Below are 134,083 nucleotides of genomic sequence, written 5' to 3'. Positions count from 1 at the left end.
ATTATGATTTTAAAATATGCCAAGAGACAAAGTCACAAGCAAACAGCATTGCACATTCATACCTGCTTATTTCCAAATCATAATCGAAACTAGTGAATGTAAGTTTCCTAGTAGAGACACTGAAACAGCTCCATTAATTGTTAAGATGTCAGTTCTTAATATTGCCAAAGCACTTGTAGAGGGAAGAATTTGAAACATTTTTCTAAAGGGAAAGAAAAGAAGGAAGAAAAGCAGCTCTGTGACTCAGAGGTGCGATTGAAATAAAAATCTAAACACTGTCACAAGTGGCATCACTGAAGCCCAAAGCAAAACACTACATCTTGGAAATTTCCAGAGGATCCTGGGAAAATTCAGGGCTTTTAAACAAAGAGCCACAAAGTGAAAAGAAAGTCAAAAAAAGAACTTGAAGATGAAAAAAATCGAGTAGTTAAAGCTAAATCATTACTATTTCTACAGCCCAGAGAGCACCAAAAATTGATTGACACACAGCTTGGTGTTGCAAACTTTTATTTCACTCTTACTGCGCTTATTCTACACAGATAAAGAGCAGAAGAGCAGAAGAGTGCGAGGCTTCCCATCATCAATGTGCCTGGACATTTCTCACTTTCCTCAATAAACCTTAACAAGGTTCTTGTCTGGGTTCCCAGAGTTCATCTGAAGAGCCCTCAAACAAAAGTAGCCAGCTTTGCTCAATCCTGATATGATCCTGTTGTAAGCCTTTGGAAAAAGCAGGAACAGAAAAGGTGTAGTGGCACCCCAGCTCCCACCTCAGACACATTTGTCCACAACCATGGACTGTTCTGTTCAGATGCACCACATTCCCAAGTTATTATGGTGCCTGAAACCTTGGGCAGTACAAGGTCAAGGTTCAGCCCTGCCCGCACTGCAGTGTGCCTGCACATCCCAGGTGAGTGCTGCAGTCCCCTGGGCATTACTCTCAGTCCTGTTCTCAGTAACCCAGTACCATGGCGGTGCTTCAAGGTGCTGCCTACGGCACAGGGGTTGCCTAGTGGCTTGGACACTGCTGGGGAGCACTGGGTGGCCACTCAAAGCTCTGGTGCATCCTTTATAGGCAGATTGACCTTGCAGATGAATGTCCTATAAATCCCTATCCTGTTCTTGAGTCTCCTTAGGTATTCCATTTAAAGCCATTCTACTTGGAATAAAATACTTTTAACAGGAGCTGAAGCAGAAAACAAATCTGAAAATGATTCATGCTTCTGGGAAGTGGCTGTCTGGCTTCTAGAGCATGTGGCAGTGAATGTAAAATGCTGCACACAGAGTGGCTTTCTCATCAGGAGAGACCAAGGAGCAGTGCTTCAAGCCTTGCACATGCACAACCAGTTTGCAGGCTGCTAGTGAAAACACTGTCCTGTTGTTCTCAAGTTTCTTTAGAGATGGAAACTGAACCAGCTCTCCTAAAGCTTGATGCATGCTCAAGGCTACAGGGTAATATATCCTCCCATTGCAGCTTTTGTGAATCTAGCATTTCTTTTTCTTGGTCTGCAAGATCCTCCATCAAAATCTTTTGAATGCTTTAGATGTTCTGAGATTTTCCTTCACCAAGACACAAAGTTTTTTACAATTTTTTAAAAGTTTTTTTTGTCTTAGAATGAGGGCGTGAGTTGGCATCTGTGCCAAAAAAATCAGTGAAATGCACAGCTCTTCTGGTGGCAGATTGTTCCCTGTAGGAGGTCTCTGGTTGTTCTTCACATCTTATGGGTGTTACAGAAGTAGTTCTCAGGGAACTATAAAAAAGGAGAAAGGAAGGTTGTTTGGCATATTCAGAATAGAGTGTTCATGTAATCAGAAGAAAATATTGCATTGAGTTCTGTGAATGGTACACAGATACTATGGGCAATTGGAGCCTTATCCATTTATGTAACTTGTAATTAATTAATTCAATTATTCAAAGAAAATTACTTCACACCCCCCACAAAATACCCTGTATCTTACTAAAGAGCAGATATGCCCTGGTTTTACACTCAAGTAATGTCACTTCCAGCAGAAGCTCATTTATTAAAATACCAGAATACTGCTGTATGATGCCTATCGTAACACCCACCTCCCACACACACAGGGCAGCATGCGTCTTATAACAAAGGAGGCATTCATAGCTATTATCTTGAAAGGTAGTAGGGGCGATGAATGCATTAAAGGGACCAGAGAAAGGTTCACTTCACCAAAGAAAAGCTGAAATAGCTTAGGGGTGTTTTCAGTGGAAGTTGTGGTGCCTCCATGCTTGCTATCCCAGGACCAACTTTCCCTCTCATTGCCAAGAACTTCATTGAGCTTGGAACTTCTTGATCTTTGCAGATACCAAGAACTCCGAACCCAAACACTGCACTCAGTGCTTTCAAAAGGTCCAAAACTAAATTTGGATCTCAGCTCTTTGGCTAGGGTCCTTTGGCTAAATTTCTTTGGAGCTTCAGCTGGACTAGTTACCCTTGGGACATTTGCTGCTGGTTTGAGCTCTGTTGCAGGCAGGAGCAGGAGAGGGCTCCTGAGAGCCCCTTTGGTTTGGGTTAGACAGGTTTGGTGACTGGATTGCCTGCCCCTCTGCAGCAGGGTGCTAGCTGCATGGCATTTTTGTTTTATTATCACTACAGCAGCCCTGAATCTATTAATACGTATTTTGTGCAAAAAAGAGTCTGGCACTTTAAAAAAGGAAAAGGTGGTAATGAAGAGGCTCTTAAGCTTCTAAACACACTCCAAACTATTACAAAAATTATACTGAGAGCTGCAAATTCTTGAGACAAAATTAAATAAAAAAATGAAAAAGCAAAATCAACCAGAGTACTGTCAGGTCACCCTAGCCAAAGTGAAATCTCCAATTTTACCATTTTCTATTGCTTCTGTTGAATATTTTTAAAAGATTTTCGTTGAAGCAACCTGACAAGTTATGCTTTGGTTTAGGGGTCAGGTCTCCACAGTGGCCACCTGAAGTTGGCAACAACCTGTTTGCCCAGCTGGTAGCTGAGGGTGCTCAACAGGTTTGGCTGCAAAGGGGACAGCTCTGCTTTCTTAGCTCTGACAGTGCTATTTAGAGCAACCGGCCCTGCCTCTGGTGTTGAAAGTCACTAAGGCCCCTGGGAGCCAGCCCGGTCGCAAGTGGTTTCCAAGCCGGAACAGCCAGATTGGGGGTTTTTGCATTAGTCACAGGACAGAGATCAGCGGCCATGGGGTTTGTGTAGGTTACACCTTCACCTTTCTTTGGGTGAGTTTAACTCCTGAAGCACGGCAGATGCTTGCTTCATCTTAACGCCTTGTCCCTAGCAGTGCTTGAAGGAAGCAGGAAAACTTAACGCCTATGCCTATATAAAGCAGCAGAAAGACACACATTGTGTAACAGATGTCTGTTGAAAGGAGATAAAGAGACAGCCTGATTTCTTTCCCTTTTTTTTTTTTTTGTTTGCCTGTGTCCTCATTCCCCTCCGCCTGCCCGCCTTGCTGTCTGGGGGAGGTTTCAGATTGCATTAGTGTTACCTCCCATGCCTTGGCCGGCCGTCACGGAGGCTTCTCTGCCAAGCCACTGCCGCTGGCTGCCTGGCAGCTGGTGCAGGGCCAGCCTCCAACAGGCAGGACAGGGACCTCTCAGTGACAGACCCTGAGCCTGAGGGGTGGCAAAGTGTCTAGAGCCAGATCTGCTGCGGAGCAGAGCAGCTACACAGCGTCACAGCTCTTCCCATCTCTACCTGCCACTTACAGCTGCCATAGGTAGGGTAGCTTTAGTAGCTCTCAAAGCCTACTGTTTTAACACTGATTACCCCCAGTTAGACCTCAATTCTCAGCAGGGAAAAGGTATCCTTCTTTTTTTTTTCCCTCAGGGAACTTCACCGTACTGCGCAATGCCTCTGGTATCTAACCTCATTAAAGGAGCTCATCTAATTCCACCACACTGAGGAAACTCTCACCTCCCTCAAAGGCAATGACTCAAGATACTAATCAGTGCAACGAGGATGTCTGAGGGTTTTTCTATCTACTACTTCAGTCTGGGCTATACTTTTCCTTCCCCCTTTACTGTAGCCACAAACACTCTGCTCACCTTGCAGAGTAAAGCATCCAGTCTCTTCTTGCATACAATGCCTCAGGTATACTTAAATTTAAGCCTAGTGCCAAATAATTAAAAGGGGCCCTGAGCACACCCAGAAGAGACTAATTTCTGCTTTTCCATGCTCTTCCTTCTTTACTGCTCTCTGTTAGTGCTTTCTCTGGTTTCTGTCATCATTTTCCTCTGCAGCCTTTCGGGGTCTGGGCAGAGGAAGACACCTCTTCTGAAGAAGAACCTTACAAGAGATACATTTGGCCCTGAGTCACAGATGCTGACCATCATGTCTTCATCCCTGGCTGTTGAAGGGATGAGATAGAATCACCCTCAAGATTCAGGGTATGTCTTAATAAGGTCTGACCTAACAATACCACGCTGGCTAAAGTCACTCTGTTCACATCTCTGGAGATAAAGTAAAGAAGCTCAGATCTTCCTGAAATTATGAGTCATGAAAGGACTGACAGTAACCACACACAGAATATGGAGATTTTCTGAAAAACTGAGGACACTCCCACTCCCACTTACTTTCCCTGATGGTGCCTGTCCCAGTCCTTCAGGCTGGTACAGCAAACCCTTGTCAAGACCAGTGAAAGGTCTGGAGAGTAAATCCTATGAAAAGTGGCTGAGGGAGCTGGGATTGTTTATCCTGGGCTCAGGGGAGACATTATCACTCTCTACACCTGCCTGAAAGGAGGGTATAGCCAGGTGGATGTTGGTCTCTTCTCCCAGTCAACCAGAGACAGGATGAGACAAAATGGCCTCAAGAGGCTCTAGGGGAACTTCAAGTTGGACATCAAGAAGATCCTTCACTGAAAGGGTGGTGAGGTATTGGAATGGGCTGCCCAGGGAGGTTGTGGAGTCACCGTCCCTGGAGGTGTTCAAGAAGCAGCTGGACACGGCACTGAGTGCTATGGTTTAGTTGACATGGTGGTGTTTGGTCAAAGATTGGACTTGATGATCCTGAAGGTCTTTTCCAGCCTAATGATTCTATGATTCTATGACTTACTGCTAACAACACTGAACCACCTCCAAAAGGTTATTATTAAAAGTCATTCATTACATTAATTTGCAACCCTCATTTAACGTCAGCAGACCTTTATCTTTCAGCCTAGGGGGTTATGCTAGCTCCTGCAAGCCAAAGCCCAATCATAACAAGTGTTTCAGGTTGTAATTACACGGTGATTTCCAATGATACCAACTGCCTATTTTGCCTCCATACGTTTTCAAGTCCAAAGGTTACTTCACTATTTCAATTCCTGTTTGTCTGCACAGGGAAAAAAAGTCTAATAAACAGATAAATTAATGGAAAGAAAATAATAATTTTTGAATAATAAACTGAACAGCCTGTGTCTGTACTCAACACAAAGGAAGAAATAGGGGCTGGCTGAGATGGGCTCAGAGTCCCCTTGACAGCAGCAGGATGTTCTCTCTTTTGTTAGGAGGGGAAAGGAGCAGCACAGTTTCAGACTTCATTCCTCATTTCTTTGAGGCTGATAAGTTGAATTCAGTTCATATTCCTCCCACATTTCTCCTCCTCCACGGTGTGTTAAACTTTCTTGACTCAAAAAATTATGCCTGCTACTCCCCCGGCTCCATCCAGCACCCTTCAGAGGAGGGGGAAGACAGCTCAGCGAGCCACTTAGGCAGAGGCTTTAAAGCTAAATAAGCAGCCTAAGTGCTTGGCTGGATCAGGGACCTCTTAGCTTTGATAAACATGCTTTTGCAAGGGTTGTTTTAAGAGATCTGGGATACTGTCTTGACCAAGTTCCTTCATAATTCCTAAGAACAGGGCTAGAATCTCTGAAAATACCATTATTAGGTTCTTTTTTTATTGTTATTTCTAAAAATAAATCGTGGTGAAATTATATTTCAAGAAGCAAGCACAGGAACTGAGATATATTTATATTCTTATTTACACAACAATTAATGAGAAGAAACATAATGAAATCCTAGGTTAATGGAGAAGGGCACTGTGGTGAATATAAGCACTGCTGAAATATTTTTTTGTGTATGTTTTCTGATCAGTATGAACAGTTACATTTAACCCAAGACAAATTTCAGGAATGAAATAATTTCCATTGAAAATAGCATTGTGCTTCACATTATTTTTTTTAATAGTTATGTAATTTTTTGACAAATACACTGTTGAAGGACTACCAGAAAGACAATGTTATACCTAGACGAGGGTTGACCCTAAGCAACCACAAGAGACAATGAATTATTATGTCAGAGAATAATTACTTTTCTTGGCTATGTACTAAGAAATATTATTTTTTCTAAAACCTGTCACATATGTTCCTGTATTCATATCAACTACAAGATAAATAACTAATTTTTTTTAACCCAAGCTCTAAGGAAAAAATTAAATTGCCTAGAAAGTGGAAATAATTGCAAGAAATTTTAGTTAACTATAGGCATAAGGAATGTGGTCAGATGTAGGAAACACATCCGACAAGACGGTCCCAGCCTATTTAAAGGTTGTGGAATGCATCTCTCCCTTAGAGAAACTGTTGACAAGCTGCCAAAACTCTGAATTGCAAATCCTCCAGCCATGAATAAATCAAAGGAAATTCCAAGAAATAACTTAAGGCAGCTTAAATGACTTATTTTGCTATAGTAACTGCAAATTCTTTATGAAGATATATGGGATCTGCCACAAGTCAAAGGCATTTAAGCCACCCTCGGTGGGTATTACGGCTCTGCTGGTAAAAACGTGTTGTATTGAAACCAAGTATGTCTGCATGGATCTGATGAGGTTCCCGCTGGAGACTGAGTTTTGCTGGAGACTCAATGAGCTAATTAGAGTGAAATGGCCAGTAGGCTGCACTGTTGATCTGGGAACACCAGGTAATTTTATTTCAGGGGAATTTATGTGGCTGGGGAAAATCTTTTCCTCCTAGGGAAGGGGCCTTGGGAGTGCATTGAAGGAAATGCATTCCTTGGAGTAGCACACCCATTAAGCAGGCTTTAGCAAGCCAACCTAACCACTACAACCTTGGAGGGGCTCTGCTTTGCTCTGAGCAGTTAGTGCCTGAAGCCATGCAGGGAGCTTTGGCTAGGAGGGCTGGCTGGTAAAAGCCAAGTGTTTCCTGAGCGCTGACTGTTTCATTTACAAGGAAGGTGCGAAGATCTGTTTAACCGAATGGGGAGAGAGCAGTCTGGAAGGCCTTGTAACTTATGAGAAGAAGTGGGATATGCCCAGTCCCAAAATCACAGTGGTTCACTCTGAAGATAGACAAGCTTCAATGAACTCTGCCCCCATCCCATGAGATGCTGCAGTGGGTGGGTTGCCTAGTCCTTGTAAACTCATGGAATAACTGTAGGTTCAAAACCATCTCTGAAAATGCCTTTGTCAGATCTGGTCAAAAATTTTATTACTCTCGGAGTCTCTTGTCTCCTTCATGGAAAAACTTCCAACCATTTTGTAAGTAGTTGGCTGCTGACAGCAAATATTGATTGCCTACTTCTGCCTCGAGCACAGGTTTACACACATCAAAACTAAACCAAAACAAAGCAAAACCATGATCCATTGATGGTCCCATGAGATACGACTGCACGCGGGCCACTCTTGTCTTACACATATCCTTTTCTGTAACACAAACACCACCTCTTCTGTGCCAATGCTCTTTACCCTGTCTGCATTTTACACAGTTCTTTATGTGATGGCAAATCACTAAGTGACTGCATTGAGTTTGTGGTCGTTGGGGTCTTTTTAACCAGAATGCTGAGGGAAGCTGAGGGGCAGGGTGAAGTTAGGCCACTTCCTATTTTGAAGGGAGACATTTTGATCTCTTTGAACTTTGTGGCTGTCTTATAAATGGTGATCTATGAAATCTACTGACTGTCTTTTTCTTTTGGGCTTGTCATAGTTGTCTTTTATAAAACATATAAAATGTTTGTGTGGATCAAAGATATTGCAGAAACAAGTAGGAATCCATAAACAGTGAGACCCTCTGATAGTTAAAATTTAAAATTCATCCTAACCTGGACTTCAAAATCAGATTCAGTTGATGACTGCTTTTTTCTTTTTCCACTCTTTGTTAGAATGTTATTTCAGTATACAGTTAATTATATCTTCTGCTTTGTGAGGCAAAGCCACTTTACCACAGCAGCCCATTTGCCTACAAACTATTTACTTGATGTTTTCACATAGAAGTCCTATTTTCTGCCATTTATGACATGAATCAACAGCAAAGGAATCTGCTGTCCCAGTTATTTAGAGATTATTTTTCAAACTTCAAAACTCCACTTTCTAAATTTCTATAATTTCCACAGATCTGAACAGCTGCACAACTGCATGTGACATTCTGCACCTAAGACTAATATGAGCCTTATTCTGGGTCTCTTATCTTCTAGTATTGCTCTGCATGACACTTGTCACTATAGTTATGTCATAGGTGAGCCAGTACTCATATTCCTGTGCAATTCCCAGGAGTTACAACTGCATTTCAGCCCTCAAATTCTCATTCTCAGAGTGTCTCACATCTTCCTTCTTTGCCCATTGTATTGGGGTACAATTCCCTCAAGTGGCCTTCACTAAGCTTTTGGGATGTTCTGTTGCAAACATCCTCAACCTTGTGGAAGTCCTTTCGTGATCTTTTTGTTTCCTCATCCTCCCAATTGTTCCCCTTGCTTCAAGTTTCTGAAGCATTGCCAGTTTCCATGGGTTTACTGAGCAAATATAGATTCAAAAATAAAGTCTTCACAATATGACAACCCAATTTTACATCCTTCTTTCCCTCATGTTTATTTGATAGAAAGTTGCCCTTGCCGAGTTTGCAATGATGAGCTGCTGTCTGACCAGGGGCTCCTTCCACTTCCCCTGGGCTGCTGTGGGGATCCCTTGGAGCATTGCACATACTCACAGCAACTCCACTCATCCCATTCTCACTGCCTTTGCTCTAAAAGGCAAAATCTAGCTCAATACCTGATAATTGTCCAGAGTCTGTTTATCCTGCGAATCACTGCTAAAATGGATAATATTCCACCTAATACAGTTTCATGAGAAGTGAGACCCACAGGAAAACTACCTGTTCCTGGGTCCAGACAGACCTCACAGAGTTTCACTTTCCCAGAGTTTTAGGGGAGAAGCAAGCATTCTGGTTTATGTATTAACTCTTCTGGAACACAAATATGATGTGTAACCAAGCATGCAAAAATTAGCAGATACATACACATAATTTTCCTGGGGTTTTTTTTACCTTTTTTTTCTTAAGCTTCAACTGAATTCCAAGGACAAACATCTTCACTAAACAGCTTTTGTCTCTAGCCTCTTGTCTCATCCACTCTCTTGGGTCTGCTTGGTAATTCATGTGCATTTAACAGTGCTGGGATTTCCCAGTCTTAAGGATTTCCTCCTGCAGGCTGTTCCTCAACTGTATGTCTTAACATGATTCAAGAGGGTAAATTCTCCATCCTTTGTCAGTTCAGTTTTTGATTCACCTTGTTTGATGACAACAGTCCCTTGCCAGGTGACAGCATTGCCAAACTGAGTTATGCAGCGATGAACCAGTTTGACTCGCCATTGCTCAGCATGTGTGCATTGCAAAGCATCACTAATTATCAGTGCAAGCCCTGGGCCAGCTCCTCCTAGGAACGTTAGCTAGTCCGAGTCAGAGGGTGAAAGGTAGTAGCAACACAAAGATCAGCCTTCTGATACAACAGAGTTTTCCATATCACACAAATTTACAAAATCCATAAATCGTAAACTTTTCTCAGACAAACCCCCCAAATCATCACATCTGCCACTGATACCTGCTGCCTCCAGCATAACAAAATATTACAGTACTTAATCTCTTGTATGTCCTGACTAATATACCTCACTTGGCTCACTAGAGTGCACTGGATAATTATGTGCCACAAATACAATGCAGAGAAGAATCCAGCAAAATAAATATTCAGTACCATGGAAGCAACCTATCCTCCCATGATATCAAGAATTCCATGGGAGAGCAAAGACTTACACCTGTTACCCATGACATGGATACTTTAGGATATTCTTTTAAATGAATTCATCTTCTCACTCAGAATACATAAAACTAAAGGCTGAATTTTCTATTTTTCTCCTGTTTCACATATCTCATTTTATCCCTGAAATTTGAATTCTTCCCCTAGTGAGTTAGAGTCTTAAATTAAACATTCTAAACAAAGGCTTGGAAGTTTTCTTGCTTTTGAGCTGTTGAGTTCTTTCAGGAATATTCAATATACCCAAAGATTCCAAAAAGCAATTCACTAGAAGTCAGAAGTTGGTTTCAAATTTTCTACCTGGCCTCATTCTCAGCAGCAGCCAGCTGCTCACATACAGATTTTTGTTAAAATATCTCTTCACAAGTTTGGATATTTGAACTTGGTCTCCACGTAGACCGGCTGTAATTTCGCTGTTCCAAGGATGGACAGATACCTGAATGGGAACATCACAAAATGATAATAGGAATAGGAAGTGTAACCTGCTATATGAAAAGATACTTCCAGCCCTTTCAGGGCTTTCTGCTGTTTCCTTTTACTGTTATCTTTCCCTCTTTTGGTTATCAATTTGCACTTTAAAAGACCAGTGTCCTACCCCTTACTCTAGGAAACTGTGAACTTTCTCCTTTTTTCAAGCCTTCCTCCAGCCCGGGCATTAGTTGCCTGGGGCTTTGTCCCCCCAGGCCACCCGGAACGGCCTGCAGATTTCTGTGCTGATGGGAACAAACATGTCAAAGCTGGTGGATTTTCCTTGTATGTTACTGTCAGCTGTCAGTAAGCTGTCACTAGGCTGGTGATGAAGGGCAACCGTGAAAAGCTGTACGACTAAGACAACAGGGAACTGTTTAAAAAGCTCATGCCTGCTGTGGCACCAGAGTTCGCAACACTGAGGGTTATGATAGCAACCATAATCATGATTTTATATTCAGTGGGGGGGAACAAATAGATTTCTAAATACAACTGTCTACGGTTTGTTGTAGCCACATGTAGTCTCAGGATGTAAATATTTGGTCCGCAAAAGTACATCTCTGGTTTTGATTGCTATTAATACATTTTGTACTCACCTGGAAACTTCAGAAAGTCAAAGCAAAACTCAGCTCCAGGCATTTCTTTTTCCATCCAGCTGCTCATGAAAATCAGGCAAAATTAAAAGCCAAATCCTCTGTAGAATTAAATCAGGGTGTCTCTGTTATTGGATCTACACCAGCAGAGATGAGGCACTCTAGAGGGCTGCCTGTGTACTAGGGACAGGCTCAGTCTCCCCAGGGGCCAGGACACATGCTCCAGGAGGAAATTTGGCCTCCAGTGCATGCTGAAGGGTTATCTAACCCTCGAGCATGGAAAAACTTCTGGGTTTCCTGTGCTTAAGAAATAGGGTTACCCATTACACTGCCACAAGTGTTGTGCTTGGAAGGATGCTCTGTCTGAAACAAAATCTTGGCCAAAGAGGCAGACAAAATTTGTGACTAAAAGAGCTTACAAGTTAAGGCACAGACCATACAATGATTTTGAATGTATTTAATCAATGGGGCCTCTCTGGGTGTGTTAAGCACATACCTCTCTCCTGGTAGGACCAACCCCCTTGCAATTTCTCTCTGTGGGAGTTTGCTTCAGAGACAGACTTTTTCCATTCTCTTGGTCTTTTCTTCTTATGGAGCATTTGCACACAAACCTCCCACAGTTCTTCCTGAGGTAGGAAGCCTTTGGAGGGTATGCTGGAGAGCTCAGTTTTTCCTTCACAATGAGCAAGATGAATACAATTAATGCGCAGAAAGTAAAGCCTTTCCCCCCCCAGGAGCTGGAAGTTCCTTTGCTGGCACTCCCAGCTCTTCTTAGCAAGCACCAAGAATTAGTCATGAACATGAACTCCCAAACCCCCAGCCCAAGTGGGGTGCATTTAATGCTACATAGCACAGCTCTTATTCATGTTTAATAAACACCCATTCACTTAAGTAATCCCATTGATGTCATCAGCATGAGAAAGAGTTGCAAAATCTATCTGCTTTTAAGTAGTATTGTGTGTCATGAGGTTGGTTTTAGCGTGGGTATAAATTTTGATCCATTCAGCTTACACAGCCTGTCTCGTTGTCCAGCTGAACTCTGGGTTCCCAACCAAGGTGACAGATTCTTGTTCTTCCCAGAGGCCAATGCAGTCTTCTGAAATTCCCTCTACCTTCCCAGAGGATTTCTTTGCATACAAAGCAGCAGTTTTACTAGTAATTCTCTCCTTAGCTTCAGTCCCTGATATCACTTTAAAAATGATTGACACCCAGCTCTCCTCTATCATGATCCCAGACACCAGCAGAAACCAGGTACAAAAGAAGGAAATAGTATTTCCAACTCAGATATGCAATCTGAATTCCTAAAATGCAAAGGCTTGCACATATACTGTAATGCAAACACTGGGAGGTAATGTTTGCCTGTAGTTTGAGTTTTTACTAAGATAAGAGGGAGCAAGCACACACCTGAGTTATGAGTTGAGCCAGTTCCCCCCCCTTTAGCTCACCCAGCCTGCTCATATGTCAGATTATGCTGTAGCTGGGCAGTAGCTTGTACTGCAGGGAGAGAGGCTGGACTGTGACTGGACATTTTGGGCAGGCTATAGGCACACATACTGACTCCAAATGCATTTCCACTCAGAGAAGCAGGTGACTCATCAACCTTGCAGATCAAATAAGGTGAGATGCTGTGGTATCAGATAGCCACTTAGTCAATACAATAGCCTTTTATTCTCAGGATGAAGAATGCCTGCCAAGAAAAGGGCAGTGGTTCAAGCTGTGGTTTAAGCACTGAGTTTTCCAGGTGGGGGACATGGGCAGCTCTTGTACATCCTGCTGGAAGAGACCGCACACAAAGCAGGTGCTTCGCAAGCTCTTCAGGGGCCTTGTCCACCACCATGCAGGACTACACATCTGAAGTGACTTGTCAGGGCTGAGCCATAGGACATGCCTGTGTTACCCTGTTGTTACAGGGACTGTGCCAACAGGCCCACATTGGAGGAGCATTGGCAGGGGGATGCAGGATGAGCCGGGGCTGGGAGAACACATGCAACAGGACAACATGTTCCAGTGGGATGTTCGCTGTTTACTCATCATCTGGTGTCCACCACTGAGTGAAGGAGATTGATTTATAGCCTACCCAATCACCTGCTGTTTGCACCTGCACTGTTTGCACCATGTGGATTGTGTCACTGTTCTGGGGTACATGACCATTTTCTTCTACGGGACTTGAGCATGTAAGACATTACTTCCTTTTAGACCAGGGCTAGTTAGGCTTTGCCCAGCAAGGAGACACAGGGAATCTGTTTTACCTGTAGTATGAGAGGATTTTGTGTGGGAAGGAAGGGGATCTTGATGAGTTAAACTTGGACAAAGTTCTTGACATCCTTCATGGGAAATGTAGAGTGAAGGGCTGGAGAAATTAGGAGAAAAACAACAGGAACATGGTGCAATATGACTCTGGCAAAAAGAAAATGGTATCTAGGGCCCAAGAGTCAAACTCTTGGGCCCCTGTGCTAGAGGCACACCTATGCTCTGGGTAGGCAACACAGCAATGGGTGCACAGACAGGTAGTTCTTTATGGTTGCAGAGAGTCCTTGACAGCACTCCTACACCAGCAGCCGTCAGGCAAAGCTGGGGGCCCTACTAATGGTACCAAAATGCACCCAGGCTGCTCACCCCATCATCACTGCTCTGGCTGTCCCCATGTTTACCTGCTGCCTTGCTGCAGGCAGCCAAAGCTGTTGGCAGAAGACAGCCCCTGATGGCTCCCCTCCCCTGTTGGTTGTCATTTTCTTGGCACTTGGGTTGGCTGTGTGTGTGCAGGCATATGCACACACGCCCTCCCCGCAGATATGCACAGGGTGTGGTTACAAAGCATCCGTAGGGTTTCTTCCTAAGCAAGGACATACTTCTATTAGCCTGTATTTACACAGGACTTGGAGAACAAACTAAAGGCCAACCCTGCATATGTTAAGAAACACCCTGAAACCAGGAGAAGAAACAAACAGTACTGGGAAACGTGTTCTAATAGCTTGCAAGAAGAAAACAGCTTGTGTAAGGTATGAAGTAGCTGCATGAGCAGAGCAGGTGGACCTACACCACTGAAGAGCTTTGAAACAGGCAGCAGACCACGCTGAAAAAAAAAATTGTTCACCAATATGCATGCGAAAATTTTTCACAATGAGGTGGAAACATCAGAAATAACAATAGCAGCATCTGTCTGAGGACAGTTGCTACCTTCTTATAACTTCTTTTTTTTTTTTTTTTTTTGCATCTGGTTCCATTTATGACTCATACTTCCCAAACAAGCCATATGTTGCTGCAGAAGGCCTTTAACTTTGCTTGATTTGTATTGAGCTGTATTCCTGGCTGTCAGCCAAGTGAATGTAATAAAACCACTTTTTCCATCAAAAAATAAAAATGAAATCCCATTTGCAGTGAGATTTAATTAGCAGCCAGTAAGTCATTTTGGTGTTGAAAGCATGCACACTCATGTTTTGTTATAGCCTGATTTGCACCTTCAAACCCCATTGTAGCATTTTATTTGTTGTAATACAAAAAGGTTTCCTCTTCCCCTGCCTCAGCCTTCATTCCAACTGGAGGAACTATAAGATTTGAATGATGGCAATTTTTTGAAAAATGTTGCACCCTCTGAGCTCTTCTCTTCAGATGTCACATTGTGCATCATCTGTTTAGAACACTGGGGCATGTATTGGATCTACAAGGCAAGGTTTCGGTAGCAGGAGGGGCTACAGGGCTGTCTTCTGTGAGAAGCTGACAGAAGCTTCCCCTATGCCCAATGGAGCCAATGCCATCTGGCTAGAAGATGGACATGCTGCTGGTCATGACTGAACCCATCAGCAGCAGTGGTAGTGCCTCTGGAATACCAGATTTAAGAAGTGGGGGGGAAAAGTCTCTGGGATAACAGATTTAAGAAGGAGGAGAAAAAACATGTGCAACTAAAGCTGGAGAAGAGCAACAGAATATGTGAGAGAAACATCTCTGCAGACACCAAGGTCAGTGGAGAAGGAGGGGCAGGATGTGCTCCAGGTGCCTGAGCAGGGATTCATCTGCAGCCCGCGGTGCAGACCATGGTGAGGCAGCCGTGCCCCTCCAGCCCATGGAGGTCCAGGGTGGAGCAGAGATCCACCTGCAGCCTGTGGAGGACCCCACACTGGAGCAGGTGGATGCCTGAAGGTGGCTGTGACTCTCTGGGAAGCCAGCACTGGAGCAGGCTCCTGGCAGGACCTGTGGCCCCAAGGACAGAGGAGCTCACACTGGAGCAGGTTTGCTGGCAGGACCTGTGATCCCACAGGGCACGAGCACTGGAGCAGCCTATTCCTGAGGGACTGCACCCTGTGGAAGGGACCCACATTGGAGCAGGGGAAGAGTGTGAGGAGTCCTCCCCATGAGGAGGAAGGAGCAGCGCAGACAGTGTGTGATGAACTGATCACAGCCCCCATTTCCCATCCCCCTGCACCACTGGGGGAGAGGAGGGAAAATAGGGAGTAAAATTAAGCCTAGGGAGAAGGGAGAGGTAGGGAGAGGTGTTTTTAAGATCTGATTTTATTTTTCAGTATCTTACTCTGATTTGATTGGTAATAAAAACAATTTCCCCAAGTCAAGTCTGTTTTGCCCATAACTGGTGAGTGATCTCTCCCTGTCCTTATCTCAACACATGAGCCTTCCACCATAGTTTTTCTCCCCTGCCTGGCTAAGGAGGGGGGTGACAGAGTGGCTTTGGTGGACACCTGGTGTCCAGCCAGGGTCAACCCACCTCATGACACTGATAATTTTAAGACCCCGAGCACCAAAAAGAAAACAGTAATTTCAGCTGAAATAGGCAGTTGATCATAAAACTTGTGCATAAAATCAGGAGCTGGCATCCCATTAAAACATGCAGAATACAGATGACTGAATCAGCATCACTGCTGATGTTTCTGGAGCTAACTGACTAAAGTTAGAGAAGGAAAGAAACTCTATCCTATCTATTTAAAACAGTCAGGACATTTCTTATTCACTGCTCTTTTTAATTTGATGAAATTCTTAGGTAGTGTGCATTGTGACAACATATTTTTGGTTCCTGTCTCATATTCCCTCAGGGAGGAGCAATGTTTGACACCATCAGCATTATTTTGAATACCTTAATTTTAATAAAAACAGAAACCAAACCATTGGAGGGTTTAGCTTCTCCCCTTTCCTGGAAAATCAAGACTGCAGGAGCCAGGAAACTTTGTAAGCTCTAGTATACAGAATTTCCAAGCGCTTTTTGGGAGCTCCTGGGACACTGACCAGCCAGAGCAGCCTCAAGCAGAGCATACTCCAAGGCCAGCAGCTCTGGAGCCTCCACCAGCTCCCTGGCCTGCCCCACTCAATTGAGGCCCCCAGGCAGCCCTGCGCCACCAGTGGCTTTCATAGCAGTGGCCAAGGCAGCCCACGGCTGTGCAGTAGCAGCTAGAGAGCAAACCAAGCCAAAGTTTAGCCTGCGTAACACAGCATTAACTCTCACTTGGATTTCTGCACGCTCAAAAATCCAGCAGGTTAGTGCAAGGCAAAGCTCTAGACAGTGGCTGATCCTTTGCTCCCGCAGTCTGGCAGGAATCCAGTTCTGCAGAGAGCCAGCAAAAACGTTTCACAGGATCCTCCAGAACAGAGGCAACACCACAGGGGCATTATCCCCCTCAGCTTCTTCCCACTGCCTGTGTTAATTGATGGACCAGGCAGCAGGACTCAGCTTATAATATCAGCCAGTTCCCTTCACCCCCCACCCTCACAGATCAGCTGGATCTAAATCCCTTTTGCTCATAGTAAGGCCAGAGGAAATGCAGATGGAAAAAACTATTAGACTATTTAGCTCATCTTCTGCCAGAGAAGGTCTGCTCCCTGCAGAACTCCATCTCTTTGCCTTTCTGATTTTTCTTTTTTTTTCTCCAAAGTTAAAAGACCCCCTCTCTTCTGTCTGTCCAAGGAAAACTTCTGAAAGATTAAAAATTAGTCCAAGATGTCTCTTTATGCCAGCCCCATGTGTTAAAATGTCATCAAGAAATACAAAATGGAGAGGAAAAATTTTGTCACAAAACTGGTCAAAGCCTCTGCTTTATCATTTACATTTTTCCTGGCAGTAAAAAAGAACAGGGTATTTCAGCCATGAATATTGGCTCATTGTTTAATTCATTTTGTTTTTTCCTCCTTTTCTTTTGGCTAAATAAAGATGTTGTGGAAGAAAGAAAGGTTGTGGAAAATAACAAATGGAGGTGAAGTGCCAGACATCGTTAAGTTAGTCATTAAGTTTTTAAGGGCCCAGAATTCACATGTGCCCAGAATCCAGCAGTTTCTGCTGATAACAAATGCTCAGCACTTCTGAAAACTCTGACCACTTCATCTAAGTGCCTCAGCCAAAGTCCAGCTCTTCAGAAAACCTGGCTTTTCTAAGAGTCATTCTTTCAAAGTAACCATTTAGAGGTTTTAAGTGTATACCTGTTTAGGAAGAATAAGCACACGGGTTCTTCCCAAGCCTTCCTTTGCCTTGCAGACTACTGCTAATGGGCTAATGTGCTCAGAGGATTCAGGGCATTTATACCACAAACAAGGACATTCAGGGACCACCTCCTCCCATGGCCCACAGCTGCCCCCCAAGGCCCTGGCAGAGCACAGCTGAACTCGGCAAAGACCTTTGATTCTCTAGGAACAGATGGGAACGAAAGAGGCTGAAACGGCAAAATGCCAAGTACTCTGACATTCCTCTGCAACTTTAGCAGCAAGATTTCTCATCACCTCATGGAAACAAGCCTTCAGAGACTACACCTCCTGCTGTTAAAATGAATGTGGAAACTCCATTAATTTCTATGGCAGAGTGTCAGCCTCTCCTTATATTCTGGCAGGAGAGGGGGAAAAGAAATGCTGTTCTTCAGTACAGAGCTGGATCTGCCTCCAGTGGCTTTCTCCAGCTCACCGGGCGCTCGTGGGGCTGTGTGCTGCCATGCATATTCATCCCGGCTGTTTTGCTTTGCAGCGCTCCTGTCAGTTCAGAGATGTCACCCATCAGGAAGGTATGCGAAAAGGCAGTTTATATAGTAATATTGTTTGGCTTTTTTTTTATTAAGCCTCCTGCTGACCAAGCTCCCCTCGACATGTCAGCTTCAAAATGAATATTCATACAATGCAGAAAAGCAAGGAAACTCACTAGAGCAGAACATTTTTCTGGTTTTCAGAAAGCTGTTGTTTTCTTCTACCACTGCTCCCACCAGCCTGCAGTCCAGCCTGCAAGCATCCATGGTCTCGTAGGCCGTTTGTATGCTTCAACAGACCTTGGAGGTGTTAGGCTCCCAGAGTCCCTTGGCTGCCCTACAGCAGAGGTGCACCGGTGCCTGATGTGCCATGAGTGAGAAGCTTGCCTGTAGGACGTGATTTTGCAACATATACAGCAATGCACAGTGCAATAGGAGACCATCCATATTTCTTAAAGCGCAGGGAAAATGACACCAAGACACCTTGTGCAGACACTTGCCAGCATGGAGAGACAGCAGTCCTGAATGCCAGTTCATCCTTTAGAGGGATTCTTGTGGTTCATGGTCTTTGCTCCCAAAGGCGAGTTTCATTCAGTTCTGCCTCCACTTATGATCATCTTGTATGAAAAGTTAGAGACATTTCCTTAATTTCTATCATATGCCTACTAAAGCCCTTCACATATGTACAGGCCACCTCTACACTCACAAATTAAAGAAACTCTTAGAAAGAGTTTTTGTCACCAAGCACAATCATTTGGAAAAGACTTATGTACACACAACAAATCAGCTTATTATATCTCATGTAGGCATCATCACAGGGGCAAAAGCCAAACATTTTGCAATGAAAACTGTCTCCCACATTCCTGGTGCTATCAGTGGTTCCGAAGCCAGTTAAAAGCGGGCATATTAAAGATAGTTGCAAACACACGTGACAGATGTAGCATATGTAAAGACCCCAAGAATAATTGCAGAACAAGTCAAACCATCCAGCATTTTCCTCTTTAATTGACCTTACAGTAAGCATATGTTCTGGGTCTGTGTTTAGTGTGCATAATCTGCATTTGAGAAAAGGGCACAGTAACATTGTCACTGTAATAAACTCAATTAGTACACAGACTGCTGATTTTTTCATGTAGGCTTTTTAACAGAAAAAAAAAAAAAAACCCCACCAAAATAGTCACTAGACTAAAATATATGATGTGCTGTGCAGGTTTTGCATTGAATATCCTGGATTTACTTTAAGGACATTTTTTAGAAAATATTGATTGAGATTTTCAGGGGTGGCTAAATTGCTTAAAAGGATAACTCCCATTGACTTGTTCCACTGGATAATGAAATAAATCAATAAGGCTTGTTCTCCCTAAGCTATTTAGGGCAAAACCCAATAAAGGATTCATGCAATGTAACACCTAACTTTTGGTATTTGTTCCTCACTCTGAAGCCCAAAATTTTAAGTCTTGGCCTGCCTCCATTGGACATAGGAGAGTCAGCCACCTCAGAAAGCAGCTGGATGCTAAGTAAGAAGCGTGTTTGGAAACTGTGCTCTCCAAGCTGTCTAGAAGACTTCAGGCAAGGAGCTGCTTGAACTCAGTCCTTGTCCTTCTAAGTGTCTGTCACACCACTCTACTCACCAGCCTCCCAGGCAGCTCTGTTCCTGCTGAGCAGGACACATCCAAACAGCTCTTCCTCTTGGGGACAACAGGCTACTGTATTGATGACCCAATGTATCTTGAATATTTTGTTTCACAGTGACAGAACTTCAGCAGGAAAGAAGAAACTTCTACTTCTCATGGGGCACTTTAGGGCACTCTCTAGGAGACTGGAGATGTTGATCTAGCCAGTTTAAACATAGATTTGGTTTTGGGGTTTTTTTTAGATACCCAGAAATGGGGACAAAATCATTAAACTAATCTGTAAGAGGTGACAGCACTCGCCAAAAGTATAATTCAAGAGGGAAGCATATTTCATCATATGTCGGGTATTTTCAAAGACCCACTCAGTAGGGCAGGTCCCTTGGAGGATCTAGGGCAAGAAATACATACTTTCTGGTCTCCAGGTCAGTGTGGGAGTGGACGAGGCATGAAGCAGTTCCAAGAAGAGAAGTTCAACTCATGCCCAAAAGCAGGAAACAGCTTCAAACAAGGCGGGGCACCTTGTAAACTGAGGTGCCACTAGGGTTAAATGGCAGTTGACTGCAGCATTCCTGAATTGAAATTTTTGTACTTAAGTCCCTTGACTCCGTTTGGGTCTGTTATAACTAATGATGCCCTTTATTGGTGCTAATTATTATCTGCTGCTGGCAGTGTGTCCTGTAGTGGGGAAGTCCACATAGAAGTATTTAACCTGCAGTGGAGTTACTACCCTGAATCAGAATCTAAAGCTTCGTGAGAGGATTGTGCAGGCAGTTACATGAGACTGATACACCCTCTGTCTTGCTGACGCGAGTAAGTCCTGAAGTGACTCTGGTGACAGTATTCTGAGAGAAGGAAATAAAGAGAGCTTGCCAGAGCATCTGTATTTCCCTTGTACTTTACAGAAAAGACATATGGATCTTCATAGAAAATTATAACCTCCTTGAACAATATAATAGGCAATTATATTCCTGACGTAGAATTTTTTTAGCACATTGCATATAAGGATCCTTGTTCGGTTCTGCAGTTTTCTGGATCACCCTGTTAAATCTCTTCTTTTCATCCCTTTTAAAAACACAGAACGTTTACATCAGGGAGCTCAGGGTTACACTTTTTGGTCCTAACAGACCTCCGTGCATCCATTGCCCTGAGTATTGTGGAGGAGCCCCCTCCCGTCACCCTCAGAGGGGCTGTCTCACACAGGCAACTCCGGTCTTGCCCGGAGACCAACATTCCCGGCAGGGAGCCATGCAGCTGCATTCCCGCAGCACGGAGGCTGAGCCCGTGGGCTCATCACAGCGGGGCACAAACAGCCCCACACAGTCATCTCCGCAGGCAGCTTGGAGGGCGCTGCACTGGGGAGAGTAGGCAGAGCACTCATGGAATTATTTGCCCCCCAGTCCCAGTTGCTGTGCTTGCTATGTTGATTCTGCAAATTGCTCATGCCTGGGAAAATTTTGTCAGACACGTTTGCCATTCCTCCCCCACACCCTTTCCAAAGCATGAAAAGTCACCATTGATGCCTAGGCTTTGTATAAGGATATGTTTTTTTTCAAAGCACTGTATACACATTAGCTCATTAAGAAAACACAATTAAGACTGTAAGCACCTGAAACCTCTTCAGCATTGCTCCATTGTAACCCAAAAATATCACATGCAATTTCAGTGATACTTGCTCACCGATTATAAAAAAACATGCCCCAAGGCTGAGAAGGTGGATGGCAAATTGCAGCTGCAAATTAATTAAAATAATCAAACAAGCCAGAGGTAACTCCCACAGTAAGAGGTTGCTTACAAAGGCAATGTTAATAGAGCATTTACCATCAGGGGTTGCCTGGTTCCCTTTTAATGAAATACCTATGATTACCTGATTAGCTGATCATTGTGCACAGCATTTTGTCCTCAATACAGCCATGAAGCCCAGGAGGAGAGAGGCTTTTATCAGATGGAGCTTGTTTATTTAAAATGTATAATTGAGTCCTCCTTTTTTTTATGGCAGCATGATCCAACAGGCTGCTCATCTCCTACTACATATACTGCTTCTCCTCTCTCCAGTCTGAGATGAGCCAGTTTTCTGGCACATGCTTATCTTGGCAAGGTTATCACAATGATCTGGAATAAAGTCAGAACATTGCAATGGGTATGAGAAGCTAACCTTTAATGTTTAGAAGTGGTCATGGTTCATTATGGTATTACACTAGTTATATGCCATCATGCTAGAAGTACGACAATATGCCACCTGTGGCTCTCTCCCCACACAGTATTACTGGAGAAATAAACTGGTTTAGTTTGATAATATGTGAGAAAGCCAAAATATGGTCCACATTTTTCACTACCACTCACATTTTTAAGGGTGCTTCTTGTGCAGGATGCTGAACACCAATAAACTTGGAAAACTCGAAGAACATATGAAAACTAGACACCTCATGCATGTAACTGTATATTTATTTCTTTTTAAAGAACACTCCTTAGATGTATTTTCAATATACAAACTTGTTTTCACAGATTTATAATCCACTAAATAGCACAAAATATAATCCAGGTCGTTGGTTTCTTTCATCTGTGCGTATGCATGCGTGTGTTTGAGTGTGTGTGTGTGTGCGTGCGTGCGTGCACGCATGCTGCTGGTGGTAGTGGTAACCCACCACACGTGTTCAAACACAAGCCCGGGCTCCTCCTCCCTTCCCTCTGGAGCAAACCTTGCCCAGATGGAGACCCTACACTGGAAGACTGTGACTTTCTTGCCCATGAAACCCATTTCAGAAGAGGCTGGGGTGGTGGTGCTCTCTGCCTCACCGGCAGGGCCACACACCTCTGTCCACAGGACAGGACAGAACAGGACAGAACGGGAGCCTCCCCCGAAGCTGACACAGGTATTGCAGTAGGGAGTGGCCAGCTGTGGAGTTCAAGTGCAAGGAAACACCTTTTTCTCCTCTTCAAACCCCTCTCTGACACTTCAGAGCACTTCTTCATGACACCTATGCCTCTTGCTCAGCCCTCAGGAGCAGGGGACTGCCAGGCTCGGCAGAGCGCCGTGTGTGCAGCCAGCAGGCCAGCTCCTCGCCCAGCCCCATGCGGCCATAGGGGCCTTGCCACCCTGCTGCTGGAGGCCAGGGAGCGGGTCAGGACGCTGCTTGGCTCTGCCTCCCGGCAGCCAGCAGTGCCCCAGTCCCGCTCCGGGAAGCACCAGCATAGTAAATCTTGCCGGTCCCGGTGAGCTACACAGATGGCACCAGGGATGCACGTATTTACATGGGGTGGAATGTTTTCCCATAGCTTTTTAAGGAGTGTATAGATCAACATGTTCACATAAGACCAAATACTTTTAATATATTTATAACTGTTTTATAAAGCTTTGAAAAAACTCACAATAGCACATTGTTTTACTTTAATGCTTTACGGTACTATCAGTTTAAAATCACAATCAGCACTTAAGTTATAGTCAATCCGGCAAACAAGAGACAAAAAAAAATTACAAGAGTTAAGAACTGACTGATACATCTTTTATCTTTTTTTTTAACTAATGCATAAGTGCAGAATAAGATAAGATACTCTAGTTTAAATATCTTGTTTTACAATATACATTTTGTTCTAATTACGCAACAGTAAATCCCATGCTTCACATAGAAAAGCAATCCACAACATTAAGAAAAAAATTTACAATTTATGAAACAAAGTAAATAAATATTAGTATTACAGAATCAGAGCTGTACATAAAAGCTGTTCAGTTTTAATCATATAAAAATATGTTTTAGTGCAACCTCACATATATTGATGCTGTTCTGTTTTACATCATTTAGATCCAAGTGTCCAAAAAAGGAAAGAAATTACATTTATTACAAAGCAGATACACAAATTCTAAAATATGTACAAATTACTGCTAAAAAAATGCTTATAAGAATATAAGCAAAGTAAAGAAAAGGCACAAACATCTGTACAATTTAAAAGTACCAGACCCAATAAGAATTTCAAATTTAGTTTTGGTCAGGCTCATGATGACTTGTTACTTTATCTAATTCTTTTGATATAACAAAAGTATATATAATAGCAAACTACTGTAACTTAGAACAGGCATGCTGTAAAGTTGAATACTTTTTCTATCTCTAGAAAAAAAAAAAAAAGTGGGGTAAATGTATGGGTTAAAGTCTCCATGCATCTCAGATCAATGTGGCTTGCTCTTCTCAGATGACGGATCTTTCCTTTCCTGTGTGCTTGATGGGGGGTCGCTCCTGCTGTGAAAGCCCAGCTGCTGGACACCCACAAAGCTCTTGCTGTAAAAGGTGGGATGGGCTAGCGCAGTCTGTGATGTACCAAAACTGTCCTGTTCACCACCGTGCAAGTCCGGATGGGTGGCTGAGGCACAGGGCTGGCCCGGCTCAGATCCACTAAAGTGTTTAATGCTAAAATGTGCACTTTCTAAGGGTTTCTGGTGAGGCTCAGAAGGCCTCTGCAGCTGCTCCGCCCCGTGCAGAACGGCTTCTTCTGTGGCGATTCGCAGAGAGGCTATGGCTTTTGTACAAGTCTGTATGTTCTCCTCCTGCTCCCTCTCAGTAGCCACGACACTGTCCTCGGATGTGCTCTGCGCCAGCAACAGCAGCGGCGAGGAGGGGGCGCTGGGGGGAGCAGCGGGGTGCAAGCTGTGCGGAGAGGTACGTTTCTCATGGTGCTTAGAAATACTATACGATTCTTTTGTAAGGGTTTCCGCAGTTCCTCTTTGCTTCTCCTCAGAGAGCTCCCTCTGTAGGGCCAGAGTGGACGGAGAATGTAAACCTGAAAGGGCCACGGGGACTGAATGGACCATCTGGATACCCCCAATAGGCATCATGGGGATAGGTGCTCGGATCTGTTGCTGGGAGTGTAGTGGAAGATGACTGAAGACGTAGTCGCTCGGACCTTCGGGGAACAGACTAGACCTGCGGTGCTCCATGCCTCCTTTTTCTCCATATATGTTGAAGTAAGGTGCCTGAGACAACCCCCTTCTCTGTAAGCCAAAGAAAAAAAGAGATGTCAGTGCTGCTACTAGCAGAATTCTTGTCTGGCTGCCAAACCACCTATCTGCTTTCCTGTCTAACTCAACCTCCCATTCACGAAGCACCTTTCATCCAGATGGATCCCAAAGCATTTGGAAAACTCCACTAATTGCATATCCAAACAACCGAGGAGGTTCTGCTTAGCTCAGCTCTAGAGGGCTCATGCCTCTGAGGGGAAAGGCAGTGGCTAGTTAAGAGAGTTCAGCAACACAACGCAGCAATTTAGGTCAGGAAGTGGATGATATTATATTCAACTGAAACTTTGAACAGAATTTGGGGTAGATAGATTTTCATTCCTCAGGAGAAATTTACCCTCTCTTTTGGAAAACTATGCTGGTATTTGGACTTTGTTGCAGAGAAATACACATCTGAACATCCCCTGCTCACCACCACTGCTTGGCATAACAGGGAATATCTGACAGCATGTATGTATTTTCTGCCTTCTGAAAAATCTGCTCTTGAGCCCCAGAGAAGACACTTGCTCCCTGGGAGCTTTACCCAATCCTTGGTGAAAGCAGATGGGTATTTCCATGCAAGTTTAAGTGTCTCTCTGCAATGAAGACACAAATTTTTCTAGTCATTGAGACAATGGAGCACCCCTCTGGCTTATCTGCAGTGTAAACAATAAATAATAACAAAAGCACAGGCATCAGCTGTGAGCAAAAGTGATGATTCTGTCCCAGGGAGACTCGCCCACTCATAATGGGATGGAGAAGAATGGGGGATTTTGTGACGGCTAATAAAAGCCAATCTCGCAATATTGACATTTTCATTGCCTTCCCATTAGTTCTCGCCTTGGAAGAATGAATAGCTCCATCTCCACTCAGTATTAAATATGCCCTGGGCTTTTGGGTTCCTTTTTCTTTCATTCTTAAGTTTTAAAATTTGTTTGCTATCTGATGATTAAGTATCATTTACTGCTGACCAGAGGAGTAGTGATGACACAAGTACAGGATGACATTTTTATAATTATGTGTGGGATTTGGCCACACAACTCTCAGGGACTCTCATATGAAATTAAATGAATGAAAATGCTCATGTCTGCTCTGTAAATTGACCAAACACAGATCAATTGCCCCAGAGCTGTGGCGCTACCGCAGCCTTGGCGTGGCAGCCCGAGGACTGAGCTGCTAAATGCCAATGCATTGAAGTGGCAGCACTTCACTGCTGGGAAATCCTAGCTCTCAAGGCATTAAGCAACCTCTTGATCCCATCCCAGGGAGCTGGTTTAGGGGGCAATTAAAGATTCAGTTTCTGTGCTACCCAAGGGCTCAATCTCACTGTGCTCAGATGCTTTGTCCTGTTTAATATAAATCAATGTCGAGACACGGAAGGGTGACCCATAATCATCAGACTCGAACTTCAGAGATATTATTCAGAGACTAATCTATGTTGGGAATTTTCCTATTCAGAAAGTGAGACGCTTGAGTCTCATAAAAGAGAAACTGTCATAAGAAAGCACAGTGACAGCACATTATATTGCTGAATAGGGAAAACTTTACAAAATAAACTGCAATTGACAAGCCACAAGACAGTTCACCTACCCTGTCAGTCCTCCCTATTGCTAACCTCACCTCTGCACAGCTGCTTGCCCCCTATTTTTTTTTCCATCTTTGGTCTGTCAACCAGTTTCTCAGTCATATTGTGCTTTTGAATGTTTCCTACACCATGACATTTATCACTATTACATCTGATGTGAACTTGGGCTAAGGGAAATGGAGCAAAAAAAGAGTAGAACTCATCAAAGAACAAACCTAGTCACACACATATCTCTAACTGAGAAAGACACTGGCTTCATGTTTTACCCTGCCAGAGTTTCATAAGGGAATAGAGCAAGAGTCTGTCCTTGTCGGATAGAGGTGTCTAACATGACAGAAACTGCCATGTGCTTTAAGATTAGCAGCATCATCCAATATACGTCTCGTAGTCCCGATTTTAACATAGACAGTGACAGTGTGTGCATGTCACTGGATACCTTTCAAGCCTGGCTGGGCACATACTGGATTATTTTTCTCTAGCTCGGGTAGGTAAGTTTAGAAACAGATAATATAAATGGTTACAGTCACTAGTAACTGTTTCTTCCTCTTACCCTGCTTTTATTTCCTTTACCAATATCTAGCATTTTCATACCTACAAGCACACACACATATACATATTCATGGCAAAAGACTTTTTTCAACAAGCATCCTGAAAAACCAAAGACTTTATTCAGTTGACAGGGCAAGTATTAGATCACAGAGCACAGTGCAGGAAGTTACGGTATCTTTTTGCAGTGCAGTCAGAATGTGTTGCTGCCAGTGCCGCGAGATGAGCTCCTCTCTTTGTCAGGTGATGGGAATCCAGTTTGTTTCCCATTAATTCTCATTTGTTACAGTTTAGCATATTTCCCTTCAACTCCAGGTGACATATAATTTCCCGAGCAACAGTATTCTGTAGCAGCTTTTCACTAAATGCTTTGACCTGGTCACAAAGCTAGACTGCCACATCACACCCCTGAGCAAAGCTATATCCAGCTTCACAAGTCCCCCAGAATGCCTCAGGGATGAGATAGGGTTTACCCTGTATCTGGTACATCACCCAAATCAGGCTGTGGGAGATTAAGAGGAAGATCACATTTCAAAGCCAAGCACCCTTCACAGACATCCTCTGGGCAGCCTCAGACCACAGCTTGCAAAAAGATGTTGGATGGAAAACAGTCTCTTTGATTACCATGTCACAACGTACTTAAGGTTTTTTAAAGTTAAAAACCAGACAACACTGAACTCTATAGTGAAATTCGGTAACAGAGCATATTACCAATGTGCTTTCTGAAAGGTATGATGTGTAGAAAAGTGACTATAACTCCGTGTGGCCTTAGGTTTCAGGATCAACTCAATTTGCAGCCCTACAGAGAATGCACCACAGCAGCCCACATACACCAGTGAACCTATTTACAGTTTACCTGGAGTTCAGAAGTTTCTGGCTCTCTGTACAAGAAAGCATTTCACTCAAGATGATAAAGTAGTGAGTGTTTGGGAAGGGATTTAATATCTGTGTCTGGGATGATCAAAGGACCTTAAGTCCTATCAACTTTCAAGCAGTCGCAGAAGTGCCTAATTCCCTTCAGCCCTTCTGAATGTATCAAGACAGGCTTCAGACTTCAAAATGAATGAGATGAGAAACAAAATGGCAACACAAGCAAAATCCACTACTGCCTAGAAGCTAAAACAGTAGTGAGAGACGAGTCTGTACCACTCACAGCAAGATACCTTCTCAATTTCATTGTGTCTATCCTGGGACTGGAAGAAGAGACAAAGGTTCTGGTCTGCACTAGGAAGCAGCAGGGTGTACTAAGGGTTGGGACAAACAGGAACGGAGTGAAACTGTTTGTGCTGGATCCCATATTCACAATGCAAGTGTTGTGGGATTGGCAGGGAAGGTTGCTTCAGATTAGCCCTATGTTGTCTCTCTGGAGTCACTTGAATGGCCACTCACAGTTCAAGTGTATCCGGTGCCCTCCCGGTGCACATTTTTTCAGTTTAATTCCATCTGACAACAATCTAGGTCACTTACTCCAAGACTGATCTGAAAATGTGAGTCAAAGCACAAAAAATGTGACAATAGAGACATATGCCTGATCCAAACTAAAATGCTAAGAGAGATTCACTCAGGGTGAACAAATGAAGCCTTCCTACTCCTTCTCTTCCTCTCAGGACTGGCAGAAGATGACTGGGAAGAAGAATCTGAGCCCTTTGATAATGGCATCAGCCTCCTCAGAAAGGAAAGAAACCTCTGGCATTGACAGAAGAGAAGATGCCAAATGAATTTAGAGAGCAGAAGGTATCTGGCTTTAATTTTAAAGACACCAATTTAACTTCTCAAAGCCAAGGGGGACCCAGCACACACTAGAGACTTAGGCTACTTTGGAGAGTGTATTCTGTTGCAAGAGTGTATCCTGTTGTTAACAGCCAAAGGAAAAAAAAGTGTGTCTGTATTTTTATACAATCTAAAAAAATAGTTACTTTCACCATGCTCTTTTCCACTTCCTAAAGAAATAATTTCAATTGCTTTCTATATGGTGCTTTCAATGCCAGAGCACTTTACAGGCCCTTTGCACAAGACGACCAAAGTGCATGGACATTCAACAGGAAGCAACAATGAAGGGCAAGTAGACCAGCACTGGCCAAAGAAACTAGAGCAAATACATCAATTTCAGTTAAGAAGAAAGAAAACTGGCCTCTTCTGCGAACAGCAGGCACTAGAAGCACAAAACTGCCCTTATTCCTGCGAGGACTGGGAAGCCAATGCAGCTGTTAAAGTATTTTAAGGATTGTAAGCTGACATGGGCATCACCAATGCAGATGCTAATGATGTTCTGGTTTGCTGGATTTCACTAGTCTAAAAGTGAAAAACAACCTTTATTTCTTTTTCTCCTCTGACAGCTTTAATTTATAGCAAGCTCAGGTGTTATTTGTCTTCCCATCCGCTGAGTATAATAACTTGTGTTTCACTTAAATTCCTCTACTGTTTGGCTAAAGTACATCTTCCAGAAAGGTATCAAGAGAGGAGGAATCCATCTTTCCTTCCTTGCAGTCACTTGTTGTGATGGGCAATCATCCTCACTTGTCATTTTTTCATTTAAGTTTGCCTGGGCTCTGCTTCCAGTGATGCCTCCTGTACTCAGGTTGTAGTGATTCTACTGAGGTCTGGCCTTCTCTCTCAAAACACTCAGCATGCCACCAAGTTACTGATGCTTTCTGTAAGACAACTGATATTTTACATTGTGTTTTTCACTGCCACATGCCTGACTCTACCTCAGAAATAAGGTAAGCTTTAGAACTCCATCTGGCATGGTGGACTTTTCAAAAGAAGGAGATAGCAGTGCTAAGAGAGTCCTTACAATGTGCTAAATGCCTTACTGGAAGGTCTGTGTAACAAACAAGGAAAATACTACAGCAAGAACTGTCAGATGGCCAAGGATGACTGTTAACATATGCTTTTGGTAGCATCATTATATATCCAAAATCTTTACTACAGGATGCCAGTGTGTCTCGTGGGACACGAGGGACCAGGGCACCCTGCACAATGTCAGCTGTAGAATCCCATATGATCCCATTCATTTGATACTAAGACATCATGACTGGTTAAACTGGTGACTCTTCACCCACTTGTGATTCCTCACTTAGTCAGTAAAACCGCTGGTGGGATTTGTATCCTCTCTCAGCTGTGCAGTGATCATTCCTGTGAGAGTGCAGCAGAGTTTCAGCATGCCCTTTCTCAGGGACCATCTAATCAGCCACCCCTCTCTTCTGCTCTTCTCAACCATTTACCAGGCCATGGGGCCATGTCTGAGATGTGGGAGAAGTACCTGTGCTGCCCTTTCCTATAATTATGGCCACTCACATTGCAGCTTTCCCTTATACCCCTGAAATGCTGGGAAATCACTTTTGGATCTGCCAGGATGGCAGCATCTCAGCTCTTTTTGGTCCACTCCTGCTCCAGCCATCTTTGCCCAGGTGCATCCCTCACTTCATTCCTGGGAGCAGATAACACATCAGCCTGACTCTACAGAGAAAATCACACCAGAGCTCAGAAATGCTAACTGTATGAGCTCAGGGTTCAATTCTTCTCCTCCACAGAGGAACACCACAAAGAAGAGGCCAGCCAGGAGAAGAGCAGGGAGCAAGGAACTCTGAGGTAATCTGAGACTGCCACCCAGGTTGAACACACACACAGGCAGGCAGGGAGAGAGGGCAGCTACAACATCAACATGGCAAGGGAAGCATTGTAGATAAATAACTGAATTCACACATGGCAAGGCCATTCCTTACCTCTGAAGACATAATCTAGTTGTGGAGGGAGTGCTTTGTGAATGCTAGGGCTGGTCAAAAGTGCCAATCTGGCAGTTTCTGAGAGCTGATTTACCAAAAGGGAAGAGCACAGACAGCAGCTGTGCAAGTTTTGCATATTTCCACACAGACGGCTGCATCCCTGCCGGAACAGCCAGTTGTAACAGCACTTTCTGCGGGGCAGACAGCTGCCCGCTCCTCTCACACAATAATGTCCTTTAAATTCCATCCACAGATCCTGATTTCAATGTGCACTCTGCTTTTCCAAGAGGTTCCATTATCTTAGCATTTTTATTCCATTAAACAATACTCAGTGATGGGCACCATACCTCAGGTACAGGCCTTTAAGCCTTAAGCTTGGCTTGATCCCATTTGACAGTCTGGGAACTAGGAGATTTTTTACACTGCAGAAGCAAGCCTCACATACCACGTAAGCTCCCTCAACCATTTAAAAAATTATATATATATAATACATATAAAATAAATGCAATGAATATGGAGGCAGAAAATGCAAACCAGCCTAATTTCATTGAAATTAATGGGACTACTCAGGGTTGTACCAAGTGAAGATTTGCCCTTTAGGCTGACTCTAGTGCATCTAACTGAATCAGCATCCTGACTTGGTCCCTGTCTATTCCAAATTTCTTGCATTTGATCCAGGACTTCCCTCTAAGGCTCAAAGTTTATGCTGCCTTCCACAAAGCTGCAAAGATTTTTGAAATGCACAGATTTAATAAGAGTACTGTTTTTGACAAAAGGAATGAAAATATTCTTTCATACTTACTGAGTGTCCCACTGGAATAGATTCAGACTGTAAATATTGACCCATGGACAATGCTGGATTATGGTACAAGCCCCTCCGGGGAGATGCCGCTCTAACGGAGGCCATGTATCTCCTCTCTCGCCTGGGAGACAAATCTCTTCGAACAGACACATCTTTCCCTGGTGACATTGGTCTCCTTGGCGATAGGTGACGTCTTGGTGACACGTCCCGTCTTGGTGATAACTCTCTCCTCAGCACAGCCTCCTTCCGTGGGGAAAGGTGCCTCATGGGTGAAATATCTCGGCGGGGTGACAGATGCCTTCTGGGTGACAAATCCCCTTTTGGCATTAAATACCTCTTTGGTGAGTTATCTCTGTAGGGTGAAGAATCGTAGCCAGGTGACGATTGTCGACTGGAAGGTGAGAGGTCCCTCGGAGAAGAACTGGGATCTAACGAAAGCGTGCAATCCTCATCCATGCAGCTGGGTATGTCCAATCTGTCTTTATCAGGCTCTGAATCTGTACTCTTACTCTGGAAAAACCTCTGGTATTCTGTCATTTGTGTGTCTTCACAGGAGTCACTTGGTGTTACCAGCTGAGTAACCCGAATGCTAGGTAAGGTGACCAAGTAACTGATGAGGGAAGTGTGTCCCACTGAAAGGGAGCCCTCGGGGGAAGCCCCCTGTGACGCCGAAGCCGAGTTCACTGAAAGGGAGGAGAATCGAGGGGGCTGCGGGCTGGTGCTTCTTGATCTGGTTTTTGGTGTCGAGTCTCCCTGAGTATCATCAAAATCATCCTCATCTTCATCATCATCATCATTGTCATCGCCATCCTCGCCATCCGATTCCTCCGCATCAGAAAACTGGTGCTCTGCTGACAGCCCTGCCAGGTTGCTGCTCTTCTCTGCCTCCTGCTGCATGTCCTCCATGTTTTCTGCAATAGCCACAGCAAGTCCAAATGGTGAGCACATACCCCGCCTCTCACGCCACATCCATTCCCCACCCAGCACACTCATTGCTGTTGCTGGACGCTCTTCATCCGGGATGGCTGCATAAAGCCATTCCTCACTGATAAAACCGTATTTTTTTCAAAATAATTCTTTAAAACTCTATACTTGAAAGGAAGTAGGAAAGCAAGTTCATCCTATGCTACCTTCACTAAATGTTGCCATCTCTCACATCTTAAGTGGAAAGATTGGGAACCTCATACGAGACAGATGACAACAGGCCATACTTTTATTTCTAGCTCCTCTTCATGTAAAAAAATATTACTCAGACAACTGGATAGGATTTTTTTTTTTTTACTTCCTGTTTATTAAAAAGTTAACTCCCAATTAAAAAATGCCCCAAATACTCTTACTATATTTTCCCATGCCCATCACTGTGCTAAAGTGCAATGAGTCATTTGCAGACTCCATACTTTCCATACTTTAGTTGGAATGAGGCCATTATGACTGAATTAAATCATTTTGACATACCTGCTTCTTCAGTTTCAGCATCATCTACAGATGTCATTGATACTCCAAGCTCCAAGCATTTTTTCATGTGTGCTTTAGACTTCATATGTTTTGTCAGATTTCCTATGGATCAGAGATTAATGTAATTAACGCACAACAACAAAGATCACTGTTCAAGTAAGGTTTTGGTGTATCTTAACTCCATTATGCGGCAGATGATGAGTTTCAGCTTTAAAAAACACCACAACAGACACGGCTGACTCATCTAGACCATTGCCCTCAGAGCCTGTTTTAATGAGAGCGGGTTTTTATATCTTAAGAAAATAAAAAATTCGAATAAACTGAGGGCCTGAGAGGTACACAGGCATCTCTCCAATTTTCCACATGGCATTTAGGCACCCCTAAAAAACTCACTTTTGGATGTGATCTATTCCTGGACTCACTGTCCATGATACATACAGACTGCCTAGACATCGAAGTAAGTCCACTTCAGAGCAGCCATCCAGGGCTCATGCTCCTATTTACATTGTGGCACCTTCAAGATAAGGGCTCTCCCATTTACTTCACACATAATTTTCAAATGCTCCATGTATTTGAAACACTTTGAAGCAAAAGTACCCCACAAAAAACAGACAGTTATGGGAGACTTCTCTATGCAAGTTTACCATCTAGCTGCAGTCTCTGAACTGAGAGGAGCTGTATTTACAGCACCCACCTGGGATGTGGGAAATCCAGGTTCAGCTCCCAGATTTAGAGTACAGATCTAAGCCAGATACAGCAGAGATTTGAAAGCAAATCTCCTATTCCCCTGAGGGACCAATCTAACACTAGACTATTGACTTTCTGGAGTGCCTGTCTTGGTCTGTTTCTTCATAGATAAAAAAACTGGGTTGAGATTGGCCCCAAGAGACATTTCATGACAAAGAAACTTGAGCACAAAGCACAAGCTGGAGAATATCGCTCTAATCCTTTTGCCACTTCAGTCTCATTTGCAACACCCAAAAGGGAAAGCATGGCACAAGCAAACCCAACCCATGACCAAGACATGGTGTGTCTTAGCTCAAGGAAAGCCCTCTAGAAATGCATTTATGCTGCTTCCAGGACCCCAACCAGCATCTCCAGATGGTGTTGTGGCACATGCCATCTTGGGGCAGGAACACTGCACCCCTCTTCTGGATAGTGCAGGTGTGCTTAGAAACTCACAAGCCAGGCTCTTCTTCTCTGACTTTCAGTTCCAGCCAGTTCAAATAATTCCCTTCTCAGCAGGAGTTTCTTGTGCCTGTGCACTGCATGAAAAGGCTAACTTGGCCATTGATGCTTCTGGATGGCTAAGTACTCAGAAAAACTGAAAACCTAAGTACCTCTGAAAGTACTACTACTGCCCTCAGCAAAATACCAACAATAGTTATGAGGCTGACAACTGCTTATGATCAGTAATACACCAGTTAAACACTTCTTGTACTTCAAAGGCTAACTTAGTTTCTTCTTACTGATGCCCTTCTTGTACAATAGCAAACCACGTCCTTCATGTTTCTTCTCCTCTGTCAGAAATGCCAGCCTCAGCAAGCAATTTCACTTTTTTTTTTTCCATGCCACCTCTTCCTCCTGGAATGTCCTCTCTGAACACAGCTGTAAAACCACAATACTGTCAAGTACTTCAAGTCCCTCCTCAAGACCCATTCCTACAGTAATGTCAAATGTAAGCAATGATACGAGAACAGCTCACCAGATGGTCTACTGGGACTACAAACAAGCAGCTCCTTGTCTTTGTCTCTATATGCCCATGAAAGTTCTCATCTTAAATTAGGTTGATGGGTCTACTACCATCCATCAGCTATTCCCATCTTTGGCACAGGAAGAAGTGCTGGAGTCATGGAAACTATTACAATCCTCAATCCTCAAAACAGCCATGAAGCTGCACTGGGATCTTGGGAGAAAATTTCTTCAGCTTCCTTTCTCCCCATTTGAGTTAAGTTCACTGCACTGGGACCAGAATCCATTTCTTTTGTCTGCCAAAGGGAAGCTACGAAACTGAGAATGTAAGGCTCATTTGGGCTGTGCTACAAAGGAATGCTACCAAGGAGAGGATTTTTTTCTTTCGAGGAGATAGTTGCATCACAAATCTGAATTCCACAGAATATAATTATCTGTGGCCTCAGGGTGACAAATGGAAGCTTTTTTCTGTGCTGATAAATACATGTGAACAGAAGCTATCAGATCTCTATTCATAATTAATGCCACAGTGGATGGAGTGGCCCATCTTGGAGACATACATTATTTATAAACTTGAAACTGACCCACTATAGAGCCTGTGAAGGCATGTATTCCTCAGCAGCTGATGCTCTGCTTCTACATTATGTCATAAGAAGTGTCGTCTCCTGGTAGCATTTAAGTGTTGCTGCAATTAAAATTTGCACCATGTAACAATGTTAGCAGAGTATTATTTTTCAGGGTATTTCTTATGCTACTATATCTTCTCTGCAGACAGATGGACCAGCCAAAAGCCTATAGGTCTTAATGAAGCTATCCAAGGAGTCTGAGAGACTTACAAAATCCCTGGATCAAACAGAAGAGAACAAACTCTCTTATACAGTCCCGTATACATAAAAACACAACAATTATATTCTGAAGAAAATTGGCAATGTCCTTGATTGCAACGGGCAATTGGATCCCAGAGGGCAAAACAGCTCCAGAAGTGGCAAGAGCTCAGCAAAAAGGGTCAAGTACCTTTAGTTTTGAAGGCAAAATTGCACAACTTGCATACGTAAGGCCGGACATCAGTGTGAGTGCGGATATGTTTTTTGAGCATGCTTGGCTTTTTGCAGCGAATGCCACATTCTTCACAAATGTACTTTCCTCGGCCGCGACCTCTGACATAGACATAATCCTCATTTGATTTATACCTGTTGGAAGAGAGCAAGTATTTAAGTCATACAGACTCTAGGTCTCGTACATGTACAAACATCACTTCTATGCATCTGATCCTCATCATCAAAGCAAACTCACAGAAGTCCAAAGGAACTACTGAATTCTCACTCTGGAACTCATAAAGTATTTGGCTTTCAGTGAATGTACTGGTCCCAGTGTATTTAAACAATATGAGACCAACAGGTTGCAGTATGAGGACAGTATAAACACCTTGTCAGGAAACCAATGAAAAACCATTCCTGTAGACACAACTCCAAATATAAGCCTGCAGGTTGGATTTATTTCAGCTCACTGTAGTCTCGTACAGCACAGACATTTACCAACCAGCGTTGCTTTGCAGCACGGTTCATTTAACTATTTTAGTGCATTTATCCCTTGGGATCAGATAAATCACATCCTGGAAATGCCTGTTTCTTCCCATTAAGTATAAAGGGAACGCAGATGACGAGCAAGGATGTATGCATTTACATCACAGACGCCTGACATTCCCAAAGATAAATCATTCCCTAAAGAGACACTGAGTTGAGTTCACTCAGGTATGTGATGCTTTAGAAATAAAAGGGTAAACGTCACACGTGGATACTTTGAAGAAAGCTATTATGGGAATTTTTCTTAGCACAGACATAAGCTTTCCATGCTATTTTTGCTGATCACATAGTGTGTGGTTAGAAAATAAGTAAGATATGAAAATCTATGTAAAGCTGTACATTGCCTTTATTATTGTGCTAAATTGTTAATACTGAAATCTAAAAGAGTCCAGGGAATCTACTCAGGCTGTTCTGAGGTTTGAAGACTGCTGGGCATTCCTTTGGGGAAGAATTCCATCATCATTCACCCAAAGTAAAATCCAGGAAGTGCAAGAACTGAGAAATAATATTTTTTCTGCCCTCTGTCCTCCATTGCCCTCTTCCTGAGCAGAACAAAGTATTTTCAGTCACTCTGTGGATGCACAGCCCACAAAATATCGTTGCTACTGACACTCAGTACTTCAAATAAAAAAGGGACTGTGTGAAAGATTCTGTTAATATGATGATAACTCTACAAGAAAAAAGTGGCAATTTTTGGGTTACAGAGCTGAAACATTTTTCAAGTGTGCTTTTCTTAGATGAACACTTTCGCATATGTTTAGCTATATCACAGGCAATATAAATACTGAAGTTAATACCTTAGAAAAACATAAAACAGTGTCCTGTTCTCAAGTCCATCTTCTTATCTATTAAACACATCAGCTCCTCTTTCAAATGTGGATGCCTACATTCAGGTTTTTTCATCTAATTTTCAGCAAAGTTGTCCTTCTCCTATTTCTTTTATTGTCCCTGGCAGCATGGGCAAAACTGCCATAGTCTAATGTAATTTAATATTTACTGATCTCTCTAGCAGGTTTTCTGTACAACATTTCTGGGATCTTGCTTGCCTGGCTGCCCCATTTCCCAGGTTCTCCTTCATACACATGCCAACGACTGCTAGTCATTTCTCTATCCACTGCTTCATCAACTAACTCCAGGCTTTCTCCCACAGACAAAAAAAAATGCCCATTATTATTTGAAATACTGCCATTTTATCTTCTCTTCATCTCTCTTTACAGTCTGATTTTGCTGGGATGGAGTCTACCATATCACCCCTGATTGATACTGGTAAGATAAATGCTGTGCTATTACATGTGCTTTTCTGTTGCTCCATCTCTGCTCTTCTTCTGCTTGACCTCATTCCACTGGCTTCTGTCACCTGTCAGATCCCATTGGACACAAAGACAATGATAATACATGTGTCTCTTCATCATTCATATAGATGGTTTTTGGCCACAACTGACCTTGACTCTTTAAGTATGCTTCATCATAACAATGACTGTAAGAGAAATGACACACACAAACTTGACATTTAAAGACGGGCTGGTGCAAAAACTAAAAGACCAGAAGTCTGAGTCTATCGAGATTACCTTTAAGACCCCAGGAATATTAGATCTTACTGCTAACTTGTGCCTCGCTCAAAGCTTTGAGTAATTTCCCTCTTCCTACTATGTAACACGCACATAAGGACTTCAGTCACTGCCTCTCTGAGTTTGACTTGGATAGGACTCTTGAGTTAAAAGGCATCAACAAGTCTCAGAGTCCTGCAATTTCTACCCACAATGTTATTTTATTTGGGTTTTTCAATTTGAGTCTATTACTGATAGATATAAAAGAACGAACATAAGCAAACTGTGAATTCTTGCTGTCGGCTGACAATGTCATTAAGCTAGGTGTCAGACAGGCAGGCATGCTTGTCCTGTCCCTCCTTTCTTCGCACACCATTAGTAACTAGCTGTACTGCAGCAAGTACTGAGCTTTAAATGACTGCTTTTCTTTGAGGAATACTGCTTCACATCCCATCAGTCACATCTGCAGTCACAGATGATGGAAAGCAGATTTTGTGACTTGGATCACTTGAATCAAGCCACTTGCCAGTGGTAATAATGCAGTGGTAAGTTTCTTCCTTCCAAACTCCCTCTGCTATGATGCTTACAAAATGCTCTTGATGGGCTTTATGCAGCAAGGTGGTGATGTGCTCTGACATCTGGTTATACTGGCTGATGGTTGGACTTGATGATCTTAGAGCTCTTTTCCAACCATAACAACTCTATGATTCTATGATCTACTTTTTGCCTCAATTCTGATTCTGTTCCTTCAGCTTCTCACTCATCCCCAGCCTCAGCTGGTTTTTGCCCAGCTGCCATACAAATGCCCCACCCCACTGGCACAAGGCAGCTCCAGAGCTGCAGTTCCCTGCCAGGTGGACAGGTGTTCCCACAAACCAGAAGCGGACAACCACAGATCTTTCTCAGCTAATTACCTTCTTCACAGCTGTGAAACAAAAGCAATCACAAAGCCTAAGGAAACCCGTTCCCCATGACAACCGAAAACCAAATATCCTGCTGAAACAAGATATGACCATCCATGCTTGTCTGTCCAGGGGAGAAAATGTGACACGAAGACAACAGACATTTGCTATATCGTTCATTGCACTATGTGCTGAGAGGAGATGAAGATGTGCTTGAAGAAAGAAGAACAAAATAGCTCAATAAACAGCCAAGAACAAGCAAGCACAGAAACCCACCCATGTCAAAAACTAGCTTTCAGAATTCATAAACAATAACTCGAAGAGAAGGACAAATTCAATAATGAGGACAGAAAGCAATGCAAGACATGACAATAATATCTAAGGTATTACATTGATTTAATAAATAGGCAAGTGAATGTCTAGAATGGAAAGAACGAATCTATTCTTCCACAAATAATTCTTGTAAAATGCAAAATAAAGTTACGATGCATGAGTAAAGAGTGAACCTACTAACACTGCATCATCTCATTTGCTGTAGTTTTGCAGGTTACATGTTTCTAATGAGGAAGCCCCAGTCTATTGCACAGACTTTGTTCTCCCCACTCCAGAAATTAATGTGCACATCAATGTTTCTTATATTTTGTTTCACTCAAAGGGTATCTAAACATAGCCAAATATTACTAGGAGACATTTCTAGGTGAAGTGTGAATTATATGATTTTACTCAAATAGTTTCATAAACCTTACTGGTGTACAGGAAAACTTAAGGAAGTGCAAGTAACACACAAAATTTCCTAAAGAAAGTACTAGATAGTAGAGGCTTTTTATAGAGTGATCTGCTGCAGCTCACACTCATCTGAATCCTCCTTTAAGTTGCTTTTCTTAACACACTTTTACTTTTCTGACCTCTCATCATGAAGCTTACATCAAGGTAGACTGTCTTCAGCTGGGTCATCCAAATTCAGAAATGCTACATAGTGGGAAGCAGGAAAATTTTATACTTCAAAGTGGGTGTGAGTTGAAGCAACAGCTCTTTAAATTTCTTGTAAACTTAGGCTCACTGCTGAATTTGGGTCACTCTTGTAAAGCCAGCCTACTGGCTCAGGTACTAGGACAAGGTACAACTACACAGAACAGACGGGACAAGGGTGTCTGGGCCAGCACACCTATAAAAATCTCCAGAATAACTTTTTCAGTCTTTCAGGCAAGATGTAGGCTATACTCCTCCAGTGTTGCATACTACAGAGAAATGGTAATGGTAACTTCATGGAGACTATTCAATCTCAGACAAAAACATGAAGTCAGTAAAGGACAACTGTAATTTTAAAGGGAACAAACCGACAGGAGAAGGAAATGGATGTATGAACTTCTCACGTCTCCCTCCTGACCTATTTAGTTACCCCAATAAAACAGTGCTGTGAGACCATCTGAATTTGGTAAGACTGAAAAACACATCTTGTTTAGCCACCTGACTATGCAGTACCAAAAACTGGCAAACTAATTGCATTGTGTCAGAATTCTGTAAAAGAAACAAAACAGTATCTTCCATTTTAGAGTGAACAGCAGAGACAAACAAGTGTCTATTTAATTTTCTTTTCTTAACAAATTTCGTAAGCCTCAAAACAATGTTAATTGGCTTTCCCCTCTTTGTTATTTGTTTCTGTTGTCACTTGAGTGATAGATTGCCACAGTAAAATTAAACATTATTTTATCAACCATACATGACAGATCTATGGATTAGGCTTAGATGCCATAGATTTCATTGGCATCTTATGTTTTATCTCCAAAATCCAACCTCGGTAAATAATACAATATTACAAGAATAAGACTAAGCATGCCTGGTCAATCCGTTTAACTGAGTGGAAGTACACAGTGCCTAAAAATGGAAAGACATCCTCATGGAAGTCACTAAATACAAAGAAATGGTACAGAAAATATCAAAATGGTAACAGTTCATCCATTTCCCTATGACTTAAAGAATTAAAGTAACAATTTTGAGTGAGTGCTCTCACACAGAATGGAAACAATTGTCTTAATAGCAAAGTAGAGCCCAAAGTGAGTATACAGGTACACTGCAGTGCATTTTAAGACTGACACAAAAAAGAAGAGACTTGGGAGCTACAAGACATGGCAGGAATACAGGAGACTGTTCACATCCTAATTCATTCATACTCATTTTCAAATGTCTTTAAAATGACAGGCTGAGCTTGAAATTTCCAGTTATATTTTCTTACCCTCCTTCAAAGATTTTAATTCGTATCGGCTCAGTTTGTTTGGATGTAATGTCTTTATCTCCATGAATGTCTCCTTTTACTCTTTCTTTTATAATATTCCCCACTACTTTCTTTTCAAGCTTGCTGCCAAACAAGAAGAATGGCTCGTGTTTCATCTGTAGAACAAAGTCAAGGAAGGGTGTTACTGCTGGAGCACATAATAAACACACACTTCATTTCAAATACTTTTAACATACCAGGTCAAAACCAAACTCTCATTTTGGTGCAACTCTATACGGTGAATTAATCTGTCCCATTTAATTTGACAAAGAATAAGAGAGGAGGCAACATGGACAAATTTTTACGAGAGTCTTGACAGAAAAGACAATACTTATCTTTCCTCAGAAAAAAAAAAATCATGGAAAATAGATATGGAAAGCCTCATAAGGTAATTTATTGCCATTACAGAATTTTCCCTGGCACCATTAGCAAATGCTTAATCTGCGAGGAAGAGTCAGTATGTAAAAGACATTAAATGGATCTGAAGATCCTTACTCAATTTTAGCTTAATCTTTTCTTACAAATGCATGTGGATGTTTGTGTCTGACACTGTTTAAATCAGGAAAAACCAAGGGCAAAATAAAAGGAGATAATGTATCAGGCTCTGGCACACATGAAAGGAGGGCTTCAAAAGCCTCACTTTTTACATCTGATTTTGGAAATGGAGACAGAGAAAGAGACAGCAGAAGCAGCAGAGCTTGCAGAAGGATAAACTGAGTCTCAAAAGTTGTTTTGGGAAGATGTCACTGGCTGATTTCCCAATGGGGAATCTTTAAAAAAAAAATCATTTAACTTGGATTTTATAGTTACTAGAAATTTCTCATATAAACATATATGAATTTAATTTTATTAAAATTTCTTATTTACCTGAGCAAACTGCTTCCATGCACTTGATGATGTCAGTTTACCAGCTCCAGGTCTGTGCATAGCAGCCAGGGTGTAGATCTCCGTGGTGGTTTTTTGCTTGGACCTCAGAAGTGCTAAAGTGGTCTTTGTACTTAGCCCAGATGGGTTTGGGTTACATGAACTTATACACCATGAAGCATAAACAGAAGCTTTGAGGGTTGGTTGCTGAGTGTAATTAGGTTTTGTATAGTTTAAGAAACACCAGCTCACAGTAGTCGTAGTACGCAGACTTGGGAACTGAAGGATCTGATGAAAATCTGCTACATCTGTCAGGAGAATGGTTGAGGCTGTGACTTTCCCAACAGTATTAGATGACATCTGGACTAACATCCCAAGAGGCAATTTTTGATGTTTCAGTTGGTCTTCTGTCTGAATTTCTCCTGGTGGCAATGAAGACCTCTGTGGACTCATGCTCATATCTGAGGCTGTTTCATCCACATCCAGCTCTTCTGGTGAGTCTCTTCCTTCAGATGGGCCACTGGACTTCTGTCCCGGTGATGTGGAATCAAAACTGGAAAGTTTCTCTCTGCTCGGTGGGAATGCATCAGCTCCTGCCATGCTGACAGGGGGGAAATCTTGAGATGATGAGGATGACAGCGATGAAGAGGATGACATGGATGGCAGACTTTCTTTTGGCTCAGTAGCACAGCTCTGCCTTACTAGTTGAGGCTTCTGCATTCTTGGAAAATCTTTCTTTATATCTGAGTTAGTTAACTCAACTGCACTTAGTTCCTCAACTATCTGCCCATACATTTTTTCTTCTTTGACTCGTTTCTGCTGCTTGGTCTCCATGAAGAGCTCCAAGCTGCTGGCAGGGGAAAGCATTCTTTTGCTTCCTCCCAAGGTAGAAGCCATGTCAGAAGTAGAAGGCAAACACAAAGGAATTGGTGGCTCCAGTCCAAGTGGAAGTGTCTGCGGCACTTTCCATAAAGGATATTTTTCTAGTCCTCCATGATGACCCAACATCTGAGCAATGTTAAATCCAATTCCTTGCATGGTTGCATTAGTTGCCAATGTTCTTTGAGAAACTGTCTCATCAACTTTACAAATTACAATTGCAGGACTGTTGCTCTGTCCAAGGATCTGGGAAATGCTTGTGTACATGACACTACCATATGATGGCACATGGGTTTGAATCCTAACAGGAACAACTGTTCCTGGCAAAGGCTGTACAGATCCATCACTTGGAGAGTCAAAATCTGTCTGAAGATGCTGCTCAGATGAGGTATCTGTTGGTTTAATGCTATGGTCTGACTGGTACTTAGCAAGAGTATTTTTTGAATAGGGCCCAGATGTTCCTGAGTAATGCTGGTATGCTTGCTCTTTAGCATGCACATAATCAGCTGCTTTCTTTCCAATAAGCTCTGGTGCATGTTCCAGGTGATAACTTGGAGGAACGTCTGTTTGGAAAGGCTGTTTGATATAAGATTTCTGCAGCTGTTGTACAAATTGATGCTGGAAGTGCAGAGGTTCTGTGCAGGACTGCCACAAGATAGGTTGCTGAGATGGTGGTAAGTGAACCATGCAGACAGCTGGATAGGGGAACTGAAACAAGGTGCTATGAATAGGAGGAAACGGGACCTTTTCCTGATGTGCAAATAGCTGCTGCTGCTCTGATGGATGTTTGTTAGGAATATAAGGTGCTTGTTGGATTAAGGGAGTCCTTAACATTTCCGGGCTGTCTGCAACAAGAGCCTGTTGCTGGGCAAGGTGGGATGAGCTATTACTAAGCTGAGCACAAGAGCCAATAGCCTGTTTTCCAGAGTCATCTACCTGAATGGGCTGAAGTACAGAGGAAGGGGAGTGATGCCAGGCAAGCTGGGAAGAGCGAAGACCAACCTGTGAATGTTCCATCTGCTCCTGCTTTATACTTTGTTCTGTGCTCTGATCAGTCTGGGAAATCTCTGGAAAACCACTGAAGGAAGCTTGGCGAACCAAGAAGCATTTCTTTCTTTCTCGGGATGGAGACAATGCCACAGTAGGTGTTCCAGCTGAAGAGGCATGAGACAGGTTCCCATAGTCAAAGGATTTACTTCGGATCTCTGGGATTTCAGCAGCATGAGGACAGGGCATCTGTTCAGATGAGCAGCGTCTCATTTCCCTCTGATGGTGATGCCCAGGGACGGAAAGTGAGTAAGCACCTGCTGGAACTGTTAAAAACTCAGACTGTTTTCCAAATTCATCTTGTTTGGGAGGTGTGATGAACTTCAAATTCTCTTCTCTTTCAAAGGACATTGAAAAACTCGAACTGTGAGACAAATTACTTTCTTGGCTAGGGCTACGAGAGAGGCTTGTACCTGTAGACTCAAAGCTAGATTCTCCAGAGGAGTGCTCCATGTCAGCCAGTCTTAAACGCTTCTTTTTGGGTGGTAGCTTTTCAGCTGGAAGTTGAGAAAGGGTTTCACTTCTCTGGGGCCACTGGAATTCTTCAGCAGGTCTCTCCTGCTCTTTACTCTGCACTTCTTTATCTTTTTCAGGCTTATCTGGCTCCTCTGTGACACGAATTTCAGGTACCTGTATGTTGTGCTGGCGAACCAACCTGGGTTGCATATGACATGGCTGAGGCTGCTGGGATGGGGATGGCTTACCGGTGTCAACATTTTCCATTTGTGGAGCTCGGTCTGGGCTCATCGGGGACTCACAGATCTCACTCTCACATGTTTCAGATGGTGAATAGATCTTTTCCTGCTGACATGCAATATGTTCTGTAGATTCAGACCTTTCAAATGAGTTTGGCCTACTCAATGAATTTGTGTGCTGAATGACAGAGATGACATTTCCAGGGGGCCTTCTAACCAGTGATTCTGCAGTCTTTTCTTGCTCTGCAGTTAGGGTTGAGTCTTCCAGAGAAGCTGCTGGACTTCCAGACTGCAAGTAAGGCCTGCACATTTCAAAACGCTCCACATGGCAATGGGGAGCATTGTCCAGGCCTTGAAGGGCAAATCCACTTCTTGGCACTTCCTGAATTTGGGATTTGGGATCCAAGTCCAAAGGTTGAATTCCTCCAGGGGTGCCAGTTGTACTGCTGCAAATCATAGGACTGTCTTCCTCATCTCCAACACTCTCCTCTTTCCTGCGCTTCCTGTTTTCAAAAGTTGTTCCAAGCATGGATGGCACTGACTGAGATTGTCCAAGTGGATCAATAAAAAACTCTCCCCCCTTGTTCATCCCACCTAAGGATGGCGAGTCTCTGTAGTTCTGTTTCTGAGCTTCAAATTCTTCCCACTTTCTGTAGTGCTTTCCACTGGCATCATAGTCATAAAAGGTCTTGTCTCCTTTCTTCTCTTTCAAGGATGGTCCTTTGTCACCTGCTGTCTGTCTGCTGGAAGCAATAATGATATTTTTCCCTGGTCTTCCATGATAGTCTGAATCTGAGTGTCCTTCCTGCACAGATGGCAGTTCAAAGGCACCCTGCCTTCTCAACATCCTTTGGTGGGATATCCCCACTGTCCCAGGATAAAATACATCATCAGAGCCAGTCATCTTCTCATCAAATGAATGGCTTCCTCTCAGAGATGGGGGAATACTTAGGCTGTTTGCAGAAGAGGTTGGCATGGAGTTACTTCTGATAAGAGGAGAGGAATCTACTGGGGGCTCTAGAAGGACAGGCACATCACCCTGCTGATTGACTTGGTACAAGTTGGATTCACTTTTGATGGATGATGTGGTCTGGGATTGTCTACATTCTGTATTGCTGCCTGGATAAACTTGTGTAGATTGAATAGAGCTCAAATTACTGGAGTCGATGAGTTCCTCTTTATTTGGAGTCAGGTGAGAAATATGTTCCTCAAGCATCTTGATATCTAATCTGTTATTTAAAAGAGGTGATGGGTCTGTTTTGCCCTTTCTACCCATTAAACTGTGTTCCTGATTTGTTGTGGCTACAGTTAGTGCTGTCCTCTGATTAATCCTATAGAACTTCCCAAAAATTATCTCTTCGTAAGACTTTGCATTAGTATTTGGTGGGCTAATTTGCTGCTCAGCACTTTCTGAGCGGGAAAAATAGCCAGAGTCAGTGCTTCCTTTACTGTGGGGGCTCAGGAGGTTTAATGACTGTTCAGAATCTTGTCCTTTCTTCTCTGACAGTCTTAGTGCAAGTCGCTGTTTAACTGTATGAGAGTCATCAGACTTGGTACTTAAGGATGGGGTTTGCAACATATCAGAGCTAATATATGGTGAACTCTCACTCGGTAACTGGATCCCACTTTTAGGGATAATCAAAATGGGGACTTTCATCGGCCCCACCAAGGACTCGTCCATGGAGGAGTGAAAACCACTCCTGCTAGCAATGTCCAGTGGGAGCTGCGAGATGGGGCTCAGTTTGTCAGATGCTTCCACTAGGAGTGAGGTCTCCTCATCAGTGTCTGTGCTCTGCTCACCATCTGAATGAATTTCAGCTTCCACATCGATGTAACTGGCATCAAGGTCCAATTTAGAGACTGCTGACTCTGTGAAAGGTACCAATCCTGCCTTAATTGCATGGGCATGTGACTTCCGGTGTTTGTAAAGGTTGCTTTTTGTCTTGAAGGAGAAACCACAAGGAACACAAGGGTATGGTCGCTCACCAGTATGAGACCTAATATGCTTTTTAAGTACACTAGGTTTGGCACAGGCTCGATTACAGTAAGGACAAATATACTTGCCAGGCTTTTTGGGTTTGTGCTCTTTTTTGTGAGCATCTTCTGATTGTTCTAAAGATTTCTGCGAATATTGGCTGTATGCAGGGTTCAAACTTGAAATCTTCTTCCTGGAGAAACTTCCACTATGGCTATGCATATGAAAAGGAAACAAGTCCTCTGAGGCAACTGATTGCAAATGGCTAGGAAACTGCCATGGAGGGCCTTCCAAGCTCTGATGTGGCTTTATGTTGTGCAAGAAGCCTTGTGGCAACGAATGCTGTGGAAAGGAAAGTGAATGTTGACATGAGTAAGGGCTTGGACAATGCTGAGGATATTGCTTCTCTGTGACTTGCTGTGCAGCTTCACTTGATGATACCAGTTTCCCAGAACTAAAAAGTTGTGCTGATGCTGTGTTTCCTATTTGCTCGTGATCTATTTGTGGTTGCCGCTGTACTTCTTGACTGCCGAAAGTGCTCATCTTAATAACAGCTGAATGTTCTTGTCTCCATCTACTTGGTACTTTAGCAGTTTCTCCAGACCTTGAGGTAGCTTTTTGCCCTATAGCTGTGTCCCCAGAGTCCATTTTGTTACACAAGGTCTTAAGTGCTAGTTCACTTGAAAGCTGTGCAGACACATGAAGTGTGCCCAAAGCTGTGCTTTTTAAAGTTTTGTTGCTCCCATTTTTCCAGGGCTGTTGCAAGTTCACAGACTTTTCTTTCTCTTTGGAACTTTCCACGCAGTAGTCTATAGGCATTAGATTTGTGTCTGTACACTAATGAGAGTATTATACAGTTCTGTTCATGGCATGAACTCTCCTAAACAGTTTATTATACATTTGCAAAGACCTGTTATAGCATTTGGACATGTTCCATTGTTATTAAATAATGAGATGCAGAATGATCCAGAGATACTTATGATCTCCTAGAGCAAAGTTCTCTTCATCTCTTCCATGGTGACACAGCTATCTGTACAGAAATATAAAATAAAATAAAAAAAAAACAAACCCACACACACCAGTTAGTACAGCCATACTAAACAACACTTTCAGTGCAGTCAGTTGCACTTCTATTTAGCCTTACATGGAAATTACTGAGGGACTTGAGCAAAGGTAACTACATTTCACAAAACTCCCTTTTGTGAGCAGACACAGTAAAGACTGGCTCCAGAGACTGCACACAAGCATAATCACTACCCAACAGCAGCTCTAGAATAGAAAATAGAGACCTACACTTTCCAAATTAAACAGTAGCTTTGGAAGGCTTTCAGGGGACAGTTTAAAGGCTTTGTATCAGAAAGTCCACCACATACTTTCAAAGCTCTTTCAGCAATCACTGCTGAAAATAGAAGCCTAACACTGTGGGTGGGAATTACCTTATCCAGTATTACTCACCTACGGCTCAGACATGCACTTTAGTCACCTGGCCTTCCTCTAAAGTCAAAGGAGGTTGATCAGAGAAGAAATCTTTCCATATCATGATAGGTGCTTCTGACACAGAGGCTGTCTATGCTCATGGCTCTCCACTATGGAGATGCTTGTTTCTCACAGTCCACTAGGCAGAGTTCCTTGGGGTATATACTGAATATTGCTAAAAAATTACTGAAGTGAGGTACTTCTTACCTTAGATCATCTAACTGTTTTTATAAGAAGGTGGTGTTCCCCATTCTAAGCTACTTTTAAACAGTTAAAAAAGAGACATCAAAGAGGCATTTCAAACACAGCACTACTGGTACTTTTCCCCAACTCCATCTTCCAATCACTACGTTAAATTTTAGTGAGAAAGTCTTGCGGGGAGTAAAGGATGTATTAGAGACTGTGTTTATGTGACTTTAGCATTTTAGATTTCACTGATGAAACAATTCCATCCAGGTCTACATGCATTTTTAATGCTTAAATGCAATAGGTTTCCACAGGTCTATTATGAAGACCAAAAGCTCAGAGGTATGATTTTCATAGAAAAGTACAGCATTTGAATTTGAAGCAGAATCTATGCTTTCTGTTTTCATACTATCCAAACACAGGACATTTTCTGGATGAAATAATGTGAATTATAAAGACAGTCATGATTTAACACTAGCAAGGAAAGAGGTAAAAAAATCAGTGTTAGAGATATTGGAATACTTTTCATTCCTACAGTGGAGAAACTGAATTTGGCTCATAGAAACAATAGCAAAGTGCAGGAAAACACACAGGTAATAGGCATCTACAATTTTTTTTCATTATAAAGTAATTACCTGCATCTTCTAAACATCTAATAGGCATGACTATCTTCAAACTTCCTGTGGGAAAAAAAATACAATTATAAGAAATTTTTGATATTAGGTATAGATGATGATGAAAATCTTCTATTCTTTACAGTAGAGGCCTGAAAATTTCATTTACCCATCCACTAGAAAATTTCATGTTGTATCTTGGAGGTCTGAGCAATTACATTTGAAGACTATAACCATGAACAGTTTTAAAGGACTTAGGTATCTAATGTGTAGATGAATAACAGCAAGTCTAAATTAATAAAGTCTCACCTTCCTGAATCAGTGAAAAGAGAGCTGCCAATGTACCTCTTCATTCCTATGCCTTTGTTAAGCCCAGATTATCCCTGAATCCTCTTGGCAAATCCCCTTTCAATGCCTCTCTCCAGCTAATACTTTTAGACTCCAGGCCTCTCATTAAATGTTTCAGGGACCAGCACAAACTCCTGGTCAGGGTGTCATCACTCAGGGACAAGAAAATGTAGTGAAACTGGAGTAGGTGTCCAAATTAGTTAACACTTGTGTGATACTGCTAAAGAATATATGGCTGCCTTCTCAAAGAAAAAACTTACAGAAGAAAATTACAGAACACATGACTAAAAGACTTTTGTGATTGCCATGATTTGCCACCTCTCTGACTGTCATCGCACTGCAGGCTACTCCATATTGTTGAAAAGACCAGCTCGGAGAAGAGGGAGCCTGAACATCATCTCATTGCCTTAAGACCATTTCTCCCATCGAGGAAGGACTCTCAGTTTTCAACAAATCTTTCCTCAAAACAAGATTTTTTGCCTTTGTTTCATTAAAACGGATGTTTGCTCAATTGTGATAACAAAAGCAACAATGGCAGCATTTCTTATGGTTTTTATTTATGCCAAAAGTCAGAGCATCTCTAAAGAACAGATCTTTAGAAACAGCTGGAACACTGGTTTCAGAGTAGGGGATATAGACTATTGTAATGATCCTCAATTAGCAGCTGTCACAAAGAAGCTAGAGCACTCATGTTCTCTCCATTAAATGACACCAAAAAATGATTAAAAAAATAAAGTCTATAAAGGAAAAGAATCAACAAAAATTGAAAAATACTTTTTAATTCTTTGTAATTAATAACACTTTCCAAGAACAAACGGACATTAACAAAGCCTGATAACCTGACACAAATAGAATCACTACCATGCCACCTTTTACGAATTAATTATTTAGTAGTATAAATAATATATCAGTAGTTAGGCCAGCAATAACCGATGGAATGCTGGTTTAGTCAACTATTTTTAAATTTTAACTATAGAGAAATCCCCTGTAGTACAAAGTAACAGCAAGCTATCAAATGTAAACCAGAACATTTTAGGTCCTAATGCCATTCAACTTTGATGTGCTAATGGCTTTTTTAAATAACTCTTTTGTCTGATTCTCTAAAATAAAAAAGAAAAAATGCAATCCAGCTATAATTTTTTTTTTTTTTAATTCTTAATCAACTTCCTCAAATAAAAAGTGTCAGTCCAAATGGAAAAAGAAATCCTTGTGCACGAGGTACAATATACAGAAGTAGTTAAGACAGAGCAGCTCAGCAGGGGCTCACGAGGAAATGGCAGGTAAGTGGCAACCACTTTCAGCAGCTGAGCTACACTGAATCGCAGGCCACTGATGAGGCCAATATACGAGCACACATGTAAAGGAAAATGTGTGGCTTGGGAGAAGGCAGAAACAGGGACAAGAGTGAACGTTCCTCACTGAAAGAGCATAAAGTTAGTATCCATCTTCAAAGAAAAATACTCTTCTCCTTATTAGGCAATTTTGCAAATGGTGAAGGAGAAATTTCTAGAAGATGGGAGTATCCTTTCTTTGCCATACTGCTTTTACTGAGAGTACCTTTATAGAAGTAATCTGCCAGTCACAGCAATGTGACAGCAATGGTTTTATTTCAGCAAAAAGATGCTGCTAATACATATCCAAAACTTTTCTGTTCTGGACTGAGACCTCTGTTACAGAGTTAAAGCCACTCTGCAGTCCCGCAATTTCAGAACATTCTGTACAATTTTTTAACCTACACTATGAAACAGGTATAGACTAATTACAGAGATTATTGACGGTGTAAATTTGGCCAGAGCCACTCTCCTGGGGAAAATAAATCCCTTTCCAGAACGAACATAATCACTTCTGGTTTGGTTTGAGCTGCCATCCATCCTGTGTCAAAGACGGCTTTAATACTATTTCTCTTGTTCTTTTTCCCCTCCCTAATGGGAGACTGGCCTAACTGGAGAAATGTAAGACACTGTAAAGCTAGCTGGCATTCTGTCTGTTTTATCCAGTCAAGACTCTATCTAATCTGGCTGCATCCACAGCCAAAGGTATTAAACCAACAACAGACTTCCATTTTTCCAAGTGACTAACGTTTCTCCTTTAGAAAAAATTGTAAGTATTCTTTTAAATATTGCTTTTCATCAAACAAATACTATTCGATAGACAGAAACTCTTTATATTTCAAGTACTACCTACTTAAAACCAAGGAACTAAGGATGATTAAAGTGCACAATTTTTTAATACCTTTGGCACGGCTCAGCTCTGCCGGAGTGAATAAGAGTAGCCCACCTACACAGATCAGAAGCTGTATGGGAGTTGCACAGAGCACATTGTTTGACAGGAGCTGCAAAGTCCTTCCTGGCTGGGGGCCAAGCCAGGTTTCCTGATAGGAATGTGGCTTGAGAGCCAGCTCCCCCAGTCACATTAGCTGTGCTATCTGCCTGCTTCAAAACAGGACATTTCACTTCTATGAAAACTTTGAACATGAGAAGATTATTTGGAAACCAGGAGCTGTATTTATGTCAGATGCACCTACTAAATCAAGATTTTCAAAACTTTGTAGAAAGAAACATTATCCTATTGCTCCTTTAACTAGGGTGCCTTTGTGAGCTGTATGCAGGGGATGTGTATCTGATTGACTGCAGAGCTCCAAGATTATTCCTGTTTTTTACTCTTTTTTTTTTCAGACCATTAAAATGGTTACACTCAACAGCTTTAAAATAAAATTTGGCAAAATATTACTTTTACTGCTTCTCAATTTGTAGCTCATATTACAGTTCTTGCAAGTGAACAAATTGGAAGCTTATGTCTTCCAGGCTAAATCCTGAGTACACCATACAGAATAAATATTGACTCTAGAGTAAGGACTAAGGGTCAGATCCAGCCCTGTTTTAAATCTTTTCTCTCCAGCTCTGCCAGCACAAAGCCAGCCTAAAACCACAGTAACTGGCCCCTGAAGAATTTGTATTCTATAGGACAAGTGTTAGCACAGATAAACTGCAGTGGTTCCTATGAAATCCTTACATTCATGCACAGACCATTGCCAAGACCCTTATTAGGCAAGTCTAGTTTCTGTCTGGGATAAGCCCAGCAGCCTTACAAGAAAGGCCACCTCTGAGCTCTTCCTCACCTGCAACTGAGAAGAAAATTGCCTTGGCCTTTCAGGAAGAAAGACAGCACACTTTCAGCTTGCTGTCCTACGCCTCCCTCTGTCCTGCTAATGAGATTCCCCAAAGAACTGCTTGGTGCTGATATCCTAGTGAAAAAAAAGACTGGGATTCCTAGTAAAACATGGATTTATAGTTTCTTCTACATAGGCAAGGTCATAGGTGGGCTAAATCTGAAGAACAGCTCTCAACCAGCATCCAGTGTGCACCTCTGAACTGAAAGATTTAACTGGCGTGAAGATAGGTAAGCATTTGTTCATCCTTCTTTCCAAGGTTATATATTCATTCATGGGCTGAGGATGTTATGTAGCAACATAACAAAAAGAATGCAGTCCTTGGGGCGTATAGTTTTGGCATTTTACACAAATGAAAAAAAAAAAGATGACCAACTGCAAGCTTTTTTATACTACTTGACATCACACTTGCTGTCATTGAATCGTACTAACTAAAAAGAAAAGGAAAAAGAAACAATTTAATTTCCCAGTTTAGCAAAAAGACATCCCATTCCTGACCAGAGAGATTCCCTTTGCATTTCCAACAGCCTCTGGTTAGGGGGCTAAGCTGACCATCTGACTGTGGTTTTGTACCTGTCTATTTGAACACCTCTAGGAATGACTGTAAATTCCTATGCCCACCACTGACACTTGGCAGTCTTGAATTGCTGGGGAATGGGAGGATGCCTGGGCTTTTGCTGTAGTTTGACAGGAGTTGTAAGACATCATTTTGCACATGCAATTCAAAGAAGGCAGCTCTTTTAAAACAGGTTAGATGTATTTATTTTAATCTACCACTTTCTGTCTTGTAACTGCTGTTGTTACCTCTTCACATTTGAAGACACTCCTCTAATTTGTTAATAAATTCCACCCCAGATGTTCTGCCTGCCCTCTGGACTTCAGTGCTTTATTGAATGTACTGCCACTCTTCAAAACCAGCCAGAGAACCACAGTTTTGGAAAAACCCTGAAATATTTAGAATAATACATATGGGTTTGGGGGGCTTTTTGTTGTTGGGGTTTTTTTTGTTGTGTTTTTTTTTTTGGGGGGGGGGGCAGCTGAACTAATTATTACAATATACTTTTTAAAATGTCATTTAAAAGTACTATCCAATACAAACCCAAACACTGCTCAGCGAGTAAACACAGTACACAATGATCTAACAAACTGTACTAAGCTTACTTGAGGACAAGCTACAGGGCAGGATCTGTTCTACATTGCTATATTGTGCTCACAAGGATTCCCCAAGAAGCCAGAAACTGAGGGGACTCACTGAGAGGATCCAGTTACAGATACATCAAGGGCAGACTGAAGCCTCACTGTGACCAAACACCAGCTTCAGGCTTTTACTCTCATGAGTGCACACTTGTGTCCCTGGTAGTTGCTGGTTTCAAGGGGCAGATTCTGTGCATAAACTAGAAGTGGTATAAAACCTGGAATTTTGATTTCTGTAATTATTATTTCAGTGCTTGAACTAAATCTGGCTTATATTTTGAGAGCTGTTCTAGAATCTCAGCCGCTGAGAATTGGCATCTAACACATCTTAGATAATTGTAGTAGTACTGAGTATTTCATTAATTTTATGCCTTTACCAAATTCACCTTAATCTTAATTAATTCAGATAATTCAAACTATTAGCTGAGACCATTATCACAGTATGTTGAAGAAAATAACTGGAATCTGTCTGCTTAAAAGCACACTGAAACCAACTAAAAAACCAATTAAATCATCAAATCTGTTGTATCCTAACACCTGATAACCTGAACCATAGGATCTTACACCTTTTCAGATACTTCATATAAATGTCTGTGTGTACTTGCTGTGAAGAAGAGCAAGGCTCTGAATGTGACCCTACTGAGTCAGAGGTCAGGCACACACTAACAGTAAAATCAGGTATGAAACAAGAGCCTCTCATTTGACTTCAAGAAGCTTTGAACAGATACAAGACTTGACTCGGAGAGACTAAAAGGAGACAAATTATTCTGACAGCAAGAAGGAGAGCCAAATTCTGCTCTACATTAACCTGGTATGAATCTGAGGCAATGAGTTGCAAATCCAAGGACGTAATTCCAGATTTACTCCTCATAAAAACAGAGTCAGACCCCTTAGGTTTAGGCTTTTACATCCTACATGCTAAATATCTGAAGTTATTTTCCACAAGGTGAAAATAAACTAATCCAACACCTCTAAGATGTCTACAGAGAAAACTGTAACATATATTGCAAGGAATGTTCAATTACACAGTAGTAAAAAAACATGGGCGATTTTCATTAAGAGATGCTGGTTTGTATCATAAATGCTTTGATCACAGCTGCAGCAAAACACTCAGTTTTTGCTACATTAAGTATCTCAAATATAATTTTAAACTGCTGCTCTCTGTAGAAAAATAGTACCAACCAAAAACCTTAACTTCAAATTGAGTGCATTTTAGGAAGCCATAGAAGAAGTCTAGAGCAGAAATGCTTTAACACTGACCTTTTAACTACAATGACACGGATTGCTCACTGAAAAGTAGATCACTATTTCCTGTTTCAGCATCATACACAATGTACACATTACTACCAGATGGAAAAAAATGTATAAAAAAAGCTTTAACGTTGCCAAAGACCAGTTGAACACTTATTTCCACAGGATGAGTATTAGAAGAAAAAAAAAAAAAAAAGAGAAAAAAACTGTGCAGGCACCAAATTAATCTAAAACACTTCCTTTATAGGTAGGAATTTGAAAACAAATCACAATTCTTCTCCTTGAACTGAACAAAACCCTGCTATCAAAGAGATGCCAAAACAGCCAACAAGTCAAACAAACTTGTCAATCAATTAGCAGTTAATTGATCCCTCTGATCCCACTGCTTTTAATGGATCGGGTAAATATTTTGTTTCTGGTTGCCTAATCTTGCTGTGCACTTCAAGAGTCTGACAGAGCATGTCAGATAACGCAAAATCTACCTGTTCTGTCTGACTGCCTTCTGACATGGACATCCTGAATCTGTCTCTATATAAGAGCAAAGGATTGGGATTATTCAGATACGAAACTAAACAAGAAAACTAAAGAACTATGTAAACTGCTAATCATTTCACACTGATACTTATTTCCTTGGGGAACAAGTTAAAAAACGTAAAGAGTTTAATAAAATACCAATCATTTCCCACGTGGACCTTAAAATGTAATGGCAGAGCAACGGCAGATCTGACAGGCAGTACTCCCAGTATTATTAAAATTTCAGAAGGCAGTGGTTTTGCCCTGCCCACCCACTCCATCCACCCCCCTCATTTTCCTTTGAATTGTAGTACACAGTGACTTATGAGAGTGAGAACAGCTCCCATGCAGAGAACTGCCAGAAACTGATGCCCATCACTAAGGACCTCTTTAAACACCATTTTGACGGCTGAAACAAGGTTTATATGATGCCTAATCCCATTGGTGCTATCTGCAGAAGAATGAGTGTCTCTCAAAGGTGAACTAAGTAGTAAGCAACAGTATTTACTAAATACACATTAGCAAGGCATAGGAGTATCCAAATCAGTGCCTAGATACAAATGAGCTCTTAAGTCTTGGGCTACTCTCTATCACCAGAAACTCAACTTTGTCTCACTTTCTTCTGAGCCACAGCAGTTGAACATAAGGATACTGTGCCAAACCATAGAAGTGTCAAATAGTTTCCAATGACTGTTTGTAGAATTACTTTTCTTTGCACACCTGCCATTTAGAAAAGGAGTTTTGGCCCTGCCCAAAAAGGGCTAAAAACCTCTGAAAAGCAAAGGTTCAGACACTAATCAATGATGCTATGTGATGCCACTGGGATTGCAATGAAAGTTTTGCATTTGGAAGAACTGGTGAAAATTACTGAGATTAAAGAATTTTTTCTCAATTCAACACAAAGAAATGTGTTAATCAGAAAGGGAAATTTCACACCTAATAAAGGACAGATTAAGTAAACTATGAATTTAGCAGCACTTGGAAAGGATGAAGTGTATGCAAAGACCAAGATTCCCATGCGGATGTGGTTTGGAGTCATTTGTAGACTTGTAAAACATCACCTACAGTAAGAAGGGTAAGAACATTTTCACTGGAGAGTTCAAACTGTTAAAGTTTTCAGATATAAGAATTTTCCTAACTGAAAGACATGCAAAGGCTGAAATGCCTCATCATTTTCACACAAGAACTGCAAACAGGCAGCCACTGGGGAGAACACAGCTGTACCAGTAAATCCCTGTTAGGATATCATTCAACTTTCCCCCAAGTTTTCCCAGGAAAAAAACCACAACAAAATTTGTGTAAATATAGCAACATTTTTAGGTACAAAGTAATTATTCTTTTCATGCTAAAAGGAAATAGGAGAAAAACATCAGGCCTTTGCCTAGCATTTTCACCTCAGAGGGAAAATACAACTTAATTTTCTGGGAAGTGAGGTTTTTTAAGTTAAAAAGTTACACAATCCTAATTATGCAACTGCGGCAGATTTTGCGAACAGCCATGCCTCCTTTCACACCGTGTCAGAAGAAACCACTTTCATTTCACATGAAAATATCAGTATCTTTCAAACACCACTTTGAATGAGCAAATGCACTGCCTCCGACTGAAACCCTCGCCCTTGGAAGAATTACATAGGAAGACATTTACAGCATCTGAGCTTGCATTTGTTTTTCTCTCACAAAAATTATTATACAAGCGTATTTTAAAACCTGTCACTGTTTACTAAGCTCTGTGGTCATCACATGTCAAAACAAAACCACACACATGCTAAACATCAGCAGCATGTTCCTACTATTTTTTTTCCACTTTTTGCCCCCAAATGGGTCTTCACAGCAGTTTTATTTCAATCCATCCTGAATACTTTGTAAGAGTTCAGCTGAGATCAGCTATTAAGCCTCAAATTCTAAATATCACACAGATGTCACAACAGTCACTACTCAGCAGCAAAATCTTTCATTTTGACTAATGACTCAATACAGGCATTTTGGTGTAGTAAATCCAGTCACTGAGCATCACCTAAAGATTCTGATCACTATAGTGGTAATGTAGGATACATTAATTAGACTGCATATTTAAGAATGCTGCTTTCTTTACAACCCTTAGGATGGCTAGCAGAGGAAAAAAAGAAAAAAAAACCTCTTTAAAATTATTCTGGCCATATTTTACAGTACTTTTTTCTTTTTTACTGTATGAAGCATTGAAAGTCAGTATGTATAATATTCAATTGCATCAGAACACCTCCTAAAATTTCAGCAAAATATGCATATGCTTTTTGCTGCATTTTGTAGGTATACATGAAATTTTACTCTTTGCACTTAAGTTTCTTTCTACAAAACACAAATCAACTCTGTTTATAACATTACCATCACTCTCCCAAGCAAACACTTCTGAAGAGATGAAGATCTGCCAAAATGCCTGAAACCACATCTAAAATCTCTGTTATTCCAGATCAAGTTGATATTTAAGGGACAAACCAAGCTGATAGCTAAGTTACAGATTCTCAACAAGCACAACACAATAATACCCAAAACAGTTTTCGGGAAAGACACTGTTCAGGTTTCATGACGACTTTTTATCAGACAAGGTCAGACTAGGGTGCATCACCACAGCACCTTAAAGTTTCATATATGTATCTCACATACCACTAACTTTTGAAACTGCTCCAAGGAAATGGGCAATATGAAACCATTGAACACCAAATTACTCCTATCCATGTAAAGTTGAAGTAAGGCAGCAAAGAATCCTAATTTCAGCCACCAGGCAAGAGCTCAGCAGGCTCTTAAGAGGACATTCTCAGGACTGATGGTCCATCAAAAGGGAAAGCAACTGCCATTCAGCTTTAAAAAACTCCAGACAACTTCATACAGGGTTCTCCTTCCCCTGCATCCTGCCTGGCTCACTCCACCAAGTTTAGTTTTTCTTTCCATTATCAGAAGTGAAATCACCTAACAGTCTGGCCCAAAAGTTTCCTGGGTGCTTGTGATACACCAAGGACATTTGTACACAACAAACAAAAGAAAGCATCACCAACATGCAACCCAATGTTTTGAGTTGGAAGGGACCTTTAAAGATGAAGTTCAACTCCCAAACATCCCCGTGTCTAGCTGTCAACATTCCCTTTATAGACAGGGAAATGATCACACAGAGTATATGCACAAGCATGCAGGGCTTCATGTTTGCTAAGCTAAACTTGAACTAATAATTACAAAATGTTCCTTGGGATAGCTCCTAATAATCTGAAATGCTGCATTGCAAACCAAAACCACATGGGTTATTTTCCTTGAGACTACAGTGTGATGTTTTAGCACTCAGAAAAGCTAAGATAAATAATCGACTTAATCGACTTGCTTATTCAATTGAACTCTTCCCCCTACTTCTGCCTTCCTCCCCCACCGACAGGGTTTGAGGACACCCTGTTCACCCGGAGATGGTGAATCACTACAAGCCAGCAGGCCCACTCGGTTCCTCAAAAGACACAAAAGGTGTAAAAATAGCTCCTACTAATGAAGCAAGTACAGCGTCAGCAGCCAGATGAGCGTGGGTGATCTGATAAGGGTCTGTTGTTGCAAAGGGCAAATTATTAACAGAATGCTTCTCCCTCTCTCTCTTTTTTATTAAGCTTTGTTCTTCCTTTGCTGAAACCAGCCCTCTGCAATGCCTGATAAATGACACCTGACAAGGCCAGCTGTAATTGCCAGTTTCATACCACCACAGGAAGTGGTGCCTCACTACGAGCTGAAAGTACAGTGGAGGTGTCACTAAAAAAAAAAACCAAATAAAGAGAGGCACAAATAAAGCCTAAAAATAGCCAGGACTACCCACTGAGTATGACTGTGTGGGTATATTTAGTCTGTCTAACACCAACTTTTCTTATTAAAAACACAATCTTACCTTTATGCAAAACAGCTTCCTGTTTCTTGAGAAACTTGAGAATACAAGGGGGGTAAAAGTCAGATTTTGAAATCTTCCCCTTTTCACTGACATTATGACAAGAGTAAAGGTGAAAAGACCAGGCAGATCTTCCACGTGGCTTTTGCATCCTGACATCCCGTAACAAATAGCTGGAAGCTTTCTGTTATGACATCCTAATAAACAGCCCATTGGACTACGGGAATAGGTTCAGAGGCAAAACCAGAGTGGTACCAGCAAACTCTGGGGAGCAGCAGGAGGCGAAGGCAGGGCGCAGATCCCGTGCCGTGGAGGCGGCTGTGCCCGGCCAACGGCAGCACTGGGGCCTGGGGGCAGTGGGACACAGCAGCTCTCTCACAGCCTGGTTCTGCATGTCGGCCCTTCCCTGCATGAAGGAGCTGCCAGGAAGGGAAACATTACTTACTCCCATTTCAGGCTGCAGCCAAAGAGTCACCCCTTGGGCAAGAACAGGAGGGCTTGGCCTACTGCCGGTGCTGGCCAGGCTTGGCTGGGCTGCCACACGGACCATCCCACTGCTCATCCTGACAGGAGCGCTGAGCCTCCCGTGGGTTTGACTGCAACAGAACAAGCCACAGCTGTGCTCAGCTGAGGTGCTCAGATACGTTCAGCCAAGTCTCCTTCCAGGGCAACTCTGTGCTCCTGCAGGCCATGTGCTTCGCTTCTTGCTTCCCAAAGGGAAGGCGGGGACGGTCCCCACAACCCCCTTCAGAACATCTGCAACTATTTAAAGCCTGTGGCTGCAATACCACTACTGGAAGCAACACTCATGCCAAATTCCTAGTGCTGTCTAGTGCCCTGCTGTCTAGTGCTGTGCTAGGAAATGGTCTCTCCCACAATTTCGCTTTTTCTATTTGATATCATGACTCGATTGGCTGACGCACACAAGAGGGGTTTGTTTCATCATTATGCAGCCTTCCTGTGCGGCTCCAAATACTGCTCATCATTTCTGCTGGGGCCAGGGCTAAACAAAAACACACAGGTTTTTACTTTTCTCTCATTTACAACAGGGAAAAACGCCCACTGTAACATATTGCCAACTTCACATGCAAGATTCAATCCAAATGATTATTCTGACATTACAATTTTTATTTTCCTCTGATTTTAACATTAAACAAAAAGTAATTGAAGTTAATAGGATTAAATTTTTAACATTAACTCCAGGGGGAAATTGAGACCATGTTCTTTTCTTGATATGCTGTGATTAATTCCCATTGATGCAAGAGTACTCTTTGTGCAGCATCATGGTTTTGTCTTTTCATTCTGTGCCTTAGTGGTAAATTTAATAATCACTGATTTTTTTACTAGAATAGATAAACATGACGATGCAAGACAAATCAGTTGATGATACTATTCTTCAGACAATTTAATTTTCATCTGAAATGAAGAATAAATGTTATTATATTAGAGGAAATATGGATGTCAAAATAATTATTAGTAGGCTTAAATACCGAAGACCATATTCTGGCAGTACATTTCCATAAAGTTAATAGGAGACAGGACCACATAGCCTCAACCACCTTGGGGATCTTAAGTTATAAAGTTAAAAGCATAGCGATCACAACCTCAGCCTATCCCCCCACTGAGATTTGGAGCAGAAATTCTGTTTAAGCAACAGTAATACATTACCTATCTTTTTAAGATTGCACCTACTTAAAGAAAGATGTACAAAGGAGAAGTTTAAACTAAGAAAACTGCAGAAAAGTGCATTAGAAAAATGAAAAATTATTTTCACTGTACACTTAAGAAAATATAACACTTACTATTACATTCCAAAATTCCAGTATTTTCCAAAATTCTGTAGAACAGACTGAAATCTTAAAATCACGGAATGAAGTCTTCTTTTTTGGTAAGTTCCTGCCATAGGCTTTCTCCTTTGGCCAGTGTTTAAATTATGGGTGTTGGAACCTTATTGTCTCAAATGTAGAATCATGGAATCATTTAGATTGGAAAATATCATTGAGCCCAGCCATTCACTTAACACTGCCAAGTCCACCACTAAATCATGTCCCAGAGTGCCACATCTACAAGACTTTTACATACCTCCAGGGATGGTGACTCCACCACTTCCCTGAGCAGCCTGTTGCACTGCCTGACTAACCTCTCTATGAAGAAAGTTTTCCTAATACCCAAACTAAATCTTCCCTGGTGCAACTTAAGGCCATTTCATCTTGTCCTAAAATAAGTCCCTAACTCATGCCTTCACAAACACATGGCACAGATGGGGTGGGAGGCCAGATGTAGTGGTGTCCTGCACCTCAGATGGGACAACAGTTTCCCAACAGCATTTCCCACAAAATGAAAGCCTACAGTTGGTTAAAGCACCTCACCCCACCATGGGCAAATGGAGGCAGCGGGCACCAGCACAGGACAGCAGGGGAGGCTGCTACAGGGGAGAGCTACAGGAAGCAGTAAGAAAATACAGCATTAAGTAAAGAGAGTCTGCACTATCTCACATCTTCCTACATCCTGCCGCAGGCTGCTTTTCCTGCCACAGCCTTCTCCCTCCCGCCCCTGCGTGGTGTTATTTTCCCCAGTGTGCACTCCCCTCCCACTCACCAACTCATAAGGCACACCGTGATTTATGTCACCTCTCCAATCTGGCCCAGCGTCTCTGAGGTGCAAGCATGGATGCAGTCTACAAAAGGTTAGGATTAATGCTTTAGTGGCAATTGCAGCAGGCAAGCGGCTCAGCTCATAATGCAATTTTGTCCTCAGGAAGACCTGTAGGAGGTGGGAGCAGGTTGCCACGGGTCCGGTACCTGCTGTGCACTGACATATGTCCTCATTGCTGGGCAAAAGGGCAACTCCAATTAGGTGTCTTTTATTATTAACGTTCTGCTGCTTCATCTGTTGATCATGTATCCTCCTCTCGGCCCCTCTGCACCCCAGCTTGTGTAACGCACCAACATCTGCGGAGACACTGCTCTACCTGGGAAAGCTCAAGTGGAAATCTGGTGGTAGAGATCAGGAATCTTCCTTTTGTAGACACAAGCAAGGGGTGGAACAGACAACAAGTTGAACAAGACCACTGGAACTAGGACCCTCAAGCTAAGAAGATGAGAAATACAAGGTATCTGCCCTGCTGGCAGTAATAATTACAATGTATTATTAACAAAACTCAGGTTTCATCATTAACTTGACTCGGGTTTCAAGAGCTGATCTCACCCTAACGATCCTCCAAATTACGTCCAGCCTTTCCTTCAGAGTGGAACCAGTACCAGCAAGAAAGTCTGCTGGTAACTGTTACACTGAAAAGAAAGCCAGGGTAAAAATGAGCTGTAAACACTACAATCAAACAGGTGCAAAAAATTACAGACATTTTAAGTTGCCCAAACTCAGGGCCATCTCACCTCTTGGATCTGATCCTGCCAGAAAGATAGAGACTGTAACTTCAAAGCAGCTGAGAGGAAAGGGCTCACTGTCAGCACGTGCTGCATATGGCACAGCAGACCTGACCCTCCTTCTGCAAAGGATTGACTCCACTCCCCTCAAAGATGTCAGTCAAGTCAGAGCTTCTCTCTCGGATCTCAAAACTTGAGAAAGGCCACCTACGTGTTTGCTATAATGAAGTAGCCAACTGTCTCAGTCACAACCCAACTCCTGCCACAAAAAAACGATGCTTGATTTTGTTCCTCTCCCAAGCTCATTAGAGGAATGAAGACCTTCAAAAGCTTTTTCTCAACCCCTAAGTGTGAGATAAAAATGCCATTTTAATTGTGGATTGGTGAGGTCTGCTTGAGTAAAATAAACCAAATTGCTCAGATGCAACTGTGTAACAGGGAGCCTAATTGCTTTGCTAGCATCAACAAAGAGCTGCTGGTTCATTAGAGCAAGCTGGAGTAGCTGCTGTTTGCATCTTCACAAGCTGGGAGTATTTGATTGTAAAATCGCTATGGATGTTTGATCCAAAATTCAGCCTCTGATTTCTGATCAGTAAAACTTAAAAGCAAAAAGCCATCACTCTGATATTTTTCTTCACAACTTTCTTCAGGGTAGCAATTCATTTTTCTCCTTGATCTGTTCAAGGATGTCAAATCTAATCATAAGATAGGATATGAACTTTTATATTTTGTATAAACTGCTTAGAGAAAGAACAGAACTGATGTGAACCAAATTGCAGTTTCACATGACAGCTGGAAGATGTTGGCACTTAGGCAGCTATCCTGCAGTCTGACTGCAACAGGACCTTGCCAGAAAGAGCAAAGGGCAGAGGAAGGCCAGGAAAAGGCCAGTGGAGGTCAAAAGCACCCAAATTTCCTGCTGACTGGTCAGAGCAGGTTTGGACAGCAGGCAACCAGGCAGATGGCAGAGGAAGCATACTTCCATCTTATCCACCAGGGAAGTAATTCGCTGAATCACACTAAAAGGGGAATGTGGCAGTTAGTGCTGTCAAAATGTCCAGGAGCATCCTCTGCCTGGGGCAGTTCTACACCCCTTTTGGGAGACCACACTGCTCTGCTTCGGTTTGTCTGTCCACCCCCTCCTCATCATAAAGCTCAGATAAACTACAGCCTTGCTTTATGCTTTAGGTAGTTCTTTTTCCATCACAACCATCTTTAGACTTAAAACTTTCTGAATGGAAAACACAAATGTAATCTCAGGCAGATAACTGCCTCAGCAAGTCTATTGAGAACACATTATTTTCTCCAACTCGAATTCCACATGTGAATACGTCTACATATGGGCTCAGACATATCTGCATAAGGAGGTCCATTTGCCTGACTGTTTACTAATGAACGCTTGGCAGTCAGAGGGACACCAGAAGTGCATCCAGTTTTTCTTCATTTTTTAAAGAAAAGGTTGTTTACACCTCTAGGAACAAAGCATTGATGAAGTTGCTCATAAAATGCACCACCCATGGATTCAAATCTGAATCTTTTCTTTTTTCCCCTTTTTATGCAGTCTGAATCAGCTTGTGAGAAAGTTAATAGAAATATTCCACCAGTGAAATGGAAAGTGGATCAAACCAGTACAACATAAGCCTTAAATAAAGTGGAAAACTCCACATGGGGTGCTCTCAGGAAAATCACTCAAATGCAGAACTACCCATTGTGCTGAGGGCTCAGGTAGGTCAGCCCTTTGCATGCTCTGCTTTTCACTCAAGGTGCTCATCCGGAGTGGAAACCAAAACCTTCTTTTCTCACAGGTCATGAATTAAGTAACTACAGCTGGTTTCCCGGATCTCTTACCTGCTGCTAGAAATCTCACATAGAAATAATAAAAGTCCTAATAGAGTAAATTATTTCTAGAGGTATCTTTTTAATCACAGACTGCTGTAAGATACCTCTTCTCCAGTAGCAGTGAGTCCAGGAAGCACAGAGCATCTGCCAGCATTAAAAGGAGAGCACATCTAAAACCACAGCTCCAAGTTGTCAAAATGCTGCTTGTTACAGGAATTTCATCCATGATAACACTCAGCTAGAGCAGTCCAGGTAATAACAGCAATAATAAACGACAAGGAGAAAGTTATAGGCACGCTAATATAAATGGGGCAGCATTGCTCGCAGATATTTTTAAGTCCCAGTAGTGTTGATCCACCCATGAGCAGGTCTGGATTCACAGAAAAGGAAAGAGTAAGTGGATGACTACCCCACAGGAAGTTTCTATTTTAAAAAGTGCCTGCCTTGACTGAAAATCAAGATAACACCTCTGAAATTCCCACCTGTTGAATACATTCTGTTTCCTCCTTGGTTTTCTTTTTCTCTCTACAGTGAACTGAGTTGCTCTAAAATTATTTTTCTGTGATTTTCACCAAAAGTAGATATGGAAGAAACTGTGGACAAGCACTGAGGGCATTAAGCCCACGAGAGACTTACCCTTTGTTCCCCTTGAGAAATCAATACAGTGCCAGCTTGAGTGGACTCTGAATCCAAGTTTTAACTAGACAGAAGGTGAAATCAGTTGAACCTACCTCTTGCTCAAATACTATTCTTCCCTTAGTATCCCACCATTCTCCAGAAAAAATGGTCTTCTGACCTGTTGGTCGCCTGTTGGTGACCATTTATGCAGGCACAGGATCCAAACTCTGTCCCACTGTGTCCTCACCATCTGCATGTTGTCTACCTCTCTATCAAGAGCCTCCAACAAAAGCTTCCTATAATAGAATTGTCCTGACTCACAGGTAGGGGAGGAGGGAAGCTGACCTCGCTGCAGCATCAAGAGTCTCTGACGCATTCTGGGAGCCTGTGGTTTCGGGTCTGAAAGAATTCAGCCTTGTTTTCAACTAGATTTTATACAATTAACTTCCAAAATATCACCCTATAGCTCCATGTCCATTTGAAACTTGATATTGTTTAGTGGTTCAGCTTAGCACTATTCAGGGCTTTAGCCGTGCGCTTGGCGAATTAGCAGCACTCACCAGCAGAAGAGAGTTTCTCAGAAACGCAGCCACCCAGGCTCCTGACTGGCTCCACCTCTTGTCCGCCCACTCCCAGTTTCAGACATTTCACATTCCAAAACTGGAAGTGTCTATGCAACATAAGGTCACATTATTGCACAACATGCTCTTTTCCTTCTAAGAGCCACTGCATCTTCAAAAGTACATCAACTCTAACAGCAAGAGAGCTGTTTACAGTGAATTTCTATCTGAGTGGGAGTATTTTCTCCATGAATCTTATAACAAGGACGTGACGTGTATGACTCTTCCCTACATTTGGTAAAATTGTTACTGAGATGGCATTTATTCAATACTTCCACATCAGCATGCCTTCCCCTTTAAGCTGCCTTTTGAGAAATTGAGAATTCATTTTTACACTTCCTTAAAGTATTTCTGTGCTGGATAATTTTAGGACACACTAAACAGAACAACTTCTGCCTATCTTATATTTAGAACCAAGGTCTTTGCAATGCAGCCATGAAATACAACTGATTGTCACCAATGTAGGTTTTGTCAATCGTTTTTTTCTTGCCAAACAGTGTGAATAATTGCTGTGATCATTCCTCCAGTTAGTCTTCAAATTCTAACATGTGAATGAGAACTCCAGTTCCAATTATACTTGAAGAAAACCTTCCATTTTAGCATAGGGGACTACAAGTGAAGTGGGCTTTACTGTTTTTCCCAATGAACAACACACAGGAGGAAACAGTGGAGATACATTGTGTTATCTTTGAAACTGTGTTCAGCTTTTTGGTACAATTAAGTCTTTGCTATTAGCACAGAAGGCCTTTTAGGTGTTTCCTTGAATGCCAGCGACTTAAGTCAGTATCACCTAAACACAACTGTTGACATATTTAAATAAAGAATTAATGGCCAGTCCTTATGTGTCCCTTCTTCTTTCTACTCAGATCTGTTACCTTTGTCTTCAGCACCACTGGGGCGGCTAAGCAGTGGGGAAGCAGAAGGGTTTGGGGCTGGGAGGGTCCCCAGCACCATCTGGTAAGAATGGGGATGCTGGCAGGATTAATGACTAAGGCAGCTCTAAAAAATCCTTCCTGATTTCATAGGGTCAAGCAAGTTCTCCACAAGCTGTCAGTCCTATCCTCCCAGAAGGAAGAAGGTTCAGATCAAGCATTCAGAAATCTAATTCAGGCTACCCAGTGAAAATTATGAGGGTCAGAACAAACCAGTGACAGAGTAAGGGGGAATGGGAACTCAAAAGAATCCTGTGAGAGGGGTAGAACAAGGGACAGAGGAGGATGCATCAGATGTGCTGGCACCATGCTCTGCTGTAGGTAAAGGTAGCCCAGGATTTTCACTCTGAGTCATTTGTTTGCAAGATATGATTGAGAGTCAACTGCCCTTCATCCAGTGGAAGAGACATCTAAAATGGAGCTAATGGCATAAAGTTACTTAGCTCCTGGTCAGTCTGTAAGCAAGTAAAAGGTTAGATTGTAATATTTAACCACAACTCCCGTGCCTTTCTGAGAAGCCCAGGGGAAGCTGCCTGAAGGAAAGTCAGACACTGGCCATGCTGCTTCCTGTGTGCACCCGGTGAAAAAACCTGCACCTGCCTTCAGCCTCACGTTGATAGTGAGCTTCCTCTGGTGCAGCAGCTGTCACACAGCCCACTTTCTGGTACAGCCCATTTCCTCCTGAGGGAAATTTCCCTCAGGGACAACAAGGGCTAGTACTCTGTGCGTGCCATCAGTCATGACCACCAAAACTGCCAGCTGGTCACCGTGCAATATAACCAAAGTTTTAGTGCTGTGACTAGAACTTGCTCCATGTGTCAACGAGAACAGCAAGAAGAACTGATGAGAGATAGCAAGACAGAGAAAAAGATTGATAGAAGTCTGGAGGCACAGTACCATAAGGAGAACTCAGAACCTACTACAAATATTGGTATTATTCAAACAGTTGGTTTAAAAAGTAAAAGTTAATGTTCATCCATGAGAGGTCACTGTGTGATACGATGAACACCTTGGTGTCAGCAGCATTCCTCTCCCCTCCCATATGCTCAGCACCAGGTGTCCAGTCACCCACAGTAATGTCTCAGCTATTACCCAGCTCCCCTCGGTAGGGGCTGTCAGGCCAGGCATTAAAACAAGATGAGTGGAAGTCCTTCACCTTGATTGTGTAATCTTAGTCAATTTTACAATGACTTTAACATACTTTTTATTCCCCATTAATCTCAAATGGAGTCCAACAGTTTTACAACCCCCACAGACATCTTAAATAACCTGTATAATATACACAAAATTTTGGGAAACTGAGTTTAAACAGCAAATATATAAGCTCACAAATGGACAAGGCTTCTCTGGTTCCCCAGGGTTTGTATTGTCTCTATTGTAGAACCTGTTTCACTTTGACATTGCTTTTTCAGTAGTTAGTAATCTTTTTCACACAAGTAACTACAACACAGTGTGGGACATGAAGACTGTCAAGGTGATCTGCCCACAGGAACTTCTTAAGCATAAAATTCTTGTACTGCCATTCATCATGAGATGAGAGACATAATAGGCAGATGCAACTTAATGGCAGCTGAAACCATTTTAGCTCAGATCAGCTAATCAAAGGTCTTCTTCATGGAGTAAAGTGACTTAAAGGGAAGTATTTCATTCGGAGATTTCCATGGGAAAACAAAAAAGTAAAAATAGCAATATGGAAATTTTCCAGTGGAAAACTTGTTCTTGTGGAAATTCCGCTTTCAATTGACAAATTGTTTTTATGGGAAATTCCTAAGCAGCTGTAGGCACAGCCCTCATGCTGAGAAGTTTAAAAGCAGCTCATGTTTGACCCAGCACCCTCAGATTTCCCACATCAGATAAACTACAAAAGCAAAGCCCTCATCTTTCCCTTACTCCCAAGCACGCCCTGCAGCACACAGCAATCTCACTGCAGGCATGAAGTATACTGGCTGCAGTGGCAGCATGCACGTGGTTACAGGTGGGGTGCTTGAAGGATTCATCTTTTAATGTCCCAAATCAAGACTAACTAGAGGCTCTTATATGAGCTGTCTCTAATGCTCTGATAACTCTGATACTGGTAAAGCTGTCACTGACTCCAGCAACAGGTTTACCTGCACTAGGGATTGCAGGCTCGGGAGAATCTTAAATGAAGCTTCTCACAGTGGACTGCATCAGGGAGAGAAAACTTGGGGCTGACTTTTATGTGCTTATGTGAATGGATATAACTCTATCATTATTAATTGTTTTACACTGGCTTAAACCTGTCAGTAAGAACTACACCATTACAGAGAACAAGACAAACATTTTTAGTGAGTTTGCTAAGGGTCTTCTAAATTTGCAGGAGGAGCATTGAGTAAATGTCTCCTTTACAGAGCAATATTAGGAAAGCATACACCATTCATTATAGTGCATCTTCTATCTACCACTTCAGCATGAATCATCATACTGTGTAAACAGGCTAGTAATCGTATTTATGGTAGGGCTCAAAGTATCTCAGAAAGTCAGAGGAAGAAAAAGCTATTACAGGAAGCAGGCTTGTACAAAACCTCGCAGTCCAGAAAGGTACTAGAAAGGTACTGAGCACCTAAATCATTTACCTAAACATTTGCAGTGATTTACAATGTTTCTGTACCAGACCTGGACATTTCACACTAATGCATTTTTAACACGAAATAAAATTTAGAACCCTTTGAGTAAAAAAGTTAATTCTACTGACTGTATAGGACTGGTCTTCACAATTTATTCTCAAGAGTGAAACTGTCTCTTTCCCAACTACCTTCTGTCCCATACAGCCTATTCAAGTGCAGAGAGGATCCAGCATACCCCCAACTGAGTTGGGCCGGAGGAGCTCACGCACAGTGGAGCTTTGGCAGGATCAGGAGCCCCAAGGTGCCATTGGAGGCGGCTGTCAGCAGCTGGCTGCCTGCCAGGGGCTGCAGGCTACAAGGTGAAGGAGTGGGCAACAGCCACTGCTCAGCTGCTACGGTGACCTTCAGCTATGCTGCTCCGCAACAGGAATGCACCCCCTGGCAATGCTCGCGTTTCCACACACTTCTTGGCTATCTGCAACACCACATACACACGCATGACACTGAGTTCAAACACACAGCCCCTGTCTGTACTGCACACGAGGCCAGTGAGTTCCCCTCTAGCTCTACTGCTGCTCCACACCCAGGCAGCACAGCAACCAGATGTGCTCACCAAGGCATGCTGCACGGCTGCGACAACCAGACATGCTGAGGTCAAATTGCAAGTAACTTGAATTTCAGAGATGAGCAAAAAAATCTTCTGTCTCTCCACCTGAAGGAATTAGTCTTTTCTGACATCACGGTAATAAAATTGCAATAAAAACCTTATTAATGCAAGCTTTGTGACTGAAGTGACAAGAAGGGCATTTATTTTCAGAGCCAGACACTCAAAGGAATACCCCACATGGTAGATAGTGTAAGTATCCTGTATTTCCAGTATATAACAGAGCTACTTCTACTACACTGAAGCACATGTGATAAGGGAAGAGGGCCTGGGCCCTTCTCCATATTCTCTGCATACCTGTTACTATCACACAGCTGCTCTCAAGTCTACAGTTTCCTGTGCAGTACAAACTGCATACCACTTCCCCTACGGAAAAAAAAAGGCCTGGCTTGTTCTTAATTGACGATGGAAATACTGTCATATTTTCCACTAGCCAAGCTTGAAACCACTACTGAACGAACCTTCATTAATTTTTCCACAACATTTTGCAGAAATGTCAGGAAACAGCTGCACCAGAATGATTAACTGTCCTTATCACTAGGGCTTCATTGGCCAACTTCAAATTATATAGGTTTTCTTCTTTCAAAACTCTACATTTAGTGAATTTTTTTGTTATTCTTTAGTTGACTGTTTCAGTACAATACTTTCTCTTCAAAAATACCTGATTGCACAGGTTCAGTAGCAGACAGACATTTTATGACCAGTGGAAGAATTTGTATAGTTTGGAGCTGAATACTTCTAGGAAAAGATTGCTTCCTGCAGATTGCTCAGCTGTGTCTTACTTGGATCAAATTCAATGAAATTCACAACTTGCAGTCAGATTGTATTTGCCAGTCAGGCTGAATTCATTACACTGACATAAACTTCTCTTGCTGCATTTTCTTACTCCTTTCTTTTCCTCTCCTTGTCTTTTCCTTGTCCCTTCTCTCTCCCCACACTCTCTTTCTCACCTCTTCTTTGAGCTATACCATGTGTCAAAACTTATCATACAATGCCCTGTACATTTTCTGGCAAAAACAAGTGGAACAGTACACATCACCATCCCAAACATGCAAAGGCTGAGATGCTAGAAGGCTTAGTACCAAATCAAAGTGCAGCCATCTGGAAGTAACTGCTAGTGTGGATCTGAGCTTCCCAACTGGCTGAAACTTTGCAGTCTCAGAACTTTTTAGCGAAGTGTCAGTGAGCAAGAGACTCCACTCACACAGATTTGCACAGGGCACTGGACTGTAATTTTTCAAAAATGCAAATTCTTCAAATTTTGATAAGAACACAGCAAGGTTCATAGGATTGCTTTTAAAGACTGACGTAGTATAGTGTCTTGCTTATATTTTGAAATAATTCAGGGTTACTACAGCATGGTATGTAACAATAATTCTGCATATATGTCACTGGCAGATTTAAAATTGCAATTGTTCACTCATGTCTTAATTGAAGCTGTAAGCCTTGAATCTATAACCTTAAGATATTTTTAGACAGAGGGAAATACAGATGCAAATCGGTATATACATGTCTTGGAAGTTACGTAAAATTAATGCCATCAAATGAGGGGTTCAGTGGTTCAGTGTTCGTGCTGTTATGACCCCCTACCCCCAGCAAAAAGCAGGTTACTTGCAGAATTATAAAGAAATGAAACATATAGTGGTTTATCCAGGTATTATAAAGAATCCTTCCTGCTGCCCGTATTCCAAGACTATTTGCATGTCTTGCTTTTTAGAAGTGTCTCTTGCACAGCAGTGTGCATTGCAGCACACCATCCCCACACAGCTCTGCTCAGAGAGAGCCAGCCAGTGATGCCCTCACCCCGTGCTGGGTCAACTCCTGAACTCCTGCACTGCCTTCAGCAGGTATATGGACACCTGGGAGCCCTTGGGCCAGGATGCCTAACACAGGATGGTGGCCTTGTTATTTAATCGGTGCAGTGCTGGCTATGAAAAAAAACAGCTCTGTTTTTAAATTACTCTACCAAGATATCTGCTTAGATGGCAGAAATTGCAGTACACTATATTCTGCTTAAAATATGCATGAATATATATGGGTTCTATTTACAAGATATGAAATACTGCCAAAAGTACGCAGGTCTTTTGAGGATTTGGTCTTATAATACACAACGCCAAATTTCTCCTTCACGATATCCTTATCTGTCTCTGCTCTAGTTTGAAAGCAGTAGCTCGCGGTGCCAGAGGATTTCAAGGACCGTGTCCTTCCAATAGGCGGGATGTCAGTGCACTGCCATCTGCGGCTGCACGGGCCACATATTCTGCGTGGGGGAAAATGAAGTTGCTAGATTTCATTAAACAAGCGCTGATTTTTATGGCTTTCGGGGCTGGTTTTGTTTTTTTTGGGGGGGGGAGTGGGGACACTGAAATAAACAAGACAAACTGCGCCTCCCCGCAGGCGCAGCCCGCCGCCAGCAGAAGGGTGCCGGAGCTGCCCGAGGGGACGAGGGCTGGCAGGCGGCAGCTGCGCCAGGCGCGGGCTTTTCCTTCCCCATCCCGCCCGCCCCCGCCGGAGCCGCCGCAGCGCCGGAGCCGCCGCGCCCGCTGCCCCGCCAGCGCGGCCCTTCGTGCCCGGCAGCTGTGAGGCTGCAGAGCGTAGTGCCCATTTCTGCCTCCTCTGGACGTTCTCGTGTCTCATTCCGCCACCCCCCCGCCCCGCCACGGGCTGTCAGGGAACTGACGAATGGATCTGCTGTCCAGCCACCCTGCTCGGCCGCCTCCGGGACGTGAAAGAAGAAACGTGGTTTGCCTCTCTCTGGCTACTAGCGGGACCAGAAGCAAGTGCTCTCACTTCCCCGAGTTTGCACATCTTGAGCTCAAACCTACAGGAAGATTCACCCTCCTTCTATTCACACTGTCAGCAATGAGCAGCAGGATCTAGGGGCAATGTCACAGCAAAATCAGAGACCTTGAACTTGCTTCACCCTTTGCATAGCCATTTATATTTGGGCAAAGTGGGTAACAGCTCCTTTAGCACTACAGTAGTGGCATTTTATGCTCGCTCGGCATTCACTTTACCCAGGTATAAATAGCAAAAGGTTTCAGGCAGTAGAGAACCAGGACCAGTATCTTCAAAGGATTCTCAGACAGAATAAAACAGCTAGTCCTCCACACCACAGCTTGTGCAATCTTGCTCAGCTGCAGGAAACATTCCCTGAAGGACGGCTGGGACTGCTAGTTTGGCAGTATTGCATGCTCTGGTCCTTGGAGGAAATGTGCCACACCATTCCTAGTGGTGGAATCAGACCGCAAGCTTTCACCTGTAAAGTGGGCAGTAATAGGGTTCCATTTCTTAATGGGAGCCTTTTACCAGCTCGCACAGCATATTTACTACCCTACCAGTATTAAGCACTTGCTTTAATATCCTTAGCACACAAGGTAATGGTACATATCATCATAGTTACAATAACACTGGTTAGAACTACGTTAATTGAGAGCAACTACTCTAAAATTCAATTGTTCCAAACAAAAAGTGAAGTGTGCCATTACTCGGCTGACACATTATCGTGGAGAGTTCTCAGTGTACAAGAGCCACAGCAGTAAGGGCCCAATGCACACAAGTGCCGTTGAGTTACACGCTAACAAAACCTGAAAAATGTATGCTAAAACTCCATTTCAGAGGATGGCCGCCATACTCTTGTGTACCAAAGTTCTCAGTTTTCCACTTAAACCCTTCCTGGTGAGTCAGGACATGGCCAGGTTTCCATACCGCAGCAGTGTTCCATTACTGCTCCTTATAAATTTCACACGCTGTTAATGCTTTCCAAACTGGCAACAGAGCTCAGGGGTGCATGAGGACAGTTTATTTTCCTGCTGAACTTTAAACAGAAATTCCACAGGACCTCTGGCGGGGGTAACAGCCCTGCTGACAGCCATCAGTTCACACCCTCTCACCCACCCAGCTTTGATCCCAGGCTGCGCGGAAGCATCTCAGTTGCCCCAGAGACTGCAGAGGGGAAAGAGAACAACGCAGATATCCACAACTTCCATTGCAGGGACCTCGAGAGGGATCCATAAGAAGAGATGTCCTATATAGCACCATCCTGGACTGCAGAATATTTGGGATAAGTTCCAGGGTTGTGCAAAGTTCAAGGGATTGTCCTTCTCAATTTAACCCCTTCTTTCACTGAATTCATAGATAGAATGAAACATAGGTCCAAGACTGTTTCTGAAATATAGGTCTAACACATAATTCTGAAAAATCTGGTGGGGCTACCTCAAAATATGTTCTGTGTTTTCTTTGAACACCTTCTCCTGTGCTCATAATATCACATGAGAATCTCCAGTGTCTTCCTTATATACCTAGCTCCTATGGCTGAAAATAAATATTGGATAATAGTAATAAAAAAAAAGAAAGTCAGTGAGAGAGATCAAACCCTTAGGTTTCTTAAAGGTTTCTTAACCTTTCACTCTTTCAAGCTAGTCTTATTAAATTCTAAGGGCTAACAATTCTCTGACCATCAAGGATGTGCCTGTACAGAGAAGATGAGAGAAGAGGAGCTTCTCAGTGCTTCAGGTCTCCTACAGCAACAAAAGTAACTGTGTGTACTGCACACAGGCATCGTTTTTGAGACTGTCAGTGTGAAAACTGACCAACTTGTGACTACCAACCCAAATAAACATGGAGCTGCAATCAGTAGCTGAAAATTGACCTTTTCTTGACAAGAGAAATTGTCTTCTGAACTATCTGATGCCACAGTAAGACCTCTGTTGGGGATCCACTAACTTTAAGCTATCTTGGGTTTTATTGCGTACAACAACATCAGCATTTTCATAACTGCAGATTCAATGTGCCCAAGTGTTCAAGACCCAGAGGAAAAATTAAACCTTGAACAGTATTGTCCATGGTGCACTTGAAATGGAAAGACTGTCAAGCAGAAATCACCAACTTATATTTTAAGACGAAGTAAATAAAAATCCCCAGACATTTCAGATATAAAAACCTCACCCATGATATCTTCTTATATTTTTACAAGCACAGTTTTCTGCTTGTTTAGTTCAAGAAGTGGGCTCCCTGGATACTTGATACAAGAACTGTGTAAGAGAAGGGAAAGTGGCAAACCAAGTATGTGGACAAAGTAACATCACTTCCAAATGAATAAAAACCTGCCCCAAAAGAGAAATGTCTCTGATTTCAGCGAGAGTGGCATTCAGTTGTAACAAAAGGACACTTAATCAGAATATAAATGTGGGTGACTTCCACATGAAGCCTTTTGAGAATGAAAAACTATGCTCTCAGACCCCGTCCCTCAGCTCACACAAAAACGCCCTTCCTTCGCTCTCCTACCTGGCTGCTGCCATCAAAGGTGCAAGTGAGTAATGGTTCCAGTCAAAGCAATTTGGTTCACCACTCCAGCAAATATGGCTGTTGACTCTCTCTTCCACCTGTTTGGAAAACAAATATTCAAGATTTGTGATCAATTCAGCCTGCTGTTTGATTTTATAACCTAACTGACATTATGGTGTTGGCTACATCAATACACGTAAGAACTTCAGAGATTCAGTCACAGTCCTTCTTGCTACCTTCAGAGCAATGTGGCACCAGCAATCAGTAGCTCTCCTGTGGTTTCCAACTCGCTGTGGCCTAGAATACGCATCAACTAATATATGCCAAAGTGAAAACAACAGACATACAAGGCCACTAGGTACATACAATGATGTATTTTCAAACATGATTTATACAAAAAGCAGCCTAAACACAAAGCATGAAGTGTCTTTGTAGTCTCTTTACATTTATACCTTGTCATTCCAAGTGTTCTGCCTAATTTCTGTCTAATTTTGAAAATATCATGCCCAAATCCTAACTTAAGAGTACATATTTTTTAATTAAATGCAAATACTTTCCTGTTATTGAACCAGAGCAACATGATGTCTTTCATCCTGCTTCTTTCCCATTTTAGCACTGTGCTTTAAAAGTGAGATCATCTCTAGGAATTCCCTTTTCCATGTGATGCTAGTGTGTTTTAGAAAGTAGGTTATTAGCCTACACAGTGAAAAACAGTCATAATCCTTACATCTCTCTTTACATGTGATGGCACTCTGGGAAAGACCACAAAGAAAGTGCTCTCTGCATACAAAAGTCCTGCTGTAGGCATGTTGCAGGAGTGTATGTGCATCCGAGGCACAGAGCACCAGGAGATTTGTTCATTAATGTGTTAGACACGCTAGACAGCCACAGGCTGCCCTGTTTACACCTGCAGGGAGTGGGTTATCAAATACCCTTAACTGGGGCATACAGACAAGGCACCAGGAATTGGAGACTCACATCTAATTTGTACACAGTGGAGCTGACTGAAAACGCCCACTTTGTTAATACTGAGGCAACAAACCTTCAGTGAGCTCCTAGAGACAACATACTCCAATGGGCCTGGCTGTTCTGGTTTTGTGAAGACTGGTGTGAACACACAGACAACCAGAGCATGCATTTTGCTCAGGGCACTTCCTTTCAGGCTTCGCTGCGTCCTTGAATGCCCACATATGAGATTCCAGGTGATGTGACAGGGATAGGCAACAAGTGTGAGCATCCCAGGTGGATGTGCCCTGCACAGGAAGAAGCACCCTAGGGGTGCACAGGGTCCCAGCAAGAAGAGCAGCTCATGTTGCCCTTTCTCCTGCTCTTTTGCCCTGGCTGTGGTCACTGGGCCCTGGCTGACTACCATCTCAGGTGATCAGGTCACCACAGCAGAAGAAGGTATGTGCTCTTCAAGGGTTTACACAAGTCATGGCAGATGAGCATGCCAGAGAACTTGGACAGGAGAATCTCAAACTTAGCACACCGAACTTGCAGATTTGTGCCCGTGGCCTGACCATACCATACCCTGAGTCCAACAGCAAGCTTCCCTCTGCTTCCAGTGAGTGCGACGGCTGCCCACACTGCCCATTACAGAGGGAAAGCCTGTCCTCTGTGGGGTAGGTGACACATGGCACTTCCACTGCTAGCAGAGCACAAATGTGAGCTGGTGGAAACAGGGTGCCAAAAGCCAAAAGGTAAAGCAGGCCTGGAACCAGCTGGCAATAGAACGGATATGCTTATGCTTTTTTTCCCTGCAGTGTTTGCTACCAGCAACAGAAACAAATAGCAAATGATAATGTGTTACTGACCAGCAATGTCAACAGCAGTCTATACAAGCATCTGAGTATATAAAATAACATATGCTCTGGCTGCAGCCCCTGGCGCTTTATCACACCAACCTACAGCTTTCTAGGAAATGATCTGGGTGTGAAGCCAGGAACCACTTTTGAACCTTTGAACAGATAGGGCCCAATATGGTTTTAATCTGTTGGTGAAACCTTGGCATGGCTCTACTCAAGGGCAAAACTCTGTATTCAGCAGGGCCAGCATTTCAATTGCTAATTTTACAATTGACCTGAAAAATGCCCCAGCGAAAAAAGCAAAGCAAAGCAATGAAGAAGGCGTGAGTCCTTATTCTCCCATCCTTCAGTAGGACCTAGGGGTGCTCTGGATTGTAGCATCCTCTCCCTGGTGTGGCATGGATACCTTCCAGCCCTAAAGCAGATCGCTCTGTGCTTCCATAGGTCTAACTGGTTTTAGTGATGGCTACACTTGCACAGTTATTTTTCATTAATATGCATCATGAACTTGTTTATCCAATCTGCAACCTAAAGACAAGAGTCTTTATTCTCATTTGCACTCAATCCTCTCTGTAGCACCCTGGCAGAAGCAGAGGAGACTTTAATAAAAAGAGAATAAAGCCATAAGTGAAAGACATCATTTATGGAACAAAATCACACTTCTGCTGCTCCAGCTTTATAGAGAGTGTTTAAATTGAATCCACGAGGAACACTATATTCCATTTTCCTCTCCTTTATTTTAGCTCAAAACTGATGGGATCCAATATCTTCCCTCTTGCTCTGGTAATCTCACTGTCTTCAACATGGTGCCTCAAAGAACACTCTAGCCTCTGATCCATTCAGGGCAGGCTGGATCAGTTTCTGATTTTTTAGAAGCTTCATCATTACTTACAAGGAGGCAAAATATTATCCAAAGTGAGACCTGGTTAAAGACAGTAGGGTTTTGTCCTGGCAGTACTAGTGCATCTCCTTACTAACCTACATCTCACAGCAGCACTGGTTCTAGCAAACAGGACGTGGTCTGAAGGAACAGCCAACCTGCAGAGTCTCTAACAAGCCCAGACAATGCATGTGTCATCAAACAGGATTTTGCTGCCTACTTAAAGCTCCCAGAGTTATTGTTTTGATAGTAAAACCAGGAACTTCTAATTTGTTTTTATCACTGCATCAGTAAAAATTTGAGCAATCCTTTGTTCCTTCGCAGCAGCAAAGGAGCATGCCTCCAGTGCCTGCCCACCAAAGACAGATAGCAATGCAACCACCACTGCTGAGCATTTTCTAATATTTCTGGTTTTTCTAGAATTGCTAGCTCTCTTCTTAAAACTAACAAATGATTGGAGAAACGGAAATGACCTCAAGTTGCATCAGAGGAGGTTTAGATTGGATATTAGGAAAAACTTCTTTATGGAAAGAGCTGTTGAGCATTGAACAGGGTGCCCAGGGCAGTGGTTGAGTCACCATCCCTGGAAGCATCTAAAAGACATGCAGATGTGGCACTTGGGGACAAGGCCTGGTTGTGGACTTGGCAGTGCTGGTTTAACAGCTGGACTTCCAACCTGAATGATTCTGTGATTCTATTTGGTCATACCTGGTCATGACTCTCCTAATCTTCTGCAGTTGTTTGCCAGCCATTGGGACTATGAACAGACAAGCTCATCAGAAGGGAAATGAGAGTATGAAAATCACAGCATGTCTCACTGCTTGGAAGAGTTTTTTTCAATTTGAACTTTGTATCTCAGACTCTCAGGGAATAGCCTTTTACACGGGACCTGGAAACACAGGCAGAAGTGCTCTGATAATGACTCTTACACCATCTGCTTTTGGAACACTGCTAGCAGCCTTGGCAACCTCTGTAATCATTTTCTAGTCGTAAAACTACACCTTCAGTGGTGAAACAGAAATGTAACAGAGACAGCAGCATCATTTGACCATAAGAATTAATTAATTTCATGGATCAAGAATAAAAACTTTGCTTTATATTACTTCTTATATATTTGTTAAAGTGACACTGTAAGGTCAGTTGAGGGTAGGGGGTTGACAGGGAAATTCCTGTGCACCTTCCAAAGCAAAAAAAGTCAGAAATCTCATGTGTATTTTAATCAGAAACTAAAATTTTAGGAAAGCAACTGGATAATATTTTACTGCTAATTATTCAAAGATTCTGAAATAGTACAGTAAACAGGTGAAATTGCTTCAAGAGTACAAAGGGCAAATAAAGCCATGCCTGTGTTACTCCTTAACTGGCTGGCAGCAGATAGCATTCCAGCACAGACTGTATGTAACTTACCATGGTTTGGGAATTTACCTAAAGCCTCACTTTGACCAGGTCTGTAAGGTACCCTTAAACTGCAGCAAGATTCCAGGATTATACAGAATAATTTGTACTAAAGAAGAGCCAGGCAATATGGGTAGAAAAATGTGCACACTTCTGCAGTGCATCAACAAACAACTTGAATTCATGGCTGGTAACCCAGAACAGTGGGGCTATATGCATATCTCCCACTCCAAACCATCTTGCATGAGTTCTCTCTTTATAGATGTTTTCTTACTTAATGCAATCAATTGACCATAAAAGCTTTTGTACTGTAATATGTTAGAGTGTGAAGCCAGTCCGTGTGGATTTTCTAATATTTTAATTTTTTAATTTTCCAATTTTTCTCTTTGTACTCCTTTTCTCCTTCTCAGACACAGACGGTCCATAGAACTCTGTGAATTATCGTCTGTAATGGGAGAAATAAGAAGTCTAAAATTTGCTTGATTGCAGCTATGATGCATTAAGCTCCAGGCATCAATCTCAATCGCAGCACTTTTTCTCCAAATGGGCAATATTTTACAGTTATCGCTCTCTAAACAAAACACAATTTATTATACACACAATTTGATAGCTACGGCAGCTAAGACTAGAAGCAAAAAAGTATTCTGACATGAGGAAGGTAAAAGCAATGTCATACTTTAAATTGACTTCATATAATCAATGCCAGAAGACAATCATCTGTGAAATGATGTTCATGCCATGATCAAATGCAATCATACCATATGCAATTGAATTTGGAAAAAGTGGAAGAAAATTATTCCCATTAGTTTACTGGTATTCTTAATGTGTTCACACAAATCATCTTTGAACAGATGAATTAAAATACTTAAAGCAACTCTACCTTTGCCCTCTTAATTCCAGGTCATTCTGACAGCTCCTGATACTGCAGAAATATGTTTTCTATAATCAGTTTGATGAAATTAATGGATCAAATCTTGAACTACTTCCAAAGTAAAAGGTATATAATATAGTTTTTGAATCAAATGTCTCTACGCTGTAAACATTTTTGTCTTCATTACTAAAACAGCAAGAGATTTGAAGCCTGCTTTATTTTTCAGTATATATGCTTTTTTGTTTTCCACGATTTTCTCAATAGGTGTGTGATAGCCCATTTAAATTTGGTTTATAGACAGCTTTTCTTCATTTTGGTATCCTGCTAACACCATGTTGCAGATCTCAATGCAAAGAGCACCAAGAAATCTTTGTAGAATTTCAGTTTGTTCAAATTTGTACATGCATAAATTTATGTGCGTACATATGTGTTTATATACATAAATATATGTATAAATCCATATGTGTATAGTATACATATTATATAAATAAAAATAGACTTATTTACTAATGCATGTGCGTTACTGGAGGTGGTTTTATTGTCTCTCAGGCTCTGCAACACAAACAAAATTTAACTAAAAGGAACATCTCCTGTGAACTCTGTTTACTTTACACATAGGTGATTCACTTTATTAAAACCAGGAACATAATTTCTTCTTGGGAGCCTCTCTACGTTATCTCCTCTATCTTCAGAGCCCAATCTGCACAGGAGCTTATTTTGCTGCCACCACTGGAACTATGATTTTGGGTTACTTTTTTTCACTTCAGCCAGGAGCTAAATTAGCAAGAGTACATCCCCCTAAGTATAGGTCCATAACCTCACTGCAAATAATGGTTTAGACACTGCCAGCTGAGACCAGCACCCTCACTAACCAGGCTTGATGCTTTTAGACAATGGTCAAGCTGACAATTGACACAGTGTCCTCAAACACACATTGCTCAACCCATTTGCCTAGCCTCCTGCTGCCAAGAGGGCTGTTTGTGCAGGCAGCTGGCAGGAAGATGGGAGTACATCTGGCGATCCTCCTAGAGTGGGCAGGGAAAATGAAAACACCAGATCTCAGCCAAGCCCAAGATAGGATTCTAGGTAAAGCTCATGCTCTATGGGATCCAAACAGACTTTGGCAAAATCATCACGAGGAACCTCCCACACGGAGTGGCCTTGGCTTCCATTCTCTCTTTGAAATTACTACCCTGCTATGACACCCATGTATTGGGGAAAACCAATACAGCAAGGTGCACAATGAAGAAATTGAGGCAGAGACACTAAGTGGCCATTAAGGCCACTAAGCAGGCACCTTGCAATATGGAAGATATCCCACTAGACCATGGCAATTACTTGAGCTGTCAAAACTATCTCCATCTCCATGGAAAGGCCATTGCAAGATCAAGCCCATGGCAGAGTAACAGCAGAGTAGTGCTGGACAATCTCAGCAGTAGGTGACAGCTAACTTGTCCCTGAAAAGCTGGCAACTAGTCAGCCATGCAGGATACCAGGAGGGAAGTGGGATGCCTGTGAGCAACAGAAATTTGTCAGCAGGGAAAATAATCTAAGGATTTAGGGTCTGTTTGCAGAGTTTTGGTTGTTACCTGCAAAATCTAAGCCAAGGTTCCCTATAACATAAAACTAACAGCTCAGTGAGTCTGGTGTTAATTAAAAGTATAGACTTCACTCAAGGCACTCTGAATTTAGACCAGATAAGCTGAGATCAGTCTCGGACGGTTGCAGAGACAGCTTGTACAGCACAGGATTACACAACTGTTGCTGCAGGTTGGCAGTCCCAGTGTAACACCATCACTGGCAGCTGATCATTTGTCTTGAAAATCTGAACAGGCCACCAAACCATCTCTGAGCACACACTATTATAGCACTTCTGCTGGACCTCATGTGACCTCTTCACAGGGAAACAAGCGCTCTATCTCACTACCCCTTGTTACTGCCACATCTAGAGAAAGACTGTTTAAAGCGTCCTCCCTCCCAGTCCCTCCATGCCTTAAGACTACCAAGAGAAAGGCAGCAGTGAAGTCTTTGGTCCTTCTCAGGTCCTCAGGCAAGATCCCTCTGCACTGATGTCACTGTGCTCTTGGTGTGTGCTCAGTAAGTCAGTAATTTGTCATGAGCGTGGGCCCTATCCATACATGGCAGGCTGGAGGAGGAATGACCTCAAACTCCACTTCTAATCCAGGGGGCGTTGCCAAAGCACAGTGTTTGAGTTTGATGCATGAAGCGCAGAGATATTTTCAGCTACTGAATCACACTTTTGGCTCCACAGCTAACTTGAACCCCTCCTTGTTTGCAATTTTTTGTGTTCTGCGATCACCATTGACTCTCAGAAAAAGAAAATTAGGTGGTGTTTTAAAGAAAAAAAACCCTACATAATCATAAATTTGAAGATTATTTTGAAAAATCAATTTTATTTGAATAACTTCTATTTTATTCTCATGCATGTGTGCAGGAGTGGTGTTAAACAAATTACTAATAGATTATGGTGCATCACCAATGTCTGGCTTCCTTATTTCAGGTTCTAAATATATGCTATTAAATGCTGCCAGTGAATGTTTTCTAATGATTTTTGTGTCCAACACAAGAATGAAACAGTTTGAAAAACAAGGCGGTGCAACAGCAGATAGCTTGGACATAGCTACACAAGTGGTCTTAGCTATATATTCCTATAGCTGAAGCAAAAATATTTGCTTAACTTGTCCCATGAAACTATATTCATTTGACCACAACTCACAACTATAATTTGAAACTGGCAGTAATGAAAAAGCAAAACCTCATTTTACAATACAAAGGGCATAAGACTTAATCGGCTTATCCTTCCCATTACAACCACATCACCTCTCTGCCACTGCAGCCTGAGCCTACTCTCACTGATTTGGGAGGAAAGCCCCAGCAGAGAAATTAGCAACCTCATTCACAGCTAAGCAAGTCATTTAAGCATATGCTTAATTCCATCTCTAATCAGTAAAGTCAATTCAGCAAAGCAAAGCATGTGCTCAAGTCAAAAGTGAGTATGTAGTGTGCACCTTTTCGAATATGGGTTTTTCACAGAGTGAGGACGTTGCTCAAAACTTCCCTTGATTTCCTTTGGAACTCATCAGGCTGGGAGAAGGTAGAATTCAGCTGTTAATCAAACTGTCACTCATGCATGTAAAGCACTAGTCTTTTTAACTCATCCATAGATCAGTTAAGCAAAAACAAATTTTAAAAAAAGCCACGGGACACATCCTTGGAGTGGACACAGATATATAGATATATAGATATATAGATATATATGTATATATACACATACTACCCATGAATTGCAGGGATCACATAGGCAGGAGTCAATACAAAAAAATGACGTAAGAAGGTACCATAGGAAATTCTGTACATCCAGAATTGCTGATGAGCCTCACTGAGCCTTTTCATGGAGGGAATTGGGAGCTTTTCTTATCTACTGGAAGAAGAGTGAAAAATAATGGGCATTTCGACTCTTCATTTACATTTCTCTCATGGGGGAACGAGGAAAGAGTGGGGATAATAAACACACTACTTTGATAAGGAATGTGGCTCTTCCCCTGATGGACTGAAGTAACAGGACAGCCTCTAACATCATCTGAAACCTATTCTTTTCCTTTAAATTACCTTTAGTCTTAGCAAGCAACATTAATCTAACAGGGACAACTTCCAGCCGAGCACAGATCCCCAGGAGCATTCCTCGACTGCAGACAAGTGGGAAAGGAAAAGCCTCTTGCAAAGAGCAGGGCTGGAACTAGTCATGGGGAATTTATGCCCAGCAGCAGGCTGCACCATTTGCCTGCCTCTGCCCTTCGCCCCAGTAGAAGGAGCCTTATCTACCTTTGCAGATATCAGAATCAATTACAAACACCATGGGGCTGCCCTAAATTATGCTCTGCTGCCGGAGGCTGCTTTCTGCCAAGCTCCCAAGCAAGTCCCCATAGATAAAGGCTGTGGGGAATGTGGGAAGGGAGCACTGAGGGCCAGGCTCTACCTGTTCTTCAGCTCCTCCAGCTGCTGTCAATGCACTGACTTGTTCTCTGTTTGAGATCGCAATCTGTCCCTGCCCCAAAGGTGCTGCCAACTGTGGAGTATAAATGTTTTCAGAAATTAAACAACTCCAGAAAAACACACATTATGCAAACATCTTCTCTCTTCCCAGATGACACAACATGGAGCACCAAGCACAAACAAAAATGGACCAAACAAAGCACAAAGGTGTTGTGGAAAAACACTCATTTAGTGAAGGGCTTCTCTGCTCTCTTTACAGCCATTAGGACAGTGATAATGCTGAACTGGCTGGTCAGCCACAAAAATTGGATAAATTGAGACACAGAAGAGACAATTGAAAGCAAGGAGACAAACAGCAAAAATAAGTGAGACAACAGATGGAAAGCAGAAATGCAAAATCTAAACTGCAGCTGTAATTCTGCTGGTAACAGTCACATTTAAGAGTAGTTCAGTTTGCTTTCCAGTTTTGGAGAGGAAAAGAGTTTTCTTATTAAAAAACCCCAGCTTGTTAGCTGAACTGCTGTGGGTTTTCCCCAGATATTTTGTGGGACAGGAAAATTATTCTTCTCCAAGTCTAGGAATGAAGAAACACTTCTAAGAAAGGGCAAAATTCTGACAACCCTCTGGTGTTGTCCTAGTACTGTTGGGAGGGGAGAGGAAGGTCACATCAATAAAATCTATAGCCACAAGTGAAAAAGTTGTGTTTTAGCTGCTGCTGGCCAGGGCTCAGTCCCTGGCACTGTTCAGAGCTCTCCCATGGTAGCACAACTTCCTTAGTCTTTCTCCTTTACTAGCATGACTGTTACAATTAGGCAGGAAAAGGGTAGTTATTGTTGTAGCAATGTTTTTGTAGGTTTATTTGGCAGCTTTTCTAGCAGGCTTTTAGTATAGTTTTGATAACATGCAAGTATGGGAAAGAAGGATTTCCACATTGGCCAAAGAAATAGTTGTGGCAAGACTACCTATTTTTAACATGGTTTATTCCTAGCACTATTTCAGACACAGTATTTTCTCTCCCATCTGTTGACACAGTTGTTTTGTTTCTCTAAAGACATAGTTGTCTGTCTCTTGGAGAAAAAAACGAACACCAACCATGAATAGTTGCAGAGAAAAACATGAGACCAAAACCCAATCAAACAGTGATCTGGTCAAAAGGTAACGCTGGCAAAACTTTGTGACTGAAATGTTGAGCAATTCTTCAGATGCCTCTTAAAATTTACATCAAGTATTTTAAGTGTGACTGTGAATCTTTAAAATTCAGATCTGGTATACTCAACAACTAACGAAGACGGTTTATTGATCTAAAGAGTCTGACTGCAAAGCTGCTCTCGGAGCAATCTACCAGTCTGTGCAGGAGGAATGCAGACACAGAGTAAGGTGCAAATACTTTCTTTAATAAAGGAAGGAAAATGTAATGAGAGCACCAAGGGGAAAAACATAAACCCCAAAGGCTGATAAAAATTAAACTGGTAAAACAGGACAAAACATTAAGCAATCTTTCTAACACTTGGGTTGCCAGGCTGTTTTCACTGATTTTAATGATAATTTTTTTTGCCTTGTTGGACTGCTGGAGTTCATGGTTATGATCTCCCAGGCAATCCGAAAACCTTATCTCCTCTCAAAGGCATTTCAGGCAGCTTGAGAGTTTGTAGGTGGAAGCAAATAAAACTGAAGCATGGCTAAGGTAGGACCTCTGCAGATCACTAAAGCACCTCTGTTCTTGTCGGACAGCCTATTTGCTGGAAAAGCTGCAATATGAAAACCTGATATATTAAAGGTCAAGACTCCAATACAGAGCAGACTCATCTGTATTGTGTTTTAATTTCTTTTCATGCTGAGAGGTGCCAAGGGTTCTGAAGAGGTGACAGAAAGATAAATCATGCATGATAAACTGGAACAGAAGACAAGGCTGTATTCAGAATAGGATAGCTCTGCTGGTGCAGCTGTCCTAGCACACTGTACTGACAGCATTCCCAGCACAGCCTTCATTCGTACCGGCAAAATCATGTTATTTGCTGGCACAGCTTTTTCCTGAGGTCCCTATTCCCTCATCCAACACACTAAAACTGTTTCAGTAAAAGTAAAGGTTTGTTCTAAGTGTATCCACAGTGAGAGCTTTTGTGTGTGTCAGAGATCAAGTCACGGATCATGCCTCTTTACACCTCTGACCAAGACAGTAGAGACATCAAAAATCTGTAAAATAGGCATGTTCTTCATTTGACTGGAGAAAGAAGTCCTTTGTAAAGACTTCAATACTGGCTTCTGCTCCTGCTGGGAATCTTACCTTCTCATGTGCTTTTGCAGAAATGCAGAGATAAAATATCTCACCACACATGCCCTTATCATAAAGATTTTGGTATTTCCACAAGCAAAAGAAGTTTCCAGGACTCCTATGAGTGACCCCAGCTCCTGCTCCACCCCTGTTCTGTAGAAGGCTCACCCACCTGGCCCTGCCCACACCAGCAAGGCTGAGCCTGGGCTAAGCACCCTTACCCAGAGCCACAGAAAGGGGGAAGCAGACAGTGGGCTTGGTGCTGCTGCCTGCTGCAGGCACAGCTTTCTCCCAGGATGGAGAAGGGAGGACCATGATGTACAGCGACACGGGGGAAAATTATGCCAAATCAAGTGCCTGGTACTATGTGGGCAGTTTAAGAAAACAACCAAATTCACCAAAATGATGAAAACCACAACTCATTTAAGATGTATTTTAAAAATAATTTTATTAGAAAGCTTTCAGGAGCGTGTGAAAAGTTATTTTCCAGATGTCCTACATGGTATGAACTACTGATCCCAATCATTTAACTGATTTAAGATTTTAAGACTGTTGTCTGTGATTTTCATAAGTGAATGGGCAGTGACTTCAACATGCCTTTGAAGAAATTAGGACCAGCAAAGGATATTCATACTTGGTTTACATATTCATATTCTGGCAGCATATTCATACATGGTTTTCAGCCTGTTAAAAGGTCTTACCTGCTTACCTCCCTTTGGTTTGACAATGTCTACAGCTGTGGTCACTGGCCACCCAGTATTACCTAATTTTTTTACAAAACATACAGTACCTATTTCCGGAAGGCTGGACTTACTCCAGGCTACTGTGGTTTCCATAGACAAGAAGCTTGAAGGTTTGGGATTAAAACAGCGGGAGGTTGAGAAGAAAATTGAGGACCCGGAAATAACAACTGATAGTCCTGACGCAATCATCGCTGAGAACGCTGCAGCTCTGAAAAATGTAATCAACAGCCTGGAGAATAACCTCAGATAAAACGCTAGGCTTTGGAGGCCAGTGGAAAGCTCCTGCAAGGACAGTTACAAGACAGGTTCTGGTACACTTTTCCATATAAGTTTCAAGAATTTCTCCTCAGCATCATGTAGGAAAACATGATATAAAAGCTTGTAGCTATCCAAGCTACCCCAGCACGTCTCATTTAAAGGAAAACTGTTGCTAGCTAAGAGCTACGACAGCACATCTTCCTCTAGCTATGGAAGCTGAAGGTCCTTCTGTCCCCACTTGTTCCATGCTGGCTGAAGGCTCACATTTCCTGCCTCATTCAGTGTGAGCCCTCCACTGACCTTCAGCCAAAGCCAACCCAGACAGCTTTGCCTGGAGTAAGAAACAGCACTTCCGGCAAGTAGGATGGTGGGGTAGTCATCTCCAGTCTGTAAGCAATGATGATCCATGGGCAGAGGGTCTTCTTTAACCTGTGCAGTCCCTTGCAACTCCTGTCCACTATGTGAGATCTGAAGCATAGATGAACAGTTATAAAAAAGCCAAGACGGGAAGTTTAACTTGCTGTATCACTGAAGTATTAGCTGAAGAAATAAGCTTACCAGACATGCTACTGAATTTAAAGCATTAAGTAAAAATTATCTATGATGTGGTACTTGAGAGAAGATTCATTACTTCAGAGCAGACACACAGGCTTTATCCTGAATTTTCAGAGCTCATGAATGTTTTTGTCGACAAAGTACCCCCCTTGAATATCCTTTTGTGATAGTCATGACAAGAAACGCAGAATAAAATACAGATTCCAAATAGAGTACTAACCCAATCCCTCTCTAAATTGCCTTTTTTTTTTTTACTATACACAGAAGACTCATTAAAAAGCAATATATTCTAAAGAAAAAAAATATTGACCTTTGAAACACAAATGATAATGCAGGTGAGCAGAGCCTCCACTAAATTTGATGCCTGTGTTCCAAAAGCCAGGTGCCAGCTCAAATGAATACCACAACACTAAATGGCAGAAAGAGACTGGCTGACTGAAAGAGACTGGCAGGGATTAGCTAAACCTGGTTTCTGAGGATGTTTCATATTAATATACGGTATCTTTGAGGCCTGGTGTCCCCAGGAACCAGACAAATGGAAAAACAGGTTTTTAGGCTACTTTTGCTTTCTGTGCTGCATTCAGCTGAGCTTTGGTGCAGCTGCAAGCAAAAGACTAAGGAGTGTAAGGTGGCAATTTCACCAAGACTTGTCCCCTTAAACCCTCAAGGTTTAATTTTATATTAGGGCTCCTGCTCAAAAATTAGTAAAACCAGAAGCCTGGTGAGAGGCCACTCTGACTGTAGAAGCTCCAACCAAGGAAAAACTGCCCTAGTAAAGGAGACAAGAAAAGTGCATGGGACTTAAAAATGCTTTTGGTAACAGACTCAACACATTAGGCCCAAAAAAATGTTTCTACCAGGAAAATATAATGCCACTACAAAGAAACATAAGAAATAAAGCTAAAGGCTTCTCATGAAGAATAAAAGACACAATAAACCATAGTGATCACTCAGAAACTCAGATACAATGAATGGTTAAGAAAAGTGATAAAGTAAGAAAAAAAGGACAAAACAGATCCCTACTGAGTTCTACATCTCCAAAGAATTATTCTAATTCCCACTTGAGTGTTTTCAAAGATTAAAACCATCAATTCTGATTCAGGAAGTTACAACAGATATATTAAAATTCAGTCAATTATGTCCCAAACCACTATTGCACTGTTCTAGAACCTTTGAGATCACCAGAAACTGCTTACATGATAAAAGAGCAAGCACTCAAAGAAAAGAAGCTATGTTTTTCTGTCAGGACTACTTCACGGGAGACAAGAAGAATTATGAGATCCCAGGAAGAGTCTCCAGGCAGAGCGTGCTGAACCTTGCATGACCTTAGGACGGGTAAAGCACTTCTCACCGCTTCTCTAAGGATTGCTTACTAATACACCAATCCTACAGCAGTTTCGACGTGATTAAAAGAGGATAATGGAGTCAGAATTAACTTTGCTGGGGCTACTCCATTTCTTCCATTCTGACAAGTCAAAGAAATTCTTAACTTGAACTGCAGATGTAGGTTTTGGCACCTATGTTCCAATGCTTTTCATACCATTTCATTACAGCTAGTCCTGGCAATGAACAATGAAGTCCTCAGTGGGTTTGCAGATCATCACAGCAACATGATCAGAAAACTTGCATCCAAATATCGTAAAAGTCAATGGAACTTGGATTGAGACCAAAGAGTAATGCTCTTCCCTGCTAGGGGTGATTAGCTATACATCATGTTGCTTCTGTGTATGAAAGTGAATCTTTGCCCACACACCAATTTTAATTACTTAACAATAGAGCCTGCTTTTGAACAACGTAGTGTGTTTTCTTTCATGAAAGAAAACACAACCTGGCACAGAGAAAACATGTCTTCGATTAAAAATTCCACTGACTACAGTCACTATGAGTAAGACTCTCACACTATTACCTAAGTGTATGCACATACATATGTACACACACATGCACCAGCTCCCTGATCTAGAGGTCTTCTAAACCCTTCCCTGGGAACCTGCACCACGACAGACATTTGTAGCAGGAGAGATGTTGTTCACGTGGTCATGGGGACACAGATTGTATCTCACCTCCCGTGTGAGATTATTCTCTAAAATTTTATACATTTCCTATCTTTAAAATATGGAGACATTTCCGTGAAAAAAAAAGAGCATAATTTTAAGGAAGAAAACAAAATGTTTTAAGTACAGCCTAAATATTTATAAGATATTTTATTTTTAACACCAATTTCCAGAGATTATCCATAAACACAAACACACTACTGAATTTATGTAATAATTATTTGGCATGTTACATCTGCAATAAATGCAAAGTAATATTGGTCATATTTCTATCTTACATGCTGTTCTTAGTGCAGAGGGCTTTTTTGCCAATAGGGCTGTAATAATTCACATGCCAACTGGAAGAACAAGTCAATCTGACAAGAGTTGGATCTGAAGAAAATAAAAATCACAGAAACATTTGGGATGGAAGCCACCTCTAAACAGGTCATCCTAGGTCACCTATAATAGTCACTTAGCTAGTCGAGGCATGACTGACTCCACACTCTCCCGTGGCAGTTTACTCCACTGACCTAAATGTTGCATAGTAGTAACCCCTTTCCAATATCGAACTGTCTAGCAAAGTACTCCCTGTTGTAGCTTAACCACAGTATTTCCCCCCCACTTTTCTCTTCAGCAACATATGAAAATATCTTGCCCTGCTCATTCCAGCCCTTGCAGATACATATGTGCACCTAAAGCTCTTGCTTAGGCTCTCTCCAGACCCAATGTACCTAGATTTCTTCTCTCAAATACACTTTCAGCTTGACTTTGAGGTTTTCCATCTTCCTGAAGAGTCCTGTGAATTGAGGTTGCCCTTTGGCTCTTTGATTTTGTGGGCTGAAGAGGATTTTAAATATTTGCACCAAGTCTAGTCAGGAATTTAATTTATGAGGCTTGAAGTTACAAATATGTCCTTGCACAACTCCCTGCTTTATAGTGGCATTTGTTCTTTCAAATTTAATATTGTTCTCCCAAGAGATACCTCAAGAAAATCCGACATACAAGATCAATACTTACATTAATGAGATAGCTGGAATTTAATACCGCTCTTCTTCAGGATATTCCCTGTAATTCCAGAGAACTTCCACTCAAACATGAACAAAGAGTGTTACCTCCCTGCATAAACTTATGTCAGCTCCATTAGGGATTGCTCATAGTGAAGCCACATCAGCACCAAGATTACCTGAACACTAACACAGAGCATCTGGAGGCTGTTGAGGCCACACTAAATTCCAGTAGCAGAAACACAAAAGCTACTTCTGATATGGCTGGTCTGAAATCATGACCCATATACTTTGATTTTTAAGTAACACCCTTCACCTGATATATGTGACACACCTGTGCTCCCAGCACAGAGGAGGTCCAGGAGCACAGGAGAAGCTGGTGGCCTCCTCATGCTTACAGAGAGAGTCTTTGGCTGAGCTGCCTGGAGTCACACACTGTGTGTGCAAGGCATGTGCCACCAAACATCCACCTGTCCCAGCCCTGCCAATGCCTACCACAGATCCCTCTGAGTGATGTCTGAGCAACCCATAAAGACAGACTGGGGTGGTCAAGTTCTCCATCTGTGACAGAACATCTGTGCTGGTTTTGATACCTGAGAAAAGGCAGTTTCCACAACTGTGGATTTAAAATACAATATTCATTTGGTGTATCATTGTGTATCACAATATCTGGGACTTAAAATCAAATGCCTGTAACATAAAACAGGTCCATGCTCCCAGTGAAAACACATCCCTAAAGAAAGTGCTAAAAACATATGAAGAGAACACTTATTTTTCCTCTGTTTAGACACGAAGATTGGCAAAATGTATCTGAATGGCTCTGCTCCACTGTTACTTCAAAGGGCCACAGTGTATGACTCATCCAACTTGTTTTCAGAATCAATATATGGAAGGTTTGGGTTTCTTAGTTTTTCACTGTTTCAACAAAGAGAGGACACCACTGCTGGGACTGCCTTTGCCTAACGCCAGCATGAGAAGCTGAAAACAGATTAAAAGAGCATGGCATGAGCAATTTCTGTATTAAAGAGAGAGCTGTAAAGTCTGATACAAATAGACAAGCATTAGGTTTTCCAACATGCAGCTCAGAAGACAGGCTTATTGACCATAAAATGAATTATATAACCCAACTAGTATTATATCATCTGAGACGCTGGTTGGGCCACTACCTTTGATATATATGAGATATATATAATATATATAATATGTATAATTATTTTCCCCAGACAACTGTCAAGTTACATTCCTTATATAACACTGCTGCAGTGCCAACCTAAAGCATAATAACTGTGCTCATTATAGGGTTATTATGAGTTCTGAGATGAAGAGCTGTCAATAATTAAATTTTCTCCATATAAGGTAAAACACTGTCTTTGTTGCAAAGGGAATCCCAGTTTTATCTGTTTGAAACATTAATTACAGTAATAAACAGGTTAAGAGCAGTAAGCACAGGTCTCCCTCCAGCAAGACATGCAAGCCTGTATCTCAGGGGGTGTGCAGGAAAAGGAAAAGGGATGCTGCAATCTCAGCTGCTGGATCTGGCCTTAGTGTACAGTCTTCTTCATCTTGTACTAAAGAAGGTGGTACAAAATCCTGCAGTGCTTATGGCCAAACAGACTCAATGGTTTTTTTATAAAACATATAATACCTATACGCAGCAAATTTTCTTGATAGTTCAGTCTAGCCTCTTTTTTTTTTTGTCATTTTTGCTGTCAATTCAGTGCAGCCTATTAAAGACTGTGAAAAGAAATGGCCTTCAGCAGGGATTTCTATTCCAATCACACAATCTCAATTTCTTTCAGAAAAAGAGCTACTGAACTGGTTCTTCACTTTTCAGATAAGTCAGGTCCAACTTTCAGATGCTGCCCTCATGTTGTGATTAGGTTTTGCCAATGACTTCCTATTTAATATACTGCAAGATAAACTGATACCTGTGCAGTTAGGTTCCAAATGTGTTAAATCAATTTGATAATGACAGGGCAAGCAGGTAAGTCGCTAACTCCTTCCTGTCCATTTATATTGTAGTGGGATTTTTGGTCATCTTTTCTTTTAAAGACCTGTGATCTAAAGGTCTTTTAAAGGCCCCATCTCTAGTGAACCAGCTTTTGTTGCTACAAGTTCTTGTAGTAAAAAAGCATAGGTGTTCCTTTCCAAGGATTCCACTGTATCCCTTACCATCAATATCCAATTGAGTTGCAAAGTATACTTTGGATTCTGTCAAAACCCTTACTGGGGCTTGTCCTGGTTTGTTACTGATGTTTGCTTGCATTGGTGTTCCAAGAACCAGCTAGGCTTTGGTCACTGCAGGCTGATGGATCAGCAGGAGATCATGGACCACTGCAGTGCTCCCAGCAGCTGCCCTGCTTGCTCAGTCTCTGTCTCCCCTAAAGCCTGTGGTCTGCTTCAGTGCAGCCAGGGCTCAGGGCCTGGGCTGATGGATCAGACCCCCCTGCTATCTAAAAGAGAAGTTTCAATGACTAATGTTCAGGTGTAAAGGTCACTGAGGCTGAAATGAAAATCCTGGAAACAACATGGAATTCAGGCAAGTTTATTTTAGTGTGTGTGTTACCAGAGTTTTGAATTTTTAACAAACTAGGAAAAGAGAAGAAATCCTAACTTTAGGACTTCTGCTCCATCCAGTTCATGGATCAATCAGACACAGTGAGACAGCCCTGTTTCACAAGCTCACTAATATAATGCACTTCCATTTCTTGGGCTCCAGCCCACAGTCTGCACCTTGCAGCGCCTCCTCCTGACCCCAGTCCCGCAGGCTGAGCCAGCATCTCATACCCTCCACTGTTGGACAAGTGACATGGATTTGCAGCTGGAGGTGAGAGAACAGTTGCAAAGAAAAGTGCAAACCTTGTCATGCCCATGCTGTCTCTACATATCCCTGCCCTCTCCTAGTGCCACTCACAGCCTGCCCTTTTGGGCTCAGCCCCTACCTCCAGTGGCCCCCAAACCCTTTTTCTGGGACCAGCACAGGCTCCACTCCCCGCCTGAGATGCTGAGGAGTGACGACCTCGAGTCTGCTCCTGCACGATCCATCCCAAACCATAACTCTAAATGTATCTTCCAATTCTGCTCATGTATTTATAGGCCCCTGCATGGGGACAAATTATGCTTTCAAAAATATTACAGGAAAATGCTGCAAGTGATTGTCATAAAAAAAACCCCATCATAATTTCATTAAAAATTAACAAAAAGAAAGCATTAGTGTTGTCCTGCCAGCTGGGGGTTGGGGGGTGTCTCACATTATTAAATTGAGAAGGCCAGCAATGGAAAGCCTTTTTAGATTGGTGTTTCCATTCCTTCCTCTTTTGCTTGGTTCAAAAGTCCTGCATAATTAATACTGTAGTACTTAATAAATGCTTATGAACCTACTACCTCTCTGCTTTTTCCATTTAATTAGGTGATTGACTTCAGGCATACTATAAATTATAATGACAATTTAATTACTTTTTTAATGTGCACACTTAAAAGATTTATAAACAGGAATAGGGTAATACAGTGCACTCAAAATTAGAAATACCATGAACTGGAGAACAGCACAAAGTAATGACATCTAAAGTACCTCCTCAGTGACTGAGCAGCTGCAGTGACTGGGAGGTAGAGTATTTAAAGTGGCTGGTACAACTACAGAGAATTGTATATTTCTATCCAAATGCCCATGTACACCTCTTGTAACTTTTCCTTCGCTGCATTTGCGCATCTCACTTGACTTCATGGCAGAAACATAAAGGAATTCCAAGGACAAGTCAGGCTGTGGACTACAATGTCTCTTAGGTAAAGCATTCACAAGAAGTGGAAGACCCTTTCTCTTCTTTTAAACAAATCATAAAACTTCTGCATCACTTCCTCATAATACAGTCACTGTTAAAATTTGCAGGGGGCCAAAATCTCCTACAATATTCCAGCTGGCACAGGCAAACTGCCAAAGACCATGGATTTCATCATCTCATGAACAGACCCTTCCTAGTCAGAAGGCAGAAATGCCTGAGAATATTTCACAGCATCAGCACCACATCCAACAACAATCCAAGTTAACTCTTCTGATATTGTTGTTATGCCACCTAGGACTCATTCCCCTGCCACTTACAGGAACATAAAAGCTAAGAGGATTGCATATATAACAGAGCAAGTAAGAATCACATCCTTCAAACTAGTGCTCAAAGAAAGTACATTTGCCAAACTAAAAATTATCTTTTTAAATTTAAATAGTTTAAGGTAATAAAAGAAGAGTTAACCTACTTAGTTAGCCTACCTAAATGTGCAGACATTTCCAAGCCTTGGCTGGTCATTGAAAACAAAGAAAGCTCTATTTTCTACAAGTTACCTGTCACCTGTCAACAGAGAGAGATGACAGCATTTGGTTTAAATCACACAGTATGGTACATTGGCGAAAATTTCTCATGTAAAAAAGTCATTAAAATTTGGGCTAGAGAAGATGCTTTCCATCTGGGAGCTGAATCTGGTTTGGTGTGACTATTCCTGTCTGTTAATTTAGCAGTACAAAGTATAACTCTACATTCTTAACATACTTACTGGGGATGCTGGTATCTCTGTAACCAGAACTGCTTACAGAGAGGGAAAAAAAAGACTGGGCAATTCACAGTGTGCTAGAAAAATTACAGGCAATTCCACGTTTTAAGCATCATCTATCAACAGTGTTGAATAGTCAAAATGGGAATAAATTTAAATGCATTGCCAAGGCAAATGCTGTGATAATTGTATCTGGTTTTCCTTTCTAATATAGAAAAAAAATCCCAGACACTCATCTCATTTGCGCCCAGTGAAGCTGAGTGGAAAGCGGATCAATCCCATAGCTTCACCATGTGCCTGCCTGTCCACTTTGGCCAGCACAGAGCAGGACCAGAAGAGGTATAGGTAAAAGAAAAAACACCAGGAGGCTGAGCAGCGTGGTGAATCACAGGGAGCCGCTTTGTCTGCAGCTTCCGTTCTCTGCGGAACTGTGCAGGGCTGAAACAATGGCTCTCCTATGGAGCTGCATCTCATCTACCTCATCTACAGCCAGTGATGAATGATGGGTCAAGAGGGCAGCAGACTTTGGGTGCACAACCCTTAAATACTTTATCAAAGATGGCAAAAGGCCATGTGCTTCAATAATACAGCAAATACTTCCTTTTGCTGTATAGCAGACAAATTCCTTCCTCTCTGCTGGCTCAGTCTGAAGCTTTTGGTTCACAGCTCAGAGCGTGTGCAAGTTCTATATTCGCAAAACATACACGTAAAAAAGCTTCAGTTTTATTCCTGAGACCATTCAACTGTAAACATTCTCACAGAAATGAAAAGTCAGCCCTATCTGTGCTGAAATCCTATGCTTTCATAAATATGTAATGCTAGGGATTTTTAGAGTTTATAGACAATAACAGAAGGAATATTTTGCTCATTTTAAAAAGTGAAACTGAATAGTAAGAATTGAAAAAAATTCTAAAACTGCAACTCATCCAAACTTTTCATACTGGGGTTTCCTGAAAGAAAAACATACTGATTTGATAGAAATGAAATTTCCATAAAATATAGGACTTTTGTCCCCTGTTTAAATAAAGATTAATGAAAATAATAGGCCTTGTGATATAACAAGATACTTCAATACTAACAATTTGACAGTATTGTGCTACTCAGAGAATTACAATTTAACAAGACATACAAGATGAGTTGGAATACCTTCGTGACATAAAAATATCTTTATGCAAAATAAAACTGAAGCAACATTTAAAATCGTCTGAAGTAAAATGTCTTACTGCTTAAGAGTTGTCAAGGGTTTGTCCCAGTACCTCTTCAGAGAAGAGGTAAAGTATTTCAGAACCTTCTGCCATCTAAATTTTCTTTCGACCACTTTTGTCTTCTGTTCCCCCTTAGCTGTTTCTTTGTCTTTTTATTCCTCTAGGTATCTTTAAAACTTGATCTAACTGCTCTGAATTTGACAACAAAACTTAATGTTCTAAGAGGACAGAAAGCTGTGGGCTCATGTTTGGTTTCTAAAGGAAGTGGCAGAAAGCAGTCTTGGAAAAAAACTCCAAATCAGCTGTGATCATTTCAGCTCCCTTACGAAAAACATCAGCAACAGAAGAAGTCCAGTTGGGATCCCACCCACCCAGCACCGAGGTAACCCTGTAATTTTGGGTCATCGTAATGGCACCAACACTTGATACTGGATCATAACTTCCCCATTTTGGTGGCTTTGAGAAGTTGATTGACACCAAAATGCTGATGTGAGCAGTGTGAGGCACCAGCAGTGCCACGTGGGCAGTGAGGCAGCAAGCTGTGCCATCCCACCGCCCACCCTGCAGTGACACGGGAAACCTGCTCCTTTTGCCTCCAGACACGTTAGGGCAGAAGAAATGCGTGTTTTCCCTCCCAAAGATCTCTCATCATTTTACACTACAGCAATGGATTTGCACAATTTTGATCAAATCTCACCGTAGATTTTGAATTTAAACACTCCAGAACTGAGAAAAACAAATGGTTCTTATGCTTAGAAAATGGACGGTCTTGGAGTGGAGGTATCTCAACTTCCTTATAGCCCTGTTGAACAGATTACAAGCAGGCCTGTCATCTCTACTTCAGTCAAGTGTAAATTTCAGATTAAAAAAATAAGTGATTTTAATTGATAGCCATAATGTGTACTGAAAAGCTTCTAAAGCAATAATAGCTTTTACACAACCACTGCTGTCCAGAAAGCAAATCAGCACATAAGTAACTCACCCTCTGAGTATTTTCATTCTTTTTTGAGAGTGTGAAACTAAGATTGGCATCAAACTGCATCACTTTTTTAATGCATTTTCCATCCAAACTGAGAGGCACTTGAGGAGCAACAGTGATGTCCCAGAGAAAAACATATTCAGTGTAACTTTTCTGCTACACCCACCTTCACTTCATGGCCCAGCACTCTGCTCCCTTTTATTCATCCAGGTGAGGAGAAGCTGACAGCTGGGGGAGGGAAGAGATTGGGAGCCATATGGAGCTACAGTCAATTTTTGGTATGAATTTGTGAATAGATACAAAAGAGATAAATGCTGGCATGCATAAATTCATATTTTATCAATACCTATTTTGGTACTCACTGTCAGAGTAATTTATTCCAAAAAAGGCTTTTAAAAACGAACACTAGTTTAAAGAAAATTCTAATCCTGACTTATTTCTTGCCACAGCAAATCCAGGATCCCGACGGCATGAAGCAGGAGGCAGAAGCCCACTCAGTAGGGTTTACCTCACAATGCCAAAAGGGAAAGTAGTGCAAATAACCAAGAACCCAAGAGAGAGATTGTTCAGGTCACTGCTCAGGACAAGCTCCCTGGGAATAGAGCTGCTCAAGCAGGGGTGGGCAATCAGCCTTGGCACAAGGAAGCATTGAGGTTCCATGTCCCAGCTGCTCACACAGAGGGCAAGCAGAGCTGACTGTTTTGCATGCAGCATCTTGTAATAATGAAGGTTTTCAAAAGTACAAGATTCACTAGATTGGCTGCCTGTAATTGCTGCACCCACAACTGTTCAGTTTCACTTCTCAGACTTATTCAAATAATCCAGCCCCCATGGGCCTGCAAACCTGAGCTGAAAGTCTGAATGTGGAAGGGGATTTATTAAAAGACTGCTGGTGCATCTGACCATGACAGAATGCTAAAAAAATGAAAAAGTAATGAAACACACAGAACATTTCTGAGTCCCAGATTATGTTTGGCCTGGATCCAGTGGCCATGCTTGATTTCCACTGACTTCCCTATTACAGACTGTTATCTCCCCAAACTTTGATCTAAGGCCACTGCAAGAGCAGAGAGTAGCAGAGCAAAAGTATCTGTGAGAGTCACTTATTCCATTAGTCAGAAATCAAAAATCAAAAGAGCCACTTGAAACACTAACAAAATGCAAAAACTCATCACTTCCTTCCAGAGAAGGGCAAAAGACCTTATTTGTAATTGTTGATTAGAACACGTGCCATGGCAGAAAATTTCTGGACTCCATTCCCAGCCCTTAAATAGTTCTGTGGCTGGACTTGAGCAAATGGTTTGAATTCTCTATGCTTTTTCAAAATTGTAATAAAAAACACATACCCACCTCACAGAATAGAGGCTTCATCAATGTTCCTAACTCACTCTCAGCTTCTTAAGCAGACAGTCCTGCAAAAGTGCAGAGTACCATTACTTAGATTTGATTTGCTTTAAAAAAATTTAATCCTGTCTATTACTTGGTTGGGGGTTTTTTATTATTATTTTCCAGGTAGGAACAATTTTGGATGCAAAATCAGAGTCTCTGCCTGGAGACTGGCCTCAGGCTTCTGCCTCATGCGTATGTGTACATCATATTCCTACATCTTCCACAAAAGAGAAGGTGAGTCTGTGAATAAGGTCAGTAGGACACAAGCCAAGCAATGTACACCTAAATCTGAATGCAGAACAAACAAAAAAAGTGGGTATTTTTAAGAACAAAACTCTTTCCTAAGAATTTGGTTTCTTCATGGTCACACTGTCTGGGTGCAATGTGTAAAAAGTGGCTTTCTGAGGCACCGTGGTGTCTTCTGAATCACTGCCATTACCCAAGAAGACCCCAGGAAGTGGTTTGGATGAGAAGCTGGACCCAACTTGCATAGGTATCAGCTGATCTCAGAGTACACATAGCACAAAACCCTAACAATATGGACACTGTAAAACTAGGAATAACCTTATCTCCTGCAGTTTGGGAAACCATTTCTAACCCAGTGACTACAGAGCTTAGGAACAAGTCAAACAGTTAATTATTCACTATGCTTCCTAATTAATCTCCATTTCAGGCCAAATCTTTGTATGCCCATAAAAACATGAAGATCTCCAGTGAGGGAAACAACAGCATGAGCTTTTGGACCTCCTTCTGCAAAGCAATTCATTTTTCCATAAACAGTTACTATTAAGCAAGGACAAAGCAACAAACCAGACAGCCATCTGTGTAAACCAATTTAAAAGGATGGTGACCTCATAAAACATTTCAAATTAATGCTCTCCGTTTAACTTCTGCCACCCCGTCCTGCCCCAGAAGATGCTGGGTTTGAGTAGGTCCTCGGGTGAGCACGGTGCTTTCGCTTTAGGGAAAGCTGGTACTTTAAAACCAGAGTGATTTCAAACCCGTGAAAAGAGCATGGCAATGAAAATACCTCGGCATATATGGAAGCAGGATAACCTTAGCGGCTGCCCACGCTCCCAGAGGGTGTTGCCACAAAGGTCTGTGCTATGTTTGCCAGCTGAGCTTCCTAGAGGTATGAGGTCAAGCGAGCACAAAGGTTCAGGCCACTGATGGTAACGCAATCCCTGCTGAACTGTGTTCTTTCTTACGACCCAGAGAGAAGCCAGAACAAGCACAGATGGCAACCACATTAGAAAAGAGGACAAACTTGATAGCCTTAGAGCAAAACTTATGAATCCACATACAGCACAGCTATGCTGTGTGCACCCAAGATGGCAACAGCATCCCCAGCTCATTCTGCCCACTTAGATTTGAATCAAATGAAGAAGCTTCAGGCAAAATATGTGAAATAAAAGTAGAACACCTACAAAGAAGTGCAAGTAATAAACAAGGACATGTTGTGCATGTCTTGCACAAGGTGACTTGCAGAACTGCCCTTTATTCCATTTACTGAAGTCAGTCAGAGCCACACAAGAGCTGAGAGCAGAGTGCATCAGATGGTGGTGACATCAGACCATTGGTAGCAGAACAGAAGGAAGTGCACAAACTCATTTACAAGGGCATGTGGACTACAAGCATTCCAGTATCGAAGGTAACTGAAAGAAATGTATATTCTGTATATTCTCTTCACATTTCCAAGCATCTGAACAACGTAACAGTACATAAATTGTATTTAAAGTGGTGGAAGGAAGCATTTGCTTTTCCATGATATAAAGATGATGTTTCTAATCCACCTAGTGCAGACACGGTAAAAATTACCTCCCACAATGCCAAGGCTTGTTACATGGACTCTTTCTTCTTTAGCCTGCATTTTCAAAGAGTCATTACTTTACTGTTCCCCTGCCACAGCGCCTGATGTTTGTGTGCCTGGTATTTGTGTTTGCTTTAAAGTCATGGCTGTGAGGTGAAAGTAACTTGCCCTTCTGACCCAGCGCGTAATTGTACAAGTGTTTGCGCAGTAATAACCCATTGTACACATAAAGTGACATTTCTCTAATTGGCATTTGCTGAACACAAGGGCACCCTCTGCAAATACAGTGGCTTTTTTATTGGCAACCTCTTTAATTATTTCACTTTTCCTAACACAGAATCTCCTTTCTGTCATTAGAGAAGAACAAACCATTCCTCACCACAGTAATACTATATATTTCTTAATACGTATTACTGAATACTACTAAAGATTAGCCTTAAAAGACAGAGCAGTATTAACAGCTGTCCTGGGAATTTGTTCCAGAAAAGGGAATACTTCTGACCTTTGAGCCCATGTTTCAGTGCCTTTTTGAGATGCTTCAGAACAAAAGTTCAAGCGGCGTCTCCTTTCAGTTTGTGTCATGTTGTTGCGTGTAAAAGTGAGGACAGAAATTCAAGAGAAGCCCGGCTGGTGCTGCTTTCCCTTGCCTTCAGTTCCGCTGTGTCAGCTGATGCTGGCACATGCAGCATATTTCTCTGCTTCCTTTGGTTTTGTCTTTCCTTGGTTGCTGCTTTGAGTTTCTACCCATCCATCTCCACTGCTCTCCTGTCACTGCCATGTTACGTAAAAACTCAGAAATGGCTTAGGAAACATTTAAATCTGCGCTATCTTGGCAAGCAGCTAATCCTTGAAGCAAATGCTACTTACACAACAGAGTGCCTGTGTTTCCTACCCTGTCGTGGAGATGTCATGCCTCATCTCCTAAGGCTGGAAGGAATGCACAACGCTTCATAAAATAGCTCTGACTTTCCATTTCTACTATATAAGCACCTTGTTATCTGTTTTTATAGGGAGGGAAAATGGGAAAGGGAATTCTTGGAAGAGATTACAATTGTCAAACTAGCTTTTGATATCTTTTAAACAGCTGGAGCGTCAATTTTTTGGCGGCACTGTTGAAAGTCTATGAGGGCTTCCTGACTGAAGTGGAGGAATTAGTACATTTAGTTCAACTACAAGCTGTACTTTTTAAAAAATCCATATGAAAACAGACTCATTATTCATTTTTCTGTTAATACGTGGTTTTGCCCTGCAGTTTCAGTAATATTTTTTGTAAAACCTGGCAGTCTCAAAAAAGAACTGTAACTTAGAGCTAATGTTTTAATAAACTCTTGTTTACACTACAGTCAAACCAGAACAAACAAAATAAAGCTACAAATGACGTTTTTATAGGAAGTCAAGAAAGAGATTCATGTGTCTGAATATTTTAGTTACAGTGTGGTAGGCACGACAATTATTTCCTGTAAAGCCAAATTGTAGCTTTAAAGAACTGGAAGAAGGCTACCATGAGAATAGAGCATGGATATGACTCGGGCCTCTAAAGAGCAGCTGGATAAAAATACCTTACAATTTAATGCAAAAATCTCATCAAGTATTCTGAGCATTTTACAATGGAGCAATGGCAAGATATGGCCATGAGAAACCTGTCTGGAATCTTCAAAACACAACCATGCTGGATTACTGCAAATGCCTCCCTCTGTGGGGTAAAACTAAAAAAAATTTCATGAAGAAGGTTTGCAGTGAGATAGGCAAGAAAATGACCTTTTTTTGAAAGTGATCATAGAATCCCAGAAATTAGATCAAAAAAGGAAATGACCAAAGTCTATTAGATCATATTGTATCCAAGTAAGAAAAATCTATGTAGTATATTTTTCAGCATTTTGTCCAGGTCAGCATTTTGTCTTTTGAGTTGTTCAAACCAATCAGCTCCTCTAGTTTCCATCAAGGGAACAGACTTTCACCACAGTTATTTTTTTCCTACAAGTTAAACTAATACTCCTTTTTGCATTTTGATACTTCATAGCTCTTTGAGACAGTTATTCCCTTCTAGGTGATCTTGGCTCTGATACCACTGTGGTACCTAATTTAACAGCAATCGAGGTATAAAATGCTAAACTAAAAAGAGCAGCTGACCTTCTGATTTGCAGCCTTGCTCCCTCTGTAACCAGCGGCAAGCTTCTGCTTGCATGAGACCTGAGCTCATGGTCAAGAGTCAAGAGGGCTGAAAATCACTATCTCACTTCTAAAGACAGGCTGTATTTCATCAATGCATGGCTCTGAGCTTTATAGAGGATGGAGAGCTAAGAGCAAAGGAGCCTCAAAAGGCTCCTATTTTCTTTAGTCAATGTGATGCTCCATGTTTTGGTTAGACTGAGAAAATTTGGTTACTATCACTTTTCCCTGCATATTAGTGAAACGGGGTTCAATGAGTTTTCTGTTTCTTAGTTGTAATAATCCCATTTCTTTTTCATTCCCAAATTACAGTCTTCCAGATGAGGATATCTGGCTGGCCTTTGTAAGCAGAAACAGAATTCCTTGGAGGTGGGAAAGGAGTTTCACACTGCAGATTGTTATCCTACCTCCCAGGCAAGGGACAGAAGATGTCATGACCTCATGGACTGACTTTGTAACTCCTCTGTCCCTGAACAAAGATGGTCCCAAGCAGCACACAGAGAAATCCCCAAACATTCATTCCCTTCACAGCCCAAAAGGATAAACAAGTGTACAAAAAGAAAAGAGAGTCCATCCTTGAGGATGCTGGAATAAGTTTATGAAAACAAAATGACTACCTGGTAAGGAATTTAATTTTTTAACTTTGTTGTTATTATTTTTAACTAGGAGGGTAGCAACTGGCAATTGTACTTGAGAAAGACTGGATGAATTTTTGGAAAACTCATCAACGCTAAAGGCCTGCCTGCAGAGGGACAAAGTCATGTCATGAAACTACAGACACTTGGCACAGTCCTCAGCAATCCTGAATAAGTACCTTGTGTCCTTGTGCTATTAGCTATTGCAGTATCATGAAAATCCTTCACAACAGTGCCATTTTTGAAGTGCTGCTGTGCTGTCAGGTGTCCTGACATTATCAAGGCTCCTGGGGGTGCCACTGTGTGGCATCTCTTTCTTGCCTCCTTTGCAGCAAGTTTCCAAACCAGGATGTGCAAAAGGCCAGGATGTGCTTCAGAAAAAATTTAACTTGTTTTAGGAGGAAGCTTCTTCCCTCACTGTCTCCTTGGAGTACAGGATCTCTTTCCCCAGGATAACCCTGTCCCTTACCCACTCCTGTTCCAGTATTCACGCCTGGCTTTGCATCTGAGAACAGGAGGCTGGTAGGGAGTGCTGGTGGCAGCAAGCAGATGGACAGGGATGCTGGGCTGAGTCACTGGCAGCTCACCACTTGTTGAGCTGTTTGAGGTCCTGCAGGAAAAATGCTCACTTTGTGGCACTAAAGAGAAATACTGCTAAGAGCAAAAATCACTACAAGAACTACTGCTCCGTGTAGATACAGGAAACAAGACAGGAGATGAGGAAAAGACTTTGCCACAGTTTACAGGAGTTGGTGCCAGACTACTGACATAAAGGAGGTACCCTCCTGTCTGCCATAGTACACAGCCTTCACCTGCAGTATGTTCCTTTTCTCTTCTTCCCCACGTGCCAACAAATGGGTGGATTTCATTCAAATTAACTGCTTGATGCCAGGGCAACATCTATAAATCTATAAACTTACTGACAGCCTAGTCCTGGATCTCCAACAACCTTATGAAAGTTGCTGACCGCTTGCAGGAAGGACTGAGATGATGACGAAAGGTCTCAGGACCAAGGTCATCAGGCACAGAACACACAGGAAGTGCTGAAGTGTATCTGACTCCATTCACTCACATTACTGTACACAGTAACATCAAAAAGATGGAAGGCTCTTCATTCATTGTATCAATTGGATTTAAGAAATTATATTCACAAAAATGAAATAACTTTTTTCACTGTTCCAACTTTTTTTTACACTGTGCTTTTCTTGTATTATTTCACTGCATTATTTTTCTTCCTCTTCACTTTTGTTACCCTGATCACTACAAATATGAGCAATGTTTATGAGTAACTCCTTATTTTTCCCTACAGCAAAGTAATGCCTAAATGACGTGATTATTATTTCTCCCACGATACTTGAAGGAACAAAACCCAAAGCAAAACAATGAAACTAAGCTCTTCCTCCAGGCTCTCCCTCACACAAGCTGACCAAAACTGCAGTTTCCAAGTACCTGGGAATTGGTTCAGTGGCTTCAACTGGACTTTATGGAAACACAAAGATCACCTTGAGAGATCAAGTATTTGTAACTATAATAGACGATTTTGAACTAAAACAAACAAAATATACCATGTCCCCTGAAAATGTCAAATAACTACTCTGCCTCATATTTCAGACTATTTTTTACAACGTATAGCCAGCTCACAGTAATAACATACATTTACTTGTGTTTATGATTTCATTAATGACTGTGCAGCACTGCCTGCTCCGCACAGTCACTCTTCAAACAAAATAGTGCTGTCAAAACAGTGGGCCATGGCGAGGTGAGCTTTCTAATTTTTTTGCTCTTCTTTCTATCTCAGAGCACCTCTTTACTCTCAAGAGTATTTAAGCACTGAGACTACTATGTGTAAAAATGACACAAAACTATTAAATACCAATTCATTGTTATGACCCTCAACAAATACCCATCACTACAGCAGCTGTACAGAGTGTACAGTCATAGATTTAACAGGTGGGAAGGGTGGAAGAGAAAAGAATTGTATTTAATATTTAAAAAGGTTTCAGAATGAAGCCCCTGATACTCCTGTGTCAGATTCAGCCTCTGTTTTCACCTCCCATATATGGTAATTACAATCCTGTGCCCACTGGGAACTAGTTGCACATTGAAACACCAATACGCTTCACTGGAGGAGGGAGAGGTTTGCTGATGGAGATACTACAAGATGCTGCAGTGAATACTTCGACTTTCGTTGAATATGCAGTATCCCTGGCTCCAACACCTAATTATTTTAACTAAACAGAGGAATATCTGGTTAGGCACTGTGCAGGGTGACTTTCCAGATTTTAAAGGTGACCATTGAATAAGTGAAGGCTCTTCTGGAAAAACAAGGTTTTAGTACTTCGGTTATCATTCCTCAATTCAAGCTGTGCCAGCAGAACTTGGTGCCTGCACTTAGTCACTGAAGGCAACAGGGTGTAGGCATACAGACCCAGGCATCCACAGGGTGTGACTTCACTGCAGGGTCAGCACCTAAATTAAGTTTGTCCCCAACGCGACATCTCTGTCACAGCACACAGGGAGGTACCTACACACCCTGCCACATGCCAGTTTGGATTCCATCCCTCTGCCTTGGCCTCAGTGCCAAGCATCAGGAAACAGCAGGCAACTTGCCAACATTTTTTCTTAGAAAACGGCAACCCTTTCTGGAAATGTTCTCCAGTTTCTGCAGAGTCTTTCTGGAAAGGTGGTAATGCTGAGCTTTTGCACAAACACTGTAAATGAAAGCTACCCTAAAATACTATCACTACCCAAAACATGACACCCCTAAAAATGAGGGCAAATGAGGTCAATATTAGCCAAAAATATTACTGTGTAGCCAGGCATTTTGATTCCTAGAAAGCTGAGGTAAATGACACATCAACCAGTTAGCAAACTTTACATTTTCAAAGCACACACCACGAAAATCCACTGATTTTTAATGTAAATGACTCAAGATTCATCAAACATTTTTGTGCTCAACCTTTTACAGATTTTGAATTATATAACCAGTTTGCCATGAATCTCAAAGTCTTACTGAAGTGACTGAAAAAAAAACAAACCCAAAAATAAAGGAAGAGTAAAATCACAGCTCGATGAAGACCTTTCCACTCCCTCATCTCCCTCTCATGATTTTCCAAGCCTCTTTTTAATTGCTGCTTCTCTTCCTACTACTTCTGCCAAATGCAATTCTTAACCAGCACTCAGCTAGCTAGCCAGAGCAGATGAGGAAATTCACTTCAGACCCAGTGCATGTGTTGGAGCAGGCACCTGTCTGAAAGGAGCAGAAAGGTACACACAGCCCATATTGCTCAGAGTGAGGGCATCCACACCACGACAGTGCACACCTGTAAGCACTGTGTCAACAAAGGCACAGCCAGCGGTTAACTGGCTTCTGCAGGAAGCCTGGTTTCATTCATTAACTACGACCTCTGGGCTAGTACATGCGGAGGAGGGAACATACAGGCGAGTTCAAACAAAGCTCCTGTTTTCCCTCTGAAACTTTTCAAGTCTCAAAATCTCACACAAAACCCAAACCGCTGTCACCTGAATGAAAAGCAATAGTAGGCACTCGAATAAGTAAGACCCGCGTGAGAGTTTGCAAGCCCAGCCTGTGCGGAAGGCCACCTGCCAACAGGAAGAAGTGGTAAGAAGGAATTTGGATCCAGCTGCTATCCTCCCTCAGCCAAACAATGCCGCGTGATAAACAGCATTAAGGATTTTTTTTTTTTTTTTTTTTAAAATCCTCAATCACACTGGGAGCATCTATATCTGTCATTTTTACTCCGTGGTTACCAGGAGAAGGGCTTGAGAGATTTCTGTGCACAAGTTCACAGAGAGCCAATCTGCTTCCTATCATAGCTTCATCAAAAGGATTGAGACAGGAAGAACAGGAGGGAAAGAAGAAGAAATGACAAAGCGCCTCGCCGTAGGGCTGACTCAAGCTGCTGAATTCATCACAGGTAACACAGAAAATCTTGTAGCTGTCTTGCAGCCCCATTTCGCATGTCAGCTTCTGACAGAAAGGCAGAATGGACACAGAAAGAGGAGATAACTCAGTATCTGCAGTCCTTATTTCCTTAATATGAAGTACTGAACACCAGGAAATGAACTACGACTGTGCGCTCAGTGGGTCACTGTGGCAGGTGCAACTTCACCTTAAGACCACGTAGCCTACTGCACCTTCAGATTTAGCCCAGGCAGCACCTGGGTGAAGCATGCCAATAAATCCACTCGCTGCTGATGGCAATAAAAAGGGTTAAAAACCAACCAGACTGCGGCTGAAAATTCCACAGCCTTTCCCTTCATCGAGCTGTGATTTTACGTGTCTCCCTGGGATGAAATGAACGGACCAACTGCCCTAAAGATCAGCCAGCTAAAGACATTGAAACGCCAGAGCCACCGGCGGACACGGATGGCTGGAGAGCTCGGGGAGCTGGAGCATCACGGCCGCTCGGCGATCCTCCGGCGCGGCCACTTCCCGGCGTCCGGGGACGCGCAACTCGCGGCTACGCGTCGGCGCCGGATTCACCGCCTTGCAGCCGAGGAACCCCCCTCTCCTTCCTCCCCGCCTCAGCCCCCGGTGAACACCCAGGATCTGGGTACTACCTGCGTTTATCAGCAGAGCCATCCCGTGTCTTCAGTCATTCAAGGAATTTAACAGCCTGGAAATTCCTGTTGTCCATTATTTGAGGTCACAGATAAAAGCTAAACAGCAGCCGTGACTCCCATCAATCATAAGTCACTCACTGATAGAGCGTATGGTAGGAGACCTACTGATGTAAGCTAGTCACCAGAGAAAATACCCACTGATGACGCATATCCAGGCACAAAAATAGTTACAGGGCCCCCAAAGGGATTATTCAACAGCCTACATTTAGATATTCCTTCAAGAGACCCGCAGTCGATTTGCTGCTATTAGATGGCTGGGGAACATTGAAGTTTAAGTTTCCTCAGCAGACATAACCACAAATAGCTGGTTTAAATAAGCTACTGCAATTACAAGCTGTTTTGTAAATTTTAACACTGCATTATAGAGATTAAGTCTAAACAGAACCACTGGCTAAAAAATGCTGTACAGCCTTCGCTCTCAATATTTACCAATTCCTCCTGCATATTAGCCAGCAATGAAAAGAACAATTTAAAATTAATTCACAGATGTTTAAACTAAGTCCCTTGTGCTACCCTAGAGCAATGTTTTTGAATCTTAAAAAACCAAAACAATATATGCAAAATGGTATGGGACATTTTGGTGCTGCTTAAATGCTATCTGGATCAACTTTTGCCTTAATTTTTATCCTTCTTTGGTATTTGTCTCTCTACTACACAAAAAGAAAAATGCCCAAATAGTTAATCTTTCTTGCACAAATCAAAACCATGTAAAGGTAAGTTATTGCAACATGCAAAACCATGTACCGTGCACTCACTTTGAGCAGGGGCTAGAAAGAGGATCCCTAGAAATCCCTTCCAGCCTAAATTATTCCGCAATTCTCTGCAACTGGATTTTTTGGCATTAAAACCATAATCCTCTAAATTAACCAATCAGCTGGTAATCCTACAATACTCCTGCCCTCTTCAACAGTTTCAGGATCCTTTTCATGCCCAGACAGCAACAAAACTTACTAGGATATAGCTGAGCCTACTAACACCACTGAGCACGAAACACTGACTGTGCATTTCTGGCAATATTAAAACCTTTATTTTTTTAGAAGATCAGATTTTAACATCCAAACCCTCTTTTTAGAAGCAATATTGGTGCTTAGGAGTCTAAACTGTAATGACTTTTTACTGCACATTTAGAATCTAAATACAGGAAAATATTTTATGGCTCTGATGCCTATTTCATTGACATAGTTTTGGAAAGCATTACCTAGCCAAACAAACACTCAAGGATTTATAGTGCTTACCCTGTAAAGCAGGAGAAAGAATTGTCCCAGGCTATGAACTTCTACCTCACTTTCTTCATCTGTGATAACATTATTAAAAATAACACCAAAAATTATTTTTAGCACAACTGTTTCGTAGAGCCCTCATGTTTCTCTCATGCATCCATATGCTGCCAGTCCACATGGCCTAATTTAACAGCCCTAAGAAGAAATATTGGTGCCCTCTAGCTGATTTTCCTTACCAATTTCCTGCAGACACTGAGCAGCAGTCTCTTTTCTCCTGACATTCCTGGGTCTTTCACTGGTGCCCCCAAAATGCAATGTCCTGGAATAAAACAAGCCACTTCCTACAGAAGATACAGGAATCAAAACACTCAAATCCCCTAGGGCTCTCAACTGTGGGAGCTCTTAAAATAGCGTAAGTGCCATGAAAAATAGGAGAGGTGTTCAATACCACCTTACCAAGAACTGCTGAAGCACCCAAATATCATTTGTAGTAAGTCTGCAAATTCCATGGGAAAATACAACCTACAATTTTGCATGAAACACCAGAAGCCCCTTACCCGTTCAGAAATAGTGCAATTCCCCCTTCATCAGGAGCCTTTAAAATGCTTATAAGCCATTAATTATGTTCTGCCACACATTCTGAAGTTAAGTCAGTGATGGATCAGACGATTTCACGGCTCAGAGCCCAGGATCTCCCTTTTGCCATGACACAAGCCTCAGCAAGCAGGAAGAGCTGTCCTCTCCTTTCACTCTAATGTCTGTCAAAGGGACGGACTCCCTATTCCATCCTCCACGTTCCCATTCCCTCTCACTCCAGCCCTTCTCCTGGAGGCTGCATCGGGTACCACTGAGGCACAGGGCCACATCACCTTATGCTGCACATGGCTATGGCAGGGACACAGCTGGAGCATGCCTTCAAAGCTAGGAAAGCCAGGAGGTGGGGATGCTGACACACATTTTGGGCACCATCTCCAGCGTGACAGGTGAGGTCAACGAAACAGTGTCCAAATCCCAAACAGGAGACCTCTCCTGGCTGGAGGAAAACCTCCACTGACAAAGAGCAGTCCCAGGAAATGCTGACCCTGTGGTGGCAGACAGCTGCCTGGCAGCTGCCAGAACAGCTCTTTGGCACCTTTGAGTGAGTGCATCTGCTCTAAGCCACACCAGTGGCCACTGGCTGCCCAAAGGATGCAAGAGAATGGGAGGCTGTGTGGAAAGCAGGGTTAAAGCTCTGTTCTTTTCTTCTTTTTCCAGCTAAAAGAGGTAGAGGTTAGCTGGAGCTGGCTGTTTCTCTGCATTTAATTAAAGACATAAACCTCTGTGGACAACTCTGGATGGCCCTATTAACCATTAATCAAATTAAACATAGAACAGAGATCAGGATCTGAAGCTCAAAATAAATACTGTGAAACAGACTAACTTTTAGGGTTGCATTCATAATCCTCAAAAGGTCTGTTTAAACCTGGACTGGGAAAAAGGAAGCCGCAGCATATACTGCATATTTCTGCGTTTGAACAGCAATTTTCAAGCAGAAACTGCTCAAATGTTTGGGAGGCATCAGGCTGATCCTGCAACTTCCAGCTGTCTTTGGAAAGTTAACTTCCCATGTGCCATCTGCCCGTTGGGAGACAGAATGTGTTAATCACAGCGGCCAGGCATTTTGGAAGGGTCCTAGGGCTCCATTTCTCTAGCACGTTACTACAACATTCCAGCTAATGTTCCTTTCACACACATCTCCAGGAAAAGGATGCTACAGACTCAGTCAATACTCACTAAGCAGTTGTAATCCAAATCTCTACATCAATTAAAAGACAAAGGGCTTATTTGAACACGGAACTGTCAAAACCCTTTGCTCGCATAAAACAGGCATTTTAGTCCATTTGGAAAGTGAAATCTTTGGCACAGTTCATTTTTCTGCTTGCCTTTTTTTTTTTTTTCAACCAGCTGTCGGTTCTGCCACTTCTCACATGGGAGACCTAGAACAAGGCTGGTTTGTGCAACTTCTTTTCTGGAAGGCAACAGACTTTTCAAAAGCCTGACTTCTTGCAACAGAGAAGAACCCAGCAAACCTTGCAGAGGATAGGTACAGATGTGGTAATGTAACAGATGGGCAGTGAAGGTGGTATCTGTGGGATAAAAGGAGATATGGTGGAAAAACTAAGATCTGGCAGGAGCAGCTTTTGCTGTTTCCAGTAGCAAAAATGTGTTGCTTTTCAATACAGAGAAAATATAACGAAAACAGGACAGGTAAAGGACAGAACAGGGATCATGGTTACAGTGCTAACTAAGTATACCCATCTAAGTAAGTATTAAAGAGTGCAGAGATGTTCTATTACAACACAACTTCATGATAGTTTTAAAAATGCTGTATTTGAAGTAGGAAGCTCATGAATTCTCTCTTACTGGCCCAGGAGCATCCAATTTGGAATATACATTAATGTAGTGTAGGAACATTGTTTATGAAAAGTAAAGAGACTACGAGATTTCCAAACAGACAGTAGGAGAACAACTTACATTAACTAATTATTATTTGAAATTTCTACAATTTTTGAAACAAGGGGCAGTATTAGAAAATGTTGGCTCACTGAGGATGGGATAGTATGGAGCATTTAGTCAGCATATCATACAACATTAGATAAACCAGGACACTGATGTCAGAAACACAAATATAGTTCATGCTATTCTCAGTCTGCCTGCACATCAGTGTCTTAGGGCCTTTCTCTAACTGCTAGCATTGGCAAAACAGGTAATATTGATCATAACTGAAAAACAAAATTAAAATATTATAGAAGCACAGGCTTCTAAGACTACATATTGATTTTTCTCTATTTGGAAGCAGGACTCTGATACATCCCCTTGCATTCAAACACCCCTGAGGTGCCACCTCTGTTGCTGATGGGCCCAGCCTTGTCCAGCAGCATGTCCACCTTGGAGCCAGCTGCCATTGGCTCCATTGAACATAGGGGAAGCTTCTGGAAGCTTTTCACAGAAGCCACAACTGCTTCCAAAACCTTGCTATACCAATCCAATACATATTGGTAGATGAAAAATTAGATATGACCCAGTAATGTGCACTTGAAGCACAGAAAGCCAACTGCATCTTGGGCTGCATCAAAAGCAGTGTGGCCAGCAGGTCAAGGGATGTGATTCTGCCCCTTTACTGGGCTCCTGCAAGACCCCACCTGGATACCATACACAGCTCTGGTAACAACCACAAGTCAAACACAGATCTGTTGGAGTGGATCCAGAAAGAGCCACAAAGATGATCAGAGGGCTGGAGCACCTCTCCTGTGAAGCCAGGCTGCGAGAGCTGGGGGTATTCAGCCTGGAGAAGAAAGAGAAAGCTTTGGGGAGACCTTGTAACAGCCTTCTAGTACCTACAGGGGTCGTGTAAGAGAGGGATTTCTTACCAGGGCCTGTAGTGATAGGACAAGGGGCAACGGTTTTGAACTGGAAGAGGGTAGATTAGATTTAAAGAAGAAATCCTTTATTATGAGAACGGTGAAACACACGAATAGCTTTCCCAGAGAAGATGTGGATGCCCTATCCCTGGAGGTGTTCAAGGCCAGATTGGATGGGGGTCTGAGCAATCTGGTTTAGCGGAAGGTGCCCCTGCCCACGACAGGGTGGGGAACTAGATAATCTTTATAGGTCCCTTCCAACCCAGACCATTCCGTGACTGTAATTCCAGTGCACAGAACTAGGAGTACCTCAAAGATACTGTAAAGCAAAAATAAAAACAGTGACTGCAAAGAGACTATTCTGAAATGACATTCATTTCAGTTTGATGGTTGATCACAAATCAGTAAAAACAGTCTTCATCCACAGGTACGGCCAATAAAAAATTAATTCAGAATGTACACCCATTTCTAACTCCATCTGGAAAGGGAAACACACAGAGAGCGACTAGGGGTCACCAAAACTGGGGAGTGGAAAAGAGCAGCATAGGAAACTCCACTGTCTTCACTTTCTCCATCCCTGAGCACTGTGATAATGTAACATCATATTTAAGTGTTAACAACCTCACAAGTACATGATCTGACCTGCCCTTGAGGATGAAGTTTCATGCTTCAGTGAGGTCAGTCCAGTGGTGAGCTGCCACCCAAGAGGGGAGGATGCCACTTTGCTTCTTCCTCTCAATGCCAGCTGTGTGCTCCTGCCAGCTCTGCAGTTTGCCTGTGACCATGGGGAGCCAATCCAAAGTGCTCACCCATCAGAAATCCCTGGCTGCCCAACAGCTCACTGCCTGCCCAGCTGCCCAAACCAGCCCAGTGTGGGCTGAAGCAACTGGCTGCATAGGACAGGTAGCAAGAGCAGCCCCTCTGAGACATAAAAGCACAGCCAGGACAGTGGGAAACCTTTCCTCAATCTCCAACCACCTGCCCACTTGCTTCCAGCTTTGGCAGCACTGGAGATTCCTGGCCAAGGAAAAGAAAAGCTGACCTCTCAAAGTTGAGAGGTGCTTCAGACATTGATGCCAACAGCTTCAGCAGGGACCATCACAGAGCCAGCAAGGTCTTGAAGGAACTGCAGGGGGAAGAAAGGAGAATGTCCAAACCACCCTATGTAAAGGAGATAGCCCCAGCTTGGCTGCAGCCTCCTGGCTGGTCCCCATCCCCAATGCCAAAAGGGGAGATCACCCCAGAAGGTGTATTTAGCTCTATGTTGATTTGCTTATTAGGCCCATTAAAAACCAAGTGTGTCTGATGTTTCAGAAATGCCCATTTGTGATATTTTTCAAAACCTTTGTCCATTTTTTTCCCTTTGTGGCAAACTGAACAGCTTAAATCCATGAGTATTTTCCTATAAAAGAGGTGGTTTCTTTTCCTCTTGCAAGGTTTTTTCCTGTTGCTCAACAACCAAGGAAAGAACGCAAGGATCAAACTCATAAAGCATTCTTAAAAATCCGATTTATTGAAAAAAGTACAATTACCAAATCACATTGCTTCATCTTTTATATTTGTTACACAACACAGAAAAAAAAAATCGCATAAAGACTCTTCAGGGATTTCTCCTCAAACGACAGTTTCACTTGTTAGTTATACCCAAATTCCTCTCTTCCTGGACTCCCTCAAACCACCAGCTCTTATCTCTTATCTCTGGAATATGTTAAATTACAGAAAAAGCATTATCTTGCCAACTTGGCATAAGAAGAGGCGGGTTTCTCTCCTTGCTCTTATGGGAATGCCTAATGAAATGAAAGTTTTTGGGTTGCTCCAGCTTACGCACTGATAAATTTGACTCTTCTCTTACTGACAATCTCCTCTTCCTATGAAAAGTTCAAAAGTTCAGTTAGCAACAATGTGATGTCTTAGCTTGCTGCACAAGCCTCTGGGTGATTTAATCAAGAAATTAGATTTCTACAATGTATGGCAGTACACTCACCACAGTCAGTACTATGAACTGTGCTAATTAACAAAAATGCCAACATACAATTATTTATTATATTAATTAATGAAAGTATATATAAGCAGCCTATCTGTAAGAAGTTAGATGCAATCTCTAACAGACTTCCTGCTGCTGTGCTGCCAGTTTCTCAGTGCAACTGCGGCCATTCTTAATTAAATAAATAATTTACCCTGGAAGATTTCATTGAGTGCCAGACACAAGCACCAGGGCTGGGTGAAAATAAATCACTGCCGGCAGCATGCCAGTACTCGTTCCTAGAATCTATGGAAAACGGCTATTTCCCTACAGCAAACATTTTGCATAACCATTCTGCACAGTTTCATTCATCTCTGCAATAGCATGATAGAAAAACCCCCTCCATTTCTATGTATGTTGAGACAGTACCTCTTGTCCTTTTGATTTCATTCTCCTCATATTTGGCTGGATTTTTGCATCAGTTGTGCGGCTTCTTGTACAGAATCATCTTTTCAAAAATTTATTTCTTTACGGTTAAAGTCTTCCTCAATATCACCTCTCAGTATGATGCTGACCCAAATCCATCCCTTAAAGTCACCATGTTACTGCTCTGAGTCTATAACAAACCCCTGCTTTAACTTCCACCATACTGCTCTCAAACTCAAATTACTTCCTTCTCTACCAACATCCTCTTATCAGTACACATAAACCCTGCTTTTAGTGTTTAACATTTACTGTGCTACACTGCTATTTAAGCATTTTCATAACCACAGAAAAAATTAGGAAAATTCCCACTTTGTACTGGGATGTCAATCTATTTTAAAACCTATTGCAAGATACCGCAACAAGTATTATGGTGTGACTTCAATACCTGACAGCAGTGTAAACATCAGCAAGTTTTCCTGGGTAATCACAGGCATTTCAATTATCTGGATACTTTCTCAGCAGCCTGACTTACCGTATGGTCAATGACTTTCGATGCGCTAGTGATTTTAGAAAACCTATACGGGAAAAAGAGTCCTTGGTTGCTCCTTCATAGAAAATTTCTCCTCACATTTTTGTGGTGAATTGATTTTTCCTGTTCACAAGAGTTCAGGCATTCTGGGGGCCTGTGCCTACCACTGCCTGCCCCATGCACCAGATCCAAAAGGTGAGCTCCTGGTCTCTCTGCCAGGTCAGGTTTCAGCTGCTGTTTCTCAGTCTTCCAAAGAATTTGCTTTTTCTTACACAGTTTGGCAGTCATCATGTGACACTTCTAATACAAAAAAAACCACCGGTATTTCAAGAAAAAGCCAACCACCTTGAGGGGGCCACTCCCCTGAGGAAACAAGGAAGGGAACACATTCTTCTCTGCATACAATTTACCCTAAGGCACATAACCTCCCAAGTGCCTCCAGTGTTTCACAGCTCTCAAAACTCTGCTTGACCACCTACCCACTTTTTGGCCAAGTGGCTGACCCAGAAAAGCAGCAGAGAAGCAGCAGCCACTGCAGGGAGGAAGAAGCAAGGACAGCTTGCAAAGCAGCACCGTGTGGGAAGGAGCCACTCGCTGGGCACAAAGAGAGTCGGCTACGGCTTGCCCTGGAATGAGCAATGCAACGGGGATTGGACCACAGAGGTCATGAGAAGAAAGGATAGGGAAGAAAGAGCACACCAAGGGAAAGAGCTTTCTACTTCTACTGCAGTTAACTCCCCTAAATTTCTTCCCTCCTCCTGGTTCCCCAATTTCCAAAAATAACCTATACAAAGGCAAAAACTGCAGCAGCAGGGAGCCTTAAAAGAGCTGCAGTCAGAAAATACAAAAAGGTGGCAAGAGAATTTATCTAAAAGAAAAAAGCCTGAGAAAAAAAGACACATTCTTTTCAGAAAAGAACAGTGACATCTTTTAGTGTGAAGCCATTTCAGCAGGGATGTAGGTCAATAGCTGAAACCAGCACCTGTGGGGTCTCAGGTCCTGGGGGGCTGCTGTGGACAGCCATAGCAGCAAAGCAGCCAGGGGGGCCTGGGGGTTGTTTGGCCTCTCCCCAGCAGACTGGAGAAGGCGTGGGCTGGTCTTGGTCCCTCCTGCCCTCACATGCTGCAGCTCAGCAAATGGTTCCTCTTTAGGCAGCCACACATTTCATGTTTCTGGTATCAGAAGATGCTTGACATTTTCCCTTAAAAGTAAAGGCACCTTAATGTGGAAAACATCTCTTAATGACTAAGAGAGTCAACAGCAAATATTTGCACCCAAAGAATTCAGTTCCTCCCACATCAAAGCAACCTCCTAGAAAACGGATTATAAACAAATTAACGAACAACGAGTGTGCCTATCAAAAATAATTGTTTTGCTGATGGCAACGAATTAAAGACTCAGAGGGCCTGAAACAAACACTGAGGGTTAAATTTGATTCCTATTTGCTTGGACACCAAGGCGAGAGAAGGGAAAAAAACTCCTCCTGTTGTGTAGAAATGGCTGTCCTGTTCACATGGCGTCTGTGGGAAGGATGGTTTTCCTCTAAGAACTGAGAAGTAAATTCAGGTACAGGTTGAGAGATTTGGGGTTACACAAACATCAGCCATCATAATTTTCACATCAAACTGGCTTTGATTTCAGGTGTATTACAGCACTCCAAAGCAACATGAAATTTTTTTGTCTCTGCATTTCAGCTCTGATCAAAATAAGCAAGTATCAGCACATCTCTGCATCACTACAGTGAGATACAGGAATGTCTCTACTCACGCCACCAAAAGCAGCAAGACCACACTCACTGTCAAAAGGTCTGTTTTCACCAACATCTCCTTCTTGTGCCTTTTCACCACTTGCTTTCTCTATAGTAGGAAGAATTATTAAGGTTTCCAGGTCTCTCCTGTCCCCATGCTTTTAACATGAAATACTACCACACACTGCAGAGTATCTCAGAGATGAGTGCCCAAAGAACCCTTCCTCTTCTTGTACAACAAACCCACTGTTTTGAATGCACATTTCTCCACCTCTGCAGACATTTGTTACCTTCTTGCATTTCAGTAATGACATTCTAAAAAATCTGGGGAAAACTGGTAGCTGGCTCTGAGGAGGAATTCTAGACTGATGCCCCAAGATCAGCCATGGTGTTGCATGGCCACTGTGGCAGCAAGCCAGGGTGTAAGCCTCAGCCTGGCAGCAACATACACAAGGTGGTCGACAAGTCTTGGTGGGAAAAGGGCCACAGAGAACACACACTGGTACCACTACCCACAAAACAAACTATTTCAGAGAAAGGATGTTTCTCACCTTGGTGGTTCTGGAGAAAAGTGTAAAAATATAAAGCAAATACAGTCTAAGTGTTTAGAAAAGAAGCAGCAGAAATGGCAGAAATTATTTGGAGGTTTGGAGCTTCAGATAGGGTTTTAATCTCATAATTTCTGATCTCTTTCTTCCCTTTTGTGCTTAAATAACCATTTTCAAATGACACAGATAGCGATGCCAATGACTTGTTCCACAACAACCTTCTTCAGCCTCCTATCATGATGGAACTCACCACAATCTAAGAAAACATCCCCTGGCAAGTGATGGCACTAAGTGGGCCAAGCCATGCCTCCTTCAGAGAAGCAGCAAAGCTGTTGAGAGAGCAGCATTTTTAGGAGTGAAGTTTAGGAGAGTGGGAAGAAGACAGCTTCACACAGCCTTAGCTGCTTTTCCCAGAAGAGCAGAGATTGAGAAGGAAAAACACCACAAGCCTCTCATCTTCTCTGGCTTGCCACAAAACAGGGGTGTATTTTTCAGCAGGATCCTGTGAGTCTGACACCAAACTTAGCTCAACTGACATGAAATGTTAATGTTTAGGAACAAGGTAGGTGGAGAGGAGGAGGAAAGAAGACATTCATTATTTGATGCAGAATTCATTCAAAAGCTTCTTTTTCACAGCCAGAACTGAAATTTCCATTCAGCTCTTTATTTCTGGTAGCCTAGATAGCTTGAACAACTGGAAGAGGGATCTAGAGGAAGCCCTTATCCCTGGTTTGCATGGCAACAGCCCTTCCTCAGATACCTTCAGAGAGAAGGAGGCACATTTTTATGACTGTCAGTCTTCAGATGCAGGATGAGCAATTTTCTTTGGGGATATTCCTACTGGCTTTAGGCTTCCAGACACAGTGCACAGAAAAGATTTGCCTCCAACCACCCATTCTGGTGCCTGCAGCAGCCTCCCAACATGGCCCTACTGCTCCTCACCAGCCTCCAAAACCTCCACATGAAGGTCACAAGTTCTTGATGCTACAAACTTAGCAACTACTATTTAAATAAAATAGGCTGCACGATGGTATGAAATTCATCCATGTATTTTATGTATTTTCTCCTCTTCATGTCAATCTGAATTCTCCTCCCTCCGGTGTCTTCTCCCACTTTGTGCACTTTAATTTTCTCGCTCTCTTTTTTGTTTGGTTTGGTTTTGTCTACATTACACCTGAAAACCAGGTTTTCCCTCACAGGCACCAGAGGAACATCTCTTTGCTGCACTCTTCCCAGCCCCCTGTTTTTTCTCTGATCACCCTTCTGCCTTTGCTCTGTTTCCTCACTCTTCCCATCCTTGATTGCTCTCCTCCTTTTCTTCTTTCTTTGATGTTCCTCTTGGTGCTTTCTCTTCATCCTTCCTGGCAAGCTGACTGAGGTATTCCCCTGGGAAGGTGCTGACAAATAGCAGCTGGGCTGTTCGGAGGGTTATATCAGGCAGGGACACCTACAAGGGAATCCTTCACCTCTCTTGCTACATTGTTGGTTGGAGCGGTTCCTCCTCTTCATTTAGGGTTGCATACCCAGTTCCTTTGTCAAAACTCAGGAAAATGAAGGTGTGACACAATTTGAGAAGCATATGCTAGTATTTAGTGAGCTACTTCTGCTTCCTTGTTTTGGGGGGCTGTGCAGAAATCAGAAGCCACAACAACAACAGCGAAACTGGGAGAATGTCAAGTGCAGCATCAGCAAGGGACCTGGTCTTACCAGTGCTGCTCTGCCTAAGAAAGAGAACATTCAAAAATGACAGCTTCTTACTTTGCAGCTCTCCTGCCTGGAGGGTGAAATCCAGCCCTTTGTGGAATGCCAAGACAGGATCATTTCAATGCTATTTATTCCCCTAGAAAAGATTTACCCACATTGCACTGGTCTCCTGAAGAGGGTGAAATTTCCTCCAAACAGAATCTCAAAGACAAGGTTCCCACTGCAATGGAAGCAAGGCTTGTTTTTAAGAAAAAATACATTCCTGCTGCTATTTAACAACAAACAAACAAAAACCCCAAACCAAAACAAATTAAAAAAAAAAAAAAGGAGAAAAAGGATACAGATTAAAAGAGAGATGAATTTTATTCCTCCTCTCCTCTTGCACAGCGTAACTGCAGTTCAAAGTTGGTGAACTGCTCTCTTGTTGCACAGCAACTTCCAACTGTAGAGCTGTATTTTTCCCCGTTAGACAGAGAAACCTTGCTGAAATCTATAGGGTAGATCCACTGGTATGTTCTGGCTGCTTTGCCTGTTTTAGCAATACAGAGCAGCTGTAAATCCAGTTTAACTTGCCACTTCTGTCAGCTTTACCATGCCAGATTAGCACTGCTGTTAGCCTCACGAATACCAACATCTGGAGGTTCTCCTACTGCACAGTCTGACTTTAAACCTTGCAAATCTGCAATTCACCCACCCATCAGCACAGCTGGCAGGATCAGCCTGAGGTAGTTCTTCACCCTGAGCAAAATATATTTATCACAATCCCCCATCCTACATTCTTGCAGTCAACCAAGCAGATCAAACAAAATTCCTGTAATGATCAGCTCTCAGTTATTCCCTGGCCGATTGCCCAGTTGTTCTGGAGGGTGACTCCTGACCCTCTGGGAGCAGGTGCCTTTCTAGTGCAGGTCTGTGAATCCAAGTCAGCTGGGAAAACAAAATACACTGTTTCCTTGTACTTTTATATTTCTTTGGATGTCAGGAAACAGAGCTTGTTTCCTGCTCCTCAGCCAGCGGAGGTAGGGGAAACTGGAAGTAGATGTAGAGAAAGGCAGAAAGAGGGCAGATCAAAAGGATCAAGGAAAATAATAATAATAAAAAAACCACCAAACAAACAAAAACCAACCAACCACCCACTGCTTCACTTTGCTCTGTAAAGCACTACATCTTGGAAACAATATGCCATTCCACCCCCATCCCAAGTCTTTCTCTCTACAGATATACCACTGTCTCAGGGATTAATATTATTTTCTGGCAACATTCAAGTGCTGCTGCACTTACAGTCTTATAAAAAACCCTCAGAAAAACAGCCTCTTTATTTACTTTTTGCCTGAGAAAAATGTATGTAAAAAAGAATCAGAGAGAATTGGTGGGGGGAGCAGGTGTATTCATGTCAGCTTTGATTTTCTAAGAACAAAGGCTTTACTTTATACATAAATAAGTCAACAGGAAAAATTTTGGTGCATTTTATTTTTGCCCAGCTCCGTCCCAACCCCTCACTCTGAATGCATTAATACATACACCTTCAGCACAGTCAGGCCTTCATGTTGCCATGGAACTGAAACCTTTGCAGTTTGGATGGCGACGTACGCCAGGAAGCATACTGTTCTTACACTTCCTATAACAGAAGCAGAATCACTGCATAGCATTAACTCCTTTAGTATTTACGGCATTCAGTGTCTTTCTTGCCTGCTCGTCTTCACACAGAGTTTGCTTTTTCTATCTTGCCACATGCAAATGAAACACACTTGACACAGCTATTCTCGTCTTCATGTACTCAATAGCTCACACACTGAGCACAGTACAGAAGGTCCACAGGACTATGGTCTTTCCCTCTTTAATAGGAGACTGCTTTCACGCATGCAGCAGCTGAGATGAGGCCTGCAGAAAGCATAGATGTATGAGATAGATGTGGATACAGAAAAGGATTATCTTTCAAGGTAGCATTTAAGCAGACTTTTGAAACCTAGTAAACATATTTATTGCTAATGCTCTTGACACTGCTGAATATTCTTTTGTACCCGTTTGTCCGGACAAACAAATTACACTGCAGTAGGTACCATATCTTTCGATACCTTTCTTTCATAACTTAGGCTGGCAGGATATCAGTGGTGAGCACAGCTTTGGGCACTTCAGTTAAAAAAAAAAAAGTCAGTACAATTGTGTCATCCTAAAGATTCAGCCTACAGTGATTAACTTCAGCAGATCTGAGCCTTTTGCCAAAGCTTCTGAAAATGCCTGTACACGAATTGCAAATATAAAGATTTTTATATTCAAAGCAAAAGCAGAGTACAAAAATATCCAAGTTCTTTATAAAAAAAATTACCATAGTAAATAAACAAACAAACAAACAGCCATTCGTGTACGTAAACATAGGATCTGTACCTGCAGAAACAACTGAAAGCCAATCCATGTTGTGAAGCCAGCTTGAGGCTTTTTTTGTCCCAAGTTAAATATTTGCATAGTATTAAGCTTAAAATTAAAGCGTTTGCTGAAGAAACTTGCTGACTTGTGTGTATGGAAAAACAAGAGGGAATTTACTGTCCCTGCACACTGGGGCAGATTCTTGGGATGCCTTCTCCTTCCCATGAATTCCTGGACAGCAGAGAGACAGACAGACTACCGACCGGGGAATTCCCCTCTTGGTTTCCGGAGCATTTTGTGCACAGGCTGGACAGAGAGGCAATAACCCAGGTAGTGACTTTATGAAGGCAGCATTTGTTGCCTTGGTGCCTGCCCCTCGACCACCTGGTAACACTCCTTCCTTTTAGTGTTGTCCCCAGCTCAGAAAAGCCCCATTCACCCAGCACCTCTACCCGTGCAGGTTTGACTGGTCCCTGTGCCGCTCCCAGCCCCCCCATTCCTGGTGGCTGGGCCAGCAAGCTGCCTGCTGGCAGGCTCCGGCCACTCTCTGCCCCAGGGATGTGGGCTGGGGGCTGAGCACAGAGGGGCCTTCTGAGGCTGGGTTGGCCCCTGGTGCCCATTTGCCAAAATAAGACACAAAATCACTGCTGTCTCTGTGTCTCTGTTTGGGCCAGAGCAAGGCAGCTGATCCCCTGTCCCCAGGTGCTAGGGGATGCACACGAGCCCCTGTGAGTGCCTGTGCTTTCGGGTTCCCTCTTCTGCCCTCCACAGAGGGCAGAGCCGTGCTGGCAGCATAAGCTCCCTCGCCTCCTTCCATCATCAGCAAGCATCTGACAGTCGCACGTCCCCATCGCAGCGTCCATTACCTCGAGTTTACGTAAGGCTCTCGCCACCAGTTTTCTAGTTACAGGAAAATGTATATTGTGCCGTGATGAAAGGCCAGTGCAATGTCAAGAGCAGTAAAAGGACTCCAGGGGCTGATTAGAGTCAAAAAGGAAAGGATTTATGATGGTTAATAAAGTTAAATCTGCCAGAGCCCTGCTTACTCTTTCCAACTGCAGGTAACCAGATCTTAAAAGGAAAAATTATTAAGGTGTTGTAAGTTATTACCATCCCCTCTGAAAGAAAACCTATGTTTTGCTGTGAAGCACCTGGCCAGGAGAGAGTCAGGCTCACTGTGGCACCTACGCTGACCCCAAGGAAGAGAGGAAAAGGAGACACATCACATGCAACCCTGTGCCTTGGGTTAGCAGCAAGGGCCTCAGTACCAACCATGTATGTCACCTGAACAATCCCCAGTGGGTCCACACGACACCTGTGACCCCAGCTGGCAGCTGGGACAGGGCTAGGCCTTCCACAGACCATGGAGCACCATGCTGCACCTCAGCGACAGGCATGGGCAGACAGGGAAGAAAAGCCTCCCCCTTCTGTTGGCACTGCACATCCACAAGGGAAAAGGACAAAGCAAAGAGGAAGCTCTTGCCTCTCCCAGTCTGGTGCCACATAGGCACCTTCTGCTGAAGAGTGCAATCTACCTGGATAACATAAGACTGCTCTGGAACTTGACTTACATGCTTTAAAATCTAATGTGCCTAAAAGTTAACACAATTTTATGAGACACTGGAACAGGTTTCCCAGAGCAGCTGTGGATGCCCCATCCCTGGAAGTGTTCCAGGCCAAGCTGGATGGTGCTCTGAGCAACCTGGTCTAGTGGAAAGTGTTCCTGCCCATGGCAGGGGTGTTGGAACTAGATGATCTTTAAAAGTCCTTTCCAACCCAAGCCATTCTATGATTCTAAGAAGTTAAGGATACATTGAAATAACAACAATGAGAGAAGGCAAAGCAAAGTAGACGGCCAAAGTTTAAAAAAACTATTGGAAATCTTCTGTCCATATCTAAATTACATGCACTTTATTGGATCTCAAGTTTTCATTTTTCTACTGCTTAATAATCACAAATATGTTATATATACCCTTTCTATTTTGTCATTCTTTCACTATATTACATCAAATTTAATTTCCTGTGGAAGTGTGCAATCTTTTCAGCTGTCACTGTCTCAGAAGCTTTTCCGTAATAAGCAGAGCCTCATCCTCTGGCAGGTCGATCTTTTATGAGCTGTGGTCCTGCAGATTAGTTTACTGAAATGTTTGCAATGCTATATGAGAACCAGCAAAAGAGGAGAACCAAAATAACACCCAAAATAAAAAATAAACATGAAAACCTTCACTTCTTTCTGACTCTTGTGTTCACCAGTCAAAGGAAATTTCACTTTGATTTGGGTAGATGGCAAACCCGTGAAGGTTACTGCCGCATATCAGAGGCTTCATGAGATGGGAGACACAGCTTGCCTTGCCCTACAGCTCATTAGAAGTACAGCTGTGAGATGGCTGCTTGCTCTTTGTGCTGGGAACACTGAGATGTGCAAGTGGTCACCACTCTGACAGCTGCCTCTCCCCACCACCTGCCCTCGGCACTCCAAGAGGTCCCCTGCACTGGCAGAAAGCTACATTCCACCAGAAAAGTGAAACTGTCAACCAAGACGCATTCACGCTTTTCATGATGAGATACCTGTGATGGCAGGAAGACAGACTAGCTGGTCTGCTGGGTCCTTTCCAGACCTCTGCCCCTGCCGGACATGAAACTCATCTTCTTCAAACCAGCTTTCCATTACCAATGCTTACACACACACCAAAACAAATTATTAACAAAAACATGTACCAACAAATAATTCTGGATGTTTAAAAATTAATCAACTCAGAAGAAACATGAGCAGCAGAATGATTATTCCTGTATCCCTCCTGAAAAGGTGCTTAGATATGGACGACAGATGAGATATCTGAACAAATACAAACAGTCTGCAAAGGGTCATGTTAATGGTGTTTGGCCAGCAGAGATTACTGAGGGTGGTGGCTACAAAGGCATGCTGGAAGCCCTGCCAGCAGAAGCAGGTGCAATGCTCTCTCACTTCAGAAGCTCTGGGAGCTTCTCTTTGAACTTGTCCAGCCAGATGTGGAAACCTTTACCATCCAACACACAGGCTACCCAAGTTGTGAACTGCTCTCCCAAAACACACTGCATTGATCAACAAAGCAAGAGCTTTCTCTTCCTGCTCTCTGTAAGACTTCTACCTTGCCTTCCCTCTCTCACTGCTGTAGCAGAAGATCATCCATATTTCTGACAAACATTGCCTTCAAAATTACATATAAAAATACAGTGCATTAAACCCAGATACATACTTTCAGAGAGAACAGTCATCTCTCCTTATCACTTATAACAAGCATTTCACTAATTGAGTTCTCTTCTGGTTATTTTGTCTATCCATTTCCTTGTAATTCTGTTTTACATTTGTATCTTTAATACTTAATCTCTAAGAAATGTCAAATGTTAAAAAAAAAAAAAATCCAAGCAGGGAACATTACTTTAACAGAAGTCTCAGGTGTTACATGCAGCGCAATTCCACACCCATCAGCATGAAGAAACTTTTTTCTGCCAGCTTTGGTGGGAGTTGCATTGGGGCCATAAATCAGATGAAGATGTTCCATGCCAACAGCTACATGGTGTGCTATGAACTGCTTTAGAACCTAAAACAACAATGTAATCACTCTCATAAAACCATTTTGCCATAGTCTTACAGAACTTGAGTGTGTTAACAATTTCAAGCTGGAATTGTAAAAAAGAAAAACATGCCAGCTATCAGTGACCTTAGATTTTTTGCCTTATAGGCCAGAAATTGAATAGCCTCCCTTTACCAGATGTGGATCTCAGTCTCCATTTCCTTATACAGGGTGAGGAAAACAGGCTCAAATATGAATTTACTTCCTATTGAAATCTTGGCCAAAGATGGTGGGTGATGTAAAGATAAACATCAAGGGAATAACTGCCATCATCTGGCTGAGTTTGGTAAAATGGAGTTAATTTACACTTCTTTAGGGATTCACTGGTGTGTGAAATTAATCTAATTTAGACTGACCAGAAATTGAAAATGGAATGAAGAAAGCAAACAACTGAAGACCTTTCCTAAATGCAAAAAAAGTACTGCTGTAAGTGCAGCAATACAGTTAAAACACAGAACCCTTCACACTACTGCTTACTACTCCCTCCTTCTTGAGGGCGAGAATAAACATCTGTATATCTACATATCATCACTGTACCAGTATAACCTCATCCAAAGGAAACATCAGTAGAATGCTTCTACCAATATCTGTGAACAAAAACCTGTTCAAGTTAAATCAGTTCACCATTCTGCATACAGAGCAGGCCTAGCAGATAAACATCTCCTGGAACAGCTCCATGTAACTGGTTGTACATGTGGCTTAACGTGTACTTCAATGACTTTTAGCACCTTCTTGTTATTGTTTCTGTGTTGTTCCAACAAGGAATGGTTAACGTAAGATGCAGACGTTCACATACCATGTACTTGTGAATAACTGGCTCCCAGAGATGTGGCAGTGATAACATTGTCATTGTAGGAGTCAAAGGAGCTCACTGTAGATCACATGTCAGGAGAGGGTCCCACCTGAAAATATAACAAATCCAGATACTAAGTTCATCATATTCAGAGGTTTACAGCAAGCTCTGCCAATATGTTTGTGCATTTCACACATTCATCCTGTGCATTAACAGGGTCTGAGCTCTTTCCAGGCTCACAGAAAACATTTTGCCATTCACAATGGCAAGCAAAACTTCCCTGCTGTAGCCAAACTGTTTTGGCCCACTGCTCCAGACCAGATTCCAGGCATACTATCAAAGCAATGAAAACTAGTTTTCAATGTTAAAGCAGGTGGTGTTACTGTCTGGTGGACAGATATAGAATTTCAGATTTCCTATTTGTCAGGTCCTTGAAAAGCATGCAGTTCTTTTCACCAGTGCACCAGTGCATTGGCAGTTTGGCTTTACCTTTCCTTTTCTTTTTCCCGTAACATTGTCAACTGATGGTTTGGAAGAAGACGCACCACTGGAGCTCTCTTGCAATCTATTTTTTTGAGATCAAGGGATTGTAGGAAAGCATTTATTTCCTACTGGTGACTACAATTTCCTTATTTATAATAATTTGCCTTTTTAAAATTACCTGATGGGTGAGTCTGTTTTTAAATATTTTGGCAGGTAACCAATGCAGATATGGAAAATGAGCTTGTATTAGCAGCGTTATCTGCATTGACAAGACACACTGCAGCAAACAAACTATCCAATTTTTTAATCAAGCCTCCCCAAACAGAAGCTGATCTTCCTTCTACTCTACAAGCTGCATCTTATCCTAGAGTAAGTGGTTTTCAAGAAGAAAATCAAATTTCAAAAGCAAAATTTTTCTCAACCCATTGAAGGCTTAAAAAGAATCTTCCTTCCCAGAGAAATCATTTGTGACATACCCCACACAGAAGGAGAAACATGGACAACTGCCTTCAACAGAAAAGTACAGTAAGACATGCAACACATTCTTTTTCTGCTTGCAGATTTGAGTCATTTAATTAATCTGTCCCCAGTCACTGCACCTAATCATTTGCCTTGCAAACTACCAGGACTTTTCAGGTGAATAACTAATTTAAACCTTTTTTTTTTTTTTCCTTGATGTCTGTTAACAGTACTGCTAGAAAATGAAAACTCTCATGAATACTTTCATTTTGAAGTCCTAAATCACCATATGAATTTAAAAGAAAGACCACCAGATAGCTACATCATGAACAGAAATATACAGCATACATGGAACCAAGTGTCTATCATCTCTAGTGAATCAGTTCAAACCTAACTCAAGTTGCTAACTGTCACCAGCTACCACTGGCTTCTTGCTCTTCAGTATCCTGTAGGAAATCCGTTTGTAATTCTCCATTTGATTCTCTTTTGCTCATATTTCTTCACTGAGTCTTTATCCTCTTCCTTGGCCAGGTCCAGATTTTCAAGGCCACAAGTCATGCCTCATTTCAGAGCTTGCTGCCTCTCTGCTCACAGTTGAGATGGAGGGATCTCAGAGACCATATAGAGAAAAGCCAAAACTGCTCAAAACAAACCACTTCTAGTGGATCCAGAGGCTCTGACGAGCAACAGTTAAGAACTGATGTAATTACTCATGACCCTGACAACTTTCAAGATCTTTTACAAAGATCTATCAGAGGCCTCCTAGTTCCTTACCTGTGGTGAGAAACAAACACCAAAGTCCCAAAACTACACTTAAAAATTTCAAGTCCTAGAAGAGCCTCTTCAAGGCAAAAGCAGTCTTTCTAGGTGAAGCAGAAGCATGGAAGCTGTTGCGAAATGAAATAGAAATGGAAATTATATGGGAAGTATTTAAGTACGTGGTTCTAGCAATTACGGAAATAGTTAGTGTTGACAGAAATCCATTGGGGACCCAGCACTTAAAATCTCAGTGGGAGAAAGACTGGGAACTAAACATACAAATCAATATAGTCTCCACAGAAAGAGAGACTAGTAAGAAAATAAATACAGTTCTTGTCCAAACTGTTTATTTTCTATAGCTAGACAGTGATAATCTCTAGTGCTATCAATTAAAACCTTCATTTTCACAAGCAATGTTTTAAGGAAATGCAGTATTAGGCACAGTTAGAAAAATTAATGGAAGCTGAAATTAAATTTTTGCTTCCAACTTAATTCCACATACGTGTGCCATCACCTCCTAAAGCTGAGTCTACAGGTCTTAGGACTACCCTAAAACTGCATTTATACATACTAAACTACAGATAAATTACCCTCTTGCCTCCAAGCACTCCTTTCTTACAAGGAAGTACAGCACTGAAGAAGCAAATATGTGATCTTTTGTATTAAAAATATTCATATCAATGCACACAGTGTGGTCACACCAACACAGCTACAGAGGCCTAACAAGCACAGGTATTTAGAAAATCCCTATAAAACCACTGCTGTGCTCTAGGACTTACCAGGGGTTTAGCAATTCTTTCTCCACCTGCTCATTTAAATAATGAACAAGGACTTTAGAAATAGACAAAGCAGCTAAACCAAATGCTTACATTGGTTATATACAAGCATTGAACAGTTTACTAAACTCGAGTCAGGAGGTATCAATACTCAAAAACTCTCCAGATACATATAATAGGTTTTATTATGAATTTCATTAAAAACTACAGCTTCTAATTAAAAAATATATATACCTCTTAATAGGCTTTCAGAAAAGTAGAGTTTAAAATTAAATTTAAAATGTAAATAATGATCTGAAAAAAGCTTTTCTGTCCTTTCCTCTCAATAAACTTAAGTCTCAAGTATTACTTTCCTGGCACCTGTTTTCTATTTTACAGCTTCAGCAGGATTTCAGTAAAAGTGAGAAAGTTGGTATTTAGTTCTCTCTGCCATCAGAAGCTGCATTACAGACACAACTGCTGTATGCTTTACTATGCAACACAAAAAATGGATGAATGAATGAAGTGACAGTAAAATATATCAGACTGACATCCACACAGACTGAAGCCCTCTTCTCCACGCAGAAGAGGCATGGTGCTTGACAATGACACCGGCTTTTCCCCAGACCATGTCTCCACATACACTGCAGCTGCACTCTGGGAGGAAAACAGGAGCAGTAGTTTCTCAGTAACTGGGAATTACACTGCTGATAGCGACTATTCAGTTCTGCCTTTGTAATGTCTGAACACAAACAGGTCAACAAGTGGGAGGGCAAGTGGGAAGAGAATGAGAGAAAGGAAATGCAGCTGCAAACAGGGGGTAAGCTGCAGCGGGGGTTCCACGGTGATGCACAATAATCTGCTGCCCAATGGCATGGGGGAATTTAGAAACCGGAAATTGGAGGCACTCCCTGGCACAAAGCTGCACAAAAGGAGTGAGGGACGTGCCAGAGCCGTACAAAAAATAAAGCATGAAAATCTCCAGACAAACTATTTTTTCTTTGACTTTCTTTGATAACATGCAGAGATTGCCTCTAAAACTTAAAAACACTTGTTAGACTGTCCCTGGCATAATATATTCCACCAGCACTACTTTATTAATCATGTATATTGTTCTTTGTCATTTTGTCACTCTATGACTTGCTTTGCCTTTTCTCTCTTTCAGATGAATCCTTTTTTCTTTCTTTTAATTCTGCCCCTTATTTTCATGAATGTTTGTAATAAAAAAATATATTAATAGTGACAGACAGTAAACATTACTGGAGGCTGTTGCACTCGGACTGTGACTTGGACTGTGATGTGGATGATCATCCAGAGGTAGGTATATGAGCTCAGAGTTAGAAGGTCACTCCAATGACCATCCCTCCACAGATCAACACTTTTGAAAAACAACCTCTAAAATCAAGATCTAGCACCAGGAGAATTTCACAGTAATTCCTATTTCTATTCCAGCCATAGTAATGAAACTCATTTCAGAGAACAAAAGTCATTAAACGGAGGATGTTGTCAAATATGACAGAAGATGCTGGGGATATAAAAGCACAGGAGCAAACATCCCATTCCCTAACATCCCAAGTACTGATGAGAGACATGCAGAAAAAGACAGCCAGAGCCAGTCTAGAGAAGCACAAAGAGATTTGATCACTAATCAGAGACAGAAACCCGTCTGAAAGTCACAACTGTCTCTGCAGACTCTGAAAGACAGAATTAAATTGGCTTAGTACTATATTCAAAAATGAATTTAATTAGCTGACATTAAGCAGGATAAGTTTGTGGTACCATGTTGCTCTGACAAGCTGTCTCCAGAAGGGTAAGTGGAAGGTAAAATCTTATTTTTCAGGATGAGATTACGGCCATGCACTGAGACAGAAGGTAATGGCATGTCTGCTGAGGGCAGCTGAAACTTGGTGCTGGACATTTCATCTCGCACTATAAAAGGATGGTATGTCATAGACGAGCCAGAAGTGCAAGTTTCAGATTCTGCACATTTATTCATGTAGCTGTGCAGCTTCATCTCCTTCTGCTGTTGCCACTTACATCAAGAAGAGAGCCTTGGTGTATAACCTCTGCCAGGACCTTTTTCTCCAGTTTTCTCCAGTCAGAGCTGCCCCCTGGAAAGGCTACAATACCCTAGGTGCAATTCATTTATTTTTGTTTATAAGAGAGCATGTTGGTCCCTGGTTGGAAGAATGAGGTCTGTGCAGGAGGTAGTTTCTGTGCTAACTGGGCAGGCTGACACATCTGTCGGCTGCTGCACATCTGTTGTGTGTTTTATGGGGTCACCCACAGCACCCCTGCCCTGCTCTACCAAGACTTCTCTACATGGACTACAACCTGCACATCACACTGCAGCCTGCAAGCAGAGTGGCGGTGTTTGGCAGCCAATAAAAGTAAACAAACTATGACAAAAATCTAGCAGCAGATAGTGACGAATGAAGAATCAATGGTAAAACGCATGCTCAATCCAAATTGTTTCCCCAAGGAACACTTGGAGGAAATGGAATAACACATTTCAAAGGAAAAGTCCCATGCATATGGGACATAACAAGCCTTGCCTTCTCATGCCTCCTTGTATTGATAAATTTAGTTCTGGAGAAAGGCATCTCACTGTCAGTGCTAGAAATTCTGCTTATTTTCAAAGCAGGCACATGCATCCCAGTGTGTGACCATGAAAGCTACAGTTAACATCACTCATACAAATATCTCAGCTCTGTCACACCAGAACCAAGCCAGATTTACCAGGCAAGGCAAGACGGAGGAGCTTCATCCATCCCATTAGCAAGTCATTAAGAAGGTGTTCTTCCATCACCTGACAAAACTGCACAGCGATATGAGATTTTAATTTAGGCTGGCACGGCCCTTCTTCCTCCCGCAACTCCTCTCACCAGGACTGTATTTAGGCTGTGTGACCTTGTGTGGCAGCTCACACAGATTTTAAGTGCGAGCACAACACACCGCATGCCCTTCTCTGGCACCACATTAATCACCCTACTTTAATGACTTCTGCTGATAAACCACCCTGTGTACCCAGCCATCCTCCCCAGCGGCTGCATCTACAGCAATAAACTAAACATGCCCTTTCCCCATACCCTGCCACCGTGTCATTCACCAGTACAAAAAAAGCCACTAAGAATCCCAGCTGGCAGTCAGGGGCGAAAACCCTAGTTTTACTAGCCATTTGAGAGGTGACCCTGAATTTCTCTGTGTTCTTTTCATACAGAAGAATCCTATTTCTTTTCAGCTACAGTCAGAACCGCAGATAGAAGATACCACTTATTAATGGGAAGTATCTACACCACCCATTGCTCTACGTAACTACAGATCAGAACTACCTTCAACTAAACAAACATAGCTACAGGGAACATATGATTTTGTAGTATTATTTCTTAATTATTTCACTCTCTTCCAGGAAACTCAAGTCCACAGCTGAGCATGAATAAAGACACAAGATCTTTATGATAAGGAAAGCAAAACAATGGCCTGACATGACCTAATGAAAGCACAGGATACTAATCCCCCAGGGTAGAAATCTCCTTATTCCAAAACTTCCTTTCAAGTGTTTTGAATATGTTACTAAACAAAGAAACAAGACATTCACTTTTGCAAGGCGGTAACATTTTTTAAAATAGTGGCATCCGACATTATTCCATAAATCATCCACAAAATCAATGTGCTTTATGTCAGATGGGATCTTTAAACTTAAGGATGAAACAAGTTCAGGTCTGAATCGCAACGCAAAGATAGATGTAATAAACTAAATATGTCAAAAGCTTCAGCAGAAAAAGGGTCGCTGAAGGTTTAACACAGAGTGAAAGGCACACAGATTGACCTCTGTGATGCTAAGTGATGTATGGTGCTGGGAGTGCTACCAAGTCATAGGACTTGAGAAACAGACTGAGCTCTTAGCTGCCAGTGATTTCTTATCTGACCATGGAGGGCATCTCACAATCTGTCTCCATCTTTGATCCCTGTGACAACATTTCTTTCCTCTCCTCATCTGTCAGATATTTACATTGTAGATTCAGTGAGTTTGAAGACGTAAAAACAGGGAAGCCTACATCCTTATAGAAGCCTTTAGATCTTACCACATGGTAAAATGTTATAACTGTGTGATATAAGTGATTTTTTTATTACTATTATTTTCCATTTTCACATAGCTTCCTATCCAGAAAGCATTCTCAAAGGAATTAATTCGGCCTTCCTCCCAAGATCTCTTTTTCTGTGTCTCCTATGTAAAAAAATTTTTTTCCTTGTCTCCTACTTGCTTCCTACGTAAAAAATGCCCCTGCAATCACAAACTGTGTGCAATGTCATGCCTGTGTCTGTCCATCTTCTCCTAATAATTTCTCTAAAGACATTCAACAAAGAAATAGCAGTCTCAAAATTACTCAGTTGCTAGAAGTTCCTTCCAATTCCAACTTATGCTTAGACAAGAGAGAGATGGTCAGTGTTCATGTTAAGGGAAAAATCTTCCATGTTGAGTCAACGAGAACGCAGAATTTGCATATAAAACAGATGTACTGAGATGCAAAACTGTGTCAAAAGCTGAAGCTCACAACTACAGGTGCACCCATATGGCTAAATAAAAGTGGGAAAGGAAGCAAGTTCATGCACTGGAGCACACTGCTCCATAACTTGCCCTCAGCATGTTTTTGGACTACCCCAACCTCCTCTTCACAAGACAAGCCCACTGCAGGAGGGTTGCCTGAGCACCAAGGATGTGACCTAGGCATTGCGACCTGGCTGTCAGCTCAAGGGCCAGACCTTTGCCTCATTCTACACAGCAGCTCAAACACAGCCAGGGCCCGCCTTCAAAAGACAGGCACTAACAGGAAGCTGAGGTTTATGATTTCTGCTGCATACTGAAAAATCGGAGGCATTTCCTTAGTGCATCTGGCGGGTGCAGTACTGAAGGAGCAGAAACCAGAGGTGTGGGAAGGTTCTCTAACACATACACATAGAGCATTGCCTCACAGCAATGCCTCGACGACCTTCTGTCCGGCCACACAGGCCTATGGCCCGGCTACCCAACCATCGTGAATGGACAGTTTGTATCTGAGGTCTGCAAATCACTGGGAAAAACCTACAAAGCTCCCATCACCTGAGGGTGTCCCATGGAGTTTTCTAGAGAGGACACAGTGCAGCATTGGAAAAATCCTGAAGCTCTGAGCTAGAAGATACTGCTTTAAAAATGGTGAGAGAAAAGCCTGGGAGCTGTTGCAGAAGAAAATACACATACACACACCCCTGAGTACTCATTACTGTTGCAAAGACAAACTTCCAAACCCAAAATAATACAATACTGTCTCTCTCTTTCTGTCACAATTGGCTGTTTCAGCAAAATGTAA

General features: G+C 42.2%; 1 protein-coding gene across 6 annotated transcripts; it reads right to left on the bottom strand.

Annotated features, from left to right (window-relative positions):
- Nucleotides 1-22,078: 22,078 nt before the first annotated feature.
- HIVEP2 (HIVEP zinc finger 2) lies at nucleotides 22,079-126,388 on the bottom strand. Of its 6 annotated transcripts, none has more exons than XM_032101986.1 (10): nucleotides 126,283-126,388; nucleotides 98,671-98,732; nucleotides 74,768-74,865; nucleotides 48,502-48,546; nucleotides 41,612-47,234; nucleotides 40,706-40,860; nucleotides 35,455-35,630; nucleotides 32,749-32,850; nucleotides 31,294-32,204; nucleotides 23,814-24,632 (listed from the first exon to the last, which is right to left on the bottom strand). In XM_032101986.1, the coding sequence occupies exons 5-10, from the start codon at nucleotides 47,021-47,023 to the stop codon at nucleotides 23,814-23,816; spliced, it is 7,575 nt and encodes a 2,524-aa protein (XP_031957877.1). In that variant the 5' UTR covers nucleotides 47,024-47,234; nucleotides 48,502-48,546; nucleotides 74,768-74,865; nucleotides 98,671-98,732; nucleotides 126,283-126,388. The 6 variants fall into 6 exon arrangements, with proteins under 6 accessions (XP_031957882.1, XP_031957877.1, XP_031957879.1 ...); XM_032101988.1 differs by lacking the exon at nucleotides 126,283-126,388 and adding an exon at nucleotides 107,908-108,055; XM_032101987.1 differs by lacking the exon at nucleotides 98,671-98,732.
- Nucleotides 126,389-134,083: the final 7,695 nt, after the last annotated feature.

Source organism: Corvus moneduloides, chromosome 3 (genome assembly GCF_009650955.1).
Source record: "Corvus moneduloides isolate bCorMon1 chromosome 3, bCorMon1.pri, whole genome shotgun sequence".
In the NCBI taxonomy this organism is placed as follows: Eukaryota; Metazoa; Chordata; class Aves; order Passeriformes; family Corvidae; genus Corvus; species Corvus moneduloides.
This window is presented reverse-complemented; position numbering and strand designations above follow the sequence as displayed.

What these genes read in the sequence shown, in the direction of transcription:
- HIVEP2 (XM_032101986.1), bottom strand. Translation starts at nt 47,023, where the DNA reads ATGCCTATAGACTACTGCGTGGAAAGTTCCAAAGAGAAAGAAAAGTCT. An exon ending in ATTAAAATCTTTGAAGGAGG is followed by an intron (nt 35,631 to 40,705) that starts GTAAGAAAATAT and finishes CTCTTCCAACAG; the next exon opens with GTATAAATCAAATGAGGATT. An exon ending in CTATTCCAGTGGGACACTCA is followed by an intron (nt 24,633 to 31,293) that starts GTAAGTATGAAA and finishes TTTGGCTTACAG; the next exon opens with AGAAGGGGGTTGTCTCAGGC.